Source organism: Natator depressus, chromosome 24, assembly GCF_965152275.1.
Source record: "Natator depressus isolate rNatDep1 chromosome 24, rNatDep2.hap1, whole genome shotgun sequence".
Taxonomy (NCBI): domain Eukaryota; kingdom Metazoa; phylum Chordata; order Testudines; family Cheloniidae; genus Natator; species Natator depressus.
Genome location: NC_134257.1, coordinates 10,238,124 through 10,360,019, shown reverse-complemented (window position 1 = coordinate 10,360,019; position 121,896 = coordinate 10,238,124). Strand labels below are relative to the sequence as shown.

General features: G+C 55.4%; 2 protein-coding genes and 1 long non-coding RNA gene across 6 annotated transcripts; 2 read left to right on the top strand and 1 right to left on the bottom strand.

The window, feature by feature from the left end:
- Positions 1-12,296: 12,296 nt before the first annotated feature.
- LOC141977351 (sodium/potassium-transporting ATPase subunit alpha-2) lies at positions 12,297-45,513 on the bottom strand. Of its 2 annotated transcripts, none has more exons than XM_074938793.1 (23): positions 45,366-45,513; positions 34,683-34,787; positions 32,717-32,776; positions 31,586-31,789; positions 30,388-30,501; positions 28,786-28,920; positions 27,699-27,816; positions 26,611-26,879; positions 26,251-26,449; positions 23,304-23,413; positions 22,165-22,299; positions 20,290-20,479; positions 19,916-20,091; positions 19,294-19,430; positions 19,064-19,214; positions 17,721-17,889; positions 16,994-17,148; positions 15,483-15,606; positions 14,536-14,681; positions 14,200-14,330; positions 13,637-13,738; positions 13,038-13,129; positions 12,297-12,576 (listed from the first exon to the last, which is right to left on the bottom strand). In XM_074938793.1, the coding sequence occupies exons 1-23, from the start codon at positions 45,375-45,377 to the stop codon at positions 12,548-12,550; spliced, it is 3,063 nt and encodes a 1,020-aa protein (XP_074794894.1). In that variant the 5' UTR covers positions 45,378-45,513; the 3' UTR covers positions 12,297-12,547. The 2 variants fall into 2 exon arrangements, with proteins under 2 accessions (XP_074794894.1, XP_074794895.1); XM_074938794.1 differs by lacking the exon at positions 45,366-45,513 and adding an exon at positions 37,586-37,609.
- On the top strand, positions 43,943-56,814 carry LOC141977352 (uncharacterized). 2 transcript variants are annotated; one of them, XR_012636207.1, is made up of 3 exons: positions 43,943-44,444; positions 54,682-55,189; positions 56,233-56,814. It is a non-coding gene; the product is annotated as an uncharacterized LOC141977352 (long non-coding RNA). The 2 variants fall into 2 exon arrangements; XR_012636206.1 differs by having other exon boundaries at positions 56,213-56,814.
- Positions 56,815-93,210: 36,396 nt separating this feature from the next.
- IGSF8 (immunoglobulin superfamily member 8) lies at positions 93,211-111,999 on the top strand. Of its 2 annotated transcripts, none has more exons than XM_074938285.1 (7): positions 93,211-93,382; positions 101,765-102,139; positions 104,617-105,084; positions 105,740-106,153; positions 106,625-107,029; positions 107,590-107,738; positions 109,316-111,999. In XM_074938285.1, exons 1-6 carry the CDS (start codon positions 93,322-93,324, stop codon positions 107,703-107,705), a joined length of 1,839 nt encoding a protein of 612 aa, XP_074794386.1. In that variant the 5' UTR covers positions 93,211-93,321; the 3' UTR covers positions 107,706-107,738; positions 109,316-111,999. The 2 variants fall into 2 exon arrangements, with proteins under 2 accessions (XP_074794386.1, XP_074794384.1); XM_074938283.1 differs by having other exon boundaries at positions 109,125-111,998.
- The last annotated feature ends 9,897 nt before the right edge of the window (positions 112,000-121,896 follow it).

Here is a 121,896-nt window from a genome sequence, read left to right as displayed (position 1 = left end):
ATAACTGAAGCCAAAACGCCTCCCAGCAAGTCTCAGGCTGAGCCCTAATGTCCGCACTGTTATTATTAGCCCCAAAGCCTGAGCCCTGCAAGGCTGAGCCAATGGACACGGGCTCTGAGCCTGGGCTCTGTGGGTGTTGTATTGCAGTGTAGATGTATCCTTTGTGCTCTAAAATCTGCTTGCTTACATAGATTGGCTTGAATTTTTCTATGCCGGATGGGAGTATAGGCTGGAGTTAGTGTCAAGATCCAAATGTGGGGTCTGTCAGGCAGGAGGTTCTCAAGTTACAGCCTCCCCCACTATGATTGTGGGGGGAACCACATTTCATTACATTCTTTGTTAAGTTCACAGATTCTAGCAATTGTGAAATTGGGCAGGAATCTGAGGATGAACTGTGAACAGTTAGGGATGATCAGCTCCTTGTGAGTGTCTGAGCCCCTCTCCCTAATCCCCATGTGAGCTGGGATCTGGGGTGGAGGGAACAAAGGTAAAGCACATTTAAACAACTGAAATCCAGCAAATGAATAGCAAAGATCCACATCATCCCTGTGGGGTGTGGGGACTGGCCAGAGTGTGGGGGAAGAGCCCGGTTTGGAGGAGGGGCTGACTGGGTAGACCTCGGGGGTGGCTGGGGAAGCCTGGCTGAAGCAGGGCAGCAGTTCCAGCTGGGGGTGGGTAATGGGAGTGGGGGGCCAAGCTCAGTGGGCAGCTCTGGCTATTAACCAAAGTAGCATGCGACCTTCCAGCAAGCTGCTGCCTTTGAGACATGTGCATAGCTGCAGGGGGTTGGGGACAGTTAGGAGCAACATCTTACATGCTACTGGCTTCTACAGGGCCAGCTAATGGCTTAACGGGACAGGAAGGGGAGGGGGAAATGTTGGAGAGGGCCTACATGTTGCAGGGAACGGTGGGGCAGGAGGTGCAGAAGGAGGTAGACAACCAGGCGTCTCTCACACACTTAAAGTTACTGTAACCACCATGTAATAAAACTGTTGAGGTTTTGGGACATGGCTCATGGATGAGATTTCTCTCATCAGCCCTGTTAGCAGCTGTGTACTGCAAACATTTCAAAGCATGGCCACTATGCTTAGTCCACTCTAACAAGTTGTATGTGGCGAGAGCCCTGAGGAATCACAGAGCAACTGTGTGGCCTAGTGGAAAGACAACTGGGACTGGGACTATTCCTGGCTCTGCCACTGGTTGGCTGGGTGATCTTGGGCAAGTCTCTTCACCTCTCTGTGCCTCAGATTCCAACCTGCAAAATGGGGATAGAAATGTAAAATTCTTTGCGAATTTCTTCTACTGATGAAAAGCACTGTATAAAAGCCAGGTATTTTGATTATTACCTAGCCACAGAAGCCATATGAACTGCAAATCCGGATGAGAACTACAACTGTCTAAATGACACTAACTCCTGCAACAAACATTTCTTTTTCTGTTTAAAGAAGTAGGGAATTAAATGTCATAAACTTTGTTAACGCAGAGTTAAGGGTTCCTGGAGATAGCTCGTGCCCTTCCTGAATGGCACGTGCAGCAAAACTCAGACTCCCAAGAATCAGGAAATACAGCATGAAGGTAAAAGCCCACATAACTGTAACTGTTCCCTCTTCGAAAGAAGCTCAAATACACCCATAGCACATATGCCCCCTCTCCTTGTTACTGTAATGGGCAGCTGCTACCTGTACATGCCCTGCGATTGAACACTGAGCCTATTCCCCTGACAGAGATCCACCCCTGTAGCATTTAACAACCTCTTCACCCTCTTTTACAACCCCTTCACACAAGCATACAGTATACCACCTACACCTCTACCTTCCCCTGCTCATCATTAAATCCACAGACACCCTCATATTGCACATCACTACTGATACCCACAGCCTACTGCCCTGCTAAGAATATAAGAATGGCTGTACTGGGTCAGACCAATGGTCCATCTAGCCCAATATCCTCTCTTCCGACCGTGGTCAATGCCAGGTGCTTCAGAGGAAATTAACACAACAGGTGATCATCAAGTGATCCATCCCCTCTTGTCCACTCCCAGCTTCTGGCAGTCAGAGGCTTAGGGACACCCAGAGCCTGGTGTTGCACCCCGACCATCTTGGCTAATAGCCATCGATGGACCTAGCCTCCAGGAACTTATCTAATTATTTTTTTAAAAGAAGTAGCTGCTACTGATGCAACCTACATAATTCTGTACTGAATGATGCAGACTGGAACCTGAAGGTACACACACACCTCTTTCCTTTGACACAGTCACAGCTCTGTGCCGCTCCTCAAACTAACCCCCCCATCCTCTCATTTCACAGTCACAGCCCTTCCATGCTGCTCCAGTTTATTCCTCCACCATTCTGTACAGCTGCTCCTGACTCACTGATTGCAGCTGGAGTGTGTGCAGCTAATTTTTGTCAGCTCCAAGGGGCAGAGTTAAGGTGATATGGCTGTTACCTTCGCACTGTATTTCCAAATCCTGGGCTTTCTGAAGTTTGAGTTTTGCTGATCTTACCAGTCTGGAAGGGCATGAGCTACTCCCAGGCAACCTTAACTCTGCGTTCACAACATTTTTTGACATTTAATAGAACATAGATCACATACACACACCAAACAGCTGCTGCTGTAGGCAGCTGGAGCTTCCCCACCCCACGGACTGACATAAAAATGTGAGTGGAGAAGGGGCCAGAAGGAGCCAAAAGAGCTCAGAAGCTCAGCCCTGCCCCCCTACCGGGGGGATAGCATCCCCTGCTGGAGCTGCCCCCTTCCCCACAGCAAAGAGCCTCACAGCTGCAGTAGGAACAGGGGCAAGGGGCAGAGAGATGAGCCTGAGGCACAAAATTAATTGATGTGGGGCACAGAATTGCTACGCTGCTCTTGGGGGTTAGAATTAGGGAAGGTTCAGGGTCAGAGAACAGACCAATACTCACAATTTAATCTTTTTTAAACTCATGTTTTTGGGGCCAATCTCTCTACTTTTTGAAGTCAGATTCATACCTTTTGAACTTTTGGGGTTGGCAATGCTGTATCCCTTCTGAGTCAGGCCTGGGCCCAATGCCCCTGTAAGGTGCTAGGGGATGCTGTGCTGCAAGGCATGGGGTAAGGGCTCAGGAGGAGGTTTTCTCCCCTAAGAACATAAGAATTGCCATACTGGGTCAGACCAAAGGTCCATCCAGCCCAGCATCCTGTCTACCGACAGTGGCCAATGCCAGACGCCCCAGAGGGAGTGACCCTAACAGGCAATGGTCAAGTGATCTCTCTCCTGCCATCCATCTCCACCCTCTGACAAACAGAGGCTAGGGACACCATTCCTTACCCATCCTGGCTAATAGCCATTAATGGACTTAACCTCCATGAATTTATCCAGTTCTCTTTTAAACCCTGTTATAATCCTAGCCTTCACAACCTCCTCAGGCAAGGAGTTCCACAGTTTGACTGTGCACTGAGTGCAGAAGAACTTCCTTTTATTTGTTTTAAACCTGCTGCCCATTAATTTCATTTGGTGGCCCCTAGTTCTTATATTATGGGAACAAGTAAATAACTTTTCCTTATTCACTTTCTCCACACCACTCATGATTTTATAGACCTCTATCATATCCCCCCTTAGTCTCCTCTTTTCCAAGCTAAAAAGTCCTAGCCTCTTTAATCTCTTCTCATATGGGACCTGTTCCAAATCCCTTATCATTTTAGTTGCCCTTTTCTGAACATTTTCTAATGCCAGTATATCTTTTTTGAGTTGAGGGGACCACATCTGTATGCAGTATTCAAGATGTGGGTGTACCCTGGATTTATATAAGGGCAATAAGATAGTCTCCATCATATTTTCTATCTCTTTTTTACTGATTCCTAACATCCCGTTTGCTTTTTTGACTGCTGCTGCACACTGCATGGACGTCTTCAGAGAACTATCCACTCTCAGTCAGTGCTGACCCAATGACCCAGGGGACAGGAAGGTCAGTAGGGGGAGCTCTCCCCTCACAGTCAGCAGTGACTCCAATGTCCCAGTGCTGCACTATGGGGTGCTGTGCTGCAGGGAGCAGATTGAGGGCTGTGTCTGGTTGTTCCAATCTGTTGTGGTCTCTAGAGATCTCAAAGCACTTTTCCCAAGAGTGTGGCATTGACTCCAAATCTACCTGGGATAATTCCATTCTGTCTCCCTAGCGCCCCCTGCAGTTTCAGCTGGATACAGGTGGTTTCTTCTTCCCTCCCTGTCCTAAGATGATGTGCAGCACTGTTGCGTTCCCACCCCAGAGATGGCTGCATTTCAGTGATCAGAGAAGTGACTGATTTGGACTCCACTAAGGCCGAAGCTGCAATAGAAATGCAATGTGTTATTATTGCCCTCATGGGGAGCGGAAAAGGGTAGGCGTTTCTGGCACCCTGCAGATTTCAAAGGGCCCAGGGATTCTTTCCACTGCAGCTTGCATGCCCAACCATTTTCCCTTGCTCTTTTTAAAAGCACTGAAAGGGTTAAATGATCATTTAGGTGCAGGCCTGTCAAACGGTCAGGTTTTTATTTGTGAAGGGGGCAGGGGGAGGTATAAAGCCAAAATGGGGAGAGGAAATTCAGTGTGGATTTTCAAGGACCCAAACACAATAGCCTTTGGCTGAGAACCAGGAAGTGAAACCGACCGGCCTGTCATTGTATGAAAAGGCTAACAGTAATCAAAGAGCCCAAGTCATCCTGGGAAATTGGGGTCCATTAAAGACGATCGCCAATTTTTTCTTCCCCGCACACAGAGATGAAGGGACTCTGCTTTTAATTTACCAGCTTCATGTTGCTTGTGTTGCCTTTAAGGATATTCAAGAAAATAAATCACTCAGAATTGGTAACTCTGGCTAGATGTCAGAGGGGTTTAGGTGCCTACAGATGCAGGTGGGCACCTCATGGGAGTTTCTCAAGCGCTGAGAGATGGGATTCGCAAGGGGGATGTAGGCGCCTAATGCTTCATTCCAACATTTAGGCACCACTGGCATTGACAACTCCCTGCTCAGCTGCTTCCTGACCCTATAGGGGCCAAAAGTTCCTCGGCGCCTGAATTTCCACCGTTAAAGTCCCTGAGGCACCTAAATTTGGGTGGTTGGACCCACACAGAGATCCTGACACCGCCCCCCCCCCAAGCACCTAACTCGCTTTCGAGCCCCAGAGGGATTCACAAACTAGGCAGCCCATGGGGGGATCTACTAGACATGCTCTGAGCACGTTGAAACCCCACAGAAGAGCCACAAGTGGAGATGACACCTGCCCCCGCTCCCTGCCCTGACCTTATATCCTTTAGTTCAGTGCATGGAGCACCCAGCCAGGATTGGGAGGTGCCAGTTCAAATCCCCCCTTTGCCTCGTGAAGATGGAAGAGCCAAGACTGAACTTGGCTCTCCCAGAGGACAGCCCTCACTACGGGACATCTGGGGGCAGTGCTCTTGAGCTCTCCTGGTGGAGCTGTTCCACCAGGGCTCTCACATCCTGGAGCACTGGGATCAAAGTGATAATGGGACTAAGGTGGGTCTAATCCCCCCTGGGTTAAAGGAGATAACGCTGCTATTCCGAAGGGTCACTGTAAGGGTAATGCAGCAACTCTGCTTCCTCGCACTCGCTTTGGGGCTATTGCTCATGCTGCTTTCCCAGCTCAATTCCCTCCAGTCTAATGAGGAACTTCTGTTCCTACAGCTGCCCCCTCCCAACAGGGATGACCACAGCCCTCGGCAAAGGGCTGGAGAGAGGCCACACGCTTTGCTCCAGTGGGAAGATCACACAGAGAGTCTATGGCAGAGCCTGCAATTGAACCCTGATCTCCTGGGTGCCAGCCTGGGGCCTTCGCCACAAGCCCCCTCCACCGCTCAGTCAGCGGTGCCAACGTTAGCACGAGGTCTTCGGTGTAGGAGGGTGACATCTGTGGCTTGCTGTGGGGCTGTTTCTGGACCCCAAGCATCTGTGGCGAGAACGTGGGCGTCTCCAACCCGCACATCTTTCCCCTACGAGGCACATGCAACGTGGCGGGAACAGTTTGTGGTGTCAAAAAACAAAGAGGTAGAAAGTGCCATAAACAAACTGCCCTGTGGCCTCTTGTCTCATCCTTGCTTTGGAAGCTCTCTGGGGCAGAGCACAGCTTTTCCTTGTGTGTGCGCAGTGCCCAGCACAACGGGGCCCCCATCCTCATCGGGGCCATGACGCAAATCGTGAGAACTTCCGGGCTGCTCTGGTGAGACCGGCCCCTCTGCGGGCAGGAAGGCGAGCCTGGCAAAGGGCGGATTTCTCTCTGAGAAGGCCCCGTTATTGGCCTAAGTGAATCCTTCCATGCACTGGCCACGGCTTTGCAATGTGTAAATTGATCTCAGCCACTGGCACGATTTAGCACCCATGTGCAGTACTTCTTGGCTTTGCAGACCCTGCAGGAGCCTCGAACCCCGCCAGGGCTCTGGGGCAACGCGAGTCGGGGGAAGGGAATGCCAGGTGCCCCACTGTGACTGCCTGTGGACAGGTGGCGTGGGGCAGGTCGCGAACCTCTCGCTGTTGGGAGCGCTGGTCTTTAAGGCAAGCTATGCCCTGGCTCTATTTATAGCCCAACAGCTGCTCTTATTTTAATCAGTGCGAAATGCCTGGGCCCTGGCAGCGGGCGCGAGGGGTTTCAGCTCTTTCTGCTGACCCAGAGGCTTATTTTTACATCGACAGCCCAGCTCCTCTTACCAGCACGAGTGCTCGGGCAGCGGCATCACCTGCTGGCCAATGGGGGGGGCGCCATTGCCAGGGTGGGATCCATGCTGCTGGAGCCACGGGGCGAAGGGTGGGAGCTGCATTGCAGAGCCTGATGGGCACACAGCCCCCAGCGTTTGCACCTTATGGCAGGGGCGGGGCGGGGATGCTCTCAGGGGAGGAGATGCTGGAGGGAGAGAATGGGAGCAGAAGGGCTCAAGAACAACATTTTGGCAGGGGGAGCTCCCCCCCGTCATCCCACACCCCTACCCCATCACCCACATCCCCCACCAACCCTCACCCCTACCCCTACCCCATCCCCCACGAGTCCTCACCCTTGCTTCTACCCTCCACTTCCCTGCCAGCCCTCACCCCCATCCCCCACCGCACCTCTCCCCCATTCTTGCCAGCCTTCACCCCACCCACCTGCTCCCATCCCCAATCTACCTACCAGCCCCTCCTGTCAGTCCCAACACCCCATCCCCATCCAGCCTCCGCCTTCTCTCTGAACTGCCTTTGCCCCCCTCACCTTGCCCATCCCTCCCACATCTTCCATTCCACAACTTCTTCCTCCTCCTCCCTTCCAAACCCCTGCCCCCCAGTCCTCCTGCCCAATCCCCCTCATGTTTACCCCCCATCCCTCCAGTGATTGCTGAGCACCTACCAAGAGCCCAGCCCAGGCCCTTGGCAGGGGCCTAAAGGCATGTGATGGGTGGAGCTGGCAGGATGCAATAGGCAGGGGCCCAATGGCATGTGAATGGCGGGGCTGGCCCACTGCAGATGTGCTCCCCCCCCACATTGCCAGGAGAGTATTATACACAGTCCCCACCTCACAGCCAGAGATGTCCATGAGCAGCCCATGGTAGGAGGTGCCTCCTGCTGTGATGCTCTGGGGAGGGGAGACGGTGACCCCCATGCAGTGGAATGCTACGCTGTATAGACTGTTCAGAGGTGAGGTGGCACCTTATTTAACCAGACCTCAGCCAGACTGGGCAGAGCATTAAGGGATCTTATGATGAATACATCTGGGGTGGATAAGCGAGTTCTGTAGCCAGGCCAGATCTGGTACAGAGGAACATGACATGATGTCAGGAGTAAACTATGAAAAAACCAGAAGGAAAACAGGAACAAAGGTTGCAGGATCTCATCAACACGCCGCTCTTCAATGCCCCAGAGAACTTCAGCTTTGACAAACCTTCACTATGGACAGACTGGAAGCCGTACTTGACAAGATTTTGCATTGCTACAAAGCTATATAAGAAACTGGAGACATGCAGGTATCATCTGTAATTTATGCCTTTGACTGTAATGAAGGCAGTCACAAATGAAAGGGTTCTGGCTATTTTTGATGCATACTTTACACCTCAGAAAAATGTGGTTTATGAAAGAACATGTTTTCACCAGAGAATTCAAGGGCCAGGGGGAGATGTTGAATGTTTTATAAGAACTCTGCAGACATTGGCTGTCATTCTGAGAATGCAAAACATGAAAATATTAGAGACAGGCTGGTTATTGGGTTAACAGATAAAAACCTTTCTCGGCAGCTACAGCTGAAGAGAGATTTAACTCTAGCCACAGCTATTCAAATAGCAAAGCAGTCTGAGCAGGTGACACAGCAAACCAAGAGCAACTTGCCAAACTTGAAAAACAAGAAATTAGAAGAACAAGAACAAAAAGCTGTTAATAGATGCAGTATGAGTGCTAAGTCATTCCTATAAGACCTGAAGCAAGGAGAGAGAACTCCTAGGCCAAGAGGGACGAATTCCAGCCTACACGCACAAGGTGTAGAAAAAGTCATATCCCAAGAGATGATGCATGTCCCGCCAGAGATGCATGGTGTAATAAATGCATGAAATATGGACATTTTACCCCTCTTTGCTGCACCAAACTAGTCAGGGATTTGATTCATATTACAGACCATCAAGAGCCATTGTTTCCGGGATCTAACACTTATGATGACACAGAGCCTGCCTGGAAAGTGAAACTGAATATTCCTGGCAAGACTATTGACTTTAAAATTGACTCAGGAGCTGACATCACAGTCACCTCAGAAGGGCCTTACAATCACCTTCAACCCCTCCCAGAGCTGAAGTCTAGCCCGGACTAGCCCTGAAGGGATTCTGAACTTCATGGGCCAGTTCACCACAGAAACAACTTACAAAAGCAAAAGCTATGCATTCAGAGTGTATGTGATCAAAGGGTCACAGACCAACAACGTTCTGAGCCGCATTGTGGCAGCCATGATGGTGTCTAGTGAGAAAGGTGGAAGAATTCAATGGAATATTTGGTGAACTTGGACTTCTGAAAGGAAATCCAGTACAAATCACCTGAAGAGACAAAGCTGAGCCATATAGTGTACATGCACCTAGCAGGATTTCTATCCCATTACTTCATAAAGTGCAAACTGAGTTAAAGAGAATGGAGCTAACTAGCATAATTGAGAAAATCTCTGAGCCAGCAGTGTGGTGCACCCCAATGGTACCGGTTATAAAAAATAATTTAAAAATATAAATCTGTGTGGATCTTAAAAGACTTAATGAAGCAGTTGTAAGAGAAAAATATATCCTCCCAACACTGGATGATTTCCTCTCCAAAGTGAAAGGAGTTCCAGTATTCATAGAACCACAGATTAGAAGGGACCGCAAGGGTCATCTAGTCTCACATCCTGCCAAGATGCAGGATTTGTTGTGTCTAAACCATCCAAGACAGATGGCTCCCTGGCCTCCTTTTGAAAACCTCTAGTGAAGGAGCTTCTCCAAGCTGGATGCCTTGAGCGGATTATGGCAAATTTCTTTAGCCAAAGAAAGTGCTAAACTGATTCCACTGATCACACCCTTTGGGAGATTTTGCTTTTGATGATCACCTTTTGGGATTGCCAGTGCACCTGAAATTTTCCAAAGAGAAATGGCAGCACTGTTAGCAGACTCAAATGGAGTTGTAGTTTTCATGGACACTAGTCTGATGTATGGATCTTCGATGGAAGAACCACACCAAAACCCACAATGAAGTCCAAAGCCTCATCAGTCAGGCTGGATTCAAGGTAAACAAGAAAAATGCATTTTCTGCCTATCCCAAATCGAGTTTTTGGAACTGACAAGATGGAATCAGTCCTCGCCCTGAGAAAGTAAAAGCAATTTGAGAATTGAATGGACCAGAACTGAGAGGTATAGTAGGGATGGTAAAGTACCTTGGTCGAGACCTCCAAGATCTACTTACAGTTTTCTTACAGAAAAAGAATTCAGAGCCCAGATCACATGTGATCGAGACCGACAATGGAGAGTTCAGCAGCAATCATCAGCATCTACAGTTTGCTCCTCAGAAAGAACAATCAGCAAAGCAAACTCTGCAGATGCAGATCAAGAAGGCTGCCAAACCGACCAGAGCCAGTCGTAACTAACGGACAGCCAGATGACCAAGTTGTTCCATGTTCAGGTTCTGTAATTAGGAAACCAGCACGATTCAGAGACACTCAACAGCCTGATCCGCACTGAACTTCAAAGAGAGCGTGTCAGTGTAACTATGGTAAATAATGGGAATGTAGAACTTAAAGAGGGAGAGGTAATGGGACGTTAAACTGTATCATACTGTTCAGCCACTAGGTGGCGCGGTGCGTACAACACTGTATTGAAACAGGCCTCAGCCATGCCTGGCGGACGACACTGAGCCCAGCTGGGGTGACCAGCTCTGAGGCCAGCCCGGCTCTGGCACCGAGGAACACGACACGCTCGTGCTGCCCTCAAGAGGCTCAAGGGCGAGGGCTGGACGTGCTCCCCGTTAGCCCAGAGGCAGAGGTGATGGAGCCAGAGGCCAAGTCCCACGTTCTAGTCCCTGCTTCCCCAGCAGGCTTGTGGCTGTGACTGGCCGGGGAGCTGAAGGAACTCTGAGGCAGGAAGGGGTTAAATTACTTTTATTGCACATCTTCGAAATACGAGGCGCCTGCTTTTGGGGGCTCCTCTGCCCCTCCACGTCCAGCCCAGAGCAGTGACCAGACTCCCTGGACCCTCCCTCTGCCACATGGGGCTGTGACCAGACCCCCTCTCCCCTGCCCTCTGCCCAGAACAGTGACCAGATCCCCAGCCCCCCCACCCCCACCCAGGGCAGTGACCAGACCCCCTCTCCCCTGCCCTCTGCCCAGAACAGTGACCAGATCCCCAGCCCCCCCACCCCCACCCAGGGCAGTGACCAGACCCCCTGCCCCCTCACCCCCACCCAGAGCAGTGACCAGACCCCCTGCCTCCCCACCCAGGGCAGTGTTGCCCCAGCAAACAACCCCCCAGCACCCTCACCCAGTGCCAGGCCCGGGGGTAGGGTGACCACCTTTTCAAAAAGCAGAAGTGCGATACATGCAGGAGCCCCGCCCCTCTCCATGGCTCCACCCCCTGCTCCTCCCCTTCCCCCTCAAGGCCCTGCCCCCTGGCCAGGCCAGAAGCCAGACCCAGGCCGTGGTAAGAGCCACCCAGGGAGCCCAGGCTGCTGCAGGGAGCCGAGAGCCTGCACCTGCCCTGAGTGGGGGGCTGGGGTGCTTCAGAGCATCTTGTGTCCCTGCCTCCCAGCATGTGCCACCCAGGGCAGGTGCAGGGTCTGGGGCTCCCCACAGCGGCCTGGGCTCCCTGGGTGGCTCTTACTATGGCCCAGCTCCAGCTTTCAGCCTGCCCCCCCCGGGGGGGGCACCTCAGGGGGTGGGGAGGTGGAGCGGGGGGGGGGCCTTGTGGCAATGGGGGCACTAAGGCCTACCTCAGCCCCACACCACTGGGAAGAGGCTGGCACCCCCCTGAGCCTGTCCCGGGACCGGGGCTTAAACTGTGCATTTCGGGACTGTCCTGCCTGATTCGGGACAGGTGGTCACCCTACCTGGGGGTGTCTTTCATCCTCACACCCATAGGTGCTGACTTCTGCTCGCGCCGATGGGTGCTCGACCCCCCCTCAGCTCGGCAAGCGCTGGGAGGTAGGTGGAGGAGCGGGGACGCGGTGTGCTCAGGGGAGGAGGCGGAGGTGAGCTGGGGGGGCAGGGAGGGGAGCTTGGCTGCCGGTGGGTGCAGAGGATCCACTAATTTTTCCCCATGGGCATCGGTGCCAACTTTTCACGGCCCCGGTGGGGGCTCGCACCCCCCCTGCCCCGGCCCCGCCCCGCCTCCACCCCTGCCCCGCCCCCATTCCAACCCCTTCCCCAAATCCCCACCCTGGCCGCAGCTCCTCCCCTGAGCGTGATGTGTTCCCGCTCCTCCCCCCTCCCTTCCACAGTGTGTTACGCCGCGAGCCAGGCAAGCGCTGGGAGCTAGGGGGAGAAGCGGGGAAGGCGCGCTCAGGGGAGGAGGCGGAGATGAGCTGGGGCGGGGGGGCGGGGGGGGCGGGGAGCTGCCAGTGGGTGCAGAGCACCCACCAATTTTTCCCCGTGGGTGCTCCAGCCCTGGAGCACCCACGGAGTCGGCGCCTATGCTCACACCAGGGGCCCTAGGGTGCCCCCCACATATTCACTCACTCTTTTTCTGGCCGAGGGCTGCTGGCTCCACAGAGTCCGGCTGGGACCCACCAGAGCTTGGCTCCCCGCTCTCCCCCATAGGCCCTTCCAGGGTCTCTGTGTCTTATCAAGCCACCCCCCCCCCAACATGGAAATCAGCAGGGGCCCATTGGAGTCAGGCCTGCTCCACCTACCTCCCCGCCTAGCTACCAGGGCAGGGATCCGGCGTCTCGTCCCCTCGTCCCGGCAGGGTTAGTGCCTACGCGTTAGATCTACACAGGACAGTGTGTGATGCTGATGCCCCCTCCCCCCATTCTGCTCTAAGGTTTGTGGTGGTGCCAGGCGGCCTTGGCGGAGCAGCGCCCTCCCTGCCAGGCGACGTGGAGAGAGAATCCGCCTGGCCGGCCCAGCTCAGTAATACGTCTCCTTCTCCACCCAGCCTGGGAAAGGAAGGGAGAGAAGCTTGTCAGTGTCAGCAAATGGGGGAGCAGGCAGAGACGGAGCCCCCGGCTCCAGGGTGTGCGCTTGGCTGGGGGATGGCAGTACCAGGGCAGGGTGAGAGGTACAATGGGTCAGACGTGGGCCTGGGCTGGGGGAGGACATGATGTCCATTCCCTGCTTGGCACAGCCTCCCTCTATAGCCCAGCGTCTCTGCCAGCGGGCAGCTCAAGGGCCCCGATGCAAACCCAGGGCAGCAAGGCCTGTTGCCTTCTCCTCCCAGGCACCAGGTCGAACCCTGGCCCAGGGCAGCAGGGATGGAGGGAGTTGGGGAGCTATCTGTCAGAGTGTGAGCGGGGGAGTGGGTGGGTGGGAGCGGGTGGCACTGTGTGGGGCGGGGGGACATGGCAAACCGTGGACGGGAGGGAGGGGGGCCCATGGCACTGTGTGGGCAGGAGCTCACCGCCAGGATAACGCCGAAGGATCAGCTTCCGCACTTCATCGTACACGAAGATCAGCAGGCTGTAGGGGAAGGCGCAGAACCACCAGGTGACCCTGTGGGGGGCAGGGGGAGCGTTAGGGGCTGTGCCACGGGGTGACGCTGGGGGGGAGCAGTAGGGACCGCATCAATGGGGGGACCTTGCCAGGGGAAAGTGCTAGGGACTGTGCCACTGGGTGGGGGGGAACCTGAGGAGGGAGAGCGCTAGGGACTGCGCTGCCGGGGGGGGACCCTGCCGGGGGGAGCTCTAAGGACTGCGCCGCCAGGGGGGACCCTGCTCGGGGGAGCCCTAGGGACTGCGTCGCCGGCGGGGACCCTGCCAGAGGGAGCTCTAGAGACTCTGCTGCTGGGGGGACTCTGAAGCACGGGGGGGCAGGGGAGCATTAGGGACCGCGCTGCTGGGGAGACCCTGTGGGGGTGGAGGCTGGATTGCACCACTCGGTGACTGTGCTGGGGAAAGGGAGCCTGGCTGAGGCACGGGCCCATTGCCCCGCGACGGGGGGCAGCAGCTCCCTGCTGTCTGTGCCCTTCAAGGCCCTGCCCCATGGCCGCGTGTCACTCACTTGAGCGGGTACATCCGCAGCGCCACTCCCATGCCGGGGCAGTAGGACAGGAAGGCGGCCAAGGCCGTCTCTTCGAGGAGACCAAAAATCAGAATTTTGTTCCTGGAGTGGAGAAGAACACAACACAGGAAATGGGGGTCAGCAACCCCCTCCAAGCCCTGGCCCCAGCCTGCGGCAGCCCACAAAGAGGTGCGAGGAGTCCCAGGGACAGAGGGCTTTGGGTGGGGGATTATGGCGGGGGGCTTCGGTGTGTGCTGAGGGGGCTGGGCAAAGCCAGCTGGGATCAGGAATTTGCTCACCCAGGAGGCACGAGCAGAACCGCTGGCTTATGGCTCATCTGAGCAATGGACCGGCCAGCAGCACAGTGCCCCCTAGTGCTATGTGGGGGCAGGCACTGCTTGCAAGCAGGGAGCCCCCTACTGAGTCCCCCACTCCACTTCCTGCAGCGCAGCTCCCCCTGGGGCACTGGGCCTCCCCTGTCATCACATGGGGACAGAAGTCCTGCAGGTCCTGTGTGAGTGGAAGGGTGCAGGACTGAGGGGGGTGGGTGGGCTGGGACTCACTTCATGCCCTGCTGGAAGACGGAGTTCCTCCGGGTCTTGCAGATGATGAGGTCGGCCCACTGCACCACCACGATGCTGGCGAAGAAGGCCGTGTGGCAGGTGAACTCCACCACCTTGCGCTGCTCATAGGTCTGCGGGGACAGGGACGGGACACTGGGCACGAGGGAGGGCAGCTGGCTCCCTCGGGCACTAAGACGCCTCTCCCCACACCACACAGGCGGCCCCTCAGTGGTACCCTGTTCCCCAGCTGTGAGGGGGGCTGATGGGAGCTCTGCAAATGCTGCAGGGGGAGAAATGGGGCCCTGCCTGCCCCCGGCTCCCTGGGGCTGCACTCACCCACTCCTGCCCGTAGCTGTCCTCCAGGTCATTTTTGGAGCGGTCGTCCCAATCCAGGCGGATGCCCAGCAGGGTGGACGGCAGGAACCCATTCTCCGCCAAGATCACAAAATAGGTGAAAAACCCACCCAGGGCCTGGATCATACCTGCAGGGGGGATGGCAGAGTAGGTGGGAAGGGCGGCAGAGAGAGAGAGAGAGAGAGGAGAGACCCATAAATGCTCCTTCCTTCCTGGTTGTCCAGTACCAGCCCGACCTGCGAAGGAGTCAGTCGCTCTCCACAGACCCGCCCAGCACCCCAGCCACTCGGCACGGCCTGTCGGCGCTGCGTGCGGCTCACTCCCAACTGGGGCGTGGCTCAGCTGACAGGCCAGAGCCCTGCGCAGGCTGGGTGGGCTGCAAGGGCAAGGCCCTCGCCCCCAAGAGCCTGCGGTGCTGCAGACGGTTACTCCAGCAGGGCTGAGTGGGGCCTCACCTGGGCTGCTGCACCAGAGCTGTGTGTCTCACCTGGATGGTGCCACCTCCAGCAGCACAGCGCCCCCTGCTGCCAAGCTGGCATACTGGTCAGTGCCAACCCCCACTGCTTCCCACAGCACAGCGCCCTCTGGTACCACGCTGGGGTACTTGTCAGTGCTAACCCCCCACTGCTCCCTGCAGCACAGCGCCCCCTGCTGCCACATTGGGGTACTTGTCAGTGCTAACCCCCACTGCTCCCTGCAGCACAGCGCCCCCTGCTGCCACATTGGGGTACTTGTCAGTGCTAACCCCCACTGCTCCCTGCAGCACAGTGCCCCCTGCTGCCACACTGGGGTACCGGGTTCAGTCCTAAGTTGTGGGAGAGCACCCTCTATTGAACCACCAGCATAGCTTCCTGCAGCCCCTGGGCTGTGGGTCTCAGCCCCGGGGTGCAGCCGCGGGTTGAGCAGACAGTGCCCACAGCCCCACTCACCGATCTGCCCGTAGGCCATGCTGATGAGTCGCTCATTCACCAGCTTGTCCGTCTTGGGGTTCCGCGGCTGCCTCTTCATGATGTCGCTTTCTGCGGCTTCATAGGCCAGGGAGATAGCGGGGACCTGGCGGGGCAGGAGGGGCCGGGAGTGAATGGGGCTGGGGACCAGGGACTCCTCCTCAACAGAGCTAGGAAGCCCCTTCCTCCCGTGGCATCTTGAGGGAGGGACTCAGGGCTCAGATCCAGGCCTAAGCTCCTTGTTGGACTCCAGGCTCCCACGCTCTGGGGATGGAGAACCCTCAGTGGCCCATCCCCCGGGGCAGGATTGTCTGGTGGTACAGCGAGGGCATCTCCAGCCCGGTTTGAACTGCCCAGTAATGATGCGTACAGGGAGGAAACGAGTCCATGGCCCCATAGACTGTGTGGCTTGGAAAGGCCGCCCGAGAGTCAGCCTCAGTTCTCCTGGGCTCACTGCAACCCCCTTGTCTTCTGGCACCCGCCCCACCTCCATTCTCCCTGCTCGGAGTCTGCAGGGTCTCCATCCCTCCAAGCCCCACTGACCTGCCTGTCCTTCCCTCCCTCCCCTCTTCCATCTATCCACTGACCTGCCTGTCCATCCCTCCATCCACTGACCTGCCTGTCCAACCCTCCCTCCCCACTTCCATCTATCCACTGACCGACCTGTCCTTCCCTCCCTCCATCCACTGACCTGCCTGTCCATCCTTCCCTCCCTCGGCCCACTGACTGCCTTGCCCATCCACCCATGCATCCATCTAGCCTATGGGTTATTCAGCTTGGATTGCCCCCATTGAGACAGGCTGAGACATGGCGGGAGGGGTATGATTTTGCCCAGCAGAGCCAGGCCAGTGCAAGGCACCTACATGGCCATGTGGCACCAGCATGCTGCAGCCCACTCGGGGGGCTGTGCTGGGGGCTGGGGGACTTCCATGCCATGACACTGAGCACAAACCATAGTGCAGCCAGTCTGGGATTGGTGCTACCAACTCAAACCACCCTCTTCCCGCCACGGTGGCCCAGGGCTGGGGCCTGGGACGCAGGGAGTGGGGCTGCCCGGAGCCCAGGGAGGGCAGAGCCCACTGCGCCATGCAAACTAAGCCAGGCTTGAATCCTCACTGCTTCCATCCCTGTGCCAGGAGGAGAAGGAGCTATTGGCCTCACTGCCTGCAGGGCCCAATCCACAGACCCGGCCCCTCGGGTCCCCCAGCGGACCTGGCAGCCTGCTGCACCCAGTTCGCCCTGGCGCCCATGAGGGACTCAGTGCCCCCGAGCTACGGGCAGGAGAAGGGGCATCCTCTGGGCTCAGCTGCGGCCAAGGCTAAGGGCAGAGGCACGGAAACTCCTGTTAGTGCCACCCTCTGCCCCGGGGCATTGCTCTCCTCACCCACCCCACTCTCATTCACCCCTCCCCCATTTACAATATCACCCCACTCCTTCCCCCATCCCATCACACCCCTGCTTCCTTCCCCCACCAGACATCGCCCGTCCCTCACCATATCAGTGCCCAGGTCGATGCAGAGGATGGTGACGGTGCCCAGGGGCAGCGGGATATTGATGATGATGAAGAGCAGGAAGGGGGTGATCTCGGGGATGTTACTGGTCAGCGTGTAGGCAATGGATTTCTTGAGGTTATCGAAGATCAGGCGGCCTGGCAGGAGCAAGCACAGGGAGAGCGAGAGTCGTGGGGCAGAGGGGGGCTGGGCAGAGGACAAAGATGGTAATGTGGGTGGGTGGGTGAGTGGGGGGATCAGAGGGGGCGGGGAATGCCGTGTTGCTGCTTCTGGCAAGGCCTGGCACAATCAGGGCAGTGGCAACATCAGCTTCCTCCACTTTCAGCATACCGGGTGCCAGTCTGGCCCAGAGACAGTGACACCGGGCCAGGCTCCAAGCCCAGCAGCACCAGCCTACTCTGGCGTGGGCCGGCACACAGCTTGCTCCAGCCAGCTCGGGGAGCTTTGGGCACCCATCAGGGCTCTGTTGTTGGAGGACTGCCCCAGCACTCCCCACAGCAAGGCAGCAGGGGGCTGATCTGGGGCGGGGGCTGGGCTGGGCGAGCCAGTGCCAGGCCCACGTCTTCGGGTGCCCTGGATCCTGGTGCCTGCCTGGTGCTTGGTTGATGTCCAGGTCACAAATTGGCTGGGTTTGAGGGAACAGGGAGAGGGATGCAGGGAGGGAGGTCACTGCCAGCCTCCCTGCCCCCACACTAGCCTGGGCACCCACCTTCCTCCACCCCCGTCACGATGGAGGCAAAGTTGTCGTCCAGCAGGATCATGTCGGCCGCCTGCTTGGAGACGTCGGAGCCGGCGATGCCCATGGCGATGCCGATGTCGGCCTTCTTCAGGGCGGGCGAGTCGTTCACGCCATCCCCTGTCACGGCCACGATGGCCCCCTAAGGAGGGAGAGGCAGGATCAGCACCGGGAGGGGGCAGTGCCAGCCCTCAAGCTGGGAGCTGGGCAGGGTGGGAGACCCCCAAGGAAAGGGCACTGTGGGGGGGGTTACTAAGCAGGGGGCACTGGTTCCACTGCACAACAGCGCTGTATGGGGTGCTGTGGGGCTGGAGGGGATGTACACGCCCAATCCTGGCCAGGTCCCTCCTGCCCAGATAGCATTGATGTTTGGGCCAAACATGGCACAAGTCACTGCATTCGCCCCGGGACTGTCACCCAATCCCCACCACACATCGCAGGGCTCGGGGCTAGGCAGGAGGGGCTCCTGCCTCCCGCCCCCCCAAAGATGGGGCTGGTGAGTGAGTCCTTGAGCTACAAGGGGCTGCATGGGTTGGGGGTGAAAGAAAGGCTGGAGGGAACAGGACCCCTGAGTTCTACTTCTAGCTCCAGGAGGGGATTGGCAGGTATTGGTCACAGCGGGGAGGCCTAGGTGTCAGGACTCCTGGGTTCTATTTCTTACTCCGGATGGGCAGGGGGGTCTAGAGGTTACAGCAGTGGGGGGCTGAGAGCCAGGGCTCCTGGGTTCTAGTCCTGATTTGGATGGGGAGTGGAGTTTAGTGGTTTGAGCAGGGCAGTTGGGAGTCAGGACTCCTGGGTTCTATTCCCAGCTCTGGGAGTGGAGTGGAGTCTAGTGGCTAGAGCAATTACTCCCCTTTTATGTCCTGGGGGTTCTGCGCTAGGGGAGGGGGTGGCCCTTGTGGGCATGGCTCTGAGCTTGCCGGTTAGGAGCTGGACCGCACGGCGACCATCTGGAGGAGAGCAGAGCTGCCCAGATGGCACCGAGCCTTCATGCCAGCTGGGCGCAGCTCAACCCATGGACACACGAGTGCTGTGGTATCCATAGCAATTCCCCTGGGGATCACTAACCCATAGTGCCCGGCTCTATTAGAAGCAGGGCAGAGTGGCAAGTTTTGGAAGGGCAGGGACCTTTCCCTACCTGGCTGCACTGGCCAGCCAGCTGTTCAGAGTGACCGAGGCTGAGAGCCATCCCCGGGGGCGTGCAGCCTGGGGGGCACTGGCCTAGGCCTCCCCAGTGGGGCAGGTGTGTGGGTCAGGCTGGCCAGCAGGGGGCAGGCTGAGTGCTCAGGGATCCCGCACAGGGCACAGGCTCTCACCTGTCTCTGGCAGCCCTCCACGATGATGAGCTTCTGCTGGGGGGAGGTGCGGGCAAAGACAATCTCCGTGTGGTTCTTGAGGATCTCGTCCAGCTGCTCCCCAGTCATGTCCTTGAGGTCAGAGCCGTGCACCACACAGGCCTTGGCTTCCCTGTAGGGTGAGACAGCATCAGGGCTGGCCAGTTCCCCACAGCCTGGACGGGGGACCCTGGGAGCCAGGGCCAGCCTACCTAGGGTTGACTTGACCAACGGGGATGTTGAGCCGGGCTGCAATGTCCTCCACCGTCTCGTTGCCCTCGGAGATGATGCCCACACCCTTGGCGATGGCCTTGGCGGTGATGGGGTGGTCACCGGTCACCATGATCACCTGGGGGTGGAGCCACGCAGCAATCAAGACATGGACACTGATGTGCAGGGCCCAATGCCATGGCAATGGAGTTGGGAGCCAGGATTCCTGGGTTCAGTTCCCAGCTCTGGGAGGAGTAGGGACTAGTGGTAAGAGCAGGGCAGCTGGGAGCCAGGACTCCTGGGTTCTATTCCCAGCTCTGGGAGGGGAGCAAGGTCGAGTTTTTAGACTGGGGATGGTAGCTGGAAACAGGACTCCTAAACACAGCGGGGAGTGGGGTCTAGTGGTTAAAGTAGGAGCCAGTGGGTTCTGCTCCTGACAATGCAGTGTCTGGGCCAAGGCATCATGCCTGCTGGGTTTCGCACAGGGTCCCTGGCTTTGTATCCAGCATGGCAGCAAGCCAAGCTGGCTGTCCGCATGGCCCCACCTGCGTGGGCTGCTCTGCCCCCAGCCTGGAGTATGGGCTCGCCTGACCTGGCAATGAGATCTCTGCCTAAGGGCCTTACCTTAATCCCTGCGCTCCGGCACTTGCCCACAGCGTCAGGCACAGCCGCCCGGGGCGGGTCGATCATGGACATGAGCCCCACGAAGCACAGGCCGGTGGTGGGGAAGTTGATCTCGTCTGCGTCAAATCTGAACCCCCGGGGAAACTTGTCTTGGGGCAGGTGGAGGTGGCAGAAGCCTGGGAGAGCCGAGAGCGCCAGCGTGAGCCACAGCCAGACACCCCCGCCAACCCCGTGCACAAGCATCCCTGCCCTGTTGTTACTCCCAATCCCCCCTGCACACACACACGCACGCACGCACGGTGTTCGCTCTTTCACAATCTCCCCCCGTGTACCCACCCCCAGCCCTCCCCCCCACAGTGCCCGGGTGCCCTCACCCAGCACTCGCTCCCCCAGCCCGCCCAGCTCGAGGTAGGCGTTCTGGAAGGCATCTCTCATCTCCTCGTCCAGGGACAGTTCCTGGCCCTGCGCCAGGATGGTGGAGCAGCGGTCCAGGATGCGCTCCGGCGCGCCCTTCATCACCAGCAAGTAGCCCTCGGGGTTGTCCTCACGCTCGTGGATGGAGAGCTGGAACACAAGGGGGAGTCGGCTAGGGGGAGCCACGCTGGGAGGACGGGGCTTGCCTCCCTCCAGCGCTGCACCCCGCAAGCGGCCGAGTCCCCTGCCACTCCCCGCATGGCCGCCCCAGGACCTTTTCTTCTGTCTCTCTAGGTCCTCCCATCCTTTTGCCTCCAACTCACCTGCTCTCCTCTGCATCCCATCCCAGTGTCACTCCTCACCCGGCCTCTGCCCCGGCTGCTCTCCCTGCACACACAGCCTGAGCAGGCCTGGGGCTCCCTTCCTCCCTCCAGCTCCTCCTGGCCCTGTGTCTGGGGGCTCAGCAGGCTGTGGCTGGGAGCTGGTCTCTGGCCAGAGTGCAGCCTCTTGTCTATGCCCAACTATTATCCATGGGGATTGAATCTGCTGAACGAATGTTGGCAACAGCCAAGCTCAGCTGGCTCAGCTGGGGACTGGGGATGCTGAGGGACTGGGAGGCTGGGAGCCGAGTGGCCAGCGCCCCACTGCGCAGCTGGGGGCTGAGGATGCTGTGGAGCTGGGAGCCGAGTGGCCAGTACCCCACTGCGCAGCTGGGGGCTGAGGATGCTGTGGGACCGGGAGCCGAGTGGCCAGCGCCCCACTGCGCAGCTGGGGGCTGAGGATGCTGTGGAGCTGGGAGCCGAGTGGCCAGTACCCCACTGCGCAGCTGGGGGCTGAGGATGCTGTGGGTCTGGGAGCCGAGTGGCCAGCGCCCCACTGCGCAGCTGGGGGCTGAGGATGCTGTGGGACCGGGAGCCGAGTGGCCAGCATCCCACTGCACAGCTGGGGGCTGAGGATGCTGTGGGACCGGGAGCCGAGTGGCCAGCACCCCACTGCACAGCTGGGGGCTGAGGATGCTGTGGGGCTGGGAGCCAAGTGGCCAGCGCCCCACTGCGCAGCTGGGGGCTGAGGATGCTGTGGGACCGGGAGCCGAGTGGCCAGCATCCCACTGCACAGCTGGGGGCTGAGGATGCTGTGGGACTGGGAGCCGAGTGGCCAGCACCCCACTGCACAGCTGGGGGCTGAGGATGCTGTGGGGCTGGGAGCCAAGTGGCCAGTGCCCCACTGTGCAGCTGGAGGCTGAGGATGCTGTGGGGCCGGGAGCCGAGTGGCCAGCGCCCCACTGTGCAGCTGGGGGCTGAGAATGCTGTGGGACCGGGAGCCGAGTGGCCAGCACCCCACTGCGCATCTGGGGGCTGAGGATGCTGTGGGGCTGGGAGCCAAGTGGCCAGCGCCCCACTGTGCAGCTGGAGGCTGAGGATGCTGTGGGGCCGGGAGCCGAGTGGCCAGGGCCCCACTGTGCAGCTGGGGGCTGAGGATGCTGTGGGGCAGGGAGCCGAGTGGCCAGCACCCCACTGAGCAGCTGGGGGCTGAGGATGCTGTGGGACCGGGAGCTGAGTGGCCAGCACCCCACTGCACAGCTGGGGGCTGAGGATGCTGTGGGGCTGGGAGCCAAGTGGCCAGCACCCCCACTGCATGGCTCCTCCAAGGGGCACAACTTTCCCGTAGGCCCATTGCATTCCCACACTTATCCCCAATGCCATCTCCAAGCCACAGCCCGATTCCCTCCCAGTCGCACACTGACCCCTCCGCCAACCCCACAGATTGTTCCTGATCTGTGCCCACATCAATGCAGCTTGTGCCCCTCTGAGCCCCGGACCCATGCCCCAGCCCACCTGGTACTTGTTGGTGGAGTTGAAGGGAATCTCTGCCACTTTGGGGTTCTTGTCCCGCATCTTCTTGACGGAGCCGCAGGAGAGCTGGATGCACTTGAGCAGGGCCGACTCGGAGGCGTCGCCCGCTGTGTCCCGCTGCCGAGGGGAGAGGGGCCATCAGTGCAAGGCAAGGGCAGACTGGTGGGGTGAAGGGATGAGAGGTGCGTCTGGGGTCATGGTCAATGGGAGGGCAGTCATGACCATGGCCAATGGATGGGGTTGGGTAGTGGAGCCCTGGCCAACAGGAGGGAAGGTGTGGCTGGGGTCACAGCAAATAGGAGGGGAGGCAGGGTGAGGCCATGACCAATGGAAGAGGAGGCATGGCAGAGGCCAATGGATGTGGAAGTGGGGGAAGGCTATGGCCAATGGGTGAGGAGGCAAGGTGGGGCCACAGTCAATGTGGGGTGGGGGAGGCGTGGCTGGGGTAGTGGGTCCCTGGCCAATGGGAGGGGAGGTGTGCGTGCTCTGGTCTGGCACAACAGGTGGATGGGCTATGGGGCTTACAGGGCATTGCTGGTGGATGGGCCGTGGGGTTCGGTGGGTATTAGTCTGATCTGGCGCGGCTGGCGAACGGCCTATGGGGCTTGCTGGGCATTGCTCTGAGGCTGACAATCCTGCGGAGGCAGGGAACAACCCAGCCACGGGCTACGGGTCAGACTGAACAGCCCCTGGCTCTGGGATCTGGTCCTAGGAAAGCACACTCCCATGGGCTGCTCTCTCCCCAGGCTGGCCCTGTGTGCTCTGAGGCCAGCTCCCAGGCCAGGGGTCCGGGCAGGACAGAGCTCTGGCAGCGTGGCAGAGGCTGGGGGCTGTCCAGGCCCCCTGGGCATTCTGAGCCCATCTGGCTATGGCCAGACGGCTGTGGCTGTGGGATGCCAAGATCCCACCTCAGTGCAGCTCCTCACGGCCCCCTCCTTGTGCTCACGTGGTGCCCCAGGCAGGGATCAGAGCAGCGTGAAGGACATGGAGGGACAGGGGGAGACCTTCAGAGCCCATATCCCCTGGGAATTCTGGTGTGCTCAGCGCTGGGACCCATCTCACTTGTGGGAGCCATGCAGGGAGCCCGGGAGTGAGGGGTGGGGTCCGGGAATCCAGCTTGCCTTGGAGATGGAGACGTTCTCTTGGCCTGGCTTGAATACGGCTCGATTGCACAGGCCGGCAATGCGGGCCAGGGCCGCCCAGGTGGGCGAGCGCTTATCGAAGGTCGCACCTGGAAGGAGACACACCAGTCAGCCACATGACCCCTCCCTGACTCCCGACCATAGGACTGGAGCCGCAAGCTGAGCCCCACTGCCTGGCTGCAGCATTGTCATGTACAGTGCCCCCTGCTGGCCAAGGCTGGAGAAGTCAGGAACTCCCCCCACAGCCAGTGCTCCTGCCCCACCCCCTACACCATCCCCTGCCAGGAGAGGCCGGGATGGAGTAGCCAGGATCTTTCCTACAATCTCTAATCCAGCAGATCCTGCTCCTGGGAGGTGCCCAGGCCTCCAAACCAGAGCTGCCCGAAGTCAGGTCCCATGGGATCGAACCCAGACAGAGGCAAACAAGGGAAAGAAGAGCCAGGAATTCGGGAGAGGAACATGGAACACAGGTGCTGTGTGCGAGGGCTTGTCACATCCACCCTGCAGGCCCTGCCCAGGGCACACTCTGGGGCTCAGCACAGCTGACCCTGCAGTGCCACAGGTTCCCCCCTGTACCCCCACCTCAGCCCTGCTCTGAGGCAGCACCAGGGGTTAGACAGATGCAGGTCGGGGGAGGCAAGGACGGCTGGGGCAGGGGGATGCGCAAGATGATGAGTTAGGGGTGCTGGTAGCCAGAGTGAAGGTGGTGGCAGGGGGCACGGATGGGGTGGCAGGAGGCACAGGGGGCATGGGTGTAGGGTACAGAGCCATGACATGTGGGTGGTGATGACAGGTGACAGGTGGGCGAGGGCACAGGTGAGGGGACAGTGGTGGGGGGTGAAAGCATGGGTGGAGATGGGGGGTGCAGGCAGTGGTGGTAATGGGGGGCATGGGAAGAGATGAAGGGGGTAAGGTCACACAATGGGGGCGTTGTGTGAGAGGATAGGTGCAGTTGGCATGGGGCATGGGTAGGGATGGGGGGTGAGGGCACACGCAGTGGGGGAGTGTGACGAAGTGGGAATATTTTGTAATATTTGTATGAGTCCTGTTTGTGCCTCAGTTTCCCCTCTATGCTGCATTGTTACCCAGTGTGTGGAGACAGACAGTTTGCTCTCAGGGCAGGCTCAGGCTATGTCTACACTTCACACCTTACAGCTGCACCACTGTAAGATCTCCCATGTAGCCGCTCTGGGCCGACAGGAGAGAGCTCTCCTGCCGGCATAATTAAAGCACCCCAACGAGCAGCAGGAGCTATGGCTGTCCACACTGGTGCTTTTGTCAGTGAAACTTACGTCGGCCAGAGGTGTGTTTTTTTTCACACCCCGACTGACAAAAGTTTTACCAGCAAAGTGCTAGCGTCATCTTAGACTTAGGTGGCAGTGATAGTGGCAGGGGTGCGGGCGGGGTGTGGGTGGTGGTGGCAGTCCCAGGGGTGCGGGCAGTGGTGGTGATAATGGCAGGGGTGCGGGCGGGGTGTGGGCGGTGGTGGCAGTCCCAGGGGTGCGGGCAGTGGTGGTAATAGCGGCAGGGGTCCGGGTGGGGGTGCGGGCGGTGGTGGCAGTCCCAGGGGTGCGGGCAGTGGTGGTCATAGTGGCAGGGGTGCAGGCGGGGTGTGGGTGGTGGTGGCAGTCCCAGGGGTGCGGGCAGTGGTGGTGATAATGGCAGGGGTGCGGGCGGGGTGTGGGCGGTGGTGGCAGTCCCAGGGGTGCGGGCAGTGGTGGTAATAGCGGCAGGGGTCCGGGTGGGGGTGCGGGCGGTGGTGGCAGTCCCAGGGGTGCGGGCAGTGGAGGTGATACCGGCAGGGGTGGCAGTCCCAGGGGTGCGGGTGGGGGTGTGGGCGGTGGTGGCAGTCCCAAGGGTGCGGGCAGGGGTGGTGATAGCGGCAGGGGTGCGGGCGGGGTGTGGGCGGTGGTGGCAGTCCCAGGGGTGCGGGCAGTGGTGGGTGGTGATAGCGGCAGGGGTGCGGGCGGGGGTGTGGGCGGTGGTGGTGATAGTGGCAGGGGTGTGGGCGGGGTGTGGGCGGTGGTGGCAGTCCCAGGGGTGCGGGCAGCGGTGGTCATAGTGGCAGGGGTGCAGGCGGGGTGTGGGTGGTGGTGGCAGTCCCAAGGGTGCGGGCAGTGGTGGTGATAGCGGCAGGGGTGCGGGTGGGGGTGTGGGCGGTGGTGGCAGTCCCAAGGGTGCGGGCAGTGGTGGTGATAGCGGCAGGGGTGCGGGCGGGGTGTGGGCGGTGGTGGCAGTCCCAGGGGTGCGGGCAGGGGTGGTGATAGCGGCAGGGGTGCGGGCGGGGTGTGGGCGGTGGTGGCAGTCCCAAGGGTGCGGGCAGGGGTGGTGATAGCGGCAGGGGTGCGGGCGGGGTGTGGGCGGTGGTGGCAGTCCCAGGGGTGCGGGCAGGGGTGGTGATAGCGGCAGGGGTGCGGGCGGGGTGTGGGCGGTGGTGGCAGTCCCAAGGGTGCGGGCAGGGGTGGTGATAGCGGCAGGGGTGCGGGCGGGGTGTGGGCGGTGGTGGCAGTCCCAGGGTGCGGGCAGTGGTGGTGATAGTGACAGGGGTGCGGGTGGGGTGTGGGCGGTGGTGCCAGTCCCAGGGGTGTGGGCAGTGGTGGTGATAGCAACAGGGGTGCGGGCGGGGTGTGGGCGGTGGTGGCAGTCCCAGGGGTGCGGGCAGTGGTGGTGATAGCGACAGGGGTGCGGGTGGGGTGTGGGCGGTGGTGGCAGTCCCAGGGGTGCGGGCAGTGGTGGTAGTGGCAGGCAGAAGGACACAATGGTGTGGGAGGAGCATGAGTGGTGGGGGTGTGGGCAGGTACGCCAGGGTGGTGACGGCATTGGTGAAGGGGAAGGAGGTGGTGGAGTGGTGATGGCACAGATGGCAGGGGGCACAGGTAGAGAGGGCAGGGGGAGCAGGTGGCAGGTAGCAGCGATGGTCTCTCACCAGACTGGTCCTCGGTGGTGTCAGCCTCGTGGATCTGGTTGTCGAACCACATGTGGGCGACCGTCATGCGGTTCTGGGTGAGGGTGCCCGTCTTGTCGGAGCAGATGGTGGAGGTGGAGCCCAGCGTCTCCACCGCCTCCAGGTTCTTCACCAGGCAGTTCTTGCGCGCCATGCGCTTGGCGGTGAGGGTCAGACACACCTGTGGGCCAGGGGAGAGGGGGGTCAGAGCAGGTGAGGCAGGGGCAGGATTTGCACCCGGTACTGCCAGTGTGGTCAGATCGCCCTGCCCTGGCTGTGCCCGAGGGGCCTGGCCAGCCACCCAGCCCCGCCCTTGGGCAGTGCAGGAGCGGAACCTGTTACCGTGACGGTTGCCAGGAGCCCCTCCGGGACATTGGCGACGATGATGCCGATGAGGAAGATGACGGCCTCCAGCCAGGTGTAGCCGAGGATGAGGGAGAGGATGAAGAAGGAGAGGCCCAGGAAGACGGCCACCCCGGTGATGAGCTGGATGAAGTGCTCGATCTCCATGGCGATGGGGGTGCGGCCCACCTCTAGCCCCGAAGCCAGCGAGGCGATGCGGCCCATCACTGTGCGGTCCCCGGTCGATATGACGATGCCCCGGGCAGTGCCTAGTGCAGTGGTGGGGGAGGGGGACAGGTATTTCAAGTACTTCTGTGGGGAAGACTGGAACTGGGGTGAGGGGTTCGGGGCTGGGAGGGGGCTCAGGAGGGACCGAGGATTGAGGGACCCCAACATTGATGCAACTCCCCCATGCACCACTTGATTGGGCCCTGGGTATCCTCTCAGCCCTGGACCACGAGCCTTTGTACCTCCAGGGATCCACTCGAACCCTGCCTGGTGGCTATTCTGTGCAACGAGCTTGTGGGGGTCTCAGCCCATCCCACCAGGCTGGCCCCTTGTTTTCAGCATCAGGACTGGACGAAGCCCCTCACTCTTAGTAGGCAAGCGCGTGCCATCCATTGGGTGGGTGATGGGCCTGGCAAGGGTTGAGGCCTGGCTTGTCTCTAGGGTTAGGCCCTTCTCTGAGCAACGGGCCCCCCAGCCTCCAGGGCTCTCTGTTCAGCACAGCATTCCCTGTGGCCCGTCTCTCAGCACAGTGGTCTGTGTGTCATGGCCAGACCTTCCTGGCATCACGGCTCAGTCGCCTGCCCGGGCACCCTCCTGGGAACTGCCTCTGCAATTTTGGGGTTAGGCTGCCCTGGGGGCAATAACCCCTTTTATTTCCCCCCAGTCTGGCCATTTCAACTGCCCTTTGCTCAGTCCCCCCCGCCCCTCTGATTCCTCATCACCACCCCTCCCCAAAGCACACTGATTTCAGGGCTCCATAACCGCTCCAGGCTCAGTGCCGGGGGGCACGTGGGGCAGAACTGCAGATCCAGGGCCAGGCCCTAAATTGAGCGAACTAGGTGGCCCCCTCCCCCCTTCACCTTCCACACAGTTGGTCGAGAAGAAGCAGATGTTGCGGGTCTCCAGGGGGTTCTCGTGGGTGAACTCGGGGGAGCGGGTCTGTGGCTCCGACTCGCCCGTCAGGGAGGAGTTATCTACCTGCCGAGGAAACGGGAGGCCGGTCAGGGGCCTCGGGGCCCAAAAGAGACAGAGATGGGAGGAACAGACAGACAGCACGGGGGCAATCTGCCCCAGTCATTATCAGTCCCCTGCCCCGTCACTGGCATCAGCCTATAAGCTCCGATTCTGCCCGAATAGACAGTTGGACACCCCCCCTACTCTTGGGACACCCCCCCTACTCTTGGGGATCCCATGTCCCACCTCTCGAGTGCCCCCCATCCTCAGCACCAGTTCCCACGGGGCCCTCTGCAGAGACCATGGGCTGCTGGCAGGTTCCCTCATCCCACGCAGCTCACTGCGGGCGCCTGGCAGCTGCGCTGCTGGAGGGGGGGCGGGGGAGAATGTGGACGCTCAAGCTTGGGGATGGAAGAGGGGAGGGGTTCCGCAGCTGGTATGGGGAGGGTTGGATTCGGGGTGCTTATCATCGTGGGGCAGGGGAGGCATTAGGGCCCTTATCAGGGCAGGCTGGGGGGTTTCCGAGGGTGCCAAGGTTGGGCTGGCAGTGCTGCTCCCTCAAGGGGCTGGCCATGCTGCAGCCGGGCATACAGGGACAGCACGGCCTCCACTTTCACCCCATCCCTGCAGGGGAGTCCTGGACTCCCATGGGACCTGGAGATTGGGCCGGGCCGAGACCCTGCAACCTCCCCCAGGCTGTCCTGACATAGCCTGCTACCCGTGGGGTGTGCCGCAGCGGCCCCTCCAAGAAGGCAGACACCAATATCACCCTTTATGGCCCTGTGGGTAGATCTCATACAGCCACGAGAGCAGCAAGGCCTCTTTAGCCTTTTCATGTAAGATCGACAAAGTAGGGTCCATCTGTCCAGCTGGCCTGTCAGTCCACAAGGCTAAATAGAGCAGCACTGGCTGCCCTATAGCCGGCCATGCCTCCCTCTCCTCTAGCCTATGAAGCCCCCACACCAGCCCAGGGCACAGTCCCGCCATCCTCACCTTGCAGCCATGGGAGGAGATGATGCGCAGATCGGCAGGGACCCGGTCTCCCCCCTTCACCTCCACCAGGTCTCCCACCACCACGTTCTCAGCGTTGATCTGGATCTTCTCGCCCTCCCGGATCACCAGGGCTTGCTGCCCAACACAACCGGAAGGAGAGGTAAAGGCAAGAGGAGGTAAAGGCAAAAGGTGCACCCAACTCCTGCACCCTGGAGCCCCCTGTAACGCCCCAGCCTGCTGCGCACCGCTGACTCCCATCTGACCTGATGGGTCCCAGCCCCTCGTGGGAGAGCCCTGCAGAACGGTCCTGCCGGCGGAAGCTGTGAGCAAAGCTGCAAGTGCACGTGGTTTACCTTGCGCTGGCGTGTCCTGAGCCCACCCCCACCCTTACCCAGGGCTTGGCCTGCTGCTGGGCTCAGCTGAACTCCCAGTGGAGTTCTGGTCTCACAGTGTGTGTCGGGGGGTCACAGCTGCGCCCCCTCTTCCAGCCAGCAGAGGGAAGTGCTGCCCACCCACCACTGCAGCTGCTCCTCTGTCCCCACCACCCCTAGTGCTCAGCAATCAGCTCCATTAGGATCTTCTCTCTCCGGGCTGGGAACGCCTGCCTTGCGGGCTCTCCTGCTGCCAGCCAGGCAAGGCATGGCACCGGCCTGATTCTGATCTCTCTCCACTTCAGTGGGGTGACTCTGCCAGCGGGAGAGGGGGATCCCAGCCCATCAATGCAGCGTTTCAGAGACTGGCTGGAAGGAGGAAGCACGGAGAGGTAGGGACAAAATCAAAAGCTGAGCACGGTTGCGTCCAGACTCAGAAATGGCCCCGTGTCTGCGCTGCCAGCTCAGGGAGGAGGTGGATCCCCCAGACGGGCTCAAGGACCCCTGGAGAGCCTCCAGCTCTGTATTCTCCTCTCCCATCACTCAGCGATGGCCTGGGATATTTCTGCAACAACAGCTCTTGCAACACCCCTGGAATCTGGGAACTCTGGGTCTAAAGACATCTGCTGCTACTGAGCTAAAAGGCCATTTCCCCATGGCTGTTGCGGGCTCATCAACTCCTATTTGTGGCCCGGCCACCACTAGAGGGAGCCAGGGAACCACTCTGGCTGGGTTACCCGCTGCAGGGGACCGGCCGAGATCTTAACACCCTGAAACTGGACTTGGACCCATGTTTCCCAAATGGACCAAAACCCCAGACCCTGCCCCAAGCCTTTACAGGTGTCCCCAATCCAGATTCCACTTGTGCTGCTTGGTTGTCTCTCCTGCCAAAGAGATTTAGGATCAAAAGGGAGGCTAAGAGGGGAAAATTCTTCCCTCTACTGGATGGAATCAGAACTGCTTGGCTGTGTCTCATAGGTCCTATATTGCTAGCAGTCAGTGAGGATCCTCCTCTAGCTCAGGAGGCTGGGCCTTAGGGCAGGAAGACCCAGGTTCTATCCCCCATGAAGTGGGCACTCCTAGGTAGCTGTGGGTTTGTTGCAATCAATGTTTTGTAGCTTGACCATGACCCTTCCAGCCTGAGTTGCCTTTATTCCGGTGGTCAGTCTCCTCCCATTCCATGCCATGTGGTGCCAGCAGGGTGCAGAGGATGGGAGAGGGGGGCTCCTACCTGTGGTACCATGTTTTTGAAGGAATCCATAATCTTGGAGCTCTTGGCCTCCTGGTAGTAGGAGAAGCAGCCAGTGACTATGACCACAGCAGCTAGCACCACGCCCAGGTACAGCTGGGGAGAGAAGGAGACTGTTCAGACATAGGGGATTCCTTCACCCACTCCCGCAATGCAGCCACCCCTGGGGTGGGACACGGCAGCTGCTTAACAGATGCACAGTGATGCTGCCCAGCAGTTTAGGACAGGAAGTGACAAATATCTGACCCTGTGAGGGGAAGTAGGTAATTCCTGGAGATGGAGTTTGGCCGGGCTAACACCCCCACTGAGATCAAAAGTTGGTTCCTTAATGAACGCAAATAGCTGGGACTTGGGCTGGTGTCTCATCCCAAAGGCGAGGCCCTGGCCACTATGCTCAGTACTGGCTCCACAGGGAGAGCGCCCCCGACTGGGCCACCCTCACCATTCTCTGCAGCCCCCAGTGCCCCCTAGCACCGCACTGGAGCTGTGGGGCCAGCCCTGAGAGTGAAGGGAGAGTACCCGCTCCGGAGCCCTTTCCTCGCTCACTGCAGCACTTGCAGGTCTCCCGTGCGGGTGGGACGGCTGCCGAGGCAGAGCTGCCGCGTGTGTTACTACAGCTCTTATTTAGGAAACAGGGCTGAGTCATTTTGGAGCCTGCCTTCAATGCCGGGGGACAGTGAACCATTCCTCACCCATCCCCCAATGCTGGGAGTGTCCAGGTGGGACCAGTTCACCCCGGCTCTCCCTGCCTTGGCCAGGAGATGCTGCTCACTTGGTCTGGGTTGAGTTTGGTGAATCAAAGCCCAGAGCTGACCGAACGGATGAGACCCACGGACCCTGCGCCCAGGCCAGGTTCTCAGAAATCTCTGGGAGGCTGGGATGAGACTCTATGGCCCTGCCATGCAAAACCTGGTCACACCCCTTAGGTAAGACCAAACCCCCCATCAAGTTCAGGCCAGACAGAGGGTCCCCCCTGAATCCCCCCACCACCACCACCGCAGCGTTAGGGGAAGGACAGAAGCAGGGGAGTTTCAGTGTGGTTCCATTTAGAGGTTTGTTCAACCCCCAGAAACTCCAGGTGTGGGGTGGAGAATCCAGCTGAACCCAGCCCTGGGACGCAGGCCAGAATGACTTGGTTCACCCCGCCCCTGTCTGATCTGCCCCGGGTCATGTGGCTCACGTTGTCGTTGGCTGGCTCATCCTCCATCACGGCCTGGATGCTGTAGGCCAGGAAGCAGAGGATGGCGCCGATCCACAGCAGGATGGAGAAGCCCCCGAAGAGCTGGCGGCAGAACTTGACCCACTCGGGGGTGGTCGGGGGGGGCGTGAGGGCATTGGGGCCATCCTGCGCCAGGATCTCAGCTGCACGGGTGTTGGTCAGACCCTGCCCAGGAAGAGGGGGTTCGGAGGGATGGCAGGGGAGCGAAGGAGTGACACAGAACCCAGAGGAACGACAAAACGGGGAGGAAGGAGGAAGGGACAGAGAGAAAGAGCCAGTTACGTGCTACCAGGGTTCAAAGCACCCAAAAGCCGGAGGAGCCCCCATATCCCTGGCATTTCACACTGTTGGCCCCTCCCCACTGGACCCAGTGCACTCAGCAGCTGGCGAAGGGAACGGAGCCACTACCCAAGGCTCCCTCCCCTACATCACAGAGCCCTGGGGGGCCAGTTCTCCTGAATCCTGCACTGCTCGGTGCAGCCAGGCTTGGGGGCAGGGGGAGGGGTCCCAGAGAAAAGCCCCTCCCCCACCCTGCCAAACCACTCACACTGCAGGGGAAGGGCCTTCATCTTCCCCAGGGGTCTGCTGGGGCTTCTGGGTGGGGAATCCCTCCCCCAGTGGGGCTTCTGGGGGGACCCTTCCCTGTAGATCTGAGCACCAGGTGAATGGAGTGGCCCGGACACTGCCTGGAACCTGCACCCCAGGAGCCTGGGAATCAGGGCCCAAACCAGGCTGACCCATCCTAAGGGAGGAGTGAGGGCAAATTCTCCAAAATCTGCCAGGGGGTTGAGGTCAGATGGCGGGGTGGGGGGGAGGGGGAGAAGCAGGAGGGTACCTGCGATGGCTGATGCTGCAGCGATTGTCATCAGGCAGTGGTGTAGGGCAGGATGGCAGCACAGCCTGGAAACTGGAAGGCAGGGAGCGAGGAGTGATGGGGAGGAGGGTGAGCGAGGGGTGGAAGGAGAGGGGAGGTGGGATGAGAGGGGAGGGGGCAAAAGGGGAGTGGAGGGTGATGGGGAGGGAGAGTGGTGGGGGAGAGGGCAATGTGAGGGAGGGGCACCAACCCACAGACACTGACATATCCTGACTTACCCTGGACAGATCCACCTGGTATTTCCTGCCCAGTTCATCCAGAGACAGCTTGTGATCATCCTGCCAGGGGAGAGGTGGGGGAAGGTCACAGTGAGACTAGCAAGAGAGCTGAATGTCCTGGGAACAGAACCAGATCCAAAGGGCTCATCTGGCAGAGCACTGGCTCATCAGGGCCTGCTGTCCATGACTTCCTGGGGTGAGGCTGGCACCTGGAGCCACCGGGGCAGAGAGACCCCAGCCACCCACAGTATACAGGGAAAGCAGATTTGGAGTGTAAGAGACACTGTCCATCTATGGTACCCACCCTTCATCCACCCACCCTCCTGCACCATCCGTCCATCTATCCAGCCAGCCATCTGCACCATCCATAGAATCATAGAATAGAATCATAGGACTGGAAGGGACCTCGAGAGGGCACCCAGTCCAGTGCCCTGCCCTCATGGCAAGACTAAGTGTTATCTAGACCATCCCTGACAGGTGTTTGTCTAACCTGCTCTTAAAAATCTCCAATGATGGAGATTCCACAACCTGCCTGGGCAATTTATTCCTGTGCTTAACCACTCTGACAGTTAGGAAGTTTTTCCTAATGTCCAACCTAAACCTTCCTTGTTGCAATTTAAGCTCATTACTTCTTGTTCTGTCCTCAGAGCTTAAGAAAAACAATTTTTCTCCCTCCTCCTTGTAACAACCTTTTACATACTTGAAAACTGTTCTCATGTCCCCTCTCAGTCTTCTCTTTTCCAGACTCAACAAACCCAATTTTTTCAATCTTCACTCCTAGGTCATGCTTTCTAGACCTTTAATCATTTTTTTTGCTCTTCTCTGGACTTTGTCCACATCTTTCCTGAAAAATGTAGCACCCAGAAATGGACACAATATTCCAGTTGAGGCCCAATCAGCATGGAGTAGAGTGGAAGAATTACTTCTCGGGTTTGGTTTACAACACTCCTATACAGCCCAGAATGATGTTTGCTTTTTTTGCACCTGTGTTACACTGTTGACTCATATTTAGCTTGTGATCTACTATGACCCCCAGATCCCTTTCTGCAGTACTCCTTCCTAGGCAGTCATTTCCCATTTTGCAAATTGTCTTATTTACCTTATTATCTTATTATCTTACCTTATTATCTTCTAGGTGTTTGCAAATTGATTGCTTAATTATTTGTTCCATTATCTTTCCAGGTACTGAAGTTAAACTGACTGGTCTGTGATTCCCCGGGTTGTCCTTATTCCCCCTTTTATAGATGGACACCAGATTTGCCCTTTCCCAGTCCTCTAGAATCTCTCCCGTCTTCCATGACTTTTCAAAGCTAATCGCTAATGGCTCCGATATCTTCTCAGTCAGCTCCTTGAGTATTCTAGGATGGATTTCATCAGGCCCTGGTGACTTGAAGACATCTAACTTGTCTAAGTAATTTTTAACTTGTTCTTTCCCTATTTTAGCCTCTGATGCTACCTCATTTTCACTGGCATTCACTATGTTAGACGTCCAATCACTACTAGCCTTTTCACTAGCCTCAGTGAAAACTGAAACAAAAAAGTCATTAAACACTTCTGCCATTTCCACATTTTCTGTCATTGTTTTTCCACCCTCATTGAGTGTCAGGCCTACCTTGTCCTTGGTCTTCCTCTTGCTTCTTATTTATTTGTAGAATCTATCCACCCATCCATCCACTCACCCACCTGCACCATCCATCCATCCATCCATGCATCCATCCACCTGCACCATCCATCTATCCAGCAGCCAGCCATCTGCACTATCCATCCATCCTTCCACCCACTGTTTCGGTCTCCTACTGCCTTGGTGTCTGATGCTAGGTGCTGATCAGAGGGGTGATCAGCGAGATCTAGCAAGGATGGGGGGGAAGCAACCTCACAGCCACATAAGCGTGGGGGAGTGACCTGCCTTTGTGGGGAACACAGCCCGGCCCCCAAGCAATGCTCATGGGATGGAGCGGATCCTTACCAGGTTCACCTCCTTCTTCAGCTCATCCAACTCCTTCTCCTTCTGCTTCTTCTTGCCACCACCATTCTCGGAGGTGGTTGCCGCCGGCGAATACTCCCTCCCAACCTGCCAGGGAAGGGGTGGGGAAGAAAGAGGGGTAGCGTTACCTCAGTGGGCAGGGGACCCCAGATGCCACACAGACCCACGGGGAGGAGAGAGACGCAGGGAGGAGGGGCATCCCAACCCACGGCAGCCACGCGGCACGAAGGTCACAGGCAGGCATGGGAGCCCAGGACTGTGTGGGCTGTGGTCACCCCCTGGTGGGCGAGGGGGTGCCAGTCTGTATGTTGGGAGCCCAGGAGAGGGGGCCCCTGACCCCTGACCTTTGGAGAAGTTTGGATGCCCACTGGGCCCATCCCCACTGCTGGTGGAGCCAAAGTCTGATCTTTGGCGATGCTCAGATCCAGAACCGGGTCAGAGTGTCCCCCTGGCAGAAGGCGCTGGGTGGCAAGTGGGAATGAGCTCACTGCAGACAGAGCCCCCTCCGCGGCCCCCCCCCCAGGTCCTCAGCCAGGACTTCAGAGCAACCAACGCAGAAGAGAACCTAGCTCTGGCCACCTGGCAGCTCAGGACAGCCCAAGTGTCCTGTCCCCGGATGCTCTGGGCCTCAGACAAAACCTACGCAGGTCTCCAGGGAGCGGCTTCTCCTGCAGCAGGGCTGAGAGATTCCTGGTTTCTCTCCCACAAGCTTGCTGTGGCAGGTCAGGCCTGGGGGAGACGAGACCCATGAGTGGACGAGGGGGGGTCGTGTTCCCCTCCCCATCCCAAGTCTGGCTGCAAGAGATCAGAAAAGGGGGAGTACAGCCAGGAACAGGAGAATGGATGTTTCCTTGGGCTGCCCTGTCTGTGGGTCTCTCTGCACCAATTGCCTCTCATCTTACACTTAGATTGGAAGCTGTTTGGGGCAGGGACTGTCTCTTTGTTCTGTGTTCGTACAGTGCCTAGTGCCATGGAGTCCCGGTGCATGGGTGGGGCGCTGAGGTGCTACCGTAATACACCTAATAAATAACGTGCAGCGCCTAGCACCATGGGGTCCTGGTCTGTGGCTGGGGCTCTGACACACTACCATAATACACCTAATAAATAACATACAGCACCTGGCACCATGGGGTCCCGGTGCATGGGTGGAACACTGAGGCACTACCGTAATACACCTAATAAATAACGTACAGCACCTAGCACCGTGGGGGTCTCGGTGCAAGGGTGGCGTTCTGAGGCGCTACCATAATACAGACAATGACTGATCATAAGCATTGAGTGCTGGTGAAGGACACCGGTTTGACAGGCCTGGAGAGGAGGCTCCGTGTAACCCCAGAGCAGGAGCAGCCCAGGCAGGGCCGACTCCCCGCAACCCCCAACCATCCCATCACAGTGCACCCATGGAGAAGGGACCAAGTCTCCATGGCCTGCTAACTCCACGGCCTCTCTGCCGATCAGGATCGGGGAGGAGGCGGTGCCGCCCCAACACACTGGGCTGAGACCTGCCAACTCATTTCACAGTTCAGGCCATGATGCAGCTGATTGATTCGGGTGTCTAGAATGCTGCTGGACGCAGGTGTCTCTGTGTCAGCCCCAGCACTCAGCAACCCCCTCAGCAAAGAGCCCCGAGCATCCCTCCCCAAAGGCCCGTGTGGGGAGGCTCTGTGAGCGCCTGGATCCCAGGCCCCTGCCCGCCTCCAGGCCCAGAGGTTTAGCTACCATGGGGCTAGCAGCTCAAGCTACCTCCAGCTGTGGACCCAGGACACAAGGGGGGAGGTGGGTTCAAAGAGCCACTAACAATCTATAGGTACAAGGCTCCTTTCCCCAGGCCCAGCTGCCCTCCCAGTCCGAGGCCAGGCTAGGGCCAGGAGCCCAGCGGGAAAAGGCTTCTGTCCTGTTGCCCAGCCCCTTACAGTCCCCTGAATTAGAGCTGGAGGGCTGCATTATAACCAATGCCCTAGGGGTAAATGGCTCCTCATCACCTTTGCTCTCCACAAGCCAGCCAGTCCTGCCCCAGGACCAGACTGGAGCCAGTGCCCCCAGAGGGGAAAAATACAGCCCACAAAATACACCCTTAAAGGGACACTGAGGATCAGCATTGGCCTGATGCCAGCTCTGGGATTGCAGCATTTCTGCCTTGCGCCCAATGCCATGGGCCACTGGCCTTCCCCATGGAACAACCAGATGGGGTGGGGTGGGGGTGGGGTGCAGGAATGGATTATACCACGAACTCCTCCCTCCACTGCTGACCCACAGTGGGGTCTGTGGTGCTCAGCTGGGGCGGGGGAGATGCTGGATCTTTGCTGCGGTCTCCAGTTTGGGATGGGGCCAGGCGTTGCCCTACAGCCCCTTGGACCGATGTCCCAAGAATGGCCAGCGACAACACCCGCCTGCACTCCAGCTGTTGGCAAGGAGCCCAGCGGGGGAGCCGGGGCGTCTCCCCTGCCAGGGGGAAGCAGTTGCTCCAAACATGCTTTCGAAAGAGCCTGCTGGGTTCCCCAACCGATAGTACTGAAAAGCCCGGGGGCAGGGATGCCAGCTGGTGGTACAGTCTGATGTGGGGCCCAGGACACCAATCAGGAGGGGCTGGCCGGAGACCGGCAAAAAGGCAAAAAGCTACAAAAAGGGCGAGAGGAAATGAGCGGTTATGTTGGTTAAGCAGTGTGGCCTAGTGGGATTTATGACACCTGGGTTCTGTTCCTGGCTCTGCCGCTATTTAGCCACTATTCTGAGCTTGTACAGCACCTTGCACAAGGGGACCTCATTTTTGGTTGGTCCTGCTCCGTGCCTCAGTTTCCCCACATGGGACAAATGATCCTGACCTTCCACTATAAAGCGCTTTGAGATCTATGCCTGAAAAACGTGCTAACAGGCTCATTACTCACCACGGTCATCAGAAGGGCATCAGAAGGGGCAGCTGAGCAGACATCTGGGGGCTCTAGTGGTCGGGTGATGAAGCCCCAGGCTCAGCAGCCAGCCTGCCTGTCCCAGGTGCTCTGGCCGATGCGGGTCTGGGAGGGAGGGGTGCTGGGAAGTTCACACTGACGGAGACTCTGACAGAATTTACGGCTGTTGGCTTCTTCTGCACACCTGAGCCTCATGCCCGGGGAAGGTCTTGGGAGTAAGATCTGCTCTGGAGGCAGGGGCTGCTCTCCAGCAGGCCAGGGTCACACTGGCTCCCCGCCCAGCGCTCAAACTGGAGCTGAGATGAGGTTCAGAACTTTGGGCAACTCCCTCCCAAATGCAGGGCTTGTGGCTAACATGGGCCGGACTCCTGGGTGCTCCTCTGAGCTCTGCCACTGACCTGCAAGTCACTTTCATGCTCTGTGCCTCAGTTTCCCCCTCTGCAAAGTGGGGATGATCCTGATGCCCCTCCCAGGGGTGTCAGGCTCAGCTCGCACATGAGTGTGAAGTGCTTTAAGATCCTCCGAGGGACGGGCAAAAGATCATGGCCCTGTGGATGATGGCATTCCCAGTGCCCCTGACCCCAGTCTGCTGGCGGTGCTCTGACGATGGCAGACTGCTTCTGCTCCATGCAGGAGCCCCAGGGCCAGAATGCCAGGAGAGAGGCTATTCCTATCCCAGCATTCCCACGCGCAGCGGTCACAGGGAGTGGTGGGAATCACATCAGGATTCCCGCTCTCGGGAGCTTCCTGCCCCGGTTTATGAGCCCAGCAGCCCAGAGAGCTCGGGGAGGCAGCTGGTGTTTGGGAACCGAACTCAAGCCCCAGATAACACATGGGGGCTGGGGGAAGGGGGAGCTGGGACCTCTAGCTGTCCTGCCAATGCTGCCCTGGCATAGACAGCGCTTTGCCCTGCATGCTATGCCAGTGACTTCACCCTCCCCAGGGACGCTCTGCCAAAGCAGGGACACTGAATTCCCCTGGTTCCTGCCGCTTTGGGCTGGTGGCTGCTCCTTAGGGGGTTCTGGGATTCATTACTGCGGGTCCCTGGGAGGAGGGGCTGGGGTTGCTTGAAGGGAGACTGGCATGACCTGGGATGATTCCCCTGGCCCTCCCCGCACCAGTGGGGCATCAGGGAGCCTAGCGGGGCATGGGCCCCCATGGGCGATGTGGGGGTCGAAGACGGGGACTCGAGTGCGCAGCTTGTGTGAGCGGGGCCAGGCAGCCGGAAAAGCAGCGTTTATTCAAAGGCAGAAAATAAAGAGGATCTCGGCTCTGTGCTGTCATGGAAAAGTCCCCCCAGTGCCAAGAACAACTGCTGTGAGCAAAGGGTCAAGTTACGGCGGGGGGTGGGGGGGGCGGGAGTAGGATGGGGGGAAGGGAGGCAGGCATTGAAACTGTTAGGTACCCTTAAAGCAGCCACAATTTGGGGAGAGTCCTGGACAAGGCCAGCCTGCCAACTGCAACTCCCCATGTAGCATTATGGTGCATTTCCAGAGCATGTCTCCCTGCCCCCAGCCACGACTACGGGGTGCATTCTGCACAGCCCCAGCTATGATTTGGGGGTGCCCTCTTCACAGGCCCCGCTGGTTTCTGCCCCAGGCTCTGGGCCTCTCCCTTTCCCCTGTATCAACAGAAGCGGAAGACTTTTCCCCGGGGATGGGGGCGCTGGCTCCAGCTCCAGCATGCCGGGCTCCCTTTCCTCCGGCTCCACTCTTGGGAACTGCCTGTAACAGTGTGAGAGTGAGGGGGACAGGTGCAGGCCCAGGGGGATCTGCTGCAGCACAGTGAGAGCCAACCTTTTCAAAGGCAGCCCGAGTCCAGCCCCCTATCCCCAAAGCTAGGCCGTGAGCCTGGGTCTGGGTCAGCAGGCTCCTTAAGAAGACGGGGTAGGAGGCTGGAGTGCACCCTCTTAAAGGAGTCTCAGATTTGCCACTCCAGATCACACCCCCTGGCCCATCTAACCCAGCAGCCCCCTGCTCTGGATCAGGCCGCCTGGCCCCTCTGTCTAGTAGCCCACTTTCCTCCATATCTGAACAGGCCACTGGTTCATACATGCAGTAGCCCGGCGTCAGCAGCTGTCAAGATACAACTTTCCTGCCCAACATCCCTCCTCCCCCTGCACCTGGCCATATAGGCAATGACAGATCCTTCCTGACCCCTGCAGCTCCCCACCCTGCAGCATGAGAGTCGGTCACCCCACCCTTGGCCCCCTTTGCATTTTACAAACATATCTCCTGCCCTTTTTGGCTCCGCCCATGTGGGTGGCCCCGGTAGCCCAGTTATGGCACTGTTTGGTGCTGCCAGTCCAGGCAGAATCTCACAGTCTTGGGACACAGCTGGTCCCCAGGGCGACTCGATCAGTTTTGCAGCCCAGACAGGGGCCATGTTTGACTGGATCCTATTTGACTTGGTGAGGCAGATCCAATTAGGGAATGATTTCCTGGGGTTTATGATCAGGGCAGCAAGGAGCTGGCTCCCCGCACCCACCCCAGGGCGATGCCAGAGGGCGCTGGTCTGGAAGGGAAGTCATGTCTGTCTCCAGAGACCGGAGGAGAGTCTGAGCCAAAAATTCCCCTGTAGGAAGAAAGAGAGCAAGGAAGAAAGCATCTCTCAGGCCATGAATGGGGAAGGGAGAATAGAGCCTCCTTTCTGCTCCATATAAAGGGCTGAATAGTCCTGGCACTTCCCAGGCACTTCCCAGGGTTCATGAGTCCTGCCTGTGGTTTCCATGGCTCTTCGGGATCCTTCGCCGTGCGGAGAGGAGATAGCTAAGGAGCAATCTCTTCTGTTTGACCACCCCTTGCTCCCAGCAAAGATCCCAAAGCACCTTCCAGGATCTGCTGCCCCAGCTGCCGAAACGCAGCCCCCTCTGGGGGTGGATGCAGCAGCCAAGCGGAACAGAACCCCATGCCCATCTGTGTGTGGGCAAGGCCGCCAGGGTTAACACACTGCCTCTTGCCATAAGCCGCCCTGGATCTTTAATGACCACGGTTAGGCGAACATTACTTAAAGACGGCACTTACAGCCAGCCACCCCTGCCGTCACCAGCACCACCCCCTAAGCAGCCAGCATGGACCTTGTCCTGCTTTGGGGGCTCTGGACTGGGGGCAGAAAAGCCCCCCAAAGCTGGGCTAGTACAGGTGGGAGCCCCTATCTTTCAGTCGTAGAGGCTGGATTACCATCACATGGTACAGCTGGTATATCTCTGGGAATATCACCCCACCCCCCTTGCCCCAGCTCTCTGCCCCCTCCCTCACAACCTCCAAGTGCCAAACGATGCCCTATAGAGGGACTTTCGAGCAGCAGGAGGAGACCTGGCAGAACGAGCCTCTGCCTGTAGTCAGTAGCATAGGTGAGTTAGATGCTTTGGGCCCTATCCTGAGCTCCTCATGTCCCCCACCCCCAGTCTCTCACTGGGCGCACTAGCCACAGGATCAGGGCCATTACAGGAGTTTTGCTCCTTCAGCCAGCCATGCTCATGGGGCTGCAGCTCTGATCCCGAACACTAGAGGGGGGCCCAGAGCTCCAGGCTGGGATTTACATGGGGCCAATGGCCTGGAAGAATATTACAGGTCCTAGACCCCCACACACTGCCCCAGCTGTGCCTTGCCTCTTCCAGGTGACTGGGTGGGGCAGAGACCTATACAGGGAGTTGCTGGGGGCCAGATGAGAAAAAGCCCCGACTTGGGGAGCTTACATACACCTGCACCATGCCCAAGGTACAGAGCTGGACTGTACCAGGACTCCTGGGTTCTGTTCCCAGCTCTGGGACGGGAGCAGGGCCTGGTGGTTGCAAGGAGGGTCACAGGACTCCTGGGTTCTGTTCCCGCTTCTGTGACTGACTTGTAGTGAGAACTTAAGCAAATCGCTGCTCGACTCTGTGGCTTGGTTTCCCCAGCTGGAGGGGACCACACAGGGTGCTGTGTGGCTTAATTAACGTCTGCCCAGAATGCCAAGAGTCTCAAGGGGAGGGGGCTCGAGAAGGGTCCCGTGCCTTCAATAGGGTCCTTTCACTCACCCGTGAGACTCTGGCAGCCAGAGCCCGACCTACGATGGAGTTTGGATCCGAATCCCCACCTGAGCCCTGTCCACTGTGCCTTTCCATAGATCTCCCCTAAGCCAATGATTCCCAGGGATGGGGGTCAAGACGTGACCCTGTGGCTCATCTACACCATCCTCCCTCCTGCATCTCTTTCTAGCTGGCATCTCTTGGCAGGCAAGTGCCATACCCGGGTGGCTGCACAGAGAGTTGTGAGTGAGGCGCCAGACCCTGAGCTTTAGGGGCCACATCTGCCCAGCAAGAACTGTCTAAATTCCCCAAATCCTGTCCCAGCGGGCACTGGGCTCAGCATGACCCTAGTGTGGAGTCTCTGAATGGGGGGGGTCACATTTCTTTTGGTCCCTCGACAGCCCCAATCAGGAGTCTCCCCGAAGACACTGCAGTATGCTCATGTAATATTTCTTTTGCTGTGGCATCTGGCTGGCTGTCATTTTCAACAGTGCAATGAACTGGCTAGTGCATCTGTGCATGACTGCCTTCAACTGGCTGGGATCCCAACTAATTAGCTGTGTGTCGTAGGCTTCATACTGCTCCTAGGTAATGGGGATTCTCCTTTTGCTCAGGGGTTGTTTTGGAGCAGGTGGATCAGAGTTCTGGTCCTGCTGCGGATGTGAAGTTTTCAGGGGTGCCACGGAACACAGAAATGTGACAATTGGGGCAGTTCTCACAGAGAAATAACAGTGAAAAACTGCATCCTGCTTCATTTATGTTTCCTCTGACCCCAAAAGTGTCACCAGAGCAACAGCTGTGAAATCTCTTCTTGCAAGATGCTGTATCAATGTAAGATGTTGTTATTCGGTATTTATGTAGCTTTTCAAAAAATGGGTGGTTTTGCCATGGAAAATTTTGATGAAAACAGGCCAAAAATTCCTTTTCATCTACATTTTCCATGGGAAAATCACCTTTTTGTACCAGAAATTCAAATAACGAAAAATGAGCTCAGAAAAGGGGAATAAGTGCTTTCTTGGCCAAAATATTTCGGTTTTCAGGTTTTTTCAACAGGAAACGGCCAGAAAATGTCCGGGAAGCCGACCCTTTGCACAAAAAATTATATTGAGTCAAAAACCCGATTTTCCGCTGAAAATAAATTTCACCGGAAAATTTTCAGCCATCCCTAAGTATTGTAGCTAGAGCTAGTCACATGGCAAACCTCTTCAAAGGGCTCCGGATAATAAAAGAAGGCTAAATGCTATTGAAGGCTCTAATCCTGTGCTGAGCTCTATGCGGGCAGTTCTATGCACCCACATGCAGACCAGGTTCTATCCCGTAAGCAGCACTTATTGTAGGGTTATGACCACTCTTAGCCCTGTATGTTTCCTATGCATGTCTCCTTGCTGTCCCCCCATTCTGAGCGCTTCCTGTGGGCACAGGAAATTGTTTTCCCCATTGAAGCTGTTTAAAGAGAAGAGTTATTTTTCAGGCACTGTGGTTTTCATTCTCCCTTCTGTATAAGATTATTGCTTGGCTGAAAAATACTATTAAAATAATCCTGCGAAATCCTTTTTGCCCCTCCATGGTGCCTCCCACTTGGGAACTTCAAAGGTGAATGAAAATTGTAACAAACCTGTGATCATCTGGGAACTTCCCAGCTATGGGGCTTCAGAAGCACAGCAGGGATGGAACCCACACCTTCCAAGGCCTAGCCCCCCTGCCATCTGAGCCAGAGGCGAATCTCCACAAGCACTATAGGATCTAGGATACACAACTGATCAATTCTGGATCCACCCACCAGAGGGAGACAAACGCATTAGCCAGTTGGTGACACTGAAGTGAAGTAGCTTGCCCAAGGTCACGCCATAAGTCAGTGACAGGATTGGGAACAGAACCCAGGAGTCCTGACAGTGCTGCTATACCCACTAGACTCCACTGTCTCCTAGAGCTGGAGACAGAACCCAGGAGTCCTGACAACCAGATCCCTGCTCTGATCACTAGACCCCATTCATCTCCCCGTACTGGGACCAGAACCCAGGAGTCCTGACTACCAGTTCCCTAGTCTACGCACTGCCTTCCTAAACTGTCACTTCATCAATCCTTCTTCTAAACACCGTTTGCTGTATTGCATTTTCCCCATGTTTTCTTTCAGGTTCCCGTGAGTCGTGTGTTAGGAGCAGTGTATAAATCTAGTTAATGAATTCATGCTCCACAAAAGTTCCCAGGCTTTGGCATTTCCTACAGATCTGGCCGTTCTACATACACAAATAAATCAACCCACTCTGCAGTTGAGCTTCTGGGGAACTAATTAGCAAAGCAGAGCGAGGAGTTTGCCGTTGCAGGTTGGAGGAATTCTGTTCTGCGTTTCAAGGGATTTGGGGCACATGCCCCTCTCTCCTCAAACTACCCCACAATGCAGCAAAGCCCACCCGTGATAATGCAAGGGGGGTTTGATGGCTGGGCTGGATTGCTCCTTCCAAAATGTCATTCGTGTCTCAACAGCTTTCGGGAAACCAAGGAGATTTAAGGGGCAGTGGAGCGGAGCCAGCTTGCACCAGTTGGGGTATTTTTTAATATCAGCTGCAAAAAGTTCCCGAAGAGCTGAAAACACCAGCGGGGAACCCCACTTGTTTCAAACAAACTTCCTGGCTAAGCCAGCTCTCTGATCCCGGCGGTGGCATGCAGAGGACAGCTGAGCTGATTTTGCTTTTGGAATGCAACCTACGTCTCCAAATAATCCCCGGGGCCAATGCCCTGGCCAACTCCTTCACCCCCACCTGGACTCTGACCCAGCCCTGGCGAGGGGGCTGTTTACATTGGCGGTCACAATGGTGGTCACATTGTTTGGTAAGTGGTACCCTCCGTCGGATTGTTCGCTTGGTTGCAAAAATGTTTCCCTGCAGTGAAGGGGAGGGGGTGGATTGGAAATGGCAATTATGGAATGAGAGACCAGGCCCGGCGCAGCGGGGGGCCCTGCCCAGTGCTTAAGTTGTAATGAAAGAGGTGCCAGGGCTCAAGCAATTTTTTTACATTCATAATTGATGCAGAAAGCCCAGAGGGGCCAGGGCTCTGAACTGCCAAGCCCAGAGGTGCCGGGCTCTGAACTGCCAAGCCCAGAGGTGCTGGGCTATAGACTGCCAGGCCCAGAGGTGCTGGGCTCTGAACTGCCAAGCCCAGAGGTGCTGGGGCTATGGACTGCCAATCCTAGAGGTGCCGGGGCTCTGAACTGCCAAGCCCAGAGGTGCTGGGCTCTGAACTGCCAAGCCCAGAGGTGCTGGGGCTATGGACTGCCAATCCTAGAGGTGCCGGGGCTCTGAACTGCCAAGCCCAGAGGTGCTGGGCTCTGAACTGCCAAGCCCAGAGGTGCTGGGCTATGGACTGCCAAGCCCAGAGGTGCCGGGGCTCTGAACTGCCAAGCCTAGAGGTGTCAGCACTCAGCCCTGGCACATATTAAGCACTGGCCCTGCCTGCCCTCCAAGCTGCACAAACAAGCCCCAGAAAGGTACATCCCCACGTTCCCCCTCGTTTGGTGCTGCTTCACTCCTGTCTCAAACTTGGAAGCTCTCCAGTCCCTCGCTCCCCCGTCGCGTAGCTGAGGGCAAACTCGGGTAGACGGAGTTTACCCACTTCTCCTTCGGGGAATGCGGTGTTTAGTTTAGGTTCGTTTACCCGCTTCTTTTTCTACCACAGGAGCACTGTCGTCTTCAGTCCCATTCAAGCCATTCCCAGCACGAGCCCCTTAAAATGCACTCAAAGTGTCCTACTCACCCCTTTCCCCATCTTTGTCAGCCCGGGGCGCCGGGGGATGGATGGAAGGAACGCAGGAGGAGGAAAGGAAAAAGCAGTCAATAGAGGAGACTTCCCAGCTTTCTTTAAATAGCTCCCTCCTTCACCCCTCTCCTTCTCTGGACAGGGCCACTTGTTGAAACAGGATCTTGGGTCAAGAGAAACTCCACCCTCCTCCCACCCCTTTCTCTCCCCCCCCCCACCCCACCCCGAAGCCTTGTGTCCCTGGTCCGCTAGCTGGGGAGAATCCGGGACCAGCAATGTGCTGAGCAATGTCATGATATACACAGCCCGCCCCCCGCCCCCTGCGTCTGTCTGTTGGCTGTAAGGCAGAGCTCTGTTTGGGAAGTCAAAGGGCTGCATCAAGTCCCCCTGGGCTCCAGCTGACTGTGATAAATGAAGTGCTCCAGCCTCCACACTCAGGGGCTTAGTCGGGGCTTTTTATGCACTTCCCGAGAGGAAGAGACGTGGGTTTGTTTGCAGAGTTTGGGTTATAGGTCTCTGTGAGTTGTGGGGGCGCACGGAACGCATGAAATGGACGATGCACTAAGTCTAGGTCTATCCTTCCACCAGCAATTCATCTGTCCATCTACCCCGCCCCCCACACCCCCATCTCTTCCTCTTCCAGCTGTACACCCCTCTCGGGCGATCCCCCAGCACTGTGGTTTGCTAGGACGGTTATGGGGAAATACACAGGCAGTGCTCATGTCACCTCTCCGTCTCTGGTGCCGCTGTCGCAGTGGCCCGGAGCGGCCCCGAGGCTGGGAACGGCTCGGGGACTCGGCCCAGGCCCTGGTGCCGTCTATGCTGAGGTGTGACTGGCTGTGGGGAGCTGCTCAGCTGCTGTCTGGGCTGTCCCCGCTGGGTGGACACCAAATCAAAGACCCTGTTCTGCCAACGTCTGAGCCAGGCCTGTCTGCTGGGTGCGGCACAGTGGGGGGAATCAGGACTCCCAGGTTCTACTCATGGCTCTGCTTCTGCTTTGGGCAGTCCCCTGCATGCTCCGTGCCTCAGTTTCCCCCGATGCCATGACAGGGAGAGTCGGGGGTTTAGTCCATGCCTGTGTATGAAGAGCCCTGTGCTGGTAGCTGCTAGTGAAAGTCTGAGGGCTGTTATCTCTCCCCACCCCACTGCTGAAGCCCCTTCTCTGCAGGAGGCCCTTATCACAGATGGACCAGCCACTCTGGAGGCACAAGCTGGCTCAGGATACAGAGAGCCCTCACTGCTCAGGGGAGACCAATCACAAACCATCAGCACCCAAGTGGAGTGGCGTTGCAGCGTCTGAAGGGTGCAGAGTATTGAGGACTGTCCTCGAATTGCAAGCAATCCCTTTAAGAGTGTGGAGGGTGACGGTGGAGGGGTTCCTGGTCCTGCTTGCAGGTTAGGGGCCTTCGTAGGGAAACCTGCAAATGGTGATGGGCAGTCAGGCTGGCCCGAGCCAGCCTAGAGCATGGTGTGGTGAGTGATGCCTCTCTTCCTTAGGGAGCAGCCTGCTTTGTCTCTCACAAATTCCTCAAGTTCAAGGCCAGAAGGGACCATCATGATCATTTAAATCCAATGTACTCAGACCTCAGTGGTTCAGGAGCCAAATTAACGATCAGCATTACCCAACAGAGCCAGAGCAGTGTGAATTCATGGTTTCATTTACTGTAGTACTATTCATATTTAAACAGTATGATAGGGAGATATTTAGTTGATATAGAATATTATTATATGATATATACATTATTATATATATATTATTCTCACAGCAAATAAGTTGATAACTTAGGGCCAGTTGATATCTTAATTGGTTAATAACTCGGGCCCTACCCTATTCACAGTCCATTTTGGTAAATTTCACCATCAGAGGCTTTCGAAAATCTTAAATTTCATGGTTTCAGATATTTAAATCTGATATTTCACGGTGTTGCAACAGTGGGGATCCTGACCCAAAACAGGATCCTGGGCAGGGGTCGCAAGGCCATTGTAGCGGGGTCACGGTATTGCCACCCTTACTTCTGGGCTGCACTGCCTTCAGAGAGGGAGAGCTGGAGAGCAGTGGCAGCTGGCTGGGTGCCCAGCTCTGAAGGCAGCACCCCAGCAGCAGCACAGAAGTAAGGGTGGCAATACCGTACCATGCCACCTTTACGTCTCTGCTGCTGCCCTCAGAGCTGGGCGGCTGGTGAGCGGTGGCTGCTGGCTGGGTGCCCAGCTCTGAAGGCAGAGCCGCCGCCAGCTGCAGCGCAGAAGGGACGGTGGCACGGTGTGGCGTTGCCACCCTTACTTCTGCACTGCTGCTGGGGGTGGGACTGACCCAGCCCCGGGGTGCCCACAGCCCCTGCCCTGCCTCTCCCCAGCGCTTGGAGATTAAAAGGGCCTTGGGCTGGCTGCCTGGTGACCACAGCAACCCCCGATCACGGCGCCCTGGGCAGTCGCCCACATCACACACCCATAAGGTTGGCCCTGCCCCCACTCAAAAAAGTGACAACTCCCCTCCCCACCATGCCACCCTCACTGCTGCACTGCTGCGGGTGGTGCTTCCTTCAGAGCTGGGTGCCTGGCTGGCAGCCACCGTGCTCTGGCCGCCCAGCTCTGAAAGCAGCACAGAAGTCAGTAAAGGTGGCAATACTGCAACCCCCCTCCAATAGCCAGATTTCACAGGGGACACCAGATTTCACAGTCCGTGACATGTTTTTCATGGCTGCGAATTTGGTAGGGCCCTATTAATAACATAGGAAAAGCATCCTGGTTGGTTAATAACTTAGATCAGTTAAAAGAACAGGAGTGGCACCTTAGAGACTAACAAATTTATCGGAGGATAAGCTTTCACGGGCTAAAGCCCACTTCATCGGATGCATGCAGTGGAAAATACAGGAGGACGATACACCGGACCCTCGCTATACCCCGGGGCTTGGGAGCCATGCGCGGTCCCACATTAACGCAGGGGATGCATTGCCATGGATCCCAATTTAAATATTTAAATGGGGGATCCATCGCTGCGACCGCGCTATAAGCGAATCTGCTCTACAGCGATGCGGGCGAAAGCAAGGGTCCGGTGTATATACACAAAGAACATGAAAAATGGGTGTTGCTATACCAAGTCTAAAGAGACTCATCGATTAGCCAAACTCGAACAGTTTAATGGGACTAAATTGGGGGGGCCGGATAATCTTCATCCAAGAATATTAAAGGAATTGGCACATGAAATTGCAAGCCCTTTAGCAAGAATTTTTAATCAATCTGTAAACTCAGGGGTTGTACCGTATGACTGGAGAATTGCTAACATGGTTCCTATTCTTAAGAAAGGTAAAAAAAGCGATCCGGATAACTACAGGCCTGTTAGTTTGACATCTGTAGTATGCAAGGTCTTGGAAAAAATTTTGAAGGAGAAATTAGTTAAGGACATTGAGGTCAATGGTAATTGGGACAAAATACAACATGGCTTTACAAAAGGTAGATCATGTCAAACCAACCTGATCTCCTTCTTTGAGAAGGTAACAGATTTTTTAGACAAAGGGAACGCAGTGGATCTAGTTTACCTCGATTTCAGTAAGGCATTTGATACGGTGCCACATGGGGAATTATTAGCTAAATTGGAAAAGATAGGGGTCAATATGAAGACTGAAAGGTGGATAAGGAACTGGTTAAAGGAGAGACTACAGCGGGTCATGCTGAAAGGTGAACTGTCAGGCTGGAAGGAGGTTACCAGTGGAGTTCCTCAGGGATCGGTTTTAGGACCAATCTTATTTAATCTTTTTATTACTGACCTCGGCACAAAAAGCGGGAATATGCTAATCAAGTTTGAGGATGACACAAAGCTGGGAGGTATTGCCAATTTAGAGAAGGACAGGGATATCATACAGGAAGATCTGGATGACCTTGTAAACTGGAGTAATAGTAATAGGATGAAATTTGATAGTGAAAAGTGCAAGGTCATGCATTTAGGGATTAATAACAAGAATTTCTGTTCTAAACTGGGGACGCATTACTTGGAAATAACAGAGGAGGAGAAGGACTTCGGAGTATTGGTCGATCACAGGATGACTATGAGCCGCCAATGTGATATGGCCGTGAAAAAAGCTAATGCGGTCTTGGGATGCATCAGGCGAGATATTTCCAGTAGAGATAAGGAGGTTTTAGCACTGGTGAGATCTCATCTGGAATACTGTGTGCAGTTCTGGTCTCCTATGTTTAAGAAGGATGAATTCAAATTGGAACAGGTACAGAGAAGGGCTACTAGGATGATCCGAGGAATGGAAAACCTGTCTTATGAAAGGACACTCAAGGAGCTTGGCTTGTTTAGCCTAACTAAAAGAAGGTTGAGGGGAGATATGATTGCTCTCTATAAATATTTCAGAGGGATAAATACCATGGAGGGAGAAGAATTATTTAAGCTCAGTACCAATGTGGACACAAGAACAAATGGATATAAACTGGCCATCAGGAAGTTTAGACTTGAAATTAGACAAAGGTTTCTAACCATCAGAGGAGTGAAGTTCTGGAACAGCCTTCCAAGGGAAGCAGTGGGGGCAAAAGGCACCTATCTAGCTTCAAGACAAAGCTGATAAGTTTATGGAGGAGATGATATGATGGGATAGCCTAATTTTGGCAATTAATTGATCTTTGACTACTAGCAGTAGATATGCCCAATGGTCTATGTTGGGATGTTAGATGGGGTGGGATCCGAGTTACTACAGAGAATTCTTTCTTGAGTGTCTGGCTGGTGAGTCTTGCCCACATGCTCAGGGTTTAGCTGATCGCCATATTTGGGGTCAGGAAGGAATTTTCCCCCAGGGCAGACTGGCAGAGGCCCTGCGGGTTTTTCGCCTTCCTCTGCAGCGTGGGGCACAGGTCACTTGCTGGAGAATTCTCTGCACCTTGAAGTCTTTAAACCATGATTCGAGGACTTCAATAGCTCAGACATAAGTTAGGGATTTGTTACAGGAGTTAGTGGGTGAGATTCCGTGGCCTGCGTTGTGCAGAAGGTCAGACTAGACGATCATAAATGGTCCCTTCTGACCTTAAAGTCTATGATTCTATGATTAAGGTGGGCTATTATCAGCAGGAGAGAAAAAATCTTTGTAGTGATAATCAGGATGGCCCATTTCAAACAGTTGACAAGAAGGTGTGAGTAACAGTAGGGGAAAAATTATCATTGGGAAATAGTGTTTAGTTTGTGTAATGACTCATCCACTCCCAGTCTTTATTCAAGCCTAATTTAATGGTGTCCAGTTTGCAAATTAATTCCAGTTCTGCAGTTTCTCATTGCACTCTGTTTTTGAAGTTTTTCTGTTGAATAATTGCAACTTTTAGGTCTGTAATTGAGTGTCCAGGGAGGTTGAAGTGTTCTCCGACTGGTTTTTGAATGTTATAATTCTTGACATCTGATTTGTTTTCATTTATTCTTTTGCATAGAGACTGTCCAGTTTGGCCAATGGACATGGCAGAGGGGCATTGCTGGCACATGATGGCATATATCACATTGATAGATGTGCAGGTGAACGAGCCTCTGATAGTGTGGCTGATGTGATTAGGTCCTAAGATGGTGTCCCTTGAATAAATATGTGGACAGAGTTGGCAACGGACTTTGTTGCAGGGATAGGTTCCTGGGTTAGTGGTTCTGTTGTGTGGTGTGTGGTTGCTGGTGAGTATTTGCTTCAGGTTGGGGGGCTGTCTGTAAGCGAGGACTGGCCTGTCTCCCAAGATCTGTGAGAATGATGGATCGTCCTTCATGTCGTCCTTCAGGTCGTCCTTTGATGATGTGCTGGAGAGGTTTTAGTTGGGGGCTGAAGGTGATGGCTAGGGGCGTTCTGTTATTTTCTTTGTTGGTCCTGTCCTGTAGTAGGTGACTTCTGGGTACTCTTCTGGCTCTGTCAATCTGTTTCTTCACTTCAGCAGGTGGGTATTGTAGTTGTAAGAACGCTTGATAGAGATCTTGTAGGTGTTTGTCTCTGTCTGAGGGGTTGGAGCAAATGCGGTTGTATCGTAGAGCTTGGCTGTAGACAATGGATTGTGTGGTGTGGTCTGGATGAAAGCTGGAGGCATGTAGTTAGGAATAGCAGTCAGTAGGTTTCTGGTATAGGGTGGTGTTTATGTGACCATCGCTTATTAGCACTGTAGTATCCAGGCAGTGGATCTCTTGTGTGGACTGGTCCAGGCTGAAGTTGATGGTGGGATGGAAATTGTTAAGATCAGTTAATAATTAAATGACACTGTGATAATATAATGGGCTGCAAAGATCCGCAGGAGACACATTAAAGAGACACTTGCAGCTCGCGAGCTGCAGTCTGAGCACCACTGATCTAGTCTGATGTCCTGCACGTAACAGGCCAGAAAACCCACCCACCCGCTCCACCACTAGGCCCAGAACCTCTGGCTGAGTTACTGGAGTCCTTGATTTAAAGATTTCAAGTTACAGAGAAACCCTCATTTACTCCAGTTCAAACCAGCAAATGACTGTGCCCCATGCTGCAGAGGAGGACGAGAAACCCCCAGGCCTCTGCCAGTCTGACCTGGGGGGGAAATTCCTTCCTGACCCCAAATACGGAGACCAGTTGGCCCCTGAGCATGGGCTTCAGGTTACTGTGTGCTCCCGTTCTGGGTTATGAGGATGAAAGTGGGGTTATATTGCAACCTGCCCAGATGGTATTTTTAGCTGTCTCTGGGTGTGTGCCACGAACATAACAATGGGGTGATGGACTATGGGGGGCAGCCAGGGGGGAGGAGGCACAGTTCTCATCCCAGCTAGTAGAGACGAGAGGGGTGAGGGGCAGATGTGTGGGAAAAAGCCACACTTGGCAGCAATTCGCCTGAGCGTTACAAGGCTCTGCATGAACTAGGCCTCACGGCCCTGCTTGGGGTTGGGATGAGGAGTTCCAGTGTGCTTACCCTGTATTTCAAATGGGGAAACTGAGGCACAGAGGCAGGAAGTGACCTGCCCAAGTGAGGCAGTGACAGAGCTGGCTATAGAGCCCAGGAGTCCTGACTCCCAACTCATGCTCTAATCACTAGGCTTGCTGCCTCTCCAGCAAAGAAAGTGGGGTAGGGCTGCCATGCCTAGGGCAGCAGTCCTCTGTTAGTCCTGCACACCATGTGAATGTTATCATCAAAGCAGAAATGGGTTTTGCTGGGTCTGCTGGTGCATGAACTCGGCCTGCTGTCCCCATGCAGCGCAGCGAAGCCGTAGCCAGGTCAGTACACTAAGCTGGCACAGCCAGGAAGGCACCCTGGGGCAGGAAGGAGCAGTCAGCAGGGGCTGGATCTGCAGCCTTAGTGGAATCGCTTTTTTAAAGCAGCTCTTTCTTTACTGCCTTTGGGCTCTACGTCCTTCCCAAAGCAACTCAGCCCATGATGGCCACAGGCAGGGAGTCCCACTCAGAGAAACGGAAAACGCAGCCCCCGAGCCCTGAGAAAACGACACCCATTTACTGGAATGGGTTTAGAAACTGATGCCGTTAAATCGGTGCCAATCTCTCCTCGCCCATTTCGGTTTAAGAGCGCCAGTCTTAGAGGGCACGTCTACACTACAGTGCTGCTTCGGTGCAGCTGCACCAGACAGGAGAGCGCTTTCTCCAGCCAGCATCATTACTCCGCCTTGGAGAGAAGCAGAAGCGATGTCTGCGGGAGAGCGTGTATAGATGGCTTTTTTACACCCCTGAGCAACGTATGCTAGGTTGACTTCAGCGGTAGTGTAGACCTGCCCTCTGGAATCAAGATAAGCCACACGGGTGCCAGGAACCCTTCCCCTGAAACAGGAGCATGGATAGACGGGGAGGTGGGGTGGGAAGGCTCTGCGCTACAGCAGATTGAAATTGGTTTGGCTAAATCGGGACAGTTTTCTTGTGTAGACAACGCTGGTGTCATTGAGCCTGAAGTACGGAAATCGGGACTTTATCAGTGTGAAACACAGATGTGTTGCTTCCATAGGTGCCGTCCAACTCCTCTCCGATGCTTTCAGAGTTCAGAAGGGAGCCACCGAAAGCAAGCAGGCACATTTCCCCGGCTTTAATTCCAGCCCAGCTCCCCCAGGGGAAGATTAGCCCCAGGAGCCATGGAACTCAGCCTTTGCTTCCCAAATCTGGTTTTAATTTGTTTGCTTTTTAAATCCCCTCCAAGAATGACCCCTGCCAAGCAAGGGGCTGGGATTTTCCATCCCTCAGCTGCACCATTTCTCTAAGAAGCTAAGGGCCATGCTGGGGAGCCAACAAGTTCCCGGTGCAGCATTACAAGGGGCTGGGAAGGTGGTGATGCCCTTTAAGAAGCCGTGGTTAGTCTCGGGGCTGTGGTTCCCCTGTCTTGGGGTAGGACTTTGTTATAAATATAAAGGGAAGGGTAACAACCTTTATGTATGCAGTAATATAAAATTTCTTCTGGCCAGAGGTTATTTGTAAGGGGTTAAGAAGCTTAAATAACCTAGTTGGCACCTGATCACAAGGACCAATGGGGAAGGAAGATACTTTGAAATTTGGAGGGTGGGGGAGGCTTTGTTTGTGGGTTTTTTGTGGGTTTTTTTGGAGCCAGAGAGGGACCAGGGGCAGGAAAAACCATCTCTTAAAACCCTGCCAAAAATAAGATTTAGGATTATAAAAATTGTAAGTAAAGCAAGAAAAGGCATTAGATTATTTTTTGTTTTAGCCTGTAAATTTTTCCTGTGCTAAGAGGGAGGTTTATTCCTGTTTTTTGTAACTTTAAATTTTGCCTAGAGGGGAATTTTTTGTGTTTTGAATTTGATTAGCCTGTAAAGTTACCTTCCATCCTGATTTTACAGAGGTGCTTTTTTACTTTTTTTTCTTTATAATAAAGTTCTATTTTTTAAGAATCTGGTTTACCTATTTGGTTGGTATATTATTCTCAAGCTTCCCCAGGAAAGGGGGTGAAGGGGCTTGGGGGGATATTTGAGGGAAACAGAAACTCCAAGTGGTCCTTTTCCTGAATCTTTGTCTAACTCACTTGGTGGTGGCAGCTGTACCCATCCAAGAACAAGGAAGAAGAATTTGTGCCTTGGGGAAGTTTTTAACCTAAGCTGGTAAAAATAAGCTTAGGGGTCTTTCATGCTGGTCCCCACATCTGTACCCTAAAGTTCAGGGTGGGGAGGGAACCCTGACATTTTGTTAGTGGTGGGATCATTTTGAACCAGAAGCTCAAACCTCAGGATAGTAAAAGGACTTTTTTTTTCTTTCGCTGCTTGGAAAGCAGGGAGGTGACTTTTTTTTTCTTTTAGCTGAGAGCAGGTGGAGTTTTTTTTTCTCGGCCTCAGGGCAGAGTAGTTAAGTCCTGCAAGGCAATTCACAAGTTCTGTTGTTGTTTTTTTTTCTAGCTCTCGGGTTAAGCTAGGCTAAGTGCAGAAAGGCTAGGATGACAGAAAGTGATGTCCAGAAAAAACTGGAATTAGCCAGATCTGAAGCTGAGGAAAGACAGAAGGAACATAAAAGACAGCTGGAACTCAGACAGATGGAGATTGATGCACAAGTGTCCAGAGAAAAGGCTGCCCACAAGAGAGCTATGGAGGCCCAGAGGAAGGCCCAGAAGCATGCTCAGGAGGAGAGGGAAAGAGAGAGGAAGCATGACCTGGCTGTTATGGAGTTGAAGAGACAAAAACCCTTCAGCTGCTGGCTCCACTTCCCCAAAAATCCACAAATGGGAGTGACTATGTCCACAGTATGATGAATCCAGTGATATTGCTGAATATTTCATCACCTTTGAAAGACTGTGCACCCTCCATACAATTCCTGACGATCACAAGATGACCACATTGGTAGCAAAATTAACTGGAAGAGCTCTGGACATATTCAACAAGATGCCTATTGAGGATGCTTCTGGCTATGGTAAATTTAAGGATTTGGTTTTTATGCAATTTCAAATTACACCTGAAACTTACAGAGTAAAGTTTAGAGCCTTTAAGAGAGGGCCTGGACTAAGTAATGTGGCTTATGTAAACCAGCTGAAGGATCTGTTAAATAAATGGGTCAAAGGAAGGGCTGTAACTAGCTTTGAAGGAAAGTGTGATTTGGTTGTACAGGAGCAGTTCCTGACTGTGACCAATAATAAAGTAAAACAGTGGTTATGGGATAAGAAAATGGACTCAGAAGAAAGTCTTGCTTCTTATGTTGATCAATACGAGCAGTCCCAGACCTCCAAAGAGGCAAGGAAAATCAGAACAAAATGGGTGGAGGTAGCAGAAAGGAACAACCCTGGTCGCAGGTTGGGCGGATACCAGAAGGGGCACCCCGAGACCACACCATATCACCGTGGGCAGCCCAAGGCCCCACCTGCACCCCAAGGAAAACCCCAGACACCTTATTCTCCCACCACACCATTCTCCAGCAACCCACCTTGCCCCACTGATCAGTCAGCTTGGCGATGTTTTAAATGTAATGAGGTCGGGCATGTAAAGGCCAACTGCCCCAAAACCCCAACAGATTACAATTCATTACACTGGGGTCACACCAAAGGTTCTCAGGCCCAGGTTCCTCCCAGATACCCTCAGAGCGAAGGGAAACTGTGATTGTGGGTGGGAAGAAGGTTATCGCATGAAGGGATACTGGAGCACAGGTGTCAGCTATCCACCAATCCTTAGTGGACCCCAACTTAATCAACCCAGAGGTCCAAGTGACTATTCAACCCTTCAGGTCAAACTCTTTTGACTTGCCTACAGCCAAGTTGCCTGTCCAATACAAGGGCTGGTCAGGAATGTGGACTTTTGCAGTCTATGATGATTATCCCATTCCCATGCTGCTGGGGAAAGACTTGGCCAACCATGTGAAGCTAGCCAAGAGGGTGGGAATGGTCATCCGCAGCCAGGCTAAGCAAGCCTTCACACCTAGCTCTGTTCCGTAAACTTCTACAAGGGCCCAATCTGTGTTACCAGAGACCCAGACTGAGGTGGTGGAACCGGACCCCATGCCAACGTCTGTGACAGCAGTAGTTGATCCAGTCGCAGAGACCCAGCCAGAGCCAGGCCCAAAACTGGAATTGGCGAAGCCACCTGCACCAGTACCATTGCCAGCTCTGAGTCCAACGCTTGCAACCCCGTCTACAGCTCCAACACCAGAGGGCACCACTGAGCCTGCCCTGGCAGCAGCAGATAACCCTACACAAGAGGCTTAGCCAGAGCCTGAAACACCCCATAGTGCACCAGCGGAGAGCAGTTCACAGTCAACGGAAAGAGCCCCATCCCCTGCATCGCTTCCTGAGGGACCAAGCCCAAGTCCACAATCCAGTAAGAAACTAATGTTTCCAGCATCAAAGGAACAGTTCCAGGCTGAGCAGAAAGCAGATAAGATCCTCCAGGGAGCTTGAACGGTGGCACAGAGCAACCCACTGCCTCTCAGCTCTTCTATTCGATCCCGGTTTGTTGTAGAAAGAGGACTTTTATACAAGAAAACTCTTTCTGGTGGGCACCAGGAAGTCTGGCATCCTCAGAGACAGTTGGTAGTTCCAACTAAGTACCAGGTAAAGCTCGTAAGCTTAGCCCACGATCATCCTAGTGGCCATGCTGTGGTGCAAAGAACCAAAAACAGTTTGGGGAAGTCTTTCCACTGGGAGGGAGTGGGCAAGGACGTTTTTACTTATGTCCAGTCTTGTGAGGTGTGCCAAAGAGTGGGAAAACCCCAAGACCAGGTCAAAGCCCCTCTCCAGCCACTCCCCATAATTAAGGTTCCATTTCCTCAAGCAGCTGTAAATATTCTGGGTCTTTTCCCAAAAAAGACACCCAGAGGAAAGCAGTACATACTGACTTTCATAGATTTTGCCACCCGATGGCCGGAAGCAGTAGCTCTAAGCAACACCAGGTCTAAAAGTGTGTGCCAGGCATTAACCAATATTTTTGCCAGGGTAGGTTGGCCCTCCGACATCCTTACAGATTCGGGGACTAATTTCCTGGACCATAAAAAGCCTTTGGAAAGCTCATGGGGTGAGCCACTTGGTTGCCACCCCTTACCACCATCAAATAAATGGCCTGGTGGAGAAGTTTAATGAAACTTTGGGGGCCATAATATGTAAATAAATAAGCTGTCCAATGATTGGAACCTAGTGTTGCAGCAGTTGCTCTTTGCCTACAGAGCTGTACCACACCCCAGTTTAGGGTTTTCACCATTTGAAATGTGTATGGCTGCGAGGTTAAGGGGGGCATTACAGTTGGTGAAGCAGCAATGGGAGGGCTTTACACCTTCTCCAGGAACTAACGTTCTGAACTTTGTGAAGAACCTACAAAACACCCTCCGAAACTCTTTAGCTCTTGCTAAAGAAAACCTACAGGATGCTCAAAAAGAGCAAAAAGCCTGATATGATAAACATGCCAGAGAGCATTCCTTCAAAGTAGGGGACCAGGTCATGGTCTTAAAGGCGCTCCAGGCCCATAAGATGAAAGCGTCGTGGGAAGGGCCATTCACAGTCCAAGAGCACCTGGGAGCTGTTAACTATCTCCTAGCATCCCCCACCTCCAACCGAAAGCCTAAGGTGTACCATGTTAATTCTCTAAAGCCCTTTCATTCCAGAGAATTAAAGCTTTGTCAGTTGACAGCCCAGGGAGGAGACGACGCTGAGTGGCCTGAAGGTGTCTACTATGAAGGGAAAAGTGCTGATGGTGTGGAAGAGGTGAACCTCTCCATGACCCTTGGGCGTATGCAGCAACAGCAGATCCAGGAGCTGTGCACTAGCTACGCGCCAACGTTCTCAGCCGCCCCAGGACTGACTGAACGGGCATACCACTCCATTGACACAGGTAATGCTCACCCAATTAAAGTCCAACCTTACCAGATGTCTCCTCAAGCTAAAACTGCTATAGAATGGGAGATCCAGGATATGTTACAGATGGGTGTAATCCGCCCCTCTGGAAGTGCATGGGCATCTCCAGTGGTTCTATTCCCAAACCAAATGGGAAAATACGCTTTTGCGTGGACTACCATAAGCTAAATGCTGTAACTCGCCCAAACAACTGTCCAATGCCACACACAGATGAACTATTAGAGAAACTAGGATGGGCCCAGTTCATCTCTACCTTAAACTTAACCAAGGGGTACTGGCAGGTACCGCTAGATGAATCCGCCAAGGAAAGGTCAGCCTTCACCACCCATGTCAGGCTGTATGAATTTAATGTACTCCCTTTCGGGCTGCAAAATGCACCCGCCACCTTCCAAAAACTTGTAAATAGTCTCCTAGAGGGATTGGAAAAATCTGCAGTTGCCTACCTTCATAATGTGGCCATCTTTTCTGATTCCTGGGCAAAACACCTGAAGCATCTGCAAAAAGTCTTCGAGCGCATAAGGAAGGCAAAACTAACTGGTTTCAGAGTAACAGCCGTGTTAGTCTGTATTCGCAAAAAGAAAAGGAGTACTTGTGGCACCTTAGAGACTAACCAATTTATTTGAGCATAAGCTTTCGTGAGCTACAGCTCACTTCATGCATCCGATGAAGTGAGCTGTAGCTCACGAAAGCTTATGCTCAAATAAATTGGTTAGTCTCTAAGGTGCCACAAGTACTCCTTTTCTTTTTGCAAAACTAACTGTTAAGGCTAAAAAGTGTCAAATAGGCCTAAACAGAGTGACTTACCTTGGACACCAGGTGGGTCAAGAAACTATCAACCCCCTACAGGCCAAAGTAAATGTTATTCAAAAGTGGCCTGTCCCAAGTAAAAAAAAACAGGTCCAATCCTTCTTAGGCTTGGCCGAATATTACAGGTGATTTGTACCGCACTACAGCCAAATCACCGCCACACTAACAAACCTAACCAAAAAAATTCAGCCAAACGCAGTTCAGTGAACTAAAAAGTGTCAAAAGGCCTTTAACCAGCTTAAAGCAACACTCATGTCTGACCCTGCGCTAAGGGCCCCAGACTTTAACAAACCTTTCCTAGTAACCACAAATGCGTCCGAGCGTGGTGTGGGAGCAGTTTTAATGCAGAAAGGACCAAATCAAAAATTCCATCCTATCGTGTTTCTCAGCAAAAAACTGTCTAAAAGGAAAAGCCACTGGTCAATTAGCGAAAAGGAATGTTACGCCATTGTGTACGCTCCAAAAAAGATACGCCCATTCGTTTGCGGACGGCGTTTCCACCTGCAAACCGACCGTGCTGCACTAAAGTGGCTTCATACCGTCAAGAAAAATAACAAAAAACTTCTTCAATAAAGTTTAGCTCTGCCAGATTTTAATTTTAAAATACAACACATTTCAAAAGCTTCTAACAAGGTGGCTAGTGCCATAAAAGTTTCCCAAAATAAACTGGTTAAAATTGTCCTTAAAATGTGAAAAATATTGTTAGTTTTTATCTAATCAGTAGTATATCTAAAGTTGCATGTGTCTCATTAACTCCATTTTCCCCTAAAAATCCAGGAAGAAATCACAGCCAGTGTGAAACAGGCTGTCCACCACCCTCTGTGATTTGGGGGGCGTATCATAAATATAAAGGGAAGGGTAACAACCTTTATGTATGCAGTAATATAAAATCCCTTCTGGCCAGAGGTTACCTGTAAGGGGTTAAGAAGCTTAAATAACCTAGTTGGTACCTGATCACAAGGACCAATGGGGGAAGGAAGATACTTTCAAACCTGGAAGGGGGGAGGCTTTGTTTGTCTCTTTGTGTGGGTTCTTTCGGAGCCAGAGAGGGACCAGGGGCAGGAAAAACCATCTCTTAAAACCCTGCCAAAAATAAGAAATTACAAGAATTGTAAGTAAAGCAAGAAAAGGCATTAGGTTATCTTTTGTTTTAGCTTGTAAATTTTCCCTGTCCTAAGAGGGAGGTTTATCCCTGTTTTTTGTAACTTTAAAGTTTTGCCTAGAGGGGAATCGTCAGTGTTTTAAATCTGATTACCCTGTAAAGTTACCTTCCATCCTGATTTTACAGAGGTGTTTCTTTTACTTTTTTTTTCTTTATAATAAAGTTCTATTTTTTAAGAATCTGGTTTACCTATTTGGTTGGTTTATTATTCTCAAGCCTCCCCAGGAAAGGGGGTGAAGGGGCTTGGGGGGATATTTGAGGGAAACAGAAACTCCAAGTGGTCCTTTTCCTGAATCTTTGTCTAACTCACTTGGTGGTGGCAGCTGTACCCATCCAAGAACAAGGAAGAAGAATTTGTGCCTTGGGGAAGTTTTTAACCTAAGCTGGTAAAAATAAGCTTAGGGGTCTTTCATGCCGGCCCCCAAATCTGTACCCTAGAGTTCAGAGTGGGGAGGAAACCCTAACAGGCCCAGAGAACCTCAAAGGTATTTGGGCTCCTAACTCCCATTGGAATCGATGGAACTCGGTATAGGTACCTGACTCCATTTCAGGTGACCTCCATTTCAGCCACGCTGCACATGGAAAGCTCCGAGACGGCCATGGGTGGGTGGTCCTCAGTGGTCCCTTTCTCATTCATGTGTGTGTCATTCAGGGAGATAGACTGGGGCAGTGGCCAGAGCAGGTGGCATGGCAGCCTGGATTCCTGGGGTCTATTCCTAGCTCTGCTGCTGGGCGACCTCAGGCAAGTCACTTCTGCTGCCTGTGCCTCAATTTCTCCAGCTCATAAACTGGCTTATCTCCGGGGAGACTGAATATTGAGGAAATGCCTTGAGATCTGCAAGTGGAGGGTGCCAAGGAGGGAAATTCATAGCGCCCGTGTCCCCCTGGGAGTCCAGGTCAACCAAGGGAGCCCCTGACTGACAACAGGTAACACACCACCCCAGCCAGAATGCCCTGCCTTGAGGAGTGCTGGCAAAATCCCTAGAATCATAGAATCATAAAATATCAGAGTTGGAAGGGACCTCAGGAGGTCATCTAGTCCAACCCCCTGCTCAAAGCAGGACCAATCCCCAATTAAATCATCCCAGCCAGGTCTTTGTCAAGCCTGACCTTAAAAACTTCTAAGGAAGGGGATTCCACCACCTCCCTAGGTAATGCATTCCAGTGTTTCACCACCCTCCTAGTGAAAAAGTTTTTCCTAATATCCAACTTAAATCTCCCCCACTGCAACTTGAGACCATTACTCCTTGTCCTGTCATCTGCTATCACTGAGAATAGTCTAGATCCATCCTCTTTGGATCCACCTTTCAGGTAGTTAAAAGCAGCTATCAAATCCCCCCTCATTCTTCCCTTCCGTAGACTAAACAATCCCAGTTCCCTCAGCCTCTCCTCATAAGTCATGTGTTCCAGACCCCAATCATTTTTGTTGCCCTTCGCTGGACTCTCTCCAATTTCTCCACATCCTTCTTGTAGCGTGGGGCGCAAAACTGGACACAGTACTCCAGATGGGCCTCACCAGTGTCAAATAGAGGGGAATGATCACGTCTCTCGATCTGCTGGCAATGCCTCTACTTATACAGCCCAAAATGCCATTGGCCTTCTTGGCAACAAGGGCACACTGTTGACTCATATCCAGCTTCTCGTCCACTATAACCCCTAGGTCCTTCTCTGCAGAACTGCTGCCTAGCCATTTGGTCCCTAGTCTGTAGCGGTGCATTGGATTCTTCCGTCCTAAGTGCAGGACTCTGCACTTGTCCTTGTTGTACGTCATCAGATTTCTGTCCCTGCCCCTGTCTCCCCTGTGTCTGAGGGAGTTAGCTAGCAGCAGGAGGGGGTGCCCTACCCAGTCAATGTTTTGTAACTGACTAGGGCATTGGGCACCAAGGTCCTTCCCATCTCCTCCTGCTTCTGGCCTAGGGTGACCAGATGTCCCCCGATTTTATAAGGACAGTCCCGATATTTGGGACTTTGTTTTATATAGGCGCCTATTACCCCCCACCCCAGTCCCGATTTTTCACACTTGCTATCTGGTCACCCTATTCTGTGCTTCCTTTCCTTTAGCCGGAAGTGCAATGTATGGAGGCCGTGGGAGCATGGGCCGTACCTGGGATCATGGGTAGAGAAGAAGCCCGGGCAGCTCGCACTAAGGCAGGGGAGCTTGGGCACGGTGAGCGGAGAGCGCACGGGCATCGGGCACCATCCTTCGTTTGACCGCAAGGACCCTAAGGTGCGGGTGTCTTGTGATTGTAGCTCAGCTCAGTGTTTAAAACTCCAAAGATGTTCCGGCATCCAGAGGGGACACCCCAGCCTTGGAGGGGAAGGTTCCTGGGGCAATTAACCCTGCGTGGGAGGGTCCTTTCTGATTGCCCCACTGGACCCTAACGGCAGCTCTGCTGCTATATCCCCGTAGCCTGGGTGTTTCTTTCCTTTGTCTCCCTCCTTTTGGTTCTCCACGCTCCCCTTTCACACCTTTGCTTGTGACTGTCTTGCTCTCCCCTCTCCCACCTGTCTTCTGCCCCCCCGACTCATTCTTTCACACCCCCCCCCGCCTCGTCCACCTTGTCCACCTCGTGCCCCTGCTCCCCAGCAGGTTCCTGTGGCCTGGCACCAATCCCTCTTCCATCCCGCTGCTTGCTGGGCTCCATGCAGATTAGTGCTTAACAAGCACTCAGAATTAAGGCTCGCTGCATGCCAGGGGACGCCCTGCGGAGGGGGCCGGGTCCTGGCACTGACGGCCTGCAAAGGCCTCGTGCTCTATGCCAACTGGATCTGATGCAAACAGAACCATCTGGCCATGCCCTGCATCAGCCCCCCCAGAACCCTGCAGCTAACCCCCTAGGAAGAGGCTCATTTCCCCATGCACCCAGGGGATGGGCTGTCTCCACGTGCTGCTCTGGCTCCCCATTGGGGCTATTCCAGAAGAGAAGTGGCTCAGGACAGAAGAGGCCCAGCCGCCTCTTCCGCCCTTCGTCTCATGACTTGGGAAACCTTTTTGATGAGGAAGCAAGCCCAAGCTGAGACCCCGCTCCTGCATGTCAAGGGCATGACCCACCTGTGAGCACGTCTCCTGGCAGGATCGGGGCCTGGCTCACCCAATCCAGACAGAGCCATCTGCCAGGAGAGGCCTGGGGAGACAGACACAACTTCACCGAGGCACCAGCATGGGATCGGGAAGAGACGGCCCCAACCTCACAGCAGCCATGAGCCAGCGCAGTGAAGCAGATGGCTTCCATCTATCTTCGATATTTCCCTGGCCCCCCATCACCTCACCAATATCAGTGCATTTCTCCTCCCACACCCCCGTGCGGCAGAACGGGGCTATTGTCCCCGCTGTTCAGGTGAGGAACTGAGGAGCAGAGAAGGCAAAGGACCAGCCCAAGGAGTCTGCAGCAGAGAAGGGATTTGAACTCAGGTCTCCCCGCCGAGTGCGCTAACCATTGGCCCATCCTGACACATTCTCTGATTTACTGCATTAAACTACTCAGAGCTCGTGGTCCTGAGTGTGCTGGTCTGGTGGGAAGGGCCAGCCTGGCAGCCCTGCAGGCTGCTGTCCTCTGTTGATCCACAATGCAAGCAGAGCAGAGCAAACTCAGGTTCAGCTGAGCATTGGACTGGCTTCCCGTGGCTCATCTGAACTGCCCTTCTCGGAGAGCTGCTCCAGCCCTGACCCCCGTCCACCCCCATCCCGTGGTGTCCCAACAGAGACAATGAAATTCAGAGGAGGGAATCAGGAAGGGGTTAAATACTTCCTGGAGGGGAGATCTTCTGGCTACAAAACAGCTGTTCCCCCCCAACCTGCTCTGAACGGGGTGGGTCGTTTTGGTTTGGGTTTAGGGCCTTTTTCGAGGGGGAGAGTGACAGGTCCCCCCTGGGGTGCAACATGGAACTGGGGTACAGCTGAGCCCTCTGTTTTACCAATCTGGGTTCCCTCTCACACGGTGACATTGTGACAAGCTGCAAAGCCCTCCAAGCTTACACTCACACCAACATCCACAGGCAGGGGCCACATCCAGCTGCACTCATGAAGGCTCTGGCCAGCCACTGCATGAACCAACAATAGAGAGGCTCCAGCCAAAATACCCCCAGCTCCCCTGCCTATGACCCCAGAGCTATACTGTCCTGCCCTGGTCAAAAGCTTGACCAGTATGAATTACCCAGTTCGCCCCTCCCTCGATGTGCAGAGGAATATGTACAAACTTTTGTTAACTGAGCTGAGATTTTTCCCCAAACACTTCACTCAAACCACAATGTTTTTGGTAAAAATATAAAACAGATTTATTAACTACAGAAAGATAGATTTTAAGTGATTATAAGTGATAGCAAACAGATCAAGGAAGATTACTTAAGAAATAAAACACAATCTAAGTCTAATATACTACACAGGATTTGAATCAAACAATGTTTCACCCTGTTAGATAGTATAAGCAGTTTGTAGATGTTTTATACACAGGCCAGAATCCTCTCTTCCAGCCTGGAAACACCATAGGCACCGACTCCATGGGTGCTCCGGGGCTAGAGCACCCACGGGGAAAAATTAGTGGGTGATGTTCACCCACCAGCAACCAAGCTCCCCTGCTCCCCCTGAGCGTGCCACGTCCCCGCTCCTCCGCCTACCTCCCCGCCTGGCTGACACCAAACAGCTGTTTGGCAGGCTTAGCATGCTCTGGGAGGCGGGGGAGGAGCAGGAACATGGTGCACTCAGGGGAGGAGGTGAGGAAGAGGCAGGGCCAGGGCAGGGATTTGGGGAAGGAGTTGGAATAGGGACAGGGAGGGGGCGGAGTTGGGGCGGGGACTTTGGGGAAGAGGCTGGAATGGGGGCGTGGAAAGGGTGGGAAAAGGCAGAGAAGGGACGGGGCCTCATGGAAGGGGTGGAGTGGGGAGGGGGCTGGGGGCGGGGCTGGGGGCAGAGGGGACGTCAAGCACCCAGGGAAAAGAAGGGAAGTTGGCGCCTATGGGGACCACCACTTTCCCCAGTTCAGTCTTTGTTTCTAAGGTGTTTCCAGGTGTTGAGTTGTAGAGGGAGTTGAGGCCCCTTGGTGATGTCACTTCCCCCTTTTATAGTTTCTTCCATATGGCGGGAACCCTTTTGTTCCAAGCCAAGTTCCCAGCCCAATTTGTGGAAAAATACAGGTACCAAAATGGAGTTCAGTATCATGTGATCTAGTCACATGCTTGATGAGTCATGGCAGCCATTATCCATTGGCTGACTGAAGGGTGCCCAGGTGAGGACAAGCCTTTTCCATGGCCATTGTCTTTGTTGATGGGCCATTAGCACTGTCTAGCTTCTTCATCGTTGAACCTGAAAGGTTAGGTGTGGGTAACTTCACAACATCTTTCAGTAACACACACACACAGCACAACGTCATAACTCCACGTAAAACAACACCACATACAATCCAACAGGATATTAATGTTCAACAGACCAAGACTTTTTGAATGCTACGTCACAAGGCAGACTTTGTACAGAACTTATCCTAATTACATCACAATGGTGAATATGGGGGTGCCAGGGTGTCACAGCGGGGTTGAGCCATGAGGGCCCAATGGCTCTTTTCTAGCGGATTCTGTGAGTTTTCCAGGTGGTCTCTGCCACTGGGGGCTAGATCCACACAGGGGACATTGGCTTGTCATTGCAGCACTTAACGACTAGGTGCCCTGCAGCCCAGTGGAGCCCTCTGCCCAAGGTTTGGGGCCCAGGCTCCCTGTGCAATGCAACAGGACGATTGGGCACCTAAGAATGGGATCCACCAAGCCAGCCCACGGAGTGGGGAGCCCCCCAAACTAGCCAATAGGAAATGCTGAGGAGGGGGGTCTAAATCCCACCACTCAAAGAGATTTAGGCGCCTCCCTCCACTTGGGATGTACAGCCATGAGCCCTCTCCTGGAATTGGCTGTCTAATCTGGATCAGCTCTTTCTCACCGGTGGGGAGGCGCGTGGTGAGCCAACGTTAATGACAGAGTCAGGCAAAAGCCACAAAATGCTGCTTAGGGATCTGGATTTCCACCCCCTGGTCACTGCGCAGCAGAGTTTAGGTTGTGACCATTTGTAATTAATACGCCTCTCGTGTCCCCTGTGGCTATTAATCCATCTCCACTAAACCAGTCCTGGGGTCTGTGGCTGTGTGTGACCTGTGTGTGACATAGTTATCAAGTCACTGCCGCACTGGGAAGGGAGCCTTGTCCGATGATTAGCACCTGGCATCAGGACTCCTGGGTTGCCTTTCTATCTCTGCCACTGACTCACTGTCCTTGGGTAGGTCACTTCCCTTTTCTGTGCTCTCAGTTTAATGGGAACAATAATTTTTGCAGCGGGGCTAGGAGCATCGCTGTTTGTAAAGTGCCCGAGATCCTTGCACGGGCACTCTGCCCCCTGTAATCCCCCTTCAGTTTTGAACGGAGATGTTATACTTCAACTACCCTTCCTACTGGGCAGAGCCATTGGCCTAGAATGGCCGTCACTTTCCACCCCCGTGGAAGTGCTAACAATGCCTGCATTCCGGGGACATTCCCGAGACTCTGCAGCAGCAGGAATAGGGTCATTAATTTAAACAGCAAATGGATATTGGCAAATACCATATAATGGCTTGAAATGTCAGCTCTGTAAGGCCCTATGACACCACTCTGTCTGTGTCAAAGGGCTTGACCGTGAGTTTCATGGTAATTTGTGTGCACTTTTTAAGGGCGCTTTACATTGCTGGAGCAAAGGGCTCTTAGCATGAATGAGAATAAATATTTATCACCCTACACTCACCTGTCTATCTATCTATCTATCTATCTATCTATCTATCTATCTATCTATCTATCTATCCTCATACACCTTATCTATCCATCCCCATACACTCTATCTTTCTATCTGTCCCCATACACCCCATCTATCTGTCTATCTATCTGTCTGCCTACCTACACACATATGCAAATAATATTGTTAGACTATAAATGGAGAGGGAGATCGGTGAATTTGTGTGTGGATTTATTTAAACACACTGAGTCACAGTTTGAAGCGCCAGGCCTGTCAATCGCTTTTGAGAATCTGGCCTCTTCTCTTGCAGCCTGTTGGGGAGCTGAGCTCTGGCCCCGTTTGCAGGTGCTGAGACCTCTTGGAAATACGGCCCATTATGGCAGATGTGCAGTGCCCAGCAGGCCAAACTCTTTCGAAAACAATCCCCCGTTGGGGGCTGTGAGAGCTTTGAAAATCCGGGCCAATTCTATCCTGCTGGCTTAGAAGGAGTTATAGTCAGCATGAATTTGGGCCATACCAACAGCATGTGCTTGCCATCCACAGATCACCAAACTCTTGGAAAAGGTGGGCCAGACTCCCCTCCTACTTTTACAGATGGGGAAACTGAGGCACAGCAAGCGGAGGGGTCTTGTCGCAGTTTCCAGAGCGAGTCAATAGGAGCGGCAGTGTTGGCCACTCACCTCTGGAGCACACCGCCTCCCAACTTAGCATGCAATCTCTGCAACCCCCTTGAAAATCATACCTATTAGCCTGTATCATATGTATTAGTGTAATCCTAACTGGCGCTGAATTATCTGTACTCTGTGAGGGACGGAACTTCTGCCCACCACCGAACCTGACACCGTACCAGCATGTGGAGAGCTAGAAGAATTCTTTTGCTGACTCTGTCTCAATGAATTCTATCACGACAATGACAACACCCGACACCCCCCACCACAACCACATCCCCACCAACAGATAGTAGTAAGAAAACAGAATCATCTGGCTGGACTCCCCACAGGGGATCCACTTGAACTTTCTTACATTGATTGCTTCAGGGAGAAAATTAACAAACATTCCATCCACCACTATCTCTCCACTGCTGAGAGGACAGTCCCTGAAATCCAACCCCCCGAGAGTGATCAAACCATCAGAAAAAGGGGGTGTCTTCGTAGTTCTCAACGGTGATGACTACGTTAACGAGGCAAACTGACAGCCCTCCGACACCATTGACTATAAAGAACTCAAAGAAGACCCCACATCATAATTCACCCAGTAATTTAAGGATATCATCAAATACTTCCAACTCCAAGAAAATCTCTGTGACCTTGTCCCCCACAAACCCACCCGACAGACCTTCCACACGCGTCCCAAGATACAGAAACAAGGGAACTCAGGCAGACCCATCATAGTTGGCCATGGCACTCTCACTGAAGAAATATCAGGACTGGTAGAAACCATCCTCAGACCACTCATCATACAAAGGGCCACCTTCCTCCAGGACACAATCAGCTTCCTCCAGAAACTCCACAACACTGGCAATTTCCTTCAGAACACCATCCTTGACACCATGCATGTCACCTCCCTGTACACCAACACCCCTCACCATGATGACATCGCTGCCAGCCTCAAATATCTACGAGACAGTGGACAACTCTCAGAGATCCACCCCAAACACGTCGCCAGACTCATCCATTTCATCCTCGCCCATAACAATTTTTCATTCAACTTCAAACATTTTGTCCATATCGTGGAACAGCCATGGGTGGTAGGGTGGCTACCCAATATGCCAATTTCTGAACAAAGGCACCACAAAACCAAAGATAGAACCGAGATATATCAATGATATTTTCACCCTCCGGGCCAATGACCTAAACTCCCTCTTAGATTTCCACCACAACTTCAACAACTACAATCAAACATCGTCCATCAAACTCGCTCTGGGAAACTCCCACACCAGCATCAGCTTCCTGGACACAAAGATCAGCTTCAGACGAGGAACCGTGCAGACAACTATATACAAGAAACCCACGGATCACGACCCTGACCTTCATAGATCCACCCCCCAGACACACCAAGAAATCAGTTATCTACAGCCAGGCACTCAGATACCACCAAATATGCTCTGAGGAGAAAATCCAGAATACACACCTTAACCTTAAAACCGCCTTTACCAAACAAGAACACTCCACCAGGGAAGTAGCTCACACCATGGAACAAGCCATGAGAGAACCTGTTTGGGGGAACTCCCCAGGCCACCCTCTCTCAGGATCCCCCCATCCTCTCTCTGCACCCCCCAACCCACAACTCTCCCAGCCTGGCATAGCAGTGGTGGGGAGAGGGGAAGACATTGGGGTGGAGGTGGGGGGGAGGGGTTGTGGTGGGAGGAAGGACTGGGGGGACAGTGCCCTTGCAGCACAAGGACGGGTCACAGACTCGGGGGGCAGACCCTGCTGGCTAACAACTGGGGTGGATGGGTTGCTCCCCCCTTTCCCCATATTTTGGGGTCCTGCAGGAGTTCTGGTTTGGGGTGTCCTCTAGCGCTCACACTCCAACCTCAGCAGATCCCCCACCTCCTCTCCCCCTCGATGGCTCCCCTTTCCTCCAGGCTTCTCCATGGGGGGCAGCAGGCCTCCTGCCCCCTCAGCTGAGCCTGGGCAGGGGACCTCTTAGCCATCTCCCCATGAAGCTGGGCCCAGGGCTCCGTCCAACAGAGGCTAGCAAATGAGGCCTTGCTTCCCCGAGTGCCCACGGGGTCCACCCCTCCCCCTGGCATGGCCCTATTTCCAGCTCCCTGGTGTCCATGGGGGAAGGATCAGCCCATTCCAGAGAGAGCAGCCAGTAGGGTGGTCCAGAGCCGGGGATAGCCCACCCCAAAGCCTGGGACATTGGATCTGGGGTCCGGGTTCGAATCCCTCCCTTCCCCCAACCAGGAACCAGCAATTCCAGACTGGGGGACTCATTCCCAAAGTCAGTAGTACCCGGCCCCCATCCCCTAGACAGGGAACGAATCCAGACCCCTCAGGAGCAGGGCCTGGGACCCATGAGTGGGGCAGCTCTGGGTGCTGGACACTGTCTAGGGAGGAGCCGGAGCTAGATATCGGAGTGTGGGAGTGGGGGAGAGCGTGCGTGACGCTTCCCAGGGACAGTTTGGTTTCCTACGTTATGGAAATCCAGGGCCTCGTCTCCTATGCAGGAGCCGCTTGGCCCAAGGTTGGTTCAAGGTCTGCGAGGGACAGGAGAACTGGCCAAAGGATGAAGCACAGAGAGGGAGGGAAAGTAATGGATGGACGAAAACCAGCAGCCTCAGTGGGCCTTCCCGTCCACGCTCCGGCCCCATCTGTCACTGGTCGTCTCTTTCTGGGTCTCTCTCCTCCTCTCGCTGGCTCTGTGTTTCCTTTTCTCTCTGGGTTTTTTCTCTTCCGGACTCTCTGGCCTGGATTTCCACTAGGGACATTTTGCAATAATCACCTGACGAGATGGGGGATTCAGTCCCAAATCTGCATGGAGATGGTGTGGGCTAGTGGTTAGAGCCTGCCCGGGCTCTCCTGGGTTCTCTGTGGTGTCGTCACACCCTGCTCCAAGCGGGGCTAATTCTCATTTTCAACAGTGACGTGGGAGACTGAGTCCTGGGGACATCATTAGCACCGGAGGCTCCTATGTCACATAAGCTTTTGAAACCCCCTGGTGTTTAAAACAACGGCAGCCCATCTGCACGCGGTCTCCCAGCGCCCCTAACCCTGGGTGAGATCAGCAACAGTGGGAAATTTGAGGAAAGTGTCCCTAGTACAGACAAGGCCTCTTTGTGTCTCTCTGGGCTGGGATAGCGGGAGGGGGGCGGGGGGGTGCAGGCTGCGACTGAGGAGCAGTGGCAGAGCTGGGTGGGGGAGCCCAGGGCTGGGATAGCGGGGGAGGGAGGCCTACAGAGTTGTGTGGGGATGCAGGGTTTGAGGGGCATTAGCATGACTAGTTCAGTCTCTGGGCACAAGGCTTGCCCAGCTCTGCCCGCTGTCAGCCTGGTACCAGGGCAGGTCTCTCATGAAAAGCAGCAGGTGTGGGGCCCGTGTGAGAGCAGCAGAAGGAAACCAGAAAACGAAGAGTTAATGCCAAAAGGCACAGAGCAGAGGTGTCTGCAGACTGGGCTTCAGACTGTTTCACACCATGCCGGGTTCACACTGCAGTCAAGCCGGTGACTTCGGTGGGTTACTCCTGATCTACACCAGTATGGGCAGGAGAATCAGGCTCTTGTCTGGAGCGTTTCCAATGAGGTCTCCAACCCAGATCAGAGAGACCCATTTGAGTGGCTGCAGGATCAGGTTCCCCAGCCCCAGGGTGCGAGCCAGCCCAGAGCATCGGGTGTGGGTCTCATGGCAGAGTCCTTTCCACCCATGGGGCCAGTTGCTTGGGGTTCATGCAGCTGAGGGATTTGGGGGCCAGACCCTCAGCTGGTGCAAACTAGCACTCACTTCAATGGAGCTACACCAATTTACACCGCTGAGGATTGGGGCCTGATGGTCAGGTCCATGTGGTGGATACATTCAGTCCGAAGGCTAAAAGGAGATGGTCTGGGCTAGTGGTTAGAGCACCTGCCTGGTGTCTCTTCCCAGCTCTGCCGTGGGCTTGCTGCGTGGCTGTGGAGCCTCGGATTCCCCATCTGTGTCACTGGGAATGTACAGACCTGTCTGCCGTGTGGGATAAAGTTATTAATGTTTGTGAATCATGGGAGAGCTTTGGATAAAAGAAACTAGAGAAAGAGGCTATGTATTGTTATGGCAGGAGGCACCAGGTGGCGCTGTTGCACACAATCATACAAGCTCTTTCGCCTGGTGTATGAGCAAGGGTTTAGCCTCTGCAGAAACGCTGTGTGGTTAGTTTGTGATGATGGCTCTTTGGGGCGAACTGTTGCAAGCAGCATCTGGGCAGTTTGCTCCCTGCTGGAATCTCTCAAACTAGAGTCTGTTGTAGGGGCAGAGCTGCTCCTTGGGAACTGGGCATTGGTTGGGGGCTGAGATTGGGCCTATCTGCAGCCAGTGCCCACCTCTATTCCAGAACTGGTCTATGTAAACAAATGATACTAACAAGACACCCAGACTTTGCATCTCCTCCAATGGGCTCTGAAACCTGCTACCCACTTGATTATAATGAGATTTCCAAAGGGGTCTGAGGGGAAACCCCAGCCTCTACGCCCCCATGCCAGGATCTGGAAGTGCTTCACAAAGGGTGAGGTGTGATCATCTCCTACTGACTGGCTCACAGGGCTCCTTGCCTGGGGGAGGGGGGTGAGTGGAAGGAGCCCATAGTGACACTTGGGAGGGTGGGGGCTGTATTGCAGCCCCACAGGCTGCCCTCCCCACTGCTAGAGGAGTCGCCAGGTGGCTCCTAGTCTGCAAATGCTTTGCATGGCAGAGACAGCAGGAGGTGTATTTCACCCCCAGGGGACTGGCTAGGCTCTCTCCTAAGCTGCGTGGGCGCGTGTAGAAGCTGGAAAGTGTCTGATGCGGGGGTGGGTGCGAGGTATGGGTGTGTGCTGCATGTGTGAGGGTTCCTGGCATGGGGATGGGGTGTCTGTCGCGTGGGTTGTTGGCTGTACTTTGCGGGCTGGGGTGGGGCAAGTGGTGTGTGTGTGTGTGTGTAGGGTGATGGTGGATGTGTGGGGAGTGTGAAATGCACAGGGGGTACATGAGTGTGTGGTGAGCGTGGAAGGGGTATTGGGTGTGTAGTGAATGTTTGTGGGTGTGTATATGGTGCACAGAGGGGTGCCCGTGTGTGTGTGGTGTGTAGGTCTTGGTGAGGTTGTGCGTGGGGAGTGAAGGTCTGTGTGTGAGGGGGTGACACAGGAGCCTCTGGGCAGGGCCTGCTGTCACTCCTGTGTCTCCCCCAAGGGCTGGGATGGGGGGCTTTGGCTGGGGCCACAGTCTGTGGTTTTCCCCACCCTGCTCTGTCACCCAAATCCAGGCCTTCCCCTCGTCTGGGCCCGATCCAGCCCCTCCTGCTTTGGCATCCCGCTATTACGGGGCCTTCCTGGTGGAGCAGGAGCAGTTGGGGCCACATTGCATGTGGGGGCTTCAGGGTCTGGGGGCAGAGAGCTACAGTACAAGGGGCAGGCTGCAAGGGGCAGCCAGAGGGCAAGGGTGAGAACCCCCCATCCTTTGTTCCACCCTCCCCAGCTCCCCAGGAGCTCCCTGGCTCACCAGGACTTTCCCAGCTCATCATTGTCTCTTGATTGCCTTCTGGCTGTGGTGGACTCGGGGCCTCAGGAGACTGCCTGGACCTTGCAGGGGCACAGGTACTTGGGGTACTGCCTTTATCACAGTACTGATCGACAGACCCCTCCCGCCCGCACACACCCAGGAAGGGTAGCGGGGGCTCAGCCCCGCAGCACAAGAATTGCTGGTGACATAGACTGTCCTTGGAAGGGGGCATCGTGCAGCCAGACTCTGTGTGCATCACTAAAGAGCAAATCTAAATGTGGCAGGGTCTATAATTAGCGCTGGAGGCTTCCTGGGGCAGGTAGTGTCTATTTACCCGGCCCCGGCCCTTCACGGAAGCCTGCAGTCCGGTCACAGTAGCGGGAGGGAGGGACGTGTACCCAGCCTTGGGGACTGTCAGAAAGGCCACAAGCCCTTCGCAGAGCCAGGTATTGCACAGAGAGGTGCTGGGCAGGATCTGCCCATACAGCTCTGCTAATGCCCCTCAATCTCAACCTGCAGCCCCCTGCTAGTCCAGCCCTGAGCTCCCCACATGCAGCTCTCCTGGTGCCCCTCAATCCCGACCAACAGCCCCTGCTATCCCAGCCCTGAGTGCCACCCACACGGCTCTCCGTGCCCCTCAATCCTAACCCACACCTCCCTGCTATCATAGCCCTAGGCTCCCCCTTGTCCAGCTCTGCTGGTGCCCCTCAACCCCAACATGCAGCCCCCTGCTATCCCAGCCCTGATTTCCACCCACTCGGCTCTGTCTGTGCCCCTCAATCCCGACCTACAGCCTCCTGCTAGCCCAGCCCTGGGCTCCCCCATCCCCAGCTCTCCTGATGCCCGGGATCCTGACCCGAAGCCCCTTGCTGTCCCAGGTTTGCCATAGGCATTGTCACTGATAGCTATATGAAGATGGCAGCTTTCTGTCTGATGATTAACACAGCAGTAATGAGCCACGGCAAAGCGTACATCAGCGGGTGAGCAGTGTGTAGCCCAAGAAAACTCGCATGGCCTGACCGATGGCTTCTTTTGGTCCAGATCCCACCTGGAAAGAATCATTTTAAAAACCCAGCCCTTGGTGGGCGCTGGCTGAGCTTCCAGAACGTCCTCCTCCATGATGAAAAACAGTCCCGTCCAGGAGGCAGGGTGGGGGGGCACAACCGCAAACGCCTGGTTGAGACACTCCAGGGGTCGCAAGCCCAGGCTGATGTGCCCTGCAGCAAGAGAAGGGTAGAAAGGTCATTTCCTGTATTCTTTGTGTAGGTCTGGTTTATCATTTTCCAACCTCCCTCCCATGCCAACTTTTTCTTTTAAAGGTTCCCTGTATTCAGTCCCCTCCACCCACTCCCAGTGCCCACAAGCCCCTTCTAGAGCAGTGTGGGTAACATTTTCAAAAGCTTTGAAGTGATTTAGGAGCCTACATCTCTTTGAAAGCCAATGGGATTTAGGTTCATTTTTGAGAACCGAACTTAAGTCACTTGACAAACCCATAGGAAACGTCACCTTTGTGGCTCAGCTTCCCCGTTCATCTCACCTCCTGCTATAAAAGCACCAGGTTTTCACCAGAGGTCAGTGTACCAGGTGCAGGGGGGGTGCTGCGATCCCCCAGGTTGGTCACTGGTCTTGCTGGCAGAGTCACCCACCAGCCCCACTGGGGACAGGAGAGCGGGTGAGAATTTGAATCAGTGGAAAATATTTGATGGGCAACTTTTTTCACCCTTGAAAAAGCGCTGTTTCCTCCAAATCTAAATGTTTCATGAAACGTTCAGATTGGACACAAGTTTTGTTTTGAGCCACAATTTTTGTTTCCTTTTTCAGAAGTGCAAAATCCAAAAAAAAAAAAAAGTGACATTTGTTTTTGGGGGGTTTTTTTGGTTAAAAAAAGTAAAAAAAAAATAAAATAAAAAGAAGGTAAAATGGGGGACCCCCATTGTCCCCCCCAAAATCTTTTCCCCTCCACACTTTTTGTGCCTTTTCTATTCCCCCCGCCCACACACACAACTAGCAAAAATAAGCAAAAGTTAAAAAGGGGAAGAAAGGGAGGGAAATAAACCCCCCAAAATCAAAAACTGATTTATTATTATTTTTTGGTGCTCAAAAACCAAGACAAAAACCATGAGTTGTTCCAGCTACAATTTTTCAATGGAAAAATATCAACATTTTTCATTAAACTATTTCATTCAAATTCTCTTGGGGTAAAAAAGTGTCGATTATTTTGACCAGCCCTAGTGAAAAGGAGCTGGAACAAGCAAGAGGTGAGTCAGACCACATGTGCGACGTCTGGAGCTGGTACTGCTGCCCCCCTAAGCTCTCCTTTAGTGGCAGAGGCCGGCCTGGGCTGTGGGAGGGGAAGGCAGAGGGTGACAGTTGCCGCTCCCCAGGATCATGGGGGTTATTCATCATTGCATCTGTTCTCTGCAGCAGTTGTCTGTCCTCAGAGATGGGATAATCCCTCACGGCTTGTTCCTTGAGTGCTGCCTTCACATCTCTTTGCTCACGCCCTACATGAGCTAGGAATGGAACCCAGGGGTCCTGGCTCCCAGTCCACACGGCCATATTAGAGCACCTTGCAGTGGGGCTGAAGGGGTCAAATGACCCCCTCCAAATCGTGGCTGGGAGGAGGTTTCCCTTTGCCCTTTGCCCTACGGAAATGGGCATCCGTTGCGTTCGCTTGCAATGCTTCACTGACATCCGGCAGAGAGAGAGAGAGATGGCTAAATCTCTTGTCTGACAGAAAACCTGTTTCTTCACCTCCGCTGGTGAGGCGTGCCCTGACGCAGACTCTAGGAACGCGTTTCCAGGCTGTACACACAACTCCCGACACAGGATCTCTGGGTACATTTCACACTGGTACTAATGGCCAGGGAGACCCCGGCTTTCATGTTAGCCCTCACGAGACATTCTCTGGTGACCCAGCACATACGCGCCAGAACCAGGGAGTTTCTGGGAGGCCCTGGCCAGTTGGCGTTAAGGGGTTCTCAGGTCACAGGTGAAAAGGAGCCTCATGGGTAAGGGTGATGTTCATACCATGTAGGTACTGCGCCCTGCTGATGGGACTCAAGTACCCCATGACTCTCAGATGCACCGGCAGCACCATGTCCCCCTCTAGAGGTTGCACTCCAGCAGAGGATAAGAGCCTACTCCAGCTGCTAGCTTGGGGGGTTATTCCCTTAGCTGGAGCAGTAGAGGCTGGTGTGTGGGATAGTGGGATCAAACCCTGCCAGTGACCTGAGCAGGCTGGGCCTGCTAGACAGGTGCAAGCTGGGTGCAGATCATGGGTTTGCTTCAGGGGATTTCAAACCCATTGGGCTGCTTGCCAGTGACCACGCCATGGGATAAGCCCGTGACCTGCCGCGGGGAAACCAGTCGTGCTCAGACCCTTTTGTGCTTACCTCAGAGATATAAAGGGCAGCTGGTATTTTATATTCTAGGGTGTTGATTCAGGCTCCTATGGGCAGCCCTGAAGGTGTATAGCGCCCATCTTTGAGCCCTAGGGGCCGGGGAAATCCTTCCAGGCAGAAGTAGAGGGCAGACGTAAGCCACCCTGTGGGGCCAGAGGGGGAGTACTCAAAGCATTCAGTGCTAAGGGGCTTCTGGGAGGCTGCACAGCCCATAGGCAGCCCTGGGGTTGCTCTAATTTACACTGGGGGGCATTCTGCAGTAACCCACAATCCAAAGTCCCCTTTGCCCCCCTCTCCTTGGACCGTGCCCCCTGTGCTGTATCTGTGCATGATCTGGCCCCTGAAATGGAGGGCTAGTTGAGCCCAAAGGACTCAATGGAAGACTGGAGATCAAGGGGCACAGGGAATGCTAGACTGGATCAGAGCAGGGCTCCATTGAGCCCAGGATACCATCTCTGACTGTAACCGGGTACTAGCCACTTCAGGGCAAGGTGCCAAAACCTCTGGGAATGGGAGAACCTGCCCCAGGCAGTTCCCTCCTGACCCCCAGTTAATAGTGGCCCTGAAGCAGGAGGTTTGTCCCTGGTGAGTCTAAGAGACACCCAGGCAGTGAGGGCCAATGTTCTGGGAGATAAGGCCATTTTCATCCCAGCCATTTAAACACCTTGTCAGGGACATGGCAGCCCTGGCAGCTCCAGTTATGGGCAGGGAGGCTCCCAACCCCCCATTCCTGAGCCGGTCACAAATCCTGGGGAGACTGGAGCTGGTGCTCGGCTCCCCAAATTCCAGTTGGGGAGAGCTGCTCTCAGCCCTGCCCTGCCCATTGCAAAGGACAGCGGCAGCCGGCTGCATTCACAGGCGTGGGCAGGGGCGAGCCATCTGGGGGGTGGGAGGGAAGGGGCTCAGAAGATGAAGAGTTGGAGAGGAGCAGGATTGAGGGGGCAGCTCCCCATCCCTCCCCTGAGCCCAGATCCTCATGCTCGTCAGGTTCGCTGAGCTTGAATAGGAAAAAATCCCTCCTCAGAGAGGCCTCAGCTCTGGTTGTGAGAACAGGCCCTGGCTGTTAGGAAAGCCCAGTTCTCCGCAAGGTCCCCGTGGGTGGGGTGGACAAACGCCAATAGTTCAGAGGCCTTCAAAAAGGGCCAGCCCCATCCACGAGCTAAGGCCACCTTCCTGGCTCTGTGCAGGCCCCCGGCAGAGTGGGGTGCTCACAGGCTCTTCCCACATGGCACAGGGATGGGTAGAGACCAGCCCAAGGTCACCCAGAGAGTCTGCATCAGAGCTGGGCTTAGGACTCACATTCCCCTGCTCTAACCACTAGGCCCCATTTCCCACCCAGAGCTAGGAATGAAACCCAGGGGTCCTGGCTCCCAGTCCACACGGCCATATTATAGCACCTTGCAATGGGGCTGAAGGGGTCAAATGACCCCCTCCAAATCGTGGCTGGGAGGAGGTTTCCCTTTGTGCGTCTCATTATGGCTGTCGGCCTCCTTTATTTCCTGGCTGCCCTACTCCCTGTGGAGTGCAGCTGGTTTAGTCTCCATGGAAACTGGCCCCAGAGCACTGGAGCTCAAGGGCGTCTCAAGGTTGCAGGGCCCAGAAGGGATGAAGGGGGGAGAGCAGACCACAGGCAGAGACGGGGATACAGAGGGAAGGGGAGGGACTGAGATACTGGAGTGATGGGGGATAGATAGATAGATAGATAGATAGATAGATAGGGTGGATGGGGGGCTATGGTGATAGATAGATGGACAATAAGCACCTAGTGAAGGATCCTTTGGGATTTATCCCATTTCCTGAGTTAATGGCCCCCCAAAACTCAAAGACTGTTGGGCCCTAAGTCCTGCTCTGACTGGGTCCCACGCATGCCCTCGCCCTTGGGGAGCTCTGCTTCGTTGCCCCTCTTCTCCCCCCCGCCCCCCCCCCGCAGTGCTCCTCCTCCCTGAGGAGATGGGGCAGGTTTCGGGGCATGAAGGAGACAGAACAGAGGCAGCTTTCAGAACAACCTTTGCTGCGATTGACCACTCGAAGGCAGGGGTGGTGGGGTCCTGGGATCCTGGGATCCTGCACATTTGGCCCACATGGGCCTTTCCCCTGCTCCCACCGCAAAGAAGGGGGGCCATGTGGCAGCCTCCCATAATGCCCCAGCCCAGGATGAGCACTGCCAGGGTGGGTGCAAAGCGCTGGGGCTCTGTAGAGACCTGTCCTGTGTGGACACACAATTGCAAAGAGCTCAAGCCCCAGTAAGGCCAAGGGGCTGGTGGGAGTCCCCCCGCCCCCCGCTCGCTGTGTGTGTCGGAGGCACCTGGCCCTTCTGCCCAAGCTGAGCAAACAGACGACTCTGCCCTCAGGGCAGCTAAACAAGCAGCCGGCCAGCCAGTCAGAGCAAACCAGCCCTGGCCCACTGAGCGGACAGGCTGTTAGCAGGGTGCTGGGATCCCTGCCCTCGGCCGAAATGATCCATCGCCCCATGCACCCTGGGGCTCACAGCACCCTTTGCAAATGCTCCTGCCTTGCAGCATCCCTGTGAGGAGGGAGGGGCAGGTAGTTATTGCAGATGGGCAAACAGGGATAGGCTGGGCAAGGGACTCACCCAAGACCACACAGCAAGTCAGTGGCAGAGTCAGGACTGGGCTCAGACATCCTGACACGCAGCCCCCTCAGGATCTAACCTGGCTTTATTCCTAGCTCTCTCACTGCAAGCCCTGCCACCACTCCCTGCCTCAGTTTCCCCATTTAGCTCTCAGGGCTGCTGGGAGGCTTACACCCTTTGTGAAGCATGTTGAGACCCCAGGTGAGAGGGCTGAGAGAGGAGGCTGGTTTTAGCTTCCCAGTCAGACATTTCAGCAGCAAGTTGGGTCAGTGGGTTATAACCCCCCTCAGGAATCACTCAGAGGGGGACCAGATTCTTTCCTGACCTTGCCACAGGCCATCCTACCTCCATGCTGCCCCAGGAGCCAGGGGCCCACCCAAGCACGACTGGAGCCCTGGAGCAGAGAGGCTGGTGAGAGGGACCAGCGCTGATGCCGCGTGAGTCAGGGGGCCTCGGCTTGGTCTGACTGAAGCCAGCCCCTAAAACCTTGCTGAATCGGGGCCCAGATCAGTGGCCAACTCCAGTCACACGACTGGCGTAAGGGCAGGATTAGGCCTAGTTTCCCTGGTTCCCTGCCTGCCCTTTGCCCTCCCTGAGCTGAAGACACTTGTCAAAGGGCCCCGGGTCCTGGCCTCCTCGGGAGGGGCTTTAGCTGCACTGGGGACTCTCCCGCCAGGCATGGCTGCAGAATGTCTCACGGCCTTGCCAGCTCCCCGCCCTGTCTGCCTCCCCTTGCTCACGCCCCAGTGCCCACTGGAGAGGAGTGGAAACGGGGCCCTGCCGTGCTACAGGAAGGGGTGGCCATGCTGGGCGAACTGCTGGAATCCCAGGTGGCTGCCTGAGCATCTGCATGGCACATGGCATCTGCATTCTGCGACCAGCGTGGGTGGGTGGAGGAATGTGCCCGGCTCCGTGGGGGCACTACCTGCCCCGTCGGTCTCTCTCCCCCATTCCCTGTCCATCTCGGCACAGCAGCTGGGCTAAGAGGGGTGGGAGCGGGGGATCAGGCCGAGCTGCTTTCTCACGGCTGGTCTACACTGAAAAGTGACATTGGCATCGCTACGTCTCTCAGGGCTGTGAAAAATCCACCCTGCCGTGCCACGTAGCAAAATGGCAACCCAACCCCGGTGTAGACAGCACTAGATGGACCAGGGAATTCTTCTGCCAACCTAGCTACTGCCTCTTGGGAGGTAGAGAACCCTGCCCGTCGCTGTCGTGAGTGTCTACACTGAGCCAGCTGTGCCTGTGCAACGTTTTAAGATGTAGTCGTCTTGTATCCACCCCGGTGGCTCTGGCTCTCCAGGCAGCCCCCACCTTCCTCCCCACAGCCTGCTCCAGCCAGGCCTGGTCCCCACCCGAGGCCTGATGGCTGGACTAGCAGAGCAGGGGTGTGTTGGTCCTCCCCTCCCTGATGCTGAGTTTCAGAACTGGGAAATGTTCATCCAAAGGGGTTTCCAGCTGAAAACGGCTTCTTAGACCTTGAGCTCTTTGAGGCAGGGGCTGTTTGTTCTGTGTTTGTACAGCGCCTGGCGCATTGGGATTCTGCTCCGTGACTGGGGCTCCAATGCAAACGATTGTTTATTATTATTGTTGTCATAATGACAACTAATCCTTTTCATTGTCCTCCCATTTTCACCATATTTTTCTATGTCACATTTCAAGTGTTTTCCTATCATTTTGGTAGCAAATCCACGCTCCTTCTCACTCACTCCCCTTCCCCTCTTTTTCCACTGGCCCATTAGGGGCTCATTCACCTGCACATCTACCAATGTGATATATGCCATCATGTGCCAGCAATGCCCCTCTGCCATGTACATTGGCCAAACCGGACAGTCTCTACGTAAAAGGATAAATGGACACAAATCAGACATCAGGAATCATAACATTCAAAAACCGGTAGGAGAACACTTCAACCTCTCTGGCCACTCAGTAAGAGACATAAGGGTGGCAATTTTGCAGCAGAAAAGCTTCAAAAACAGACTCCAATGAGAAACTGCTGAGCTTGAATTAATATGCAAACTAGATACCATTAACTTGGGTTTGAATAGAGCCTGGGAGTGGCTGGGTCATTCCACATATTGAATCTATTTCCCCATGTTAAGTATCCTCACACCTTCTTGTCAACTGTCTAAATGGGCCATCTTGATTATCACTACAAACGTTTTTTTTTTCTCCTGCTGATAATAGCTCATCTTAAATAATTATCCTCTTACAGTTTGTATGGCAACTTCCACCTTCTCTGTATGTATATATCTATCTTCTTACTATATGTTCCATTCTATGCATCTGATGAAGTGAGCTGTAGCCCACGAAAGCTTATGCTCTAATAAATTTGTTAGTCTCTAAGGTGCCACAAGTCCTCCTGTTCTTTTTATAAAAGGTAGAGAAAGTGTGTGGTGGTGGTGGGGGGACTGGAAAAAAATTGATGGGGGGTGGGGGGAATTGTCACAAAATTACCCCTTTTTTGACAGTGCAGAGTAGAGGAACAGGGCAGTGTCCCTTTAAACAATCTGTGAGTCCTCGTGAGGCGCTCCCGGTGTTCCATGGGCCAAAGCCAGGCAGCGCCGTGGCGCATGTGCGTCTCCAGGCACATGCAGTTAGGAATCGTGGCCACTGGGAAACCAGCCCAGCCTGTGCGGTTCCTCAATTTGATCTGTGACCTGCGATAAAGTCACCAGACAGCTGTGAGGAGAGCGTCAGAGCCTGAGGCAGGCACCCCCGCACGGACTCAGCACCTCGCTATTCTCCCCCGGGTAGGATCTCCCGCTAACCAGGACGCGAGTGAAAATCCCCTCTCCCACAGGCCCAATAGCCTCCAGGGGTCAGCCTGCCCCAGCCCCAGAGACCCCAACTGCATCCCTGCATATGAGCATGTGCATTCAGGAGCAGCAGCTTTTACACCCCCACCTATTGTATGGTGAAGGCAGGTGAGCGCCCCCCTGCTGGCAGATTCCATGCAGCAGCCTGGATTCCTGACAGTGCTCCCCCCTTCCCCCCTCCACACATGGGTCTGTGCACCCTCGGAAGAGCCCAGCACTCACAGGACAGCAGGGCCCTGCTGCATCTTCCTGTGTGGTGAAGTCACACCACGGCTTTGCACTCAACACTCATGGGGTGCGTACAGGACCCCGGGCCTGCAGTGAGTCCCTCCAGGGCAACCCCCCTGGGATCTGCGGGGCACAACTGCAGGATGGGGGCCAAACCAACTGTCGTGCATGACAGACATCCCATAATGGAACCACCCGGGCACAGCGGAGGGTCCACGTTTACTAACGACACCCCCTGTGCCAGGCCTGGCTCCACACGCAGCACTGGGCGGGCAGGGCTCTAAACACAGGCCACGGCAAGAGAGCTCGCTAGCTGTTCCAAGGCATGCCAGATCCAATTGCTGTCCACTACTCTGGCCACTCTTCTTGGCGCTGGGACTGGGAGCTGCGGTTTGAGCTGGATTTTCCAAAGTGCTCAGTGCTCAGATTTCCAGGGGCTCAGCACCCCACTCCTACAGTCAGGTCTGGATTTCCCCTCAGTTACTATTAAGGCACCCATAATAGCCAAGGCGCAGATCTTTAATCAGTGTTGCTCCATTGAGGAGGATCCACTCCAGGTTTTCCAAAGTACTCAGCTCCCAGTCTCAGCAGCCCCCACCCTGTGTTTTCAGAACAGCCCAATGCCCCCTCCCGCCCAGCCATACACCTGAAGCTCTGGTCCCTTATATGGTTGCCTCAAGGGGAACTAACTGAAGCCTTGGGAAAAGCTGGTCCCTAGAGAGAACAGGGCCCTCCATGGCCCGATGGCCGGATCTCTGGGCAATTCTTTTCTGTTTGTTTCTTCAACCTGCCAGTTGGGGAGCAGGCACCGGGTCCCTCCCTTTAAATGGCAGGGCCTGTCTGCAGCGGGGGCTGGATGGTGTGGGGAATCAGCTCTCCTGCTGCGACTTTAACTATGTTCTTTCTTGGTTGTTTTCCTTACTCTGAAATAACAAGTCACCCCGGCTGAGAGCCCCTGCTGCCCTCTGCATGTAGGAAACAGGACACTCTGTGCTTCCCAAACTGTTTGACCTGAACATCTGGAGAGCAAAAGATCCCAGCCAGGCTGCGGGTGAGAGACAGCGGGGACTGAGATGAAAGACTCCCCACCCCTACCACCCCCCCAGATTGATCATACACTGTTCCCTCAGCCCCTTCCACCTGCAGCTCTCAAATAACTCAGTACACGCGGTGCCATGTTCTATTGTACCAGAGCCGGCCTGGCTACAGAGCTTGCTTCTCCTCCCCAGTTGTGCTCAGCGTCAGGTCCTTTAATGCTCTTCCCACAATGGCTGAGGCGAGTTTAAATACGGTAATGTGCACATAGCGCTACCTAGTGGCTGACCAATTTAATACAGTTTAACATTCCATTACGTCGCCCCCTTTAAGTTCTACATTCCCACCATTTACAGTATTTACATTGTCATGCTGTCTTTGAAGTTCAATATGAATCAGTCTGTTGAGTGTCTCTGAATTGTGCTGGTTTCTTAATTACATGACCCGAACACACAACAACTTGGTCATCTGGCTGTCCGTTAGTTACGACTGGCTCTGGTCGGTTTGGAATCCTTGAGTCTTCTTCTTGTTCTGCATCTGCCACCTGTAGAGTTTACTCTGTTGATTGTTCCTGCTGCGGAACAAAGTGTGGGTGTTGGTGGTTTCTGCTGAACTCTCCACTGTCAGTCTTGATCACATAAGATCTGGGCACTGATTTTTTTTTCTTTATGACAGCTGGCGTTCTCCAAACAATTCGACATGAACATGGTCACCAGCTTCTAGACCCAGCAGTTCTCTAACTGAGTGACGTCTGTTGTATAAGCTCTTTTAGCCATTTTATCCAATTTGGCTACTCTCTTCATGTCTTGCCACTTTGGAGACAGATTCTTTTCAAAGGTTGGAGCAGTAGTTCTGAGGTGTCTTCCCACCAGGAGTTGTGCTGGACTATAACCCATAGCCGCTATACTCAGAAGGGTAAGGAATGGATCTTCTTGCTGTAGGATTTTCTTGGCTGTCTGTACAGTTCTATCAGCCTCTCCATTCGTTTGTGAGTAATGTGGGCTGCTAGTAATATGATCAAAATCATATTTCGTTCGGAAAGACCTAAATTCTGCTGCAGTGAATTGTAGTCAGCTGTCTGTCACTGTCTGGAATACCAAAGTGAGCAAAAGTGCACTTCAGTTTCTCGCTAACACTGACATGTTATGTCTGCTGAGTACATTATTTTTATATACCTGGAAAAATAGTCCACGGTGACCAGGTAATGATGTCCTCTGAATTTCCATATGTCTGCAGCTAGTGGCTTCCAAGGTCTCTCTGGTAGGGGTGTTTGTACACTGTATGTCTCAGCATTGTCTCAAGTTGGTTTGTACTGGATCTCCTTTCAGAAGTCCAATATCATCAAATCCTCCATCAAGTTCTTCCACCTTTCTCACTAGGCCCATCATGGCTGCCACACTGCAGCTAAGAAGGTTGTTGGTCTTTGATTCTTCAATCACATGCACTCTGAATGCAAAGCTTTTGTCTTTGTAGGTTGTGAACTGGCCCCTGCAGTTCAGAATCCCTCCAGGGCTAGTCAGAGCTTTGTTAGGTGGCTTCAGCTCTGGGGAGGGGTTGAAGGTGATTATAAGCCATTCTTAGGTGACTGTGACATCAGCTCTTGAGTCAATTTCAAAGTCAATAGTATTGGCAGGAATATTCAATTTCACTCTCCAGGCAGGCTCTGTGTCATCATAAGTGATAGATCCCAGAAACAATGGCTCTTGATGATCTGTAATATGAGTTGACTCCCTGACTGCTTTGGTGAGGCAAACAGCTGTAAAATGTCCATATTTCATGCTTGTATTACACCGTGCACCTTTGGCTGGCTGGACATGCATCATCTCTTGGGATATAACTTTTTCCTCACCTTGTACCTGTAGGCTGGAATTTGCCCCTCTTAGCCTGGGAGTTCTCTCTCCTGGCCTCAGGGGTTTTATAGGAATGACTGTGCACTCATGCTGCATCTGTTAACAGCTTCTAAGCTAGTTTCTTGTTTTTCAAGTTTGGCAAATTGCTCTTGGTTTTGCTGTCTCGCCAGCTCAGACTGCGTTGCTATTTGAATAGCTGTGGGTAAGGTTAAATCTCTCTTCAGTTGTAGCTGTTGTGAAAGGTCCGTATCTGTTAACCCAATAACCCGCCTGTCTCTGATATTTTCATGTTTTGCATTCCCAAAATGACAGCCAATGTCTGCAGAGCTCTTATAAAACATTGAACATTTTCCCTGGTCCTTGAATTCTCTGGTGAAAACATGCTCTTTTGTAAACCACATTTCTCTGAGCAAGCATCAAAAATAGCCAGAACCATTTCATGGTCATTTTTGTGACTGCAGTAAAGTCAAAGGATTTTAAAACATGCTCTGCCTGCTTCCCCATAGCATAAATTAAAGAAGATATGTGTATAGCTCCAGTTTCTTATGCAGCTTGGTAGCAATGCAAAATCTTGCAAAATACTGTTTCCATTGTGAAGGTTTGTCAAAGCTGAAGTTCTCTGGGGCATTGAAGAGCGGCATGTTGATGAGATCCTGCAACCTTTGTTGCTGTTTTCCTTCTGTTTCTGTTCTTAGTTTACTCCTGACACCATGTCATGGCCTTCTGTACCAGATCTGGCCTGGCTACAGCGATCGCTTATCCACCCCAGTTGTGTTCATCATAAGATCCTTTGATGCTCAGGTCTGGCTGAGGTCCATGTGAATAAGTTATTTTACACACACTGCCACCTCACAGCTGAACTGTACAATACAGTTTAGCATCCATTACATCTGGGGATTGAACCCAGCCCCTCTGGCTCTAAGACTACGACCAGACTGGGATAAAACCCCAATGGCATCGAGTCTCAGAGCCTGAGTCAGCTGACTTGTCTCATGGTGCTTGGGCTGTGGGACTAAAAATAGCAACGTCGGCGTTTGGCCTGGCGTTTGGCAGCCCAGACTCTGGGACCCTCCCCGCTCCTGGGGTCTCAGAGCCTAGGCTCTAACCCAAGCCCAAATGTCTATATCACAATTTTTAGCCTCACAGCCCAAGCACCGTAAGCCCGAGTTGGCTGATCCAAACCAGCTGTAGCCAGGCTGCAGGTCTGTTGTTGCAGTGTAGTCAGTACCAGACTGATAAACCTCTCAATGCTGGTGAGCCACAAGAGGGGACAGATCCCCCCACTCTGCAGCATGGGTTACACCAGCCAGGTACCGTACAGTGGGGGAAGTCAGGCAGCAGGGGAAGTGAGGCAGAGTGTGTCTTTTGCTCATGGCCATGCAACAAGTCAGTTGCAGAACTGGGAATAGAACCCAGGTGTCCTCACTCCCAGTAATTTGCTTTAACCCCTAGATGGCGCTTTTTCTGCTCTGGGATGACCTAGGAACTGTTTCTCAGCTATAAGAAAAGGAGTACTTGCGGCACCTTAGAGACTAACCAATTTATTTGAGCATAAGCTTTCGTGAGCTACAGCTCCCTTCATTGGATGCATACTGTGGAAAATACAGAAGATGTTTTTATACACACAAACAATGAAAAAATGGGTGTTTATCACTACAAAAGGTTTTCTCTCCCTCACCCCACTCTCTTGCTGGTAATAGCTTATGTAAAGTGATCACTCTCCTTACAATGTGTATGATAATCAAGGTGGGCCATTTCCAGCACAAATCCAGGTTTTCTCCCCATAGTAGCACAGGGTGTCTTTCTGTCCATAGGGCTGCGCTCACGATGCCGTAAAATCAGTGGGAGCCGCTGGGCTCTCAGCCCTTCCGGAAATCAGGCCTAACACGGACATAGGCACCTAACGCTGGAGGCCGTAGGAGCTGGGGAGGTAGTGTCGGTGATGCTGTCAATGAGCCAATATCGTCCCTTGGCACTAGGGAGTGCTGTGCTGCTGTAGATGTGATGCTCTACAATTTAGGGTGTGATTGTTATAAAAGTCCCATGTCATTTTTTCCCTCAAGAGACAGTTAACCCTGGTGTTTTGCCTGCATCCCAGCACAACAGTAATATTCTGCTTCCACTACCTACAGTTACCCTGGCAATTCCATACATGCTGCTGCACAGCTGCTGGGTCCCATCCCAGAGGTGGCTGCATGTCAGTGCTGGGTGAGCAGACCTTGTGTGGTTTTGCTGTATGAATAGGTGTTTCTGTATGGTGACTAGGTGGTGTGTCCTACTCCGGGGGGTTGGGAGGGGCTGCATTTCCACCACCTCCCTAGGTAACGCATTCCAGTGTTTCACCACCCTCCTAATGAAAAAGTTTTTCCTAATATCCAACCTAAACCTCCCCCACTGCTACTTGAGACCATTACTCCTTGTCCTGTCATAGAATCATAGAATCATAGAATATCAGGGTTGGAAGGGACCTCAGGAGGTCATCTAGTCCAACCCCCTGCTCAAAGCAGGACCAATCCCCAATTAAATCATCCCAGCCAGGGCTTTGTCAAGCCTGACCTTAAAAACTTCTAAGGAAGGAGATTCTACCACCTCCCTAGGTAACGCATTCCAGTGTTTCACCACCCTCCTAGTGAAAAAGTTTTTCCTAATATCCAACCTAAATCTCCCCAACTGCAACTTGAGACCATTACTCCTTGTCCTGTCATCTGCTATCACTGAGAATAGTCTAGATCCATCCTCTTTGGATCCACCTTTCAGGTAGTTAAAAGCAGCTATCAAATCCCCCCTCATTCTTCTCTTCCGTAGACTAAACAATCCCAGTTCCCTCAGCCTCTCCTCATAACTCATGTGTTCCAGTCCCCTAATCATTTTTGTTGCCCTTCGCTGGACTCCCTCCAATTTTTCCTCATCCTTCTTGTAGTGTGGGGCGCAAAACTGGACACAGTACTCCAGATGAGGCCTCACCAATGTCGAATAGAGGGGAATGATCACATCCCTCGATCTGCTGGCAATGCCCCTACTTATACAGCCCAAAATGCCATTGGCCTTCTTGGCAACAAGGGCACAGTGTTGACTCATATCCAGCTTCTCGTCCACTGTCACCCCTAGGTCCTTCTCTGCAGAACTGCTGCCTAGCCATTCGGTCCCTAATCTGTAGCAGTGCATTGGATTCTTCCGTCCTAAGTGCAGGACTCTGCACTTGTCCTTGTTGAACCTCATCAGATTTCTTTTGGCCCAATCCTCCAATTTGTCTAGGTCCCTCTGTATCCTATCCCTACCCTCCAGCGTATCTACCACTCCTCCCAGTTTAGTGTCATCCGCAAACTTGCTGAGGGTGCAATCCACACCATCCTCCAGATCATTAATGAAGATATTGAACAAAACCGGCCCCAGGACCGACCCTTGGGGCACTCCACTAGATACTGGCTGCCAACTAGACATGGAGCCATTGATCACTACCCGTTGAGCCTGACAATCTAGCCAACTTTCTACCCACCTTGTAGTGCATCCATCCAGCCCATACTTCTTTAACTTGCTGACAAGAATACTGTGGGAGACCGTGTCAAAAGCTTTGCTAAAGTCGAGGAATAACACGTCCACTGCTTTCCCTTCATCCACAGAACCAGTTATCTCATCATAGAAGGCAATTAGATTAGTCAGGCATGACTTTCCCTTGGTGAATCCATGCTGACTGTTCCTGATCACTTTCCTCTCGTCTAAGTGCTTCAGAATTGATTCCTTGAGGACCTGCTCCTTGATTTTTCCAGGGACTGAGGTGAGGCTGACCGGCCTGTAGTTCCCAGGATCATCCTTCTTCCCTTTTTTAAAGATGGGCACTACATTAGCCTTTTTTCAATCTTCTGGGACTTCCCCCAATTGCCATGAGTTTTCAGAGATAATGGCCAATGGCTCTGCAATCACATCCGGCAATTCCTTTAGCACTCTCGGATGCAATGCATCCGGTCCCATGGACTTGTGTACGTCCAGTTTTTCTAAATAGTCCAGAACCACTTCTTCCTTCACAGAGGGCTGGCCACCTACTCCCCATGCTGTGCTGCCCAGTGCAGTAGTCTGGGAGCTGACCTTGTTCGTGAAGTCAGAGGCAAAAAAAGCATTGAGTACATTAGCTTTTTCCACATCCTCTGTCACTAGGTTGTCTCCCTCATTTAGTAAGGGGCCCACACTTTCCTTGGCTTTCTTCTTATTGCCAACATACCTGAAGAAACCCTTCTTGTTACTTCTTGTTACTTGGGGTTTAAAACAAATAAAAGGAAGTTCTTCTTCACTCAGTGCACAGTCAACCTGTGGAACTCCTTGCCTCAGGAGATTGTGAAGACTAGGACTATAACAGGGTTTAAAAGAGAACTGGATAAATTCATGGCGGTTAAGTCCATTAATGGCTATTAGCCAGGATGGGCAAGAAATGGTGTCCCTAGCCTCTGTTTGTCAGAGGGTGGAGATGCATGGCAAGAGAGAGATCACTTGATCATTACCTGTTAGGTTTACTCCCTCTGGGGCACCTGGCATTAGCCACTGTCGGTAGACAGAATACTGGGCTGGATGGACCTTTGGTCTGACCCAGTATGGCCGTTCTTATATTCAGTCCATCCCACAGAAGGCCTGGCAGGACGCCGCAAGTGTAATGCGCTCTCTGGTCTGTTATCTAGGTTGCAGCTCCTGTTTGGAAGGAGATGGATGCTTCTCCTCAGGAGGAAATTTACATACAAATACGTTGGATATGAAACCAGGCTGATTATCCAGCCCATCAATCTGGATAGCAGGCTGGATTCAAATCCTGAAGACAGCAGCAAAAATTGGGAGTCACCCACTTACTGCAATTGGGTCTGAACTGGATTCTGATCTCACTTGTGATAATTTGCACAGTCCTTTACTTTATAGAGACTTTCTCAGAACTGCGTAAGCTGTAAACGCACCTGCTGAACAGACCCACCCCTTCCCACTCTGCCGAGGGCTGTGACACGGCTGCAGCTCTGCAGCCAGCAGCAGCATTTGGGATGGGAAATGGAGGTAAAGACGCACTCAGGCACGTGTCAGTGGCACCTGACTGGAAACCAAGCGGATCCCTCCATCCACCACCACACCCATCTATCCCCCCACCATCCCACCCGTCCATCCACCACCACACCCATCTATCCCCCCACCATCCCACCCCTCCATCCACCATCACCCATCTATCCACCCACCATCCACCCTCCTCCATCCACCACCACCCATCATTCCACCCCCATCCACACACCTCCATCCACCACACATCTACCCCCCCACCATCCACACCCCTCCATCCACCACGTATGTCTATTCACACCCTTTCATCCACCACCACACACGTCTATCCCCCCACCATCCACACCCCTCCGTCCATCCACCACTCTACACGCATCTATCCATCCACCACCATACACACTCATCTATCTACCTATCCATCCATCCAATGCCTACCCTCATCTATTTACCACCATCCACAGCTCTCCAGCTGCCTGTCCTTCCATCTGCAGAATATCACCCCACACTCCTCTGTCCCTCTGCAGTCAATGGACACTCTCTTGCTCTCAGCCTTGGGGTGACACCACCTCTCTGCCCCATTAGACCTTCTCTCCATGGCTTGCCCTTGGATAACAACTCCCCCTGACTCCTTAGCCAAGCGGGGGTTCGGCCTCCATTCACTGCTAGACTCACCGCAGCGCAGTCCAGGCCCTTGGCTCTCTGCCCACAGGCTGTTTGGACTCTGCACTGCTGGGGGCCAACACCTGTTGCTCTGGACTCCAAGAATCCATTAGTAGGTGGCTGCTTTGACAGCTTGTCTGTGGTTTCCTCTGGGGAGGCACTGGGGAGATTAATCTGCATCGACCAGGGCAGGATCAATAGCATCTAACAAGCTGAGCAGGGAATATTGACCGGGACAGGCCCGCTGCAGACAATTGCTTCTACAAGCAGCCTCAGCAGGGCAGCAGCTGGTAGTAGCAGCGGGGAGTAGGGGGTGGCTGGGGGTGGATCCTGAATGATTTCTCTGGAGAGAGCGGGCTGGATCCTTCGTTCAAGTTCATGAACCTTTTATCCTGTCATTTGAACCCATTGGGGCTGTTTTTTGTCTCCTGCTGCTTGTGCAGTCACTGGCTCCCATGCAAAGGGGACTGAAACACACCCAGGAGGGGTTCACACCTGCTCTGATGTGAATGACACACCGGGGCAGGTTCCATGAGACACCCAAGTGGACTGGACGTGGTCTCGATCCTCAGCTGATGCCTGGTTAGCAGGGGCATGGTGGCTCTCTGCTCCTGGGCTCTGAACTGGTCCTGGGGTAACTTAGAGCAGAGCTAAAGCTGCTATAACTCACGCTGCCTGCTGCTGCAGTGACCAGGGATCTCACAGGGAAACAGCGTCTTGCCCCCTTTGCCGAGGTGAGGATGGCAGGAGGGGTAAGGCCAGTTTGGTGCCACCCTGTGTCGGGGCCAGGTGGAGAACCCTCAATGCGCCTTTCAGGGTAGCGTCCAGGCTGCTCTGTGCTGATCACCAAAGGGCCTAGCACAGAGCTCTGTGAGCTGGGTGGTTCGATTCTGGGTCCCTTCCACACCCCCCCCCCCCCCGCATCAGGTCCCCTCAGGAGCAGGGTGAAGAGGAACAATCATGTCCATGGACTCTGGAAACTCCCCTGAGCTGAGCATGAGATTTGGGGCTCGAGATTCAGGCAGATTCTTACCAGATCCCAGGGAGAAGGATTTCCCACAGCCTGAGGATTTCCCACAGCAGGCACAGGCGTGGCAGTAAGGAGCCAGCATCAAACACTTTCACAGCAGGCCTGGGCCTGAGCTACAAAGCCCCAAGCTGGTCCTGCATGTCTCCCCACTCAGATCCAGCACTTAGTCCATGCCCAAGGGTGAGAGTGTATGTGTCTGGCGAGGGGTGGGGTGTTCTTGGCTTCTAGGGGAGTTTCCCAACAATACAGCTGAGCTGCATTTGAAAAAGCAGCTAGATAAGTCCTGTGTTCAGGAGACCGTTGTATGATAGGAGGGGCAGTAGGGTTAATGTTGTCACCCCTCTGCCAAACAGTAGTAGATTTTGGGGCCTAGCAAGTCAGTTTTCCATTGGAGGAGAAACCTGTGACATGGAGCTCCTGTGTATTCTTAGCGCCACTTGTTTATTTACACTATATGCACCAGTCCCAGAACAGTGGCATCCCAGACCACAGGCAGGCAACGCCCCCCTCTCTGACATCTCAGCCCACACAGCCACACCTGGTTCCCAGGGGGCAGCTCTGCCTCAAGAACTGACTCTCCTTCAAGATATTCCAGCAGGGAGCAAACTGCTTGCAACAGCTCCCCCAAAAGCAATTCCATCCCCAAAAAAGTAACAACAAGGCAGCACTTCAGCAAAGACTGACACTGCTCCCTTGAGACCAAACAGACCTTATATGACTGGGTGCAACAGCGCCACCTGGTGACTCCTGCCCTAACTATAATGGTCCTTCACCTTCTCCTGAACTGCTATAGGAAAGTCTGATTCCACAGCCAGATGATGAATTAACCCTCCCAACAATCCCAGCTGCCTCCAGTCCTGCAAGGTAGGTCAGGGCCATCTGCATTATACATAGGGGAAACTGAGGCTCACACAGGGTCACACAAGTCAGTGACAGAGTGGGGAACAGAACCCAGGAGTTCTGCTCCACAGGCAGGATTCTGAGCTAATCACTAGGCCCCAGTCCCCTCCCTGAGCAAGGAGTGGAACCCAGGAGTCCTGGCTCCCTAGACCTCACTCTCTCTCAGAGTTTAAGGTATCTTATTTCACGAGGGGGTTGGGGAAGTCTCCAGATTTCCTCTCCTCCCAAGGACCCTCCATCCTGCCAAGGGCAGCTCCCCTACACCCTGTTGGGCAGCACTGTGCAAAGGGCCAAGGATTGCTCAGCCAGCACTCAAAGGCAGCCACCTCTGAGGTGGAAGAAGGCAGCTGTTTAGCAGCCCGGCAGTAATGCTCCACAAGGACCCCTTACCACACCCAGCACTGACATGCAGCCGCCTCTGGGGTGGGACACGTACAACAGCTGCACACGGACGCTCAGCGCAACCCCCACCCCTCCCACGGGGAGGCCGCAGCGGAGACGCAGGAAATTGAGGGGGGGCTTTCCGCCCCGACTGTAGCCCTGAGCCCAGGCGCGGGACGTGGCGGCGCGCAGGCTGGGGCGGGGGCCGGGGCGGGGGATCGATCCGGGCCGCCCAGCGGCTGTTCCCAGCTCGGCGAGCCGCGCCGCGCTGCGCTGCGCGCCCGCTGCAATCGGGCGGGGCCGGGGGAGGCCGAACGGGACCGAGGCGGCGCAGGGGGCCGCGGGCTGTCTTGCCTCGGGCGGCGCGTCCCCGGCGAAGGCTCCTAGCCCCCGGCCGGTGCTCGCCACCATGGGAGCCATGAGGGAGCCGCTGCGCCGGGGCGTGCTGGGCTCCTTGCTGCTGCTGCTGGGTGAGTCGCCGGGGCGCGGGCTGCTGGGGGCATGGGGCGCGGGGAGCCCGGGTTGCTTGGCATGTGTGGGGTGGGTGTGTGGGGCCTCTGGCATGTGTGCTCCTGGAGATGGGGCAGCCCTGCCCCCTTGGCGGCTGGGGACGGGGGGGGCGCAGTGCGGACGGGGGGGGGAGCCCTGCCCCCTTGGCGGCTGGGGACGGGGGGGCGCAGTGCGGACGGGGGGGGGAGCCCTGCCCCCTTGGCGGCTGGGGGCGCAGTGCGGACGGGGGGGGGGAGCCCTGCCCCCTTGGCGGCTGGGGGCGCAGTGCGGACTGGGGGGGGGGGAGCCCTGCCCCCTTGGCGGCTGGGGGCGCAGTGCGGACTGGGGGGGGGGAGCCCTGCCCCCTTGGCGGCTGGGGGCGCAGTGCGGACTGGGGGGGGGGAGCCCTGCCCCCTTGGCGGCTGGGGGCGCAGTGCGGACGGGGGGGGGGGGAGCCCTGCCCCCTTGGCGGCTGGGGGCGCAGTGCGGACGGGGGGGGGAGATGAAGGTTCACATCCCTTGATTCCCCTGCCAATCCAAGGAAACAGGGCCCTACCTGATCCCTCCTTCTCCAGTCTCCCCACAACCCTTTGCCTTGCATCTGCCTAGAGACTGGCCCACTCCTTCCTCCCACTTATCACTCCCCCCCCCCGCCATGAAATGTGTGCCCATGGCGCTTACCCCTGCAGCTCACACCTCCAGGGCTACCTCTGCCACCCGGAGCCCACCCCAGAGCAGTGGGGCCTGACCCCCATGTACCACAGCACCTGCCTGTTGGCATGGTCCCAGCCCTCTGAGGGCAGCTGGGTGTGTGTGTGTGGGAGGGGGGTTGTCTTTTCTGTCTCTCTCCATTTATTTAGTCTGATCCTCATTTGTTGTTGTTGCTTCCCTCTGATCCGTTGGGCTTTGATCATTGGCTGGCTCCTGGGTTGGGGGTGGGGGGGTATGTCGTCATTGTGCCACATGCTAAGAACAGGCTCTGGACGCTTCAAATGAGGCCCTGGCAAGATCAGGTCAGGCCCAGGAGGCGACTCCATCTGTCCTGCCTGGGGCTGGCTGGCCAGGCCCCAAGTTGTGAATATAGACGGATCTGGGACTTTGGGAGGGGTGGGGATTGGGGCAGGGCTCAGGAAGAGTCTCTGCCCCCAGGTCTGCACACCCCACGGCTCCCCAGCTGGGACGCCGTGGTCCCTGTTCCAGGCCCGAGCGCTTGCTGGTTGCACCGCATGGTCAGAGCTTTGCCCGCCCCCAAAGGAATTTCAGTGGCGAAGCAGCATAAATCTCCCTCAATTCCCCTGCGGAAGGGTGAGTCGCTCTGCGGGCCCTTTTAACAAGCACAGCTAGAAGTCGTGGGCCTGATTTTTCATTAACCTCCTGCCTTGGGGACACTGGGCAGGGAGGGGCTTTAAACCACCTTGGCACTTCTTATATTCCAGGCCCTGGCCTGCCCCTGGTATAAATTAGGACAGCCTTAGGGTTTCTCTAATTCACCCCCTCCTTCCCCCGGGGAGCTGCAAATAACTGCAGGGTGCTCTGGCCACACCACTGATCCACCGCCCAGGCTGCTCCATCCCAGCTCCCAGACCCGTCTCTTCCCTGCAGCACCCACCCTCTGCCCTGGTGACCGGGCAGAGTAATTGAACCTTGTGAAAATCAAGCTCTGGGGACCCTGCTTTCCTCCTGCAACACCCCAAGGAATTAGCTGAGCATGCCAGCGCTGCGTGAGTCATATTCCATTCCAGACTGCTGGAAGATAACTGCCTAGGACTGCTACCGCTGGAGAGATGGGGCTCGCTGACGCTGAGGTTCCCAGTTTGCACCTTGATGACAACAAAGGAGAGGAGTCATTACGCTCACTCAGCATCATGAAGGAGCCAGCCCCCCCCCGGCCCCCCGCGCGCTGCATTTCAGCCCCATGCCTTAGAGAGGAAAACAGGCGCTGTGGCTGTGGCTGTGGCATGGGATTGGGACCCAGGGCATCTGGGTTCAAGCCAGTGGCTGCAAATTGAAGCTAGACAAATTGAGGCTGGAAATGAGAGAGAGATTTTTAACAGTGACGGTAATTAAGCACTGGAACAATTTATCCCAGGGCTGGGGTGGATTCTCCATCACCGGCAGATTTTAAATCAAGATTTAAATCTGCCTTTCCCTAAACCCTTTGTGCAGGCTGAGCGCTTCAGGGCAGGGACTGTGTCTCTAGCTGTGTCTGTGCGGCACCTGGGGCAATGGGTCCTGATCTCAGCTGGGGCAGGGACTCTATCCGTGCAGCGCCTGACACAGCGGGGCCCTGATCTCAGCGGAAGAGTCAAGGCACTTCTGTAATATAAACAAACAATAATAATCCTAAGTCTAGGTATATCAAACAGTCCCCACCCCCACCCCACCCTCCAAAAAATCCTCACTCAAACTGACTTCTGGTTTTAAACCACAATATATTATTTTGAAAGCCCAGCAGCAGAAAGGCAAATGCACTGCTAAATATTAGATTGGGAGTCTGGCGTTCTCCTTGTGTCTCACAGCCCCCGCCCCCAGGTGACACAGGCACCCCCAAGTTCAGCCGTCATCCCCCCCGTCTGTTTCACAGCACACCTGGTCAGTTTCATAGTTCGGGGGGAGGGGAGGAAAGGGGAACGGGGAGCGGAGCCCAGAAGTTCCAGAGGAGCCCCCCAAAGAGTGAAACTTTTCTGACCTTCCAGCCTGAGTTTCCAAAAAGGGGGTGGGGGGGAGAATCTGCTCCTGATCTTTTTTTCTGTGCTGAATTTAAACCCTCCCAACGAGGAAATGCTACTTAGAAACCAAAGCCAGGGTGAGTCACTTTCCTCACCACAAAATATTCACTCCCTGGTTCAAAAAAACCTTGAATGTGTCGAACTGCCGCCTTCGAATCTTTTCCGCTGCAGCTCCAGGCTGCTGGACGAGAGGCTGTGCCAGGAAAAAGGGGGCCTTGGAGTCCGGGGCCTTGTGATCCGCTCCAAGTGAGGGGGGGGCGCGGCTAGGGATGGGCAGAAAGGCAGCTCTAGGGAAGGGCCCCTGATCTGAAGAGCCAGCCCCGTTTGCCTCTAGAGAGGGTTTAAGATCAAGGCACGAGGGGAAGGGTATGAGCCATTGACCCTCTGGCCCACAAGGGGCAGATGGGGGCTTGGCCAGAGCACAGGTGCCATGGCTATTCCCTGCCCCCCCAAGGCCCATAGCGGGTGTGGCCAGAGTACACTGTAGCTATTCCCTGCCCCCCAGGGCCCATAGGGAACCCTGGAATATCTCAAAGCACACACAGGGCCTGGCAGTTAGCACCCAGGCTCAGCAGGGGCTGTTCGTCTCTTTGCCATGGCCCAGGTGGGGGCGGGCAGGTGTGTTTCGCTCTGGATTTTCAGCCTTAGCTCTGGTCTGACTGGGAGTTATCAGGAAGTGGAGGGGTCTAGTAGTTAGAGCCAGGCTAGAGAATCAGGACTCCTGGGGTCTGTCCCCATCTCTGCCACTGACTCTGTGTGTGGCCTTGGGCCAGTCACTTAGCCTGTTCTGTGCCTCCGTTTCCCCATTTGTGCTTGGACGATATGGCCGAGGCCGGCATATCGAGAGTGGCGGTGGTGCCTGACTGCTGGGATCGTGGCTGTGCTGCGTGAGAGCTAGGGGCTGGCATGATTGCATTGACTGGCCAGCTTGCTCCTGGCCCACCTGCGTCTGCCCTGCAGTACCAGCGTCACCATGGGCACCCTAGGGGCAGGGACCTGTCGTCTCGGGGATCCCATGGGTGATCCTGTACCTGGATGCCGGTTACAAAGCTAGTGACTCCACTAAGGCTTATTCCCCACTCTGGTGCCAATGGGAGCCTCCGGTCGGGCCCCTTGGCACAGCTGCCGTAAGTGCATCTTCCCCCCAACTCGCTCCCTATATGTGGAAACCTTCCTATTTGCTCAGCCACCACACAGGGACCTCTTGTTTCTCCCATGGTGCTCACCTGGCAGCAAACCCCCCACCCCTGCCTCTCTGTCAGCTCTTTGGGGCAGGACCTGGTTTCAATTATTTTGGCTGGTGAGTTTCGGCGGTGCTGGCTCTAAGGCCCCTCGGCGCCCGCTGGCGGTCTGTGTAAACGGGCCTTTGTGCAAACGAGAATCAGGCCCTGCTGCGTGTGGTAAACAAAGAGGAGTCGTCTTGTCCCTGATGGTCAATTAGCTCCTCGGTCCAGGAGGCAAAGGCAGAATGAGATCCAGCAGTGGGGAGTGGCAGCTGGGCAAATTCAGGCTGGAAATAAGGGGCACATTTTTAAGAGGGAGGGGAATTACCTAGTGGAACGGCTGCCTAGCGATGTGGGGTGTCTGTCTGTAAGATCCACTGTGGCTCATGCAGTCGTTATGGAGCTGGCTGTGGGCATCTGTTTGATAATCTCTGACTTGGATCGCGCAAGAGCGCGATGGTCCCTTGACATCTGTGATCCAGCCTGAAGTCTTAGGGCCAGGCTTATAAGAGTTCACCCATTCAGGCACCTAGTCCATGCACGGAAACGGCCTCCGTCTAACTAAATCACAGCCAGGAAATGGCTAGATCAGTTTAGCTGGCTCCTGTCAATTTGCCGACACAAGTGAAACTGCGAGAAGCCGGGCTGAAATCGAGGTACGAGCGTCTGTGCCGGAGTGAACGAAATCGGTGCCGAGCACTGGGGGAAATCTGCCCTTTAACGTGCACCGAGAAACGTGACCCATTTGAGACCCAGTCCCTGTTGTGTTTTGTCTGAGCAGCCTGGATCTCAGCTAGCTGCCAGGTGGCATGACCCGGGTATGCAGCGCATGTGTGTGTCTGGCTAGCTGGTGCAAATGCAAGAGAAGGAGCCTTTTGTGCATCCTGCCTGTTGCAAGCGCTGCCGGCGCTGCATCCCCCCTCCTCCCTATTGTCCCCTCGGCATCCCAGAGCTGTCGCGTGCCGAGTCCGATTGTCCCTGTGGAGGATGAGGCAATAGACCCAGGTCTGCGCTGGGACGAAGGCTGGCATGTGAGGCTGGCGCTAGCTGTCCTCGGGCGAGGACGAGCAGGGGTGGAAACGCTCAGGGACGGGAGCAAAGGTCCTTGGGTTGGGCTGCAGAGCGGAGCCGGCAGGGGCTGGTTTGCCTCACTTCCCAGTCTGTTTGATCGGGGAATCTGCTGGGGATTAGGCCCCTTTTCTGGCTTGTGATTTGTTCTGTGCTGAGATGTTTTTTCTTAGCTCTTCCTGAGGAGCTGCTAAATAGCTGAGGTTGTAGCAGTGTGAGCTCGAGGCCGGAGCACTGGATTGGGACTTGGGGTCTGTTCCTGGCTCTGCCACTGGCCTTGGGCACCTCATTTCCCTGCTTGGTGCCTCAGTTTCCCCTCCTATGTCCTGTGAGCTCTCGAGGGCAGGGACAGTCTCTCCCTGTGTGCCTGTGCAGCGCCTGACACGAGGGGGCCCTCCCTCTGATCTCTAGGCACTATCATAATACCAGTGGGGCTCAGACCCCTGGCTTGGCTCCCGCCTCCTGACCCTGCTTCCCAGCCGTGACCTCTGGGGAGCTGCAGGTGAAAGCGCCTCTCAGGGCAGCTGTCTGTCTGCTGGGAGGGTGAGGGAAGCTCTCGCCCTGAACTGCCTCAGGAATCGCAGCGGCTCCCCCATCCGCCCTGGAAGTCAGTTGATGCCCGTGTGGTTCTCCTGGCTGCTGGCCAAGGGAGTGTTGGCGTCTCTCCTCCAGCGCGAGGGGTTTAGCCCTTGGGGGCTGGTGCACCAGCGAGGCAGGTGGCTCCAGCACAAGGCAGGAAGCAAATATGTAGCCAGTCACTGTTCTGGCTTCTGGAAGCAAATTTACTGCTCACGAGGGAACGGCTGAGCTGGGCAAAGTCTCCCACCCGCCCAGCTCCTCCAGTGCCTGTCAGTCCCTACTCATAGCCCCCCCTGCTGTCCCCGCACTGGGCACCCCCCCTGCTCCGATCCATGGCTCTGCCAATGCCCCTCAATTCCAGCCCATGCCCCCCCACTATCCCACCAGGGCTCCCCCTGCCCCTCAATTCCAAACCCCACTCCCCCTTGCCATCCCAACCCAGGGTTCCCCTCAGTTCTGACTCACAGCCCCCCCTTCCCTACCCAGGGCTCCCCCAGCCCCTCAATTCCAACCCACAACCCCGCCCCCACTATCCCAGCCCAGGGCTCTCCCACTCCTCAATTCCAACCCACAGCCCCCCCCCCCCCCGCTATCCCAGCACAAGGCTCCCATCTCATCCCTCAATTCTGACCCACAGCCCCCCCCCACTACCTCAGCCCAGGGCTCCCCCTTTCCCTGCCTCTCAGTTCCAGCCTACAGGTCCCCCCACCCCCAGTTGTCCCAGCCCAGGGCAGATGCTGCCTAATCCTGTGGCTTTGTAATGGAAACAAACAAAACAAATTCGTTCACCAGGAAATGGTCTGAGATTCCTACACTCATGCCACCTGTGACTGAAAGCAAGGACTGGATCCAGGGCTGATGGGGCTCCTTGCTTGCCCTTTGGGGCCCTTGTGCCTTGACCCAGTTCCCAGCAGGAAGGGGTCGGGCCCAGTGTCTGGAATCCCGGGCAGCATCATGGTTTGTGCTCCCGGCAGCTGCAGACGGGGAGTGGCCATGGGGCAGAGGGCCGGGCGGGGGAGAAAAGGGCTGGTGAGCTGAGTCTGACCCCAATGCCAGGCTCCAAACCAACCCCCCCGCCATCTCTGTGGAGCTCCAGCGGCTGTGAGACCCCCGGGGGAGAATTCCCTGGGTTCAGGAGCACCTATGTGGCCCCCTCGCAGGCCTGGGGAGTCAGCTGAGCTACGTAGCCCTACGGACTTTCTGGGGAAGCTGCCATAAGTTAGAGCTGCCTTGGGGCTGCTCTGGCTTACGCTGGGGGCTGCTTCGGCTCCTGCAGTAGCAGTGCAACCTGCTCCCCCCACCCAGTGTGGGATCGCGTTGGGGATGCAGCCTGGAATCTGGCCCCATCTGAAACCACTTCCCAGACGAAAGCAACACAGCAAAAGTGACACTTCTGCGATGGCCAATGGAGAGGGTGCTCGGTAGCCTGAAGCGGCGGGGCTGACTAGAGAAGTTGTGGGGGCAGAGAGGCAGGCTGTGCTGAGATGGCTGCAGAAGAGGAGGGTGGCCGATGCTGGGGGAGCAGAGGGGGAAGTTGTGCAGCTGGCTCTGGGAAGGTGTTGGGTCCTGAGATGTGCTTGGGAGCTGTACAGGTGAGAGAGGATGTGGGGGATGCGGTTGTGCTGGAAGCAGGTGGTGGAGTCCAGTGGGTGCAGGGGGGCTGGGACAGGGGGAGTGCGAAGGATTTCCCTGCTATGGGGCTGAATGACAGGGGAGGGGGGTAAATCATCACTTGCCCCTCGGTTTCTGTAAACCAAACCTGAGGCAGCCTTCTCTAGTGGTTAGAGCACAGATCCGGAAGCTGGACTCCTGGGTTCCTTTCCTAGCCAGTCGATGTGTGACCTGGGGCAGCCCCTTCCCCCTCCCTGTGCAGCGGCAGCAGGGGCTGGGAGGTTTAGCTCCTCAGGGTCGGGGCTGTGAAGAGGTCTGGGATCCAGGGCTGGAAAGACCAAGGGATTCAATGGATGCTGTCTGTCCACAAGTCCCATCTGCTCCCACCTGTGATCCATGTCCCGGGGCCTCCTCCCCTTAAGCCACTCCAGTTCCCTTCCCTCCGCCGCCAGCTGGCCTGGTCTCTGCACCAGGAGCCAAGGCACCTAGGGCCAGGCTGGAGGAAGCCACTTTCCAGTGGGAGTTCATATACCCCCCCATTGCCAGGACTTGAACCCTGGGCCTCCTGCACCATGGCCCTGGCCTCCGCTGCTGGAGCTGAAGGAGTGATGCTGCTGGCAGCAGTAGGCTGTTGTCCTGTTGTGGAGCAGGAGGGAGACAAGCAGCATGTTGCTAGTTGGGGGCTGAGAACAACTGACTGTTGGGGAGAGGGGTGCTCTGGACTTGCTTGGGTGGAGGATGGGTCTAAGGGATGTTCCTGGGGGATGGGGTCTTGGGGGCATGGGGGATGGAGCCCATTGGTTGGGGGCTGTTCACTCTAGAGGAAGTACACGGCTAGTTGTGACATGGGACCCCCAGGGGATGCATAGGGGGCCTGAGAAGGAGAGCGTGCAAGGATGATGGAGTGATAGGGGGCACGATGAGGGGGGTGGGGCTCTGGGGATGTGCTTGGCAGGGGTTGGGGCCCCTAGAGGCAGCCCCAGGAGAAGTACTGGGGGTTTCCTGGGAAGAGGAGTCTACTGTGGGGACACAGACCCCAGGGGGGCACAGAGGTGGGGGATGGGAGCCCTTCGGCCCCTATGTGCTGAGGGATGAGACGGGCTGTGCTCTGTAATTCCCCCGATCGCTAACTCCTCCCCCTCCTTCTCTGCAGGGCTGTGTGGGGCCCGGGAGGTGCACCTGCCCCCAGGGCCCCTGTTCCGCGTGGAGGGCACGGCCATCTCCATCCCCTGCAGCGTCTCGGAGTACGAGGGCCCCACGCTGCAGCACTTCGAGTGGTTCCTGTACCGCCCGACGGCCCCCGAGATCTCCATCGGCATAGTCAGCACCAGGGACCCCGCCTTCCCCTACGCCGTCTTCAGCCCCCGCGTGCAGAGCGGCGAGGTCTCGGTGCAGCGGCTGCGTGGCGACGCTGTCGAGCTGCGCGTGGCCCGGCTGCGGGCCGAGGACGCCGGCGTCTACGAGTGCTACACGCCCACCACCGACTCCATGTACCATGGCAACTACAGCAGCAAGGTGGTGCTGAAAGGTACCTGGGTGCCGTGTGGCTCGGGGGACTCCAGGGCTGGGGGCTGCCCCATGCACACTGCCTGGCTCCCAGTTACCCCATTCCAGCGCTGGGGACAAGACAGGGAGGGTGGCTGTAAACCCCCCTTATCGCCCACCCCCCCAGTGCCAAGATTAATCCCTGAAATAAAGATCCCAATTCTCCGCTGCCACCCAGACCCTTGTGTGTGTCACTTGCATCAGTGATGAGGGCTGAGATCATATCGTCCCTCTGGAGCTTGTTCTTCAGAAAGGGGAACAGGGACAGAGCGTGGGGAACCCCGCAGTTCCTCATACCCTGCAGCCTGGTGCAAATGAGCACGAGGAGGTGGGTGGCTGCGGTGCATCAGGCCGCTATAGTGACTGACCCTGTACTTGTTCTCCGTACCGTGGTAGTGCCCAAGGGCCAAGCCTAGGTCAGAGCCTCGTTGCGCTAGGCGCTGTACAAATGCTCTCTGCCCTCAGTCTGTTGCTTCAGGGAGGATTCTGTTTTATGCACTCCCCATAGTCTGGATCATACCACGTCCTGCCCACAGTGTAAATTACAGCAGGCTTGAGGTTGCTCTAACTTACTCTGCCCCCCCCAGGGTCCCAAGTTAGAGCAACCTCCAGGCTGCCATAATTTATACCATGCGCAGAGCTTGGTATGATCTAGAATATGGAGTACAAGGCATCCCAAAGCCTTAACCACCGCCCCCCTCAGTTGTCTCAGCCACTCTCCCCAGCAGCTCTGCTGATGCCCCTCAGTCCTGACCCCCAGCCCCCTGCTGTCCCAGTCCTAGGGCACCTGCTGAGTCGAGAGTCTCCCATATACACAAAAAGGGCCCAGTGACGGGCATGCGCTTGACCCTCCCGGCACCAGCTGTGGAGCCAGCGGAGTGTTGTGCTGCAGGTACCTGTCTGTGCTAGGGCCCTTCGCGGGGCCTGGGCCTGGCTCTGAGAAGGCGAAAAGTGACTGCACCCAGGTGTGGAGTCACTCTCACGCGCTCTGTCCCCCTGCCACCCTGAGGGGAATCTCGGGGCTTTTTCCTTTCCTGTAAGGGAGTGACTCGTGGGAATCCCCGGCGCCCGCATGCTGAGATCATATCGCCCCTCTGGAGCTTGTTCTACAGAAAGGGGACCAGGGACAGAGCGTGGGGAACCCCGCAGTTCCTCATACCCTGCAGCCTGGCCAGGAGCCAGCTGCGCCTTGGGATGTTCCCACTTGATTGGGCTCTTTGGATTCGCTCATTGGGGTCTTCCCAGGGGACCAGCGAGCTCCTGAGCGGGACGGGCTGGGAGACATGCTGCAGCCTTCGCAGAGCAGAGCAGACCCCAGCAGGGGGATTCGTTTTGTGGGGCGAGAGGGGTGTGGGTTGGGATGTCTCTGGGGCATGGCAGATGCACAGGAGATCCAGGCATCTCCCCCACCCCCACCTATACCTCACGCTCTCCCTGCCTGGCATGGGTGGGGTGCACAATAGGGTCTTTCACCTCAGAGAGGCCCAGGGCTCTGGCTCTTATCTGCAGATCTGGAGCAGCTCCCACCCGCCACGGGCATCAGCCCTGTCCTGGAGGGGGCCCCCTTGGGCAGGAGGCAGCCGTGCGCTCGCCCCAGAGCCGGGCAGCCTGAGCCCCAGTGCTGGGTAGGGGAGTTGGGCTAGCAGAGGCTGTGTTCTGCCATCCAGAGGCTTTGGAAAGGGGCTCCAAAGCTGCGGGGGGTCAGCTGGGTTTAGGGGCCTAATCCTGCCAGGCGTCGTCAACTTTCACAAAGGCTGCTGGGCCAGAGAGAGCAGCTTGCAAACCTGCGCCCTGGCTCGGTGGCTGCCCTGGGGAGCTGAGTGCTCAGGCCCTAACAGGATCAGGCCCCTTGTGGCTACAACCCAAGGGTTTGGCCAGTGTCGCCCCCTGGGGGTGAGAGTGGAGTTTGGGCTCCATGGCCCATTGGGACCTCAGTGTCCTGCAGGGGCTAGTGACTGAGCCGCTCTGGGACTCTCTGCCTGGTGTTGGGGTAGCTCCACCCCCCCGTTTCAGCCAGCAGGGGGTGCTGAGGAACCAAAGGGTGAGCTGTGGCTTTGGGGTGTCCTTAGGGCTGCGGGGTTTTCTCTCCCATCAGCCTGTGGCCTACAGGCATTTATGGCCATGGGGCAGCGTCCAAGGGGATTAAAGCTATGGGGGGTCGGGGGGGGGAGATATCGGATATCAAAGGGAAAGAGCCGTTAGAGCGGGAGAGGGTTGATGGGAGCCTGACTCCTGGGTCCTATTCCTGGTTCTGCCCCAAACTCATTCTGGAACCATGGACCAATCTGGCTCTGACTCGGCACCCCCCAGCTCTCTCTTCCCCCCCATGCTTTCCCCAAGTGGTGGAGCTGAGGGGTCATCCCTGGGCATTTTGATTCCCTAACTCCAGTGACCAGCAAGACAAAGCCAGGCCTGACCGTGCTCACATCTATGTCTCTCTCTCTCTCCGCACCCCTGCAGTGATCCCTGACATGCTCTGGGTCTCGGCCCCCACACCCAGGCCCCATCTCCGAGGCCGCATGGCTGGCACCTCCCTGCTGCAGCTCAGCTTGTCGGAGGGCCAGGAGCTGCAGCTGAGCTGCACGGCCCAGAGCCAGACGCAGCAGCACACCCATCTCTCCGTCTCTTTCGGGGTGTCGGCCCCAGATGCCCCCGTGGGGCGCCAGACGCTGCAGGAGGTGGTCGGGGTGCGCCACGACTTCGCCGTGGAAGCTGACGGGAGCTTTGCTGAGCGGTACCGGGCTGGGGAGCTCTCCGTGGCCAAGGCAGGCAGTGAGCAGTACAAGCTGGCAATCGGGCAGGTGCGCCCGGGGGACGCGGGCACCTACCACTGCACAGTAGGTGAATGGATCCAGGACCCCGATGGCAGCTGGCAGCTGATTGCCGAGAAGCGGGCAGCGCTGGCCCAGGTGACTGTCCAGTCCATCGGTGAGTCCTGGCTGGCTCCGCCCCCAAGCCACGTCCTGTGTCGGTGCTTGCTGGGCTGCGCTCCCATGAGGAGGGCAGTATGGGGCAGCAGGGCATTTGCTGATGCTGCCTGTCAGGCGGGGGGGATCGGGCACCAGCCCTGCATGAGCTGCTAGCCCTGTGCCTGTCGGGATCCTGCCTCTTGGTCTGTCCCCACCAGCAGGGACTGCATGGTCTGTTGTCCCCCGAGATGGTGCAAAGTGGGTGCAAATCAGAGCACTCGTGTTTGCACGATCGCCGTGCAAGTGACCAAGTGGGGCAAGGTGGCAGGGAATCAGACCCTTGGGCCTCGCGGGAGCTGGATTCTGTGGTTCCCCTGGCTGGCTTCACAGGTTGAGGTTTGTGTGAAGGGCTCAGCAGCTTGGCAGGGAAATATTCGCGCCCCCCCTCCCCCAGGCAGCTCCAAAGTGAATGCAGAATTCTCCTTCACCCCCGCCCTCAACTGCTGTGCAGCACTGCTGTGTGGCTGTTAAACAGCAGCCATGCTCCACCCCAGAGGTGGCTACATGTCAGTGCTGGGTGGAATGATCTCTGAGCATGGGGTCGTTTGGGGCGGGGCCGATGGGGCTGTGTGGATGCTCTCACTCCCCCGGCTCTCTCTTTGGTTCCTTTTCAGCGAGCCAGCTGGCGGTGTCGGCCAGCCCGCCTGGGGTCCGGCTCAGCGCTGGAGACGCCCTGGAGCTTCTTTGCAACCTATCGGGCCCCGTGCTGCCTGCGCCCCACCTGGCATACGCCGTGAGCTGGGAGGTGGGCGAGGGGGACAGGCTGCTGATGGCGCAGCTGGACACGGACGGGGTGGCCGTCCTTGGGGAGAGCTATGTCAACAGCCAAGTAGGCCAGCGCCAAGTCTCGCTGCAGAAGCTGACACCTGACCCCGGCTCCTACCGGCTGCGGATCGAGTCAGCCCAGCCAGGGGACGCGGGCACCTACCGCTGCGTGGCCCGGGCCTACATTCGCTCCCCTGATGCCCAGCTGCGGGAGGTGGCCAACAGCCGCTCGCAGGGGCTGAAGGTGCACATGAAATCAGAAGGTACAAAGCTTGCACTGGGTGGGGGGCTGGCGTGCATTTGGGGGGGGGGCCCCTTTGCACCCCTACTCCTGCTCTCTGCCCTGTGCCCCTCGCCATGCTGATTCCTATTGCTCCGACAGGGTGTGATTGGCCTGGGTGTGAGCACCCCACAGCCAGCGCTCCTGCCCCGCTCCCTGCTGGGGGAGGCTGGGGCTGGAGTATTTAGGAGCTCCCCCCACAGCTAGTTCTCCTGCCCTGTTCCCTACAGTGCCCTCTGCTGGGGGATGCCTTAAGGGCAACTTTGTGATGTTTTTTAGATGTTCCCTCCTCTCTGCATTTCCATGTGTGGCCCCAGCCCCTCTGCCTCTGCCGGCATCAGGCTTCAGCCGGTGGGGGATGTTCAGACCCTGCTGGGCCTGGGGGCTCAGCATCTGGGCCCCGGGCCATAGCTCCGGTGCACTAACTCCTGCTGCCCTTGTCTCTCCCCTGCAGCTGTGGTGCTGGAGGTCTACGCGTGGCTGCCCGTCCCCGCCACCTACCGTGGGGACACGGCCGAGCTGCTGTGCAACATCTCCGTGGAGTCGACCCAGGCCGTCCACGTGGCCGTCAGCTGGTGGGTGGAGGTGACGGTGCGGGAGGAGGAGCCCCAGGGCCGGATGGTGGCGTCTGTGAGCCGCGAGGGCGTGGCTGAGCTGGGCAGGCGGGCGTCAGGCGGGGACATGAGTCTGGACAAGGTGGGGCCGCAGTGCCACCGGCTGCGGCTCCACGGGGTGCAGCCATCCGACGAGGGGAGGTATCACTGCGCCGTCACTTCCTGGGTGCGCTACCCTGATCGCAGCTGGTACAACGCCGGGGCTGTGAAGTCCAACTCCGTCGCCGTGTATCCCTACGCCCGGGGTGAGTTCTGCGTGCACCCCCCTACATTTATCCCTATGCCATGGACAAGTGCCGCTTGGCACTGCCCATTCCCCGTGTATCCCTACGCCCTGGGTGAGTGCTGTGTGTGCCGCATCTCCCCCACCCCCAGGTGTATCCCTCCGCCATGGGTGAGTGCCATTCGGTGCTGCCCATTCTCCATGTATCCCTACGCCCTGGGTGAGTGCCAGTGTGACGCCACCCCCCATAGTCCTGGGTGAGTGTTGGTGCATTCCCCTCCCGCCCCCCTCCCCCCCACCGTGTATCCTTGCTGAGTGCTGCCCCCCAATGCGCCATTGGTCTGTCCAGTCTGACAGCAGAAGCTGCTGTGGGGCTGGGAGGTGGCTCTGGGCAAGATGGGGCTGGCTCTGTGCCCTCTACCAGAGGGCAGCCTAGCTAATCCCCCTCCCGTCCAAGCCCTCTCCATCTCTTGCCACCCGGCTTCTCTGCCAGCTCTCCGGCTGATGGTCCCCGGGCCCGGCTGCTCAAAGCCCCCTCCCGCACCAGGTCTGACGGGCCTCTCTGCTCTTCCCCCCCCCCAGTCATGGACACCCTGTTCATCCCCCTCATCGTGGGCATCGCCAGCGCCCTCTTCACGGGCATCACCATCCTCGCCACCATCACCTGCTGTTTTATGAGGCGGCTCCGCAAGAGGTGAAGCACGCGAGAGACCGGCCCCAGGGCACTGCAGGTGAGTCGGCCTCTGAGCAAGGGGCGTGGGTGGGGGAGGGAACTGCATTATGCCCCTTCACCTGCCCTCTCCTGCTGGGGGGATGCCATAGAGCAAGGCCGGGCTCCTCGCTCCCAGGGGCTTTGCTGTGTGCCCAGGTTGTTCTTGGGCAGCAGATTTACTTCCCCCGGGGGCTGGGAGAACTGGCACTGCCAATATGGATCAGACTCTGTGCGCCCTCTGAAGGGATGGGGGTAGAGGGGATCTGATGGGAAATGCTGCATCCATGATCCTTCTTGGGGCAGTTCTGCTCCATATTGGTGGGTGTTCTTTGATCCCCGACACACAGCTAGATCTGCTGCTCCCCACCTCCCCCAACTTGTGCCCAGCCCTGCCAAACACAGTGTGAAGTCCCAGGGGAGCACCACTCCAGGCCCCCTTGAGCCAGGCTTTCAGGGGGTGTGAATCGAAAGCATATGAATGATTTGCATCAAGTGCTGCACCTGGGGCCGGTCTTGGGTCTGTTGTGTTATAGTTTCGGATCACACGACAGGCCACGTAGGAGAAATCGGAGACTAAAGAGATTTAGTCTGCGTGTGGCTGGGAAGGTGGGTTTGAGTGTCAAAAGCTGGCCCTTAAATTTGTGCGTGTCTTCTGCCCTCTACTGGATGGATTCAGATCTACTCCACTATTTGTCATAACCCCTGTACTGCAAACAGCTAATGGAGATTCTCCTTTAGTTCCAGTGGCAGGGTTCTGGGTTCGAACTAGACCTGGTTAGAAATTTTCTATCAGAATGTTTTTTCTGATGGAAAATGTAGTTGCCACAAAACCAAATGTTTCTAAACTTTGGAAAAACTTTGATTTTGCTGAAACTTTTGGGTTTTTTTTCCCCCGTCACATAAATCTCAGCAAAATCCTTTGTTTGGGGTCCAGTTCCACCTCAATGGAAACATCTTGGTTTGTTGAACAGAACCAGAATGTTTTGTTCTTTCTTCCAAATCCGCTCAACGTTAAAGCGCATCTTCCTGTGTGGCCGCAGTGCCTCATGGGAGTTGTAGTTCAGCCTCCGAGCCCACCCAGAGGGAAGAATGGGGGTGTGAGGCACCGGAACTACAACTCCCATGAGGCACCGCGGCGGCACAGGAAGATGGTTTGTTTCAGATCAGTTCAATACTCAACAGCGTTTTGCCATTTCTTTGAACTTCTGTGAGAAACTTGTGACGTTTTGACCTCCTCCTCCTGATTCAGCACCAAAAACAAGTGAAATATTTCCAGGGGACGGAAGCTTTTTTCTGTGCCCAGGTCTCGTTCTAAGCCAACTGGCCGTGGTTCTTTGGGGTTTCCTGGTCCAGCTGCCCCCGATCCTACCCTCTCTCTCTTTCTCTCTCTCTCTCTCTCTTGCAGGTGCCTGCTCCATCTCGCTCTCCTGTCAGCCTTCACTCAGGCCACTGGGCTCCCTTCTTTTCCCCCCACTTGTGACTTCTGACTTCTTACCTCCCTGGACCGGCTTGGGCAGCTTCTCAGCTCCTCGGACTGCACGCTGGCTTCCTCCTTCATTTGAGTCATTCCATTTTTTTTTTCTAAACTCAACCCAGATCCAGGCAAGCCCCTGGCGAGAGATGGGAGAGACCCTGGGTCCTGCATCGGGGCCAAACTTTGCCCTCCCAAGAAGCTGATGCATCCATCTGAGACATCCAGGCTGGAGACGTCCCTCCCCGGAGGACATGAGGGGCAGCGGCACTGCCTCATCTGCTCCTGGACTCACTGCTTCCCTGATCCTTCCCTACCCGGCCTCTGTGACCTTTGGTGGGAGTGTGGGAGCTGCTTTTCCCTCTGCTGCTGGTGCTGCTGGAGACTTTATATCCTCCACCCCCCTCTGTCCGTAACTCTTGTCTCCCCTCCCCTCCCCTCCCCTCCCCTCTCATGTGTTGGGCTGTCCTGTGGATCTAGACATGTGTGGACTCTGCTCCTGCCATGTGCGCAGGGAAAGGGTGTATCATTCCCTAGGGGAGGGGCCCAGTGGCTCTGTGCTCTGGGGAACCTGAGACTTGATCTACTGGAGACCTCAGAGTCAGTAACGTGCTTGTAGCCTACAACGTGGACAACAGTCTGCTACTGTTGCCAGCTGAGGGAACTCCTCTAGCCGGAGCAGTAGAGCCTTGTGCTTTAGAGCTGAAGGTCCTGGGTGCAAACCATGCTGATGACCTATGCTCGGGTCATGGTTATGTGACCTCAGGTGACCTGAGAGGGGAGAGGTGTCTGCCTTCGTGTAAGAGAAGAGAGGGATTCTAATGCCAAAGGACTGAGGGCTCCAGCCTTCCTTGGTCCCCCCTCCCCCGCACTTTGAGGTTTTAATTGCACCCCAGCTCTGCCTTCAGAAATAGCCGAGCGGCCTCTTCCTGCCACTCCATGGCTGGAAACGCTCAGTACCAGTGGCTGGGCCTGCCCCCAGAGCAGTCCCTTTGCAGCCAACAGGTCCGATCCTGGTATATCCCTCATGCTCGCTGCACCTGTGCTCTCAGGCTGATCTGATGGCATTTTACACTGACTGTGAGAAATCCTGGCCCCACTGAAGTCAATGGAAAACCCCCCATGATCTGCAGTGGAGCCAGGATTCCAGCTGTGGTGTAAACGGCAGAATCCGGCTCATGTATTTCTCTTAAAGGGACACATGCATCAGTGGCCATGGAGTTTGCATTTGTTAAATAGATCCTAAAACCTGATATCTGTGGAGAGGGGCTAAAACAATTGGTGGCAGGTTTTTAACGAAACCTTCCCCCAGGTCCCTGCAAGAGTGAAAGTGCCCAGGCTGGCAAGAGACATGCCAAACGAAGGCACTGGGCAGAGGGTGAGAACCGCCGCTGTGCTGCTGGCGTTGCTTGCCCTTTATTCTTCTGGGTGCTGGGGAGTCGCCTAGAATGCCAGGCTTCAGAAAAGAGCGGTTGGTTTTGATGATGTGATTTTAATGTAACAGGCATACGACAGCCAGGATTTTCCAAAGCTGCCTGGAATGTCGCTGTTAAAACCAGGGCAATCGGCCATACACGTTGCTGACACGGTTTAGAAAAACCTCTACCCACGTAACGGTCGTTCCTGTGACTGGTCTTGGCACAATGGGGTGTTCCCCAAAATTACCCTATCAGACGAGCACAGTATAGTATGTGTTGGAAAATAACATGTTTATACAGATTAGCACTAAATAGAGACAACCACTGTACATAGATGTGTAAATTATTAGTCTCTTTTTAGAGATATAGGATCAGATCCTTATCTGGTGTAAATCAACATAGCTCCTTCAACAGGACGCCACTCGGCAGGATCGAATCCTTGCTGTAAGGGCCCGAGCCATCTGGCCCTGATGCAGCAAAGCCCTCGAAATCAGCCACTTGTTCCATTGAAGTAACTGGGAGTGCTCCCGTGTTTACAGGTAAACACACGCTTTGCTGAATGAGGGTGTCTCACCCCAGCACAGGATCTGATCCTGTCTATCCACAGCGCTATACAGAGATCTAGATAGATTTAGTAATGACGGTGTGGTGTAAAATCACTAGAGATCATCCCAAACCTTTGTAACCATTTTATGTTGCATATTAGAGAGGGAAGCCGTTTTCCGGAACTCAGGGTCGATGTGGAATGTTTCTAGAAAGTCCATTTTATAAACCTTTCCGTTTTGGCTCACTTGCTAAATTGGGTAGTAACTGTGGTGTTGCTGGGGGGCACGGGAGGGGTTAATGCCTGGTTGTTGGGTTGTTTTTTTTTCTCACTCTGGAGAGCACAGCTCAGATTTGGTTTAAGTCACAAAGCCGCACGCAATTCATCTTGACCGACTGTTCAAGGGAGCCTAGGGAGGGGTTAACGGGTCGAGATTCACGTGTGCGAACCCCAGAGCCTTGCCAGGCCTCTTGCCTTCAGGTTTAGTGACTGATGATTCCTGCAGACCCCAAGTCTCTCCCGTGGCTCTAATCCATTGCCATGGAAATCCTGGCCCATGTTGGGAGCAGGGGTGGTGGAGTTGGACTCATTTTTCATTAACGTGATGTGGTGTCAGAAGGAGGTTCCCGTCCTAGCAAAGAGCATTTCCTTGTATTGTTCCCCAGGGCCTGCCTATAACTCCACAGCGCTGCACAATGGCCTTTTACAGTCGCTGCCTGGGCTTCTGGGCACAGGGCTGGAATAGATGGGGCAGTGGAGGGAAACCCCGTGTGGGGAAGCCAGGGCCCCCATGATAGGGTTGCCTAATCATACAAACCCAAACACCCTTGCCCCACCCCTTCCCCGAGGCCGACCCCGCCCTACCTCTTCTCCGAGGCCCCACCCCACTCACTCCATCCCTCCTCCCTCTGTCACTTGCTCACTCCCTTTCACCGGGCTGGGGCACGGGGTTGGGGTGCAGGCTCTGGACTGGGGCTGAGCGATTTGGAGTGTGAGAGGGGGCTCCAAACTGAGCCTGGGGCAGGGGGTTGGGGTGCAAGCTCTGGGAGGGAGTTTGGGTGTTGGGGCGGCTCAGGGCTAGGGCACGGTGTTGGGGTGCAGCAGGGGGCTCCAGGCTGGGGGAGAGGGCTGGGGTGCACGAGGGGGTGAGGGGTGTGGGCTCCAGACAGCTGGCGCTTACCCTGGGTGGCAGCACAGCGGGGCTAAGGCAGGCTCCCTGCCTGCCCTGGCCCTGCACCACTCCCAGAAGCAGCCAGCCTAGCCTGGTGAAATGGATCTGAACCCAGAGGTTTCACTCGCTGCCCAAAGTCACTTGCAATTTCCTGGGTTAATGAGGCTTCCTGTAACTCCCGGGGATGGAGAATCTGAAGGAGGGCACTTTGTTGAGTGGTTAAAGCCCGAGACTCCTGGGTTTTATTTCAGTCACCACCACTGCCTCACAGAGTGGCCTAGGGCGAGTGTCAGAAAAGCCCTGTGTCTGTGTTTTCCCCCATGGTGGTTGTACGATGGGCTGATCAGAACCTGGGAGGGCGATTGTGGGAGCTGTCAGCATCTGTGTTCTGGGCTGCATCAGCGTAAGGCATCGCAGCAATTTGAGCCCCTCTGCCTGGCTGCACTGGGGCAGTTTTCAGGTGCTGTAGAAAGCCCATCTTGGTGAAGTTCCCTAGCCCGTCTCCCCTGCCCCACCCTCCTCAGGACCCTGGCGGGGCTCATCCTAGTTGTTGCCCTTGGAAAGGACCACGGTACCCCTCTGTTTGCTCCCAACCACAGGCAGAAAGGGGTCTCAGGACAGACCTTTAACCCCACCCCCATGGGCCTGAGGATTTTGTCTCCCTCTGTAGATTGGATACCTGACCTGGCATGGTAGCACAATCAGGCCCATCTGGGCTGTGACCCATGTGCCTGTGTGGAGTCCCATAGTGGCAGAGTTTGCCCATGTGGCTCTGATGGCAGGATCAGGGCCACGGTATGGAGGGTTTTGAATCCCCCACCCCCACGCCATTTGTTGTTTGCTGGGGAGGCAGGTTCAGCTTCAAGCCTGATCATGCAGCAGTTGGTAACGTGATGTGTTGTCACAAGGAGGTTCCCGTCCTAGCAAAGAGCATTTCCTTGTATTGTTCCCCAGGGCCTGCCTCTGACTCCACAGCGCTGCACAGTGGCCTTTTATAGTCGCTGCCTGGGCTTCTGGGCACAGGGCTGGAATAGATGGGGCAGGTAAACGGTGAAACTGTCTTCGGGGAGCAGCCCAGGGTCCAGCCAAAATCTGCCAGCAGAGCTTCAGAGTGGGAAAACTTGAGAGGGAAATCCTATATCGCAAACGGCTGGCTTTGCCAGGGCTGTGGGTGAAGCCTCTCCTGTTGGAAATGGCAAGACTTTAACAGTCCAAACTGCAATGTCACTGCGCAGGCAGATTGCGTCCTGCTTGATACTCCCCTTTCCCTCCCAGCTATGAAACAGGCATGCCAATTTCATCTGGGGTGCTAATCCCTTTCACTTTCCGGTTGTCCCTGGTGCAGCTTTGGGTTGCCAGGGCACTCGGTGTGGGGGGAGCAGAACTGCTAATCAGTCAGTGGTGAATTGCATTTCATTCCCCACAAATCAGAAGATTGGCTTAAAAATCATGACATTTTAAAAATAATAAAACAATACATTTCGGTTCTTTCTATTTGCATCCTGGTTTGAGCCTTTCAGAGTCACGTTTTCCAGTTTTTCTCCCCACTTACGAGGACTGGAAACTTCCTTATTTTCAAAACGAGTCTCAGGTAGGATGGTATCTGCCTCAGGCAAGCTGGGGCTTTAAGCACCAGCTATTGCAAGTGTTTGCAGTGGGGGAGGAGGGGAGGGGATGTTGATTTGTTTTAAAGACATCTAGGCTTTATTCATAGTTTTGAAGGCTGAAAGGGACCATTGTGATCATCTCGTCTGACCTGGATAGTGCAGGCCTAGAGCTGAGCTTTTAGAAAAACATCCAATCTTGATGTAAAAATTGCCGGTAATGGAGAATGCACCACAACCCTTGGCAAATTCGTCCGTTTCTCCTCTTGCACCTGTATAAATCTGGCAACACTCCAGTGGAGTCACGCTAGCATGAATGAGGTTGGGACCGGGCCCAAACCGGTTCAACTCAACCCAGGGCTAGATTTCTAACGATTGTACAGAATCAGAGGGCTGCTGCTCTCTCCCACCCCCGCACCTTGTGCAGTCATTTAGACGGACTAGTTCACAGTGGGTAGGGAAACACTACGGCAGTGACCTGGGAGTGGCTTCCACTGGTGCAAGTGACTACATAAGGTGTAAGCCAATTTAGACTTGGATAGGATTTAGATCTCCAAATCTCATTTCAGCCCAGTGGCACGTAGACCCCTGGGAACTCCACCTGCCTAGATCTTCAGGATCACTTTGGAGCTGACAGGACTCTTCTACCGTCAGGCGGAACCTGCTCCGAGTGGGAGCCCTGGGCTTGCACTGAATTGCTCCCTTGTGAAGCAGAGCTCGCTGCTGCGCATGCCATAGCGAATCGTATCCCTAAGCCCCTGACCTGTCTGTTCCCAGGACGCTGGTCAAACCCACTCTGCCTTGACCTTGTGCAATCTACTTTGTAACTCTGTTTTCTAATCAGCGAATGACCCTGTCGCAGCAGGGGCGGGTGGGTGGGGAGATGCCAATGGGGCTCACTGAGCCCTGGCTCCCGGTCTCTGCCTTTGGGATACCAGGTGCTGTCACTGAGGAGAGAGCTGGCTCCCTCTTTCTGGGGTCCCTCCCCACGCCAGCTCCCTCTGGTGCGCTAGGGAGTGGGCAGCCAGGCTTGGGCAGGGTGGGGGCAGTTCTTTTTAGGCTTTTTATTTCTACTTTGGATTTGGGGGGGATTTTAGTTTATTTTATTCTTTTGCCTGGAGCGGGTGGGGTTATTTCCCCTTGAATGCCGCACGAATCCGTTATAGCTGTCCTCCCCCTCGCTCCTGGAAGCCGGTGGGGGCTCACTGCAGGGGCACTAGCCAGCAGCTCCAAGGGGGGATGATAAGGGGCATGGAGCCTGAGCTACACAGCTGGGCCTCCTTGCACCTCTGACCTAGGCATGCTGTGGAGGGAGCTCTTGTGTGTTTCTCTGGTGGGGGAGTAGGAGGGTTGGAACTTGCCCAAGGTGTGACTGCAGAGGGGACTCGCACCAGCCTGGGGAGGGTCCCCCTGTAATTCCTTTCCTGCTAGCCATGGGGATCATGCCACCCTCTGGGATCATTAGCCCCTCATCTGCTGGAAGAGGCCATGGCATCTTTGGAGCTGCCAGCAGCACCCCAGGCCCCCACTTCTGATCCTGGAAGCTCTCTGCTTCTAGCTCATCTCATTGAGCTCTGAGCTGCCCTGGCCCCGAGAAGCTGGAGTCACCCCCTGCAGGGCACTCGGCAAAGAGAATGGGAATGGTCAGGGGGCTGGAGAATAGATGGGGGTTGGAAGGGCCAAACCTGCCCACCCTTGAAAGGCCTAATGTCAAGAAGGGCGGGTGGGGCAGCAGGATTTGTGTGCACCGGGTGGGGCAGGGGCAGGGGCATGGAGAAAGACAAAGGTAGGGGGAGATGTGTCCCCAGAAAGTGGAGGGGGTCTCCCCAGGGCCTGGGGGATGCACCCAAGGGGCTGATCCTGCCCCAGAGGAGGAAGAGGAGCTGAATATGGTGGCTAGCTCTGTCTCAGCTCTGTGCTTTCACCCAGTGTACCGGCAATGTTGGTCAGCAGTGGGGGATGCAGAGAGGACCCCCTGCGACTTGGGCCCAGCAGTGGCAGGTGGCGTAGAGCCGGACGCCTACCAGGGTATGGATAGATTTGGATGCAGGGTTAAAGGTTGGGCAGGCAGGAGAGGACGGGACGGGAACTGGTGCCCACAGAGCTGGGCCTCCCAAGGCCAGCTTGGGGGAAGCCCGGCGGGGAGGGGGTGATTGTTCCAGGCAGGGATGGGGGGAGGTCAGGGTGCAGCCAGGATTCTGCTGTTCTGTGTGCGCTTTTCTGCAGGCAATGACGCACCTCATGCTGCTCCATTAAAGCTGGATTTTCAAGCCTGGGCCTTGGTGCATTTGAATCATTGGTCAGTTTCCTCCTCGTTATTCCCTGCCCCGCCCGGCTTTGCTGTCCACACTGGAGAGGCAGCAGAGAGAGGGGTGGCAGTGGGCCAGCGCCCTGGGCTAGGAGTCACCATGCCTTGGGCTTCTAGGCCTGTCTCCGTCACTGCCTTGCTATAGGGCCCTGGGTACGTCCCTTCCTCTCACAGATCTGGGCAGTGCAGCCACGAATCCCTCTAGCACAGAGGGCTGCAGCCCAACCCCTAGTCCCATCCTGCCCTGCCATGGCCCCTGTAGCAGGGTTGGTGAGGTGGGCAGGGCTGCTGGTGGCAATTCTCAGCCTTGGGGAGTGAGTGGTCCCTATGTGCCAACAGCACAGGGCCTGGAGTCCCTCTTCGAGGAAGGTTAGCTTTGCCACCAGTGCCCTGAACCAGGAGCCAGTATGGCTGGGCTTCAGCTCCCACCTCTGCCAGAGACTTTCTGGGCAACCTCAGGCAGGGGCTGTGATTTCTGCCTCAGTTTCCCCATCTGTACATGGGAATAACTAACTCAGAGGGATGGCTGGAGAGTGAATGGGTGCCTGAGAGAGAGGCGCTCAGCCCATGTGATGATAGGTGCCTCTAGATCACAGGTTCTCAAACTGTGGTCCGCAGACCACCAGTGGTCCGTGAGCCCTTTCAGGTGATCCGCGGATAGTTCCCTCTCAGGTGCGTGCCTGGGTGGCCGCACACAAAAGAATGAAGGGCCACCCACCTAATTAGTGGAGCCACGCAGGGCTTTCTCCAGCTGCAGGGCTTTCTCCAGCTCCAGGGCTGCGGCTGCCAGGGAGAGACGGCCCTCCTTCCCACCCCAGCTCGGGGGCTGCCGCAGCAGGGGAGAGAGGGAAAGACCCCCCTCCTTCCCACCCCAGCTCGGGGGCTGCTGCAGCGGGGGAGAGAGGGCACATCCATTGCATTAGAAAGGTAAGACTACTGGTATTAAAATATGAGTTGTGTGCGTTTATTTGTAGAACAAAAAAACATTAGTTATTGCGGGGTTTTGTTTTGATATAACGCTTTTACCCAAAGCACTTTACGATAGCTAGCTAACAGTACAAACAACATTTGGAAAGATCATTAAGGGGTTGGCCGAGACCCTCAGCAATTTTCAAGTGGTCCGCGGGAAAAAAAAAGTTTGAGAACCACTGCTCTGGATGGATGATTTCAGCGTCCCTTGCTGCCTTTGAACCGGTCCGGCTGTCCCAGGGGTGATCACGCCATGCAAACCGCAGCACCAGCTGAGCCGGAAACCACCGGCAGGGGAGCGGAGCCTGTCATCTACTTTGTTTTTCTTTGCATCGCCGCAAAGAGTAATTCCACAGCCCACCTCCGGGGGATGCAAATGAAAGGGATTGTGACAATGTGATATTCACCCTGCTGGGTGGGTAGGTGGCCCCGGCTGTTGTTACAAGTCAAACCCTTAGCACCACAGGGGGGCATTGGCTCCTAGGGGGCGCTGTGCTGCTGGGGCTGGGGCATTCCCTCACTAGTCGGTGCTGACCCCACTGCCCCAGCATGGTGCTAGGGGGTGCTGTGCTGCAGGGGTGGGGGCATTCCCCCAAAGTCTGTACTGATTCCCCCCTGCCCCAGCACGGTGCTAGGGGGCGCTGTGCTGCAGGGAAGGGAGCATTCCCCCCCAGTCTGTGCTGACCCCCCTGCCCCAGCGTGGTGGTCAGGGGCTCTGTGCTGCAGGAAGCGGGGCTCAGCAGGGGACGCTCTCCCCTGGCAGTTAGTGCTGGCCAGTGTGGTGTTCAGGAGGGCCGTGCTGCAGGGAGCAGGACATAGGGCCTTCTCCCCTTGGACTCAAGGATGGCTCCAATGCCCCCGCTGCTGCCGGCGGGGGCCGTGCTGCTCCGGGTTTTGCCTTTTGGCTGTGACGTGGTCCTGATTCACCCTAGGATCCCAGGGGACTTTTTTCAAAGAGCCTCATGATCTGGCCCTACCCCACCACTGGCAACTCCATCCTGCCTCCTTTAAATTCCCCCTGCCGGAAAAATCATGGAGCAGGTCCTCAAGGAATCAATCCTGAAGCACTTACACGAGAGTAAAGTGATCAGGAACAGTCAGCATGGATTCACCAAGGGAAGGTCATGCCTGACTAATCTAATCGCCTTCTATGATGAGATTACTGATTCTGTGGATGAAGGGAAAGCAGTGGATGTATTGTTTCTTGACTTTAGCAAAGCTTTTGACACGGTCTCCCACAGTATTCTTGTCAGCAAGTTAAAGAAGTATGGGCTGGATGAATGTACTATAAGGTGGGTAGAAAGTTGGCTAGATTGTCGGGCTCAACGGGTAGTGATCAATGGCTCCATGTCTAGTTGGCAGCCGGTGTCAAGTGGAGTGCCCCAGGGGTCGGTCCTGGGGCCGGTTTTGTTCAATATCTTCATTAATGATCTGGAGGATGGTGTGGATTGCACTCTCAGCAAATTTGCGGATGATACTAAACTGGGAGGAGTGGTAGATACGTTGGAGGGCAGAGATAGGATACAGAGGGACCTAGACAAATTGGAGGATTGGGCCAAAAGAAACCTGATGAGGTTCAATAAGGATAAGTGCAGGGTCCTGCACTTAGGACGGCAGAACCCAATGCACAGCTACAGACTAGGGACCGAATGGCTAGGCAGCAGTTCTGCGGAAAAGGACCTAGGGGTTACAGTGGACGAGAAGCTGGATATGAGTCAGCAGTGTGCCCTTGTTGCCAAGAAGGCCAATGGCATTTTGGGATGTATAAGTAGGGGCATAGCGAGCAGATCGAGGGACGTGATCGTTCCCTTCTATTCGACATTGGTGAGGCCTCATCTGGAGTACTGTGTCCAGTTTTGGGCCCCACACTACAAGAAGGATGTGGATAAATTGGAGAGAGTCCAGCGAAGGGCAACAAAAATGATTAGGGGTCTGGAACACATGACTTATGAGGAGAGGCTGAGGGAACTGGGATTGTTTAGTCTGCAGAAGAGAAGAAAGAGGGGGGATTTGATAGCTGCTTTCAACTACCTGAGAGGTGGTTCCAAAGAGGATGGATCTAGACTGTTCTCAGTGGTAGCAGATGACAGGACAAGGAGTAATGGTCTCAAGTTGCAGTGGGGGAGGTTTAGGTTGGATATTAGGAAAAACCTTTTCACTAGGGGGGTGGTGAAGCACTGGAATGCGTTACCTAGGGAGGTGGTAGAATCTCCTTCCTTAGAAGTTTTTAAGGTCAAGCTTGACAAAGCCCTGGCTGGGATGATTTGATTGGGGATTGGTCCTGCTTTGAGCAGGGGGTTGGACTAGATGACCTCCTGAGGTCCCTTCCAACCCTGATAGTCTATGATTCTATGATTCAGCCGGGCCTTGGATGGTTTTCTGCTTCCTGCCATCAGCTGTCTTGTTGCTGGGCTGTGTTTCGCCCCAGGCATGGCTGCAAGTGCAGCGAGGGGCGTAGAGGGCTTCTTGTCTCGTCCGCAATCTGCGCCTGACTCCTCTGCACCTTAGGCAGCCGCTTACCAGCGCAAGCTGCATGCAGAACGCTGCCCTGCTGCGTGACACTGTCCCCAAGGCGTGGGCAGGGAGGCAGCGCTGGAGGGAGGAGAGCTTCATGGAGCAGCCTGGCCACCAGCTTGTACGCCTGGGCTCCCACCCAACCGGGCCTCTCCTCTTTCTCCCGTTCCAGTTCCGCCTCCCACATGCCCTGGAGTAAGTGACGGCACGAGGTGCCTGGAGCGCTGGGCCCACACGCGTCTCCAAATGCCCCAGCGATCAGAGCGCAGATGGTCGCACTCGCTCTATGAGCCTTCCAGTCCCATTCACTTGCCCCTGGCGCAACAGGGCTGCTCTGAACTAGCGCTGGTGGGTGCGATGTGTACGTATCAGCAGCCAAAGGGTTAACCCATTGCAAGCTCGGCCCCTAAGCCTATTGCTGCTGGGGACGTGGCCGGTGTGTCCTGTGCTCCTGCCCCAGCTCAGTGCCATGGGGCCGTTCCAGTCTCCCTGCAGGCAGGAAGGTGCCAGGAGCTGCTGAGGGCAGGATTCCTCCGCTGCCCCTGGGATGTTAGCTGCAGCATGGCCCAATTGCATTGATTTTGGAGCCAGAGCACCATGGCTCCTGGGATCGTGGTGTGGGGGGACGGGACTCGTGGCCAGAAGTTTTAGGATTGGAGTGGGCTTTGCTGCGTCTGCTTTCTCTGTCTGACTGGACACGGGCCCTAGAGGGCAACTCCCCTCCGAGAGCCAGAGCTGGGGTGCAGCCGGACCACAGAGAATGAAAGCCTTTGTTGCAGGGAGTGAGTCAGGCATTGAGGGGAACGAAAAGAGCGGAGCAAGTGAGCTCTTAGGAGCAGGGCCTGCCTTTCTGACCAGCACAGCGGGGCCCTGGTCCTTGGCTGGGGCTCCTGGGTGCTACTAATAAATAATAACACAAAGCCCCTCTCACCAGCCTGCTTCTGCCTGATACTGCTGGACATTTCAGACTCTAATTGGCATTAGCCTCACGTGTGACCTATGTGTCCCCCTCCCGATGGCACCATCCAGCTAATTTTTTACATTAATAAAACCCCACCCAACATTTTAGCTTTTTTTTTTTCCTGAGCCAAACTGTTCACCTCAGCTCAGCTGACTAACCCTACACTAAGATCCCAGGGTCTTCATCTCACTCGTGACCCTCCAATAATACTGTAATACTTGCCTATGGAACTCAAGGGACTTTTTGGAACACTGCAAGTAACAGCTCCAGCGCACACGGGCCTTTGTTCCTTGCAGGGTTCCAATGAATCTTTTCATTTCTATAAGCGAGTATTAAAGTATCCCAGGGTCTCAGCCCACTGCCCCCTAGCAGCCCTACAATCAAATGGCAGAGAGTGTTATTTTATTGACCCTACAATAACAAACCAGTGTGTATAACTTGTGCTTAAGTCCAACAACGACAAAGGAGTGCACACAGCTAACTCTCCAGGGTAGCCCTTTGTCAACAGTACAGTGCATGGTGCCCGTGTACATGAGAGCCCTACAATAACAAACCACTGTTTGCATTGGAAAAATATCTGTGAAGGAAACAGATTTCAGGGTGAGGCTCCCAGGAAGCTACTGTAAACAGCACAGAGAGGAAAGAGTTAAACATTCTCAAATGCGGCAGGTGATCGCGCACCTCTCAGGACTCCGGGGTTCTCTGCCCACCTCCACCACTGGCCTTCTGTAGGCTCTTGGGTAAGTCACCTTCTCTCTTTGCTGCAGTTTCCCTGTCTCTAAAATGAAGCTGTGCTTTGAGATCCTCGGCTGGACAGCCCTGGAGCGCTAAGCAGCGGGAAGTAATCTTGTGCAGATGTTTGTTTCAAGTGCAGTGGAAGGGGAGCCACTTTAACGCTGCTAATTTTCTTACGCCTGTCACAGCTAGAGTTTCTAGCTGAGTTTAGGGCCCTGTGGCGCCAGGCGCTGTACGGACACAGAGCGAGAGCCAGGTGCTCATGATCTAAATAGATAAGACAGGTGGGAGGAACAGAGATGGGAAGGAACTTGGCCAAGGTCCCACAGCAGGTCACTGGGGTGGCCCCAGAGCAGGGCCTGGCCCCATCCTGCCCCCAGCCGCCCTGTCACTTCCCTTTCTTGCTCCCTCTGTTCCCAACCTCCCCACTGTCATGTGCATTTCCTTCTGTAATTTTGCGGCCGCTCTGAGCACAGCTCTTT

Coding starts and splice junctions, on each gene's coding strand:
- LOC141977351 (XM_074938793.1), bottom strand. Junction 28,921..30,387: donor TCAAAAACATGGTACCACAG/GTAGGAGCCCCC, acceptor TGTGTTGGGCAG/CAAGCCCTGGTGATCCGGGA. Junction 20,480..22,164: donor ACTCCACCAACAAGTACCAG/GTGGGCTGGGGC, acceptor CTTGTGTTCCAG/CTCTCCATCCACGAGCGTGA.
- IGSF8 (XM_074938285.1), top strand. CDS start 93,322: ATGGGAGCCATGAGGGAGCCGCTGCGCCGGGGCGTGCTGGGCTCCTTG. Junction 102,140..104,616: donor CAGCAAGGTGGTGCTGAAAG/GTACCTGGGTGC, acceptor GCACCCCTGCAG/TGATCCCTGACATGCTCTGG. Junction 105,085..105,739: donor GGTGACTGTCCAGTCCATCG/GTGAGTCCTGGC, acceptor GTTCCTTTTCAG/CGAGCCAGCTGGCGGTGTCG.